Source organism: Heteronotia binoei, chromosome 18, assembly GCF_032191835.1.
Source record: "Heteronotia binoei isolate CCM8104 ecotype False Entrance Well chromosome 18, APGP_CSIRO_Hbin_v1, whole genome shotgun sequence".
NCBI classification, from domain to species: domain Eukaryota; kingdom Metazoa; phylum Chordata; class Lepidosauria; order Squamata; family Gekkonidae; genus Heteronotia; species Heteronotia binoei.
In genome coordinates, this window is record NC_083240.1 from 3,269,192 (window position 1) to 3,411,564 (window position 142,373).

Here is a 142,373-nt window from a genome sequence, read left to right on the forward strand (position 1 = left end):
CCTGTATTGTTTCAGAAGATTCCCGTGAGGAAGAAGATTATGATATTGGATTTATATCCTGACCCTCACTCTGAATCTCAGAGTGGCTTACAATCTCCTTTCCCTTCCTCCCCCACAACAGTGAGATAGGTGAGATTGAGAGAACTCTGACAGAAGCTGCTCTTTCAAGGACAGCTCTGTGAGAGTCATGACTGACCCAAGGCCATTCCAGCAGGTGCAAGTGGAGGAGTGGGAAATCAAACCCGGTTCTCCCAGATAAGAGTCCGTGCACTTAACCACTACACCAAGCTGGGCTTGGTGCTCCAGAAGAGGAGTGGAACCACCAGTCGAAAACATCTATCCCCCCTCCCACCCATTTTCCCCAAATGCAACACATTAGCAGAGGGAACTGGCATTTAGCTGAGTCATCCAGTGTTGCTTTGTTGAATTATGAACAGGGGTCCTTCTGAATCCCACTCATGTTTGCAATCTGGAGGGGACTCCAGGTGCAAGCCTGGACAGCAATATTTCTGGAATGGAATCGTTCCATTCTTTGGAATGGAGCAAATTATCCTATTGACACAAAATCCAATGATGTGTAAGCAGCTTTTGACAATACACCCACCATGGCAGACCTGCAACAACTATACGAGTTTGCAGAACGTAGCGTGAATCTAGGCTGCCAAATAAGGAATTCTCCTGCCCTCAACTACAGCTATCAATGGGGGGGCAGACACAGGAAAACTCTCCTACGTGGGAGGATGGATTCTGCTAGGAGCTCTCAAAGGGAAAGCAGTGGGGGGGGGGGACACCAGAGGGTGAAGAGTCCCTCTATGCATGTCGGGATGGATCCATCTTCAGACTGCCAAACCCCAGAGCACCTAGAGCTCCACAGTAAGGGGTGGTGAACAAACACAAAACCGTGGAAAAGAACAAAAACTATAAATAATGCTAACAGCCTCAAGATGCGTTTTAAACGGAAACGGAAACAGCAGACTTCGAGCAAAGCTCTTGAAAAATACTCAGCGTGATTAAACAAATTCACAAGCCAACTTCACAGTATAGCACACATGAAATACACGTCTTCAGTTATTAAACTGCACAGTTCCAACAAAGTTAATAGTCCTTATCTGTGTGCATGTCAGTTTCCAGCTACCAAAGCTTCAAAGACGATCCAACCGCTGCGACGGGGAATGAAAGTGCTAGCGCTCACAACAATTCCGTAGCCATTCAAACTTCAGGCACTTTTGAGAAGTTCTTCTCCATTTCTTCAACCAAGCCGAAGTCAAGGCTTTCCATACAAGTTCGTATTATTTTCAAAAGGCGAGTGGGTGCAGAAAGAAGCCTCTGACGGGGACGCACACAGATTGCCGTTTCTGACAAACCCTTTGTCAAAGAGGCATCTCCCAACAACAACAACAACAACAACAACAAATTTTATTTGTATCCCGCCCTCCCCGCCGGAGCAGGCTCAGGGCGGCTAACAACATGGTTCAGAGTTAAATTATACAAGTGAATAAAACTACATTAAACATTATCAGCATTTAATTAAAATCTGGTTAAGCTTTAAAATTAAATTAATTAATTTTTAAAAGTGCTAGTGCTATGTTTACTTTTTCTGATGGCGGTTTCCTTCGCAATTTCCATTTTCATCAGGGAAAGCCAGTCTGAAGAGGAAGGTCTTGCAGGCCCTACGGAACTGTTCTAGGTCCCGCAGGGCCCGCATTTCCTCTGGAAGTTGGTTCCATAGGCTCGGGGCTATAGAGGAGAAGGCCCGGTTACGGGTGCTTTGCAGCTTCACCTCTCTCGGTCCGGGGATAGTCAGCAGGTTTTTCCCTGCTGACCTCAGTGCTCTCTGGGGTTCATATGAGGAGAGACGGTCCCTAAGGTAGACAGGTCCTCGACCATATAGGGCTTTAAAGGTAATGACCAGCACTTTGTAACGAACCCGGTACACTTGTCAGCTTGCTCACGGATCACTCGCTTGGCACAAATTCTCCGCGCTTAGTGCTGGGTGAGCCGACAAGTGCATTTCATGTATGCTATACTGTGAAGTTTGTTTGTGGATTTGTTTAATAACACTCAGTATTTTTTCAAGAGCTTTGCTCAACGTCGGCTGTTTCAGTTTCAGTTTCAGTTTCAGTTTAAAATGCATCTTGAGCGTGTTATCATGATTGATATTTTTCGTTATTTTCCAAAGTTTTGTGTTTGTTCCAAACCCCAGGGCACAGTGTTCCAAGTCCGGCTTCTCTAGCAGGGGTTCTGCTATCTGAGTGACTGACATAGAAGATGATGAAGAAGATGATATTGGATTTACATCCCGCCCTCCACTCGGAAGAGTCTCAGAGCGGCTCACAATCTCCTTTCCCTTCCTCCCCCACTACAGACACCCTGTGAGGTAGATGAAGATATTGGATTTATATCCCGCCCTCCACTCGGAAGAGTCTCAGAGCGGCTCACAATCTCCTTTCCCTTCCTCCCCCACTACAGACACCCTGTGAGGTAGATGAAGATATTGGATTTATATCCCGCCCTCCACTCGGAAGAGTCTCAGAGCGGCTCACAATCTCCTTTCCCTTCCCCCCCACTACAGACACCCTGTGAGGTAGATGAAGATATTGGATTTATATCCCGCCCTCCACTCGGAAGAGTCTCAGAGCAGCTCACAATCTCCTTTCCCTTCCTCCCCCACAACAGACACCCTGTGAGGTAGATGAAGATATTGGATTTATATCCCACCCTCCACTCCGAAGAGTCTCAGAGCGGCTCACAATCTCCTTTACCTTCCCACCCCCCCCCAACAGACACCCTGTGAGGTAGATGAAGATATTGGATTTATATCCCGCCCTCCACTCCGAAGAGTCTCAGAGCGGCTCACAATCTCCTTTCCCTTCCTCCCCCACAACAGACACCCTGTGAGGTAGATGAAGATATTGGATTTATATCCCGCCCTCCACTCGGAAGAGTCTCAGAGCGGCTCACAATCTCCTTTCCCTTCCCCCCCACTACAGACACCCTGTGAGGTAGATGAAGATATTGGATTTATATCCCGCCCTCCACTCGGAAGAGTCTCAGAGCGGCTCACAATCTCCTTTCCCTTCCCCCCCACTACAGACACCCTGTGAGGTAGATGAAGATATTGGATTTATATCCCGCCCTCCACTTGGAAGAGTCTCAGAGCGGCTCACAATCTCCTTTCCCTTCCTCCCCCATTACAGACACCCTGTGAGGTAGATGAAGATATTGGATTTATATCCCGCCCTCCACTCCAAAGAGTCTCAGAGCGGCTAACAATCTCCTTTACCTTCCTCCCCCCCACAACAGACACCCTGTGAGGTAGATGAAGATATTGGATTTATATCCCGCCCTCCACTCGGAAGAGTCTCAGAGCGGCTCACAATCTCCTTTCCCTTCCTCCCCCACAACAGACACCCTGTGAGGTAGATGAAGATATTGGATTTATATCCCGCCCTCCACTCGGAAGAGTCTCAGAGCGGCTCACAATCTCCTTTCCCTTCCTCCCCCACAACAGACACCCTGTGAGGTAGATGAAGATATTGGATTTATATCCCGCCCTCCACTCGGAAGAGTCTCAGAGCGGCTCACAATCTCCTTTCCCTTCCCCCCCACTACAGACACCCTGTGAGGTAGAAGAAGATATTGGATTTATATCCCGCCCTCCACTCGGAAGAGTCTCAGAGCGGCTAACAATCTCCTTTACCTTCCTCCCCCCCACAACAGACACCCTGTGAGGTAGATGAAGATATTGGATTTATATCCCGCCCTCCACTCGGAAGAGTCTCAGAGCGGCTCACAATCTCCTTTCCCTTCCTCCCCCACAACAGACACCCTGTGAGGTAGAAGAAGATATTGGATTTATATCCCGCCCTCCACTCGGAAGAGTCTCAGAGCGGCTCACAATCTCCTTTCCCTTCCTCCCCCACAACAGACACCCTGTGAGGTAGATGAAGATATTGGATTTATATCCCGCCCTCCACTCGGAAGAGTCTCAGAGCGGCTCACAATCTCCTTTCCCTTCCTCCCCCACTACAGACACCCTGTGAGGTAGATGAAGATACTGGATTTATATCCCACCCTCCACTCCGAAGAGTCTCAGAGTGGCTCACAATCTCCTTTCCCTTCCCCCCCACTACAGACACCCTGTGAGGTAGATGAAGATATTGGATTTATATCCCGCCCTCCACTCGGAAGAGTCTCAGAGCGGCTCACAATCTCCTTTCCCTTCCTCCCCCACAACAGACACCCTGTGAGGTAGATGAAGATACTGGATTTATATCCCACCCTCCACTCCGAAGAGTCTCAGAGCGGCTCACAATCTCCTTTCCCTTCCCCCCCACTACAGACACCCTGTGAGGTAGATGAAGATATTGGATTTATATCCCGCCCTCCACTCGGAAGAGTCTCAGAGCGGCTCACAATCTCCTTTCCCTTCCCCCCCACTACAGACACCCTGTGAGGTAGATGAAGATATTGGATTTATATCCTGCCCTCCACTCGGAAGAGTCTCAGAGCGGCTCACAATCTCCTTTCCCTTCCTCCCCCACAACAGACACCCTGTGAGGTAGATGAAGATATTGGATTTATATCCCGCCCTCCACTCCGAAGAGTCTCAGAGCGGCTCACAATCTCCTTTCCCTTCCTCCCCCACAACAGACACCCTGTGAGGTAGATGAAGATATTGGATTTATATCCCACCCTCCACTCCAAAGAGTCTCAGAGCGGCTCACAATCTCCTTTACCTTCCCACCCCCCCAACAGACACCCTGTGAGGTAGATGAAGATATTGGATTTATATCCCGCCCTCCACTCGGAAGAGTCTCAGAGCGGCTCACAATCTCCTTTTCCTTCCTCCCCCACAACAGACACCCTGTGAGGTAGATGAAGATATTGGATTTATATCCCACCCTCCACTCCGAAGAGTCTCAGAGCAGCTCACAATCTCCTTTACCTTCCCACCCCCCCAACAGACACCCTGTGAGGTAGATGAAGATATTGGATTTATATCCCGCCCTCCACTCGGAAGAGTCTCAGAGCGGCTCACAATCTCCTTTCCCTTCCCCCCCACTACAGACACCCTGTGAGGTAGATGAAGATATTGGATTTATATCCCGCCCTCCACTCCGAAGAGTCTCATAGGGGCTCAAAATCTCCTTTACCTCCCCCCCCTCAACAGACACCCTGTGAGGTAGATGAAGATACTGGATTTATATCCCGCCCTCCACTCCAAAGAGTCTCAGAGGGGCTCAAAATCTCCTTTACCTCCCCCCCCTCAACAGACACCCTGTGAGGTAGATGAAGATATTGGATTTATATCCCGCCCTCCACTCTGAAGAGTCTCAGAGCGGCTCACAATCTCCTTTACCTCCCTCCCCCACAACAGACACCCTGTGAGGTGGGTGGGGCTGGAGAGGGATCTCCCAGCAGCTGCCCTTTCAAGGACAGAGTCTCAGAGCAGCCTACAATCTCCTTTCCCTTCCTCCCCCACAACAGACACCCTGTGAGGTGGGTGGGGCTGGAGAGGGCTCTCCCAGCAGCTGCCCTTTCAAGGACAGAGTCTCAGAGGGGCCTACAATCTCCTTTCCCTTCCTCCCCCACAACAGACACCCTGTGAGGTGGGTGGGGCTGGAGAGGGCTCTCACAGCAGCTACCCTTTCAAGGACAACCTCTGCCAGAGCTATGGCTGACCCAAGGCCATTCCAGCAGCTGCAAGGGGAGGAGTGGGGGATCAAACCCGGTTCTCCCAGATAAGAGTCCGCACACTTAACCACTACACCAAACTGACTCTCCATAGAGAGGGATGATCCCAAGAAGTAACATCTAGTCTAGCACCAACTGTATACTGTTTTTAATTTATATTGTTTAATGATTTTATTGATTTTTATGACTGCGATCATTGTTCTATGATCTGATGTAAGCTGCCCTGAGCCCGCCTTGGCGGGGAGGGCGGGGTATAAATCAAATTAAACATAAACAAGAACAAACACACGGTTAATGCAGAAGGATACTCACAAGGTTTGATCCAACAGCGAACTGTCTATCCAAGTCCATTTCTCCGATGTGTACATAAGTCCAATCCAAAAGCGATATTCTTCTTGATTACTCTTAGTTACAAATTCCTGCCAGGCAGACAAGGAAGCTACACGGCTTACTGGTCTCTTTGTTTTTCAAGATTACATTATAGACCAAAACAGGCTCCCTACATATCACACCAGCAGAGTGCACCTTTATGGCCCACTGACCTCAGAATCAACGGATCACAACTGATGGGAAACTGAGGCTCTGCAGCTGGAGCCAGAAATCTGTGGAAGTCGGTTAAGAACATCAGAAGAGCTCTGCTAGATCAGACCAGTGTCCAGCATCCCATCTCGTACAGTGGGCAGTCAGCTCCTCTGGAGGTCATAAGAACATAAGAGAAGCCATGTTAAATCAGGCCAATGGCCAAACAAGTCCAACACTCTGTGTCACAGAAGAACATAAGAGAAGCCATGTTGGATCAGGCCAACAGCCCATCCAGTCCAACACTGTGTGTCACATAAGAACATAAGAGAAGCCCTGTTGGATCAGGCCGATGGCCCATCCAGTCCAACGCTCTGTGTCACACAGTGGCAAAAATTTTATTTATTTATACACACACACACACATACACACTGTGGCTAATAGCCACTGATGGACCTCTGCTCCATATTTTTATCTAACCCCCTCTTGAAGGTGGCTATGCTTGTGGCCGCCACCACCTCCTGTGGCAGTGAATTCCACATATCAATCACCCTTTGGGTGAAGAAGGACTTCCTTTTATCTGTTTTAACCTGTCTGCTCAGCAATTTCATCAAATGCCCACGAGTTCTTGTATTGTGAGAAAGGGAGAAAAGGACTTCTTTCTCTACTTTCTCCATCCCATGCATTATCTTGTAAACCTCTATCATGTCACCCCGCAGTCGACGTTTCTCCAAGCTAAAGAGTCCCAAGCGTTTCAACCTTTCTTCATAGGGAAAGTGCTTCAGCCCTTTAATCATTCTAGTTGCCCTCTTCTGGACTTTCTCCAATGCTATAATATCCTTTTTGAGGTGCGGCGACCAGAACTGCACACAGTACTCCAAATGAGACTGCACCATCGATTTATACAGGGGCATTATGATACTGGCTGATTTGTTTTCCATTCTCTTCCTAATAATTCCCAGCATGGCGTTGGCCTTTTTTATTGCAAACGCACACTGTCTTGACATTTTCAGTGAGTTCTCTACCATGACTCCAAGATCTCTCTCTTGGTCAGTCTCTGCCAGTTCACACCCCATCAACAAGAGGACCTGGAGACCGAGGCCTTCCTCTGACAGTACCTCCTAGAGCTTGTATTCAGAGGTTGACTGGTAGTCAGAGGCACTGGTAATCAGAGGTTTAGACAGCCGGTGTTGTGTAGTAGTTAAGAGTAGCGGACTTTGATCTGGAGAACTGGGCTTGATTCCTCACTCAACATGCAGCCAGCTGGGTGACCTTGGAGCAGTCACAGTCTATTCAGAGCTCCCTCAGCCCCACTTGCCTCACAGAGGGTGTTTGTTGTGGGGAGAGGAAAGGAAGGTGATTATAAGCTGCTCTGAGACTCCTTTGGCTAGTGAAGAGTGGGGTATAATCCCCCCCTCACCGTTTCTCTTCTCTAAACATGAAGGCTCCCTTTAGTCACCATGGCTGGTAGCCACAGAGAGACCTCTCCTCTATGAATTTGTCTGATCCCCCTTTAAAGCTATCTATGCCTGTGGCCACCATTAGATGCTCCGACAGCAGATTCCATAAGAACATAAGAGAAGCCATGTTGGATCAGGCCAACGGCCCATCAAGTCCAACACTCTGTGTCACACAGTGGCAAAAATTTACACACACACACACACACACACACTGTGGCTAATAGCTACTGATGGACCTGTGCTCCATATTTTTATCTAAACCCTTCTTGAAGGTGGCTATACTTGTGGCCGCCACCACCTCCTGTGGCAGTGAATTCCACATGTCAATCACCCTTTGGGTGAAGAAGTACTTCCTTTTATCCGTTTTAACCTGTCTGCCCAGCAATTTCATCGAATGCCCACGAGTTCTTGTATTGTGAGAAAGGGAGAAAAGGACTTCTTTCTCTACTTTCTCCATCCCATGCATTATCTTGTAAACCTCTATCATGTCACCCCGCAGTCGACGTTTCTCCAAGCTAAAGAGCCCCAAGCGTTTCAACCTTTCTTCATAGGGAAAGTGCTCCAGCCCTTTAATCATCCTAGTTGCCCTTCTCTGGACTTTCTCCACATTTGAATCACTTGCTTTCTAAAGAAGTATGTCCTTTTCTCCATCCTGAATCTACTGCCCGTCAGCTTTATTAGATGCCCTTGAGTCCTAATATCTGGGGAGAAGGGGCTCATGTACCTCTTGCCCCTGCACTTGTTTCTCCTCAGTCAGACACCTCGGATGGCACACCCAAGAGTAGCTTCTTGAAAGTTTAATTCATTCGGGAGGTGGAGCAGGGGCTATTTAGAGAGGCAGAGTAATGTTACTGGTTTGGGAAAGATGCATAGGCTTAGGTGACGTCATTTCATCTTTAACAGCAAAAGTTGAATTTTGAAAACTGACATCCAGGTCAGTACCTCCACCCATGATAACCAGAAGTCAAAAGAAGCATCTTTACCATTCCTCCCTGGTACCAGCTTTTGGACCAACCAGATATTTCCATTTACCATCATTTCCAAGTCCTTAATCACCAGCGGATGAGCTCCCACACTCCTGCAGTGGTCTGGGCCTCCGGCCACTTCTTTGTCCCCTCTGAAAACCAGCAGCACCTTCCACTCAGTGGTGTCCAGTCGAAGGGGAAGAGTTTCCACTCAGAACTGTCTATATGGAGAAAGAGGAATTTCCCAACATCATTGTGGCTCAGGCTTGTTTCTCTCCTTTTCCCCATTTGCTCTTAGTTTGCACATCAGACACCCGCAGCCCTCATAAATAGGAAAGGGGCCTGTCAAAGAGCAAAATTCTTCAGCTAGAGGAAGCTGATCTGGGAACAAACTGGGCTTCCAGGGGGTCTCTTGCTCCCACTGCTAGGTAATACCACCCAGTTTGGCTTCCACCGAAACCTCACCTTCAGAATCAGTTTTTAAAGTTCTGTTTTGTTTTTGCTATCGAGTCAAGTTGACTTCTGGCGACCCCTAGTGGGGCTGGAAGGCAAGGGACGTTCAGAGGTGGTTTGCCGTCACCTACCTCTGAGTCACCATGACCCTGAAATTCCTTGGAGGTCTCTATCCAAATGCTAGCCTTGGCTTCTGAGATCTGACGAGATAGGGCTTGCCTGGACTACCCAGGGCAGGGCACCTACAGCACCAGTCAAAATTAACCTCTAGCTCTGTTAATACCACATTTCGCCTCTGCTGCGTCCAGTCCTTCAGCGAGCAGTTTGCTCAACTCTTGTGAGTTGTATTCATGGAGAAGACAAATGACGTTGGCAGCTACTGAAAGGTGTGTGCTGCTTTCTGCCATCTTGTGACTTTGTTTCAGTAAGGTAAACTGAAATGTTAAAATACTGTTACATAACGGATAAAAGGAAGTCCTTCTTCACCCAAAGGGTGATTAACATGTGGAATTCACTGTCACAGGAGGTGGTGGCGGCCACAAGCATGGCCACCTTCAAGAGGGGTTTAGATAAAAATATGGAGCAGAGGTCCATCAGTGGCTATTAGCCACAGTGTGTGTGTATGTATAAAATTTTTTGCCACTGTGTGACACAGAATGTTGGACTGGATGGGCCACTGGCCTGATCCAACATGGCTTCTCTTATATTCTTAACAGTTGTCCACGACCTGCCCCAATTATGCCTGGAGCAATCCCCCGTCCCCCAATTTGCTCTCCAGGATCAGCCGTAAGGAATAAAGCACGGGCAAGTCACATTCTGCACCAGAAAATGCACTTCCGTTGAATGATTAGCAAACCTTTCCCATGGTCTGAAAGGGTTTGCAGGTGGCATAAGAGGAACAGGTGTGATGTACCTGTGGGTGGTCCGCGCAGACTCTTTTTCAGGCGAGCCACGGCATCGTGTGAAGAGGGACAGTTCTCTCCAAGGCCTGCCAGGATCCCCAGTTCACTCTCAGTGGCATTTAAAGCCCCCGCAGTCTCTCTTTTGCAAAAACTGCCCTGCAAAACTTGACAAGAAAGTTATGTGAGACCCTCCCAGAAAGCCCTTCACAAGGGAACACAGAGTGAGGGAGAACAAAGTTTGAGCCCAGGGACACTTTTAAGACCAACATAGTTTTCAAGGTATAACCTTTCATTTGCAGGCATGCTTCCTCACATGCAATGAAATGGAAATTACCAGTCCATACATATAAGTAGAGGGTGAACAGAAAGTTAACATACAGCATTAATGAAGATGTTTAACAGAGTCAAGGACCAAGCAGGAATAACAAACTTACTTTATGTGGTTACTATTTGTTTGGGTTTAATTCCCGGGGGCGGGGGGGAACATAGTGAAGAAAATACATATGACAAAATTGGAGACTGATGGGCAGACGTGGCCTTAAGCCTGATATTTTTTTAAAAAAAAACTGGTTTAAAAGGTGACACTGATCTCAAACTTTGTTTTGCTTCTTCAGACTGAATCAGCTACCCACCTGAACTTAAGTGGGAGTTGTTCAAGATACAGTCATTGACTAGAGGAGGGACGGTGGCTCAGCGGTAGAGCATCTGCTTGGTAAGCAGAAGGTCCCAGGTTCAGTCCCCGGCATTTCCAGCTAAAAAGGATCCAGGCAAATAGGCGTGAAAAACCTCAGCTTGAGACCCTGGAGAGCCGCTGCCAGTCTGAGTAGACAATACTGATTTTGATACACTGAGGGTCTGATTCAGTATAAGGCAGTTTCATATGTTCATGGAGAGAGATGGTGGCTCGGCGGTAGAGCATCTGCTTGGTAAGCAGAAGGTCCCAGGTTCAATCCCCGGCATCTCCAGCTAAAAAGGATCCAGGCAAATAGGCGTGAAAAACCTCAGCTTGAGACCCGGGAGAAAGAGCCACTGCCAGTCTGAGTAGACAATACTGATTTTGATGGACTGAGGGTCTGATTCAGTATAAGGCAGCTTCATATGTTCATAGAGGTTGGACTGGAGAGTCCTCTCAGAACCACGAGGGTGATGCTGGCAGTAAATCATGAGCTATTCTTTCCTTGCCAGCAAACTAAACCACTCATCTAAACAAAACCTTCTTCCAACAAGCAAGTGAAACCCCCTGATATCACAGCGCCCTACACCCCCTATCAGAAAGGGACCTGCTGTTTTATGTGGCTCTTCCAAGCACCATGCACTTTGATGGCACCACGGATGTAATAATTTAAATATGCACTTGCCAAGGAACGATTAACACATGCACTTACCGTAGGGTTGCCAAGTCCAATTCAAGAAATATCTGGGGACTTTGGGGATGGAGCCAGGAGACTTTGGGGGTGGAGCCAGGAGACATTAGGGGTGGAGCCAAGATCAAGGTTGTGACAAGCATAAATGAACTCCAAAGGGAGTTCTGGCCGTCACACTTAAATGACAGTCCACCTTTTCAATGCCTTCCTTCCATAGGAAATAATGAAGGATAGGGGCACCTACTTTTGGGGCTTATAGAATTGGACCCCCTGGTCCAACCTTTTTGAAACTTGGAGGGTATTTTGGGGAGAGGCACTAGATGCTATACTGAAAATTTGGTGCTTCTACCCCAAAAGACAGCCCCCCCAGAACCCTAGATACCCACGGATCAATTCTCCATGATTTTCTATGGGAATAAATCTCCATAGGGAATAATAAGAGTTCCCAGCAGACATTTCCCTCCCCTCCCCATGCTTTCTGATGACCCTGAAACAGGAGGAGGGCCTCCAAACCGGGGGATCCCCTGCCCCCACCTGGGGATTGGCAACCCTACCTGTTCCAACTGTATGGAGGGCCCCACCCAAATCTGTCTTCTTTGCTCACTGCCACTCTGAACAAGTAGCATCATTGCTGCTGGTCTTTTTGCTTTTCTCTCCCTTTCCCTAACACAGCATGCAGAGCAAGGGTGGAGGGGGGGGGGAGTCACAAGGTCTCTCTTTGAGAGAGGGGCACATAAGAAGGGGGTGGGGGGAGCAGAGCTGCTGTGACTGTCCAGGCAAAGGGGGGTTAGCTTGTGGAACTCAGGGCAGCTTACAATGCTAAGAGCGCAGGGCCACCAAACCAGGTGGCTCCTCGCACACACCCCCCCCCCCAACAACAAATACTGCAGTGGGCCCACCAAACGTGAAATCCTGGCTACGGCCCTGCGCAGTACCAGGCCTCATTTTGGGCAGGAGCAAAGCTTCAGAACCTCCAAATATTATTGTGCTCGCTTTTTCTTACCCCCACCCCAACTATTAGCTCCTGGGCTCCATTGTTCAACCCACCCTGTGAGAATTCTGCTGAACTCTAAGATTTTGCAAACTTTCTAATATTTCCCCCCACCAAAAAAGGGGAAATAACCAAAACATATAAAGCAGACATTGTGGCTGCATAGGAGAAAGTAATTTTAAAACTGCATACTCAACATAGAGGGGTAATTTGCAGTTATCCTGTCTAGATCAAGGTTGTCAAACATGCAGTTTGGGGGCCGAATCAGGTCCCCAGAGGGCTCCTATCAGGCCCCTGAGCAACTGCCTGTCATCTGCTTCCTTCTCCCTCTCTCTTGCTTCCTTCTGCATCACAGCTTGCTTTGCCAGGCTTCCTCAATCACACAGGAGCTACAGAGCAAAACCTCTATTTCTCTCCATTGGCTGAGGCTCCTCCCTTGAGGAGGAAGGGGGGAGGAATAGCTTGTTTTGCCCAGCTCTCTCAATTGCACAGTAGAGCTGCTGAGCCAAGCCTTTCTTCCTTCTATTGGCTGAGGCTCCTTTCCCCCTGCCCAGTCCCCCAGGGAAGGAAAGAAAGAGCCAGAGCTTCTTTTGCCCAGTTCTCTGGATCCCATGGGAGAAATACAAAGAAAGCACCTTTGAGACCAATGAGTGCTAATGTTTTAAGCATTTTTTAAGTTTTTAAAAAACATTTGTGTTTCTTTGTGTTCTTTATAAAATTTATATCTTTGCTACCTAATCTTAGTGTCTCAGCCTGACATGGCTTGGCCCAACCCAACATGGCCTGGCCCAACAAGGTCTCATCTATGTCAGATCCAGACCTTAAAACAAATGAGTTTGACAACCCTGGTTTAGATCATCAGTAGTAAATACAAAAAAAATTGTTTGTCCATCATATTCCTAAGATAGGAAATAAACCACCTAATGGAAACACGGACATCAGACTAGTAATGAAAATAACCACTGTGTAAACTGTACTAATAAACCTTCAAAACTCTGTATGCAACCAACAATGTATATAATCAGGGCTTTTTTTTGTAGCAGGAATTCCTTTGTGTATTAGACCACACACCCCTGATGTAGCCAGTCCTCCTTGGAGGACTAGCTACATAAGAGAGGCATGGCCTAATAGGCAGAGGAGTTCCTGCTACCAAAAAAGCCCTGTATATAATTATTTCTTTACATTTTTGTCATTATCAGTGATAATGATCATACTTATACCCCAAACCAACAGGTCTCAAACCTGCCTATGGGGGAAAAAAATCAGTCACAATGAAGCCAAGACAGCCTCTATGATGTCATAATGCTCCATGTTGCTTAGAAAATCAGACAATTTCTATAAAAAGCCAGTATTTCTGGCCTATCCTCAGAGGCACCCTCCCCGCCGTGGCCTGCTGGACTGATTTCAGTCCTCTCCCATCCCCCTCTTGTTAGGCGAGGTTACCTGCCAAAGGTAGAAGATGGCAAAATGTGTAACATTCCCTTTCAGGATCCAGGTGCACCCTCATATTTGAAAGAGGCCACCTGACAAAGGTAAGTCAGGTAAGTAGATTTCTCTTCCAGCAGAACTATCCTCCCGTTTACGGGACGATTCTCCCAGATACGGGAGCCATTCATTATGAACCCTCAGAGAGAGCGGCTGAAGACAGAAGATGCCACGGGCTTCTCTCTCGAAGCAACCTTGCCGAAGACACCCTCAGGATCCCGAAGACAATGGCTGATCATGACAAGCTTCTTGTCCTCACTGCAGTGCCCACCTGCAGAAGGTAAGTCAGGTAGGTAACTTTCTCTTCCAGCAAAACTATCCTCCCGTTAACGGGACGATTCTCCCAGATACAGGAGCCATTCATTATGAACCCTCAGAGAGAGCGGCTGAAGACAGAAGATGCCACGGGCTTCTCTCTCGAAGCAACCTTGCCGAAGACACCCTCAGGATCCCGAAGACAATGGCTGATCATGACAAGCTCCTTGTCCTCACTGCAGTGCCCACCTGCAGAAGGTAAGTCAGGTAGGTAACTTTCTCTTCCAGCAAAACTATCCTCCCGTTTACGGGACGATTCTCCCAGATACAGGAGCCATTCATTATGAACCCTCAGAGAGAGCGGCTGAAGACAGAAGATGCCACGGGCTTCTCTCTCGAAGCAACCTTGCCGAAGACACCCTCAGGATCCCGAAGACAATGGCTGATCATGACAAGCTCCTTGTCCTCACTGCAGTGCCACCTGCAGAAGGTAAGTCAGGTAGGTAACTTTCTCTTCCAGCAAAACTATCCTCCCGTTTACGGGACGATTCTCCCAGATACAGGAGCCATTCATTATGAACCCTCAGAGAGAGCGGCTGAAGACAGAAGATGCCACGGGCTTCTCTCTCGAAGCAACCTTGCCGAAGACACCCTCAGGATCCCGAAGACAATGGCTGATCATGACAAGCTCCTTGTCCTCACTGCAGTGCCCACCTGCAGAAGGTAAGTCAGGTAGGTAACTTTCTCTTCCAGCAAAACTATCCTCCCGTTTACAGGACGATTCTCCCAGATACAGGAGCCATTCATTATGAACCCTCTGAGAGAGCGGCTGAAGACAGAAGATGCCACGGGCTTCTCTCTCGAAGCAACCTTGCCGAAGACACCCTCAGGATCCTGAAGACAATGGCTGTTCATGACAAGCTCCTTGTCCTCACTGCAGTGCCCACCTGCAGAAGGTAAGTCAGGTAGGTAACTTTCTCTTCCAGCAAAACTATCCTCCCGTATACAGGACGATTCTCCCAGATACAGGAGCCATTCATTATGAACCCTCTGAGAGAGCGTCTGAAGACAGAAGATGCCACGGGCTTCTCTCTCGAAGCAACCTTGCCGAAGACACCCTCAGGATCCCGAAGACAATGGCTGATCATGACAAGTTCCTTGTCCTCACTGCAGTGCCCACCTGCAGAAGGTAAGTCAGGTAACTTTCTCTTCCAGCAAAACTATCCTCCCGTTTACGGGACGATTCTCCCAGATACAGGAGCCATTCATTATGAACCCTCAGAGAGAGCGGCTGAAGACAGAAGATGCCACGGGCTTCTCTCTCGAAGCAACCTTGCCGAAGACACCCTCAGGATCCCGAAGACAATGGCTGATCATGACAAGTTCCTTGTCCTCACTGCAGTGCCCACCTGCAGAAGGTAAGTCAGGTAACTTTCTCTTCCAGCAAAACTATCCTCCCGTTTACGGGACGATTCTCCCAGATACAGGAGCCATTCATTATGAACCCTCAGAGAGAGCGGCTGAAGACAGAAGATGCCACGGGCTTCTCTCTCGAAGCAACCTTGCCGAAGACACCCTCAGGATCCCGAAGACAATGGCTGATCATGACAAGTTCCTTGTCCTCACTGCAGTGCCCACCTGCAGAAGGTAAGTCAGGTAACTTTCTCTTCCAACAAAACTATCCTCCCGTTTACGGGACGATTCTCCCAGATACGGGAGCCATTCATTATGAACCCTCTGAGAGAGCAGCTGAAGACAGAAGATGCCACGGGCTTCTCTCTCGCAGCCTTGCCGAAGACTCAACTTGCCAAAGACTCGGGATCCAGAAGACAATGACTGTTCATCACAATAAATTCCTTGTCACTGCAATGCTCACCATTTTAACCAGACAGTGCAGGATTGTTTTTCCAGTTGCCGCTATTTGGAGCTGAGAAGGAATTTTTCCCTGGTGGTCCTAGGTTTTTCGCCTTCTCTGCACTGCCTTCATTTGACAGATGGCCCATCTTGATGGCATCCGACAAATGAGTTAAACTGTGGGCAATCAAAATATTATCTAATAAATGTCATTATTCAACCATATCACCTTGGTCCTGTGTCTTTACTGCCTGGAATTGTCTCTTTTGTGACATTGTTGGGACAAAAGATCCCTTAGAAGAAGAAGAAGATATTGGATTTATATCCCACCCTCCACTCCGAAGAGTCTCAGAGCGGCTCACAATCTCCTGGAGGGCGGGATATAAATCCAATATCTTCATCTACTTCACAGGGTGTCTGTTGTTGGGGAGGAAGGTAAAGGAGATTGTGAGCCGCTCTGAGACTCTTCGGAGTGGAGGGCGGGATATAAATCCAATATCTTCATCTACTTCACAGGGTGTCTGTTGTTGGGGATGAACGGTAAAGGAGATTGTGAGCCGCTCTGAGACTCTTCGGAGTGGAGGGCAGGATATAAATCCAATATCTTCATCTACTTCACAGGGTGTCTGTTGTTGGGGATGAACGGTAAAGGAGATTGTGAGCCGCTCTGAGACTCTTCGGAGTGGAGGGCTGGATATAAATCCAATATCTTCATCTACCTCACAGGGGGTCTGTTGTGGGGGAGGAAGGTAAAGGAGATTGTGAGCCGCTCTGAGACTCTTCGGAGTGGAGGGCGGGATATAAATCCAATATCTTCATCTACTTCACAGGGTGTCTGTTGTTGGGGATGAACGGTAAAGGAGATTGTGAGCCGCTCTGAGACTCTTCGGAGTGGAGGGCTGGATATAAATCCAATATCTTCATCTACCTCACAGGGGGTCTGTTGTGGGGGAGGAAGGTAAAGGAGATTGTGAGCCGCTCTGAGACTCTTCGGAGTGGAGGGCGGGATATAAATCCAATATCTTCATCTACTTCACAGGGGGTCTGTTGTGGGGGAGGAAGGGAAAGGAGATTGTGAGCCGCTCTGAGACTCTTCGGAGTGGAGGGCGGGATATAAATCCAATATCTTCATCTACTTCACAGGGTGTCTGTTGTTGGGGAGGAAGGTAAAGGAGATTGTGAGCCGCTCTGAGACTCTTCGGAGTGGAGGGCGGGATATAAATCCAATATCTTCATCTACCTCACAGGGTGTCTGTTGTGGGGGAGGAAAGTAAAGGAGATTGTGAGCCGCTCTGAGACTCTTTGGAGTGGAGGGCGGGATATAAATCCAATATCTTCATCTACCTCACAGGGTGTCTGTTGTTGGGGAGGAAGGTAAAGGAGATTGTGAGCCGCTCTGAGACTCTTCGGAGTGGAGGGCGGGATATAAATCCAATATCTTCATCTACCTCACAGGGTGTCTGTTGTGGGGGAGGAAGGTAAAGGAGATTGTGAGCCGCTCTGAGACTCTTTGGAGTGGAGGGCGGGATATAAATCCAATATCTTCATCTACCTCACAGGGGGTCTGTTGTGGGGGGAGGAAGGGAAAGGAGATTGTGAGCTGCTCTGAGACTCTTCGGAGTGGAGGGCGGGATATAAATCCAATATCTTCATCTACCTCACAGGGGGTCTGTTGTGGGGGAGGAAGGTAAAGGAGATTGTGAGCCGCTCTGAGACTCTTCGGAGTGGAGGGCAGGATATACCGTAAATCCAATATCTTCTTCTTCTTCTTCTTCAGAGGGTACTACAATCTGGTTCGCAAAATCTATTGGTAATCCCCTGGAGATTTTGGGGGTGGAGCCTGAGGAGGGCGGGGTTTGAAGAGGGGAGAGGCCTTAGACTCCACCCTTCCAAGCGGCCATTTTCTCCAGGGAAGCTGATCTCTGCCAGCTGGAGATCAGTTCTAAAAGCGGAAGATCTCCAGGCCCCAACTGGAGGCTGGCAGCCCTAATTACTAGTAGCAACAGAGTGGTCAATTAATATGCAATATTAATATATGAATAACATTCATAAGCGGGCAGGTTCCTTGGGATAGCGGGAGGGTCTGTTTGAAGGTATCTAGGCAACGGCGCCACGGCCGCCGGAAGGAAGGGAACTGCTTTTGGGCACGACGTCGCCTTCTGCTCCATTTTGGAAGCGGGAGGGAACGGCGATGCGGCGTGGAGGTCGTGACGCGTCCCGGCGAAAGCCTCCCAATGAGGGCGGGCGGGGGCGGAGCCTGGGCGAGCGAGCGGTGGGGGGGGGAGAATTGCAGGTTCGCGCGCCCGCCCGCTCCTTTCCTCGCCTTGGCGCCTGGCGGCCGGACGGAGGCGAGCGGGGCCGGAGCGCCCGAGCGGAGGTGAGCGGGGAGGAGGGGGCGCGCGCACGGTCACGGGGAGGGGGGGAGGAATCTTTAAGAAATATTTTGAAAGAGGAAGGGGAGACCATTTGGGGGAGGGGGGAGCCTCCTCGTGGGAGGGGGCAGAAGGCGGAGAGGAAGCAGACCCCCCCCCCCCGACACACACGCAACTTTCCACCGAGGCACTAAAAGGAATGAGCAGGCACATTTTAAAAATGCTCCAGAATTTGTCTCCACACAAACCTGCCATAATTACCCCCCCCGCCCAATGTGATGCTACCCGCCCCCCCTCAATAGACTGGCCCGCACTGACAGCCATGCATGAATTCATAACAACTCACAAGGATACGTTCTTCATTATTATATACATATATATATATATATATATATATATATGTATATATATATGTATATATATACTTATATACACACACACAAATGTATATGCAAACACATATACACACATACATACACATACATATACGTACATACACACACACACATATATTCACATATATACACACACATATGTACATATACGTACATACACACATATGCACACACACACACATATACACATACATATACACACATAATATACATATATACACATATGTACATACACACACACACACATATATATACATACACACACGTATATGCAAACACATATATATACACATATACACACATACATACACATACATATACGTACATACACACACATATACACACATACACACATATATACACACATACATACACATTCATATACGTATATGCACACATATACAAATACACACACATATATGCACATACATACATACACACACATACATACACATTTAAGAATCGCACTGCTACAGGACCAACCCTAAATCAGACTTTTCCCTGCAGCCACTGTGGCCGGACCTGCCTGTCCCGCATTGGTCTTGTCAGCCACCAGCGAGCCTGCAGCAGACGTGGACTACTGCACCCTTCTTAAATCTTCGTTCGTGAAGTCAAGCCGAGAGAGAGACATACACATTTGTACATATACGTACATACACACACATATATGCACATACAAACACACACATACATATACACACACATATTTGCACACACATACATACATATGGCCTGTTGAGGTCAAGACTGACCGACTGGGGATGGAAAGTGCATTCAAGTTTCACCTGATTTATGGTGGCCCCCATAGGGATTTCAAGGCAAGCAACATTGAGAGGTGGTTTGCCATTGCCGGCCTCTGCAGAGCAGCCCTGGACTGTTTGGTGCAGTGGTTAAGTGTGCAGATTCTTACCTGGGAGACCCGGGTTTGATTCCTCACTCCTCCACTTGCAGCTGCTGGAATGGCCTTGGGGCAGCCATAGCTCTCGCAGGAGTTGTCCTTGAAAGGGCAGCTTCTGGGAGAGTTCTCTCAGCCCCACCCACCTCACAGGGTGTCTGTTGTGGGGGGAGAAGATAGAGGAGATTGTAAGCCGCTCTGAGTCCCTGATTCAGAGAGAAGGGCGGGGTATAAATCTGCAGTCTTCTTCTTCCTTAGTGGTCTCCCATCCAAATACTAACCAGAGCTGACCCTACTTAGCTTCTGAGACCTGGTGAGGTTAGTGTGGGTTGTGCAGGTCAGGGCAGAGGTGGTGATTTGCCATTGCCTGCCTCTGTGCATAGCAACCCTGGGCTTCTTCGGTGGTCTCCCCTCCGTATACTAACCAGGGCTGACCCCGCTTAGCTTCTGAGACGTGACAAGATTGGACAAGCCCGGGCAATCCAGGTCAGGCGGCCTCTTTATGCAGCTCCTACCTTTTTTCTTTATGTTGTTACTCTCTTCCATTAATCTGTGTCTGCCTTTCTTTGAAAGTGCTCTGGAGGCAGGTTGTGGTTTGAATTAATGACTGAGAGGCGGCATGCCAAAGCGAAAGGCAGAGGAGAACTGGCAGCTCATAGGTGCTAACTTTTAAATGATGTTTTATAACAAAATTACATAATGATTTGCAAAAGACATATCTAATTCTTACCTTTATGTTCATTTCCTTCAAAAATTCTCTTATTTCTCCCATTTGCAAATATTGCTCTCTTGACGTCGCTGCTAAATAACAAATTGGCAAGGCTTATAAACTACATAATAGCACACCACGCACTTGCTATTTTCTCTGCATTGTTCCGCTGAAGAAGCATGCATGCACATGAGGAAATTATACCCAGAATTAAACTTTGTTGGTCTTATAGGTGGTACTAGACTCAATCCCCTGTCATAATGCCGCTCCCCTTTAAATTAAATTTAAACCCCAAGTTTCCCTCCACTGTGAACCTTTCTCCAGATGAATAATCCTCTTTCACAATCCCCAAAAGATTCTGCACCCTGCGATTCTCTCCTCCATAGTCACCCGTGCAATGCTAAAAATATGCCTTCTCCTTTTCCAAAACGATTTCACACCTTATATGGCAGACTGGAAGAAGGGCAGAGAGAAGGGAGGCTATTTGGGATGGCCCCATGGTGTGTGTGTCTAGCCTCTCCCTTACTACCTTTGGGGTGAACGAACCGGGATCCTTATGGGGGTTCTCTCTTAGTGTGGGAGACTTCTCTCTCGCAGTGTGGAGGAGATAAATCAAATGTTAAGATTCTCTGTGGGGCAGGGAGCAGAACTTCCCGTCTGGCAGATAGTATAATGCATAAAAAGACTAATAAATCTTCCACTTTAGATGCAGGCGGAAAGGAGATGTGATCAAATAAAGAATGCAACTAAAAGGGAGGCTCTCCACAAATCTTCATTCTATGGTGTGAGTCAGTTTGGTGTAATGGTTTAAGTGTGTGGACTCTTATCTGGGAGAACCGGGTTTGATTCCCCACTCCTCCACACGCAGCTGCTGGAATGACCTTGGGTCAGCCAGAGCTCTGGCAGAGGTTGTCCTTAAAAGGGCAGTTGCTGTGAGAGCCCTCTCCAGCCCCACCCACCTCACAGGGTGCCTGTTGTGGGGGAGGAAGGTAAAGGAGATTGTGAGCCTCTCTGAGACTCTTCGGAGTGGAGGGCGGGATATAAATCAAATATCTTCTTCTTCCTTAATGCGATACATACAGAAAAAATACTGCTACAGAGGGAATTCTATTCCCCTCCTCTCGTTTCAGTTTAAAAGGCTCTTCTGCTATTGAAGAGGGGCCTTGCATATAGGAACTGGGGTGAGGAGTTAGATGCTTCTTTTTTGTGCACACACAAAACAGGTGCCAAAAATGGCTGCCCCAGGAGGCAGGAAAGGAAAGGTCCCCTGCGCAAGTGCCAGTCGTTTCCGACTCTGGGGTGACGTTGCTTTCACAACGTTTTCATGGCAGACTTTTTACGGGGTGGTTTGCCATTGCCTTCCCCAGTCATCTACACTTTCCCCCCAGCAAGTTGGGGACTCATTTGACTGACCTCGGAAGGATGGAAGGCTGAGTCAACCTCGAGATGGCTACCTGAAAACCCAGCTTCCACCGAGGATCGAACTCAGGTTGTGAGCAGAGCTTACGGACTAGCGGGCGGGGGGGAGGGGTGGCGTTATTCATACGGGAGGGTTACTCCTTCCGGGCTCTCCCGGCCCCAACGATCGAGGGTATTGAATGTGCTGGCCTAGCGTGGGATGTCGGAGAGGGATTGGCGATCTGGCTGGTGTACCGTCCGCCTAACGCATCAGCCAGCGCCTTACCATCCCTGATGGAGGCGGTGGCAGGCTGGGTGTTAGAGTACCCAGGGCTTATGGTCCTGGGTGATTTCAGCGTCCATGCTGATGACGCGGCCTCCAATCAGGCGATGGATCTGGTGTCGTCCATGGCGACTCTGGGACTCTCTCAATTTGTCACGACACCCACGCATCAGGCTGGGCACACGTTAGACTTGATCTTTGCGTCTGGGATTCTGGTGAACGATATCGCGGTAGAAGCGGTACCATGGTCAGATCACCTAACCCTCAAGGCCCGTATGGAGATGCCGCCCCAACCCTGTATGGGTGGAGAGCCTATTTTGGCTCGCCTGCGAAGCCTAATGGACCCGGAACGGTTCCAAATGGCCCTGTGGGATCCCCGCCCCCCTGGCGATTCCCTTGATGACCTGGTGGAGGCCTGGCAAAGCCAGCTGTCCAAGACAATCAACGAGATCGCACCTTGACGTCCTCTACGCCCTCGTGTGAGGCTGGCGCCATGGTACACCTCAGAGTTACGCTAGCTGAAACAAGGGCTCAGACGACTAGAGAGGCAGTGGCGGCATACTCGTGACGAAGCGACGAGAACATCCCATAGATCGTTTATGAGGTCTTATGAGATGGCAGTCAAGGCTGCGAAGAAAGCTTACTTTGCGGCCAGGATTGTGTCAGCAAATTTGCGCCCAGCTCAATTGTTTAGAATAATTGGAAGTCTTACTACACTGCCTCAAGGCAGACCAAATGTGAGGGAATTAGAGATAGGCTGTGAGGCTTTTGCGAAATATTTTGCAGATAAAATCACGTCGCTCTGCCAGGACCTGCCGATCACATTGCATACAGTACAGGAACTTGAGGCTCCGTGCCTGTCTTCTGATTTCGCTCTGGGTCGCTTCAACCCGCTCAGCCTGGAGGAAGTCGACAGAATTCTCTCTTCTGCACGCCGAACAACTTGTGATTTGGACCCTTGCCCCTCTTGGCTGATTAAATCTTGCCAAAGGGAGCTTAGATGTCCTTTACGGGACATCATAAATAGATCCCTCTCTGAGGGGCGCTTTCCAACACCCTTGAAAGAGGCTTTGGTCCGTCCCCTCCTGAAAAAAAGTACAGCAGACCCGGCCGAATTGGCAAATTACCGAACGGTCTCTAATTTACCGTTTCTTGGTAAAATTATTGAGAGGGCAGTGGCGTTGCAGTTGCAGGGTTTTCTGGATGACGCTTCCATCCTGGACCCTTGCCAGTCCGGCTTTCGCCCAGGTCATGGGACGGAGACAGTGCTGGTCGCCTTGGTAGATGACCTCCAGCGGCATCTGGACCGAGGCGGCATGGCGGTGCTGATGCTATTAGATCTGTCGGCCGCATTTGACACGGTCGACCATCAGCTACTGACCCTCTGCCTCGCTGACATAGGGGTTGGGGGGCTAGCCCTACAATGACTTTCCTCCTTCCTCGAGGGTCGGGGACAAAGGGTGGCAATTGGGGAGAGCTGTCGCAGAGGCACACACTTGATTGTGGGGTGCCGCAGGGAGCAGTTCTCTCCCCGATGCTATTTAATATCTATATGCGCCCCCTTGCCCAGATTGCCCGGAGGTATGGGCTTGGATGTCACCAATACGCAGACGACACCCAGCTCTATCTGCTAATGGATGTCCGGCCTGACTGCGTTCCAGGGAATTTGGACCTGGCATTGCAGGCCGTGGCAACTTGGCTTAGGCTGAGTGGGCTGAAGCTGAACCCGACGAAGACAGAGGTCCTTTGTGTGGGTCGCGGCGCCCCGGGGAGGGAAATACCTCTCCCAGTTTTTGACGGTGTGCCTCTGAAAGCGGCGCACCGGGTCAAGAGCCTGGGAGTTCTACTGGAGCCTTCACTATCAATGGAGGCCCAGATAGCAGCCACTGCTAAGTCTGCGTTTTTCCATCTGAAGCGGGCAAAGCAGTTGGCCCCCTTCCTGGAGCGCCGGGACCTAGCAACAGTGATCCATGCAACGGTCACCTCAAGATTGGATTACTGTAATGCCCTCTACATGGGGCTGCCTCTGTGCCGAACCCGGAGGTTACAGCTGGTGCAGAACGCGGCGGCTAGGCTGATATTGGGGCTCCCGAAGTGGGAGCACATACAGCCGGGGCTACGCGAACTGCACTGGTTGCCAGTTACCTACCGGGTTCGTTACAAAGTGCTGGTTATTACCTTTAAAGCCCTATATGGCCGAGGACCTGCCTACCTGAGGGACCGTCTCTCCCCATACGAACCCCAGAGAGCACTGAGGTCAGCAGGGAAGAATCAGCTGACTATCCCTGGACCAAAGGAGGCCAAACTCCAAAACACCCGTACACGGGCCTTCTCCGTCGCAGCTCCACAATTATGGAACCAGCTCCCGGAAGAAGTGCGAGCCCTGCGATGCCTTGACCAGTTCCGCAGGGCCTGCAAGACCACCCTTTTCAGGATGGCCTTTGCCGGCTGAGAGACCGCTGTTGGGTGACTTCCGCTATTATCATTTATAAATGGAATTAGCACCTGGAAACTTGTATAATACTCGATTAATTGGAATGTTTTAAAGCGAATGTGATTTTAAACTCTGTATAATTTTTATGAAATGTTGTTAGCCGCCCTGAGCCCGCCTCGGTGGGGAGGGCGGGATATAAATAAAATTTTATTATTTATTATTATTATTATTATCTGAGAAGAGGGCAGGTTAGAAAAGTGTTAAGTGTTTGTGCCCCGTGTTCGAGGCAATGCAGGCAGGGATAGGATGGGTGGAGGAATTGCACCTGGGAAATAAAAGGAACAAGGAAAGACTCATTTTATTGCCTACAGGGCAATATCTGCACAGGCATGGCAAGCAAGTCCAGGCAGACAAGCTTGAAGGGTAGAGAAACCGGAGTGCAACTGAGCTTCTCACCTCAAGTACCGTGCACAGGAAATCAGCACCTTGGAAAGGGCACGGTGTTAGCTCCATTATACGGATTGGCTTATTTCTAAACAAGATTGACAGGCAGTTTCTTCCGCTGAGAAACCAAGAAAGGAATAGCTGTGGGCTGAATAATGAATAGGGTGATGCTGCCCTGGAAAACCCAAGTTTGCAGATTTAGAGTGGTGCTTGACACAACAGTCACCTTAGAAAACCAGGTGACTGTGGCGGTCCAGAGTGGTTTTGCCCAGCTTTAGTTCAGTTCAGTTCTGGTTCAGCCAGAATCTAGCCACAGTCATCCATGCCTTAGTTATGTCTAGACCGGACTACCGCAATGCGCTCTACTTGGGGCTACCCTGGAAGAGTGTTTGGAAGCTATAGCTAGAGCAGAGTGCTCTGGCTAGACTGCTGTTTGAGGCCAGCTACTGGGACCATGTGACCCCAGTACTTCAGCAATTACGCTAGCTACTGATTTTTCATTCATTCATTCATTCATTCATTCATTCATTCATTCATTCATTCATTCTGCTGGTTTTGATCTGTAAAACCCCTACATAGCTTGAGACTGTTTTCTACCATACATTTCTGCCTGGGAATTAAGCTCAGAGGCTGCAAACACACCTTATGGCAAGCCTTCTTTTGGAAGCTGGGTTGGCTCCAACAGATACAGAGTCTGTGTTGACATTAACGAGAGAGGAAGACCGTGGGAAAATGCTATTTATTTTTGCCTGTTAATAGCCTTCATCTGAAACAGACACTTGGGTAAAGAGATAGGGCATTACTGGTGTAGTTTGTACTAACTGTTGCTGTAAATTGGCTCCTACTATGTAATTTTAAAAATCATTTTAATATGTCATGTAAATACATTTTGCTTCAGTTCTGCCTTAGATTTCTAGGTTGCTTGCGGATTCCTGCAACCCAAATGCTTTTGCATTCTTTATTGGATGTCCCATCCCATTGATGGTGTTGACTCCCTCTGTGTAATCCAACTTGAGTCACAGTGAGACAGGCTGCAAATAAAAATAAAATAAAATAAAATAACAGTATTATTAATACACACATATCTCAGTTGCATCGATCTCTCTCTCCTCTGGCCACTGAATGGCAGACGGAACTTTGGCAAAACTCCCAGAAGACTGAGTTAGCTTACAGGAGGAATGGATTCCAGAGCTGGGTGGAGAGAGAAAGTTTTTTACAGGGTTTCTAGTTCTTATAAGAAATTCAGTACTATAGGATAAGGCTGCAGTTGCAAACATAAACATATAAGGAGATCTCTAGATTCCCCCAGGAATTTTGGAAAAAATCTTTAAAGCAGCTGTTCTTGTCTTTCGTCTCCCCTCCTACCCTTTCAGCATAATCCAAAGTGCAGCTACACCCTTCCAAGTCCCCTGAAGCCAGTAGGTTTAGAAGGGTGTAATTCGGCTTAAGTTTGCATCAGTAGTCTTCCATTCTCCCACTGTTCACAGCCCCATATGAAGAAAATACACCAGCATGAAACAGGGACATGTTTTGCCTGTTGTGAAATGGGGACGGAGTGTGGAAAATACTTTAGGGGAGGGACGGTGGCTCAGTGGTAGAGCATCTGCTTGGGAAGCAGAAGGTCCCAGGTTCAATCCCTGGCATCTCCAAAAAAGGGTCCAGGCGAATAGGTGTGAAAGACCTCAGCTTGAGACTCTGGAGAGCCGCTGCCAGTCTGAGAAGACAAGACTGACTTTGATGGACCAAAGGTCTGATTCAGTAGAAGGCAGCTTCATATGTTCATACTGTGGATCATCTGTATCATTCTGTTTCCATTCTTTAAAAAGAATAGGTCTGACAAGAGCTTGGACAACCTAAATAGAGCAGAGCCTCTATGTTCAGAAGCAGGATGCCTTTGAATCTGTGGACAGAGGGAAAGGAAGGACCTTCATGCTTTGCTTGCCAGCCTCCAGGTGGGGCCTGGAGATCTCCCACTATGCACTGATCTCCTGACTACAGAGCTCAATTCCCCTGGAAAACACGGCTTCTTTGGAGGGTGGGCTTTATGGCACTGTGCCTTGCTGAGGTCCCTCCACCTTCCCAAATATCCAAGTATTTTTCAGCCCAGAGCTGGTTAACCTACACAGCTTCCCAGAGGCTTTTGTCTGGCTGTAGTTTGAAGCCCGATTAAACAGCAAAGCGAATGGAGCAAGGCACCACTTTTGATCAGAGCTTTTTCCTGCAGAATCGGCTCCTATTCTGAGATCTGCAATGGTTTTTCTCCTCTTTCTGCTATAACAGAGGCAGCTTGTAAAAGTCCCAGGGTCATGGCTGGATTTCTGCTTCAGTTGTAATTATTCTAAATTCCTTCCTCCATTCGCCCAGTGAAACTCCTGCCAAGTGGAGAGAGCGCTGGTCTTGAGCCAATGCCAAAGCGCCAGCAGGAACAGACTCCAGTTGTCGGAGGTTAGCGTAGGTGACAGAACGGAGCGGTCTTTTCTTCTGCTGCTTTAGTAGCTCATAGAAAAAGGACCCCAAACAGTCATGTAAATATTGTTTTATTAAGAACAACCAAATATCGCAAAAATCGTGAGCAAGGTTTTGCTTTCTATAGGAGATTGGGGGGTGGGTGGGTTAGGATTTAGCGTGGATTTAGGGCTGGCAGCTCTTGTAGTTGGGAAATACCTGGAGATTTTGGGGGTGGAGTCTGGGAAGGGTGGGGTTTGAGCAGGGGAGGGAGCTCAGCAAGGTGCAATGTGAGGGACCTCAGCAGGTTACCATGCCGTAGAGTCCACCCTCCAGCGCAGCCATTTCTCCAGGGGAACTGATCTCGGTTACCTGGAGATCAGCTGGAATAGCAGGAGACCTTCGCTGACCTTAGGCATGGTAGAGATTCCCCCAAGACTTCAGAGCAATTAATTGCACTTGCTAGGAATGTAGGCTATGTTTCCGTCTGTTTTGGACCATGACACAGAGTGGTAAGCGCTGCAGTACTGCAGTCCTAAGCTCTGCTCATGACCTGAGTTCGATCCTGGCAGAAGCTGGGTTCAGGTAGCCAGCTTGAGGTTGGCTCAGCCTTCCATCCTTCCGAGGTGGGTAAAAGGAGCACCCCGTAAAAAGTCTGCCAAGAAAATGTGATGTGACATCACCCCAGGGGTCGGTAACAACTCGGTGCTTGCACAGGGGACCGCCTTTTATGAAACAGATGCTCTTCTGGGACAGAGAAGCAAAACAAAAAAGCATCCGACAAAGTGGGGGGGATCTGAATCTGTGGCCAGAAGACATTTTGTTGTTGTTCAGCCGCACAGTCGAGTCCGACTCTTTGCGACCCCCTGAACCGTCACGCCAGGCCCTCCTGTCTTCCACCATCCTCCGAAGTCTGCTCAAATTCATGTTTGTTACATAAGTAATGCTGTCCAGCCATCTCATCTTCTGCCATCCGCTTCTTCTTTTGCCTTCTGTCTTTCCCAGCATCAGGGTCTTCTCCAGGGAGTGCTCCCTTCTCATTTGGTGGCCAAAGTCTTTGAGCTTCAGCTTCAGCATCTAACCTTCCAGGAAACAGTCAGGGTTCATTTCCCTGAGGACTGACTGATTTGATCTTCTTGCAGTCCAAGGGACTCTAGTTGTGTTGTTGTTCAGTCGCCCAGTTGAGTCCAACTCTTTGCGACCCCCTGGACAAAGTCATGCCAGGCCCTCCTGTCTTCCACCATCCTCCGAAGTGTGCTCAAATTCATGTTTGTAACATTAGTAACGCTGTCCAGCCATCTCATCTTTTGCCATCCCCTTCTTCTTTTGCCTTCTGCCTTTCCCAGCATCAGGGTCTTCTCCAGCGAGTGCTCCCTTCTCATTGGTGGCCAAAGTATTTGAGCTTCAGCTTCAGCATCTGACCTTCCAGGGAACAGTCTGGGTTGATTTCCCTGAGGACTGACTGATTTGATCTTCTTGCAGTCCAAGGGACTCTAGTTGTGTTGTTGTTCAGTCGCACAGTTGAGTCTGACTCTGCCACCCCCTGAACCGTCACGCCAGGCCCTCCTGTCTTCCACCATCCTCCGAAGTCTGCTCAGATTTGTGTTAGTTACATCAGTAACGCTGTCCAGCCATCTCCTCTTTTGCAGATGACATATATATGCTGTCATATATATAGGACAGTATTGTGCAGGAAGAGAATAAGAACAAGATATTTTTGCAACTTTTTCTTTTGGTTTATAAGCAGGCAGGAAAAGACACCAGAGAATAACCTGAACAAATCAACCCTTGTAAGCTGCTGGGGCTTGCAGCAGAGCCAGTCAATTGCAGCTTTTGTGTCTGCTAAGCGAGCCAGGCAGGGAGTACCCTGGGGCTGGGTTTTGCACAGGGAAGGATGCCAGCCATTGGTGGACAGAGATCCAGTCTTGCCTTTGATTGGAGGGGACGCCAGGGCCAGCGTCTGATTGGCAAGCCAGGCAGGGTATTCTGCAGGTAAGGACTGGCCTCTGATTGGCGGAGACCTGCCTCGGTGTGTGTGCACCTAGAGGGCCGGCTTTGTGCGCACAGACTTGAGTGGGAGCCGGCAGCTGTTTGCTTTTGCTTGGGAAGGCAGCGGCTGCTGGACAGGGTCCATCTTGGAGAGCGAATGAGGGAGAGCAGAGGTAGCCAGCTCAGTCAAAGCCTCACGAGGTCAGGTGAGGCTGAGCCTCACTGGAGACACACGTGGGCAACGGGAATAAATAAACTGGAGGGCGCTAGAAAGTCCAGCGAGCAGAACGCCAGGCTCCAGTGGATGCTGTCTAAAAAGAACCACCATGCCAGGCAAGTGACAGCTGCTTTGTTCTTTCTCTGCCCCTTTCCATCTTCCCGTTTTGGAAAGAACCTGCTCCTTGTTCGCCTCTGCTGGGCAGGCTGGAAAATTTGACAGGCAACGCTGGAAAACAGCAGGCAGTCCCCCCCACCCCACTTTCCCTTGGGACAGCTGTGCTTTCCCAGAAGGGAGCCAGCTGTGCAGAGCACGCTGCCGGCTGTCTGACGGATCCCGTCAGCCATGTGAGCAGGCAGGAGAACGGAGCGGGTGGGGGGAAATATCCTTCCCTTGTCTACTGCTGTGGCAGAATTCGCATGGGAAGATGGAAGTTGGGTTGCCGATCCCCAGGTGAGGGCAGGGGATCCCCCAGTTTGGAGGCCCTCCCCCTGCTTTAGGGTCATCAGAAAGCGGGAGGGGGAAGGAAATGTCTGCTGGGCACTCCATTATTCGTTATGGAGATCAGTTCCCATAAGGTATAGTGGAGAATTGATCCACAGGTATCTGGGGCTCTGGGGAGGCCTGTTGTTTGAGGTAGAGGAAACGGATTTTCAGCATAGCATTCAATGCCTCTCTCCAAAACATCCTCCAAGTTTCAAAGAGATTGGAGCAGGGGGTCCAAGTATATGAGCCCCCAAAGAAGGTGCCCCTACCCTTCATTATTTCCAATAGAGGGAAGGCATTTAAAAGGAGTTCAATTGTGCTTGTCACGACCTGGCTCCTGGCTCCACCCCCCCCCCAAAGTCCCCAGATATTTCTTGAATTGGACTTGGCAACCCTAGATGGAAGTAAGTGTGCGTGTAGAGGAGAGGCTCTAGAAGGAGTCGCTGTTTGCATCTGTGGCTGAAATCTCACTGGTGAGGCATCAGGAATCACTTTCTAAAGAACAGCTGCACCTCCTCTCCCTTGCTGTCTTGGATGTGGCCTCCTTTTCTTGTTTGCTGGCCATCCTTAGGACATTTACGGCAATTAACCTCCTTTCCTTGGGAGCAGGTTCTCATAGCCTTGGTCTTGAACGTGGTTTCCAATAAATTCTCTCGGAGTAGCTTTAGGTAAAATTCTGTTCTCTGATCTGAGAGGAAAAAAATTGCCCTTTTTCAGAGGGGTGTGGAGAAGGATTAACAATAAACAGGAGAGAGAGAGCTTTTCGTCATCACTGCAGCTGACACTAAAGACTCCCAGGCTGCCAACTTCCTAGGTTTCAAAGCCACTATTCTTGGGCTGGATAAGAGCAAAGAGTTTAGTAGCACCTTTAAGATTAACACGTTTTATTGTAGCATCAGCTTTTGCGAAACACAGCTCTCTTCATCCGATGCATCTGGCAAAGAGAGCTGTTTCTCAAAAGCTCATGCTACAATAAAATGTGTTAGTCTTAAAGGTGCTACTGAACTTTTTACTATTTTGCAGGAACAGACTGACACAGCTAACTCCTCTGGATCTAGGCTGGCTAGCGGCTCACTGCTGCTGTTCTGTGCAGGGCTGAATTTTATCAGGAAGCTGCAGCTCATAAACAAACAAAAGAGCAGAGAGAACCACCGTATGGCCCAAAGTGCAAGAGATGAGATAGGGCACAGTTAGTACTACACAGCCTGGTTCAAATCACAGTGGTTCACTTAAGAGGGGAATATTTGTAACCCCTCCTTCCAAAAAGAACCAGAGAGGGGAACCCCTTCAGCTTACTTCCCTCTTTCCTCTGCTTCCAGGTCCCTCACCATGGTCAACGAATCCTGCAGCGGCAGCAATGGGATTGTCAGCGGCAGCAGCAATGGGGTGGCCAGCCTCAGGTCCGACGGGAGCAGCAGTGGCGGGGAGAGCTCCAGGGACAGCTCGCGGTGCTCCACCCCTGTCCTCGATGCCGAGCGACACGACCGCCTGAGCGAAAAGATGCGCCGGAGGCAGGACTCGGGGGACAAATGGTTCTCGCTGGAGTTCTTCCCCCCACGGACATCCAACGGGGCCGTCAACCTCATCTCCAGGTGAGGGGTGGGAAAGGGGAGGTGTTGAATAGAGGACGCTGAAGCTGCAGAAAGCAAAATAGGGCTACCAAGCCCCTGGGCCGGACGGAGGTTCTCCTGCCCTGGAGGTTCCCAACCCGCCAGCCCACATTGGGCCAGCGGGGTGAACCTCCCCTGACATCACCGGTGTGATGATGTCACCCAGAAGTGACATCAATGTGATGCCGACCGCTCTAGGCGTTTCCGGAAAAGCTCTATGGTTTTTCTGGACGCTCTAGCAATTTGGGAGGGAAAACTCCATGGCACGATAGGTACCATGGAGTTTTTCCCTCCCAAATTGCTAGAGCGTCCAGAAAAACCATAGAGTTTTCCTGGAAATGCCTAGAGCAGCCGGTGCATGGCATCACTGGCACAATGACATCACTTCTGGGTAACGTCACTGTGCCGCGCATGTGTTGCATGCACGAAAAATGTCCCCCGCAGGATGGTAACACTACAGCAAAAGAATATGCAAAGCAGGGCATGAAGGCTGAGGCCACTCTCTGTTGTGCCTCCTCTCAAGCTGTGAGTCAGACTTGCTGCATCGGTGCTGTGAGACTGCAGCTGACTTGTGGTGACCCTGTAGAGCAGGGGTGTCAAACATGCAGCCCAGGGGCCAAATCAGGCCCCCGAGCAACTGGTAGTTATGCGTTTCCTTCTCCCACTCTCTTGCTTCCTTCTGTATCACAGCTTGCTTTGCTGGGCTTGCTCAACTGCACAGGAGTTCCAGAGCAAAGCCTCTGTTTTCTGCATTGGCTGAGGCTCCTCTCTTGGGGAGGAAGTGGGGGGAAGAATAGCTTGCAGGCTCTCTCAATCGCACAGCAGAGCTATTGAGCCAAGCCTCTCTTCCTTCTATTGACTTCTTCTGGTCCCCTGGGGAAGGAAGGAAAGAGCCAGAGCTTCCTTTGCCCAGTTCCCTGGACCACGCGGGAGAGATACAAAGAAAGCACTATTAAGACCAATAAGTGCTAATGTTTTAAACGTGATTTATTTTAAGTGTTTAAAAAAATCTTGGATTGTGTTTGTCTGTGTCCTTTATAAAGTTTATATCTCTCTTACCTGGCATTACATTTTACGACACATAGCCTCTGTTTTCTGCATTGGCTGAGGCTCCTCTCTTGCGGAGGAAGGGGGGGAAGAATAGCTTGCTTTGCCAGGCTCTCTCAGTCGTACAGCAGGTCTCATTTATGTCAGATCCAGCCATCATAAAAAATGAGTTCAACACCCCTGGGCTAGAGTTTTCAAGGCAAGCGACATTCAGAGGTGGCTGGCCATTGCCTCTCTCTGCGCAATGACCTTGGACTCCTTTGGTGGTCTCCCATCCAAGTACTAACCAGGATTGACCCTGCTTAGCTTCCAAGATCTGATGAGATCAGGCTGGCCTGGGCTAACCAGCTCAGAGGCATTTTGGCACTTACAGAGAATAATTCAACACAACCCTCTTGGGGTCATTGTCATTTCACATCTTTATTTATTAATCAAGATGTTTACTCCCTCTTTCTGCCCCCATAGAGCTACCAGGACAGCTAATCAATAAAAGAAGAAGAATTGCAGAGTTGTACCCCGCCCTTCTCTCTGAATCAGAGACTCAGAGCGGCTCACAATCTCCTTTATCTTCCTCCCCCACAACAGACACCCTGTGAGATGGGTGGGGCTGAGAGGGCTCTCACAGAAGCTGCCCTTCCAAGGACAACCTTTGCCAGAGCTATGGCTGACCCAAGGCCATTCTAGCAGCTGCAAGTGGAGGAGTGGGGAATCAAACCCAGTTCTCCCAGATAAGAGTCCGCTCACTTAACCACTATGGCTGCCCCAAGGCCATTCCAGCAGGTGCAGGTGGAGGAGTGGGGAATCAAACCCGGTTCTCCCAGATAAGAGTCTGTGCACTTAATCACTTTGGCTGACCCAAGGCCATTCCAGCAGCTGCAAGTGGAGGAGTGCCGAATCAAACCCGGTTCTCCCAGATAAGAGTCCATGCACTTAATCACTATGGCTGACCCAAGGCCATTCCAGCAGCTGCAAGGGGAGGAGTGGGGAATCAAACTTGGTTCTCCCAGATAAGAGTCCGTGCACTTAACCACAATGGCTGCCCCAAAGCCATTCCAGCAGCTGCAAGGGGAGGAGTGGGGAATCAAACCTGATTCTCCCAGATAAGAGTTTGCACACTTAACCACTACACCAAACTGGCTGTATGGAAGGCAGGAATCCCAACTAAAATCTCACCTTAAAGGCCAATAACAGCCCCCTCCCCCGCAAATACACAGTTGAAGCAATTTAAAACCAAAGCTTTAAAATAAGCACAAAAGAGAAAAACCACAGTGAAGAACAAGGGAGGAAATTGTGCTCTTTGTCACGTGGGTTGTTGCTGAATTCAGACTGCAAACAATTCTTTGCTTCTCGAGTTTGCTTTGTGTTCTTTTGAGTTGGGCAGGATGCTGATTTATTGTCAGGGGTCAGCTGAGCTGAATGCTCCTTACTTGGCTGCAGTCAAAATGTTTTCAGGCTCTCAGCGGAGCCAAGAGCAGCGGTGCTCTGCACAAGGTGGTTTCCCCCTTCTCCCCCATTTCATTTTGCTGTCATTTGTTAGTAGGGGGCAAGAATGAGGACCACTCTTCAACAAACCTTGCAGCACTTGGGGGAACTGGTGGGAAATTGAGCACAGAGCAGAACTTCTCCTCTTGTAACTGCGGACCTCTCTAGACAGGAAGGGGTGACCTGCTCTTCTCTCAGTGCATACTATAAAAACTGGCTTTCATTGATTAATCTTTGTACTCACTTGGCTTCCTTTCAATTTTCTTTCCTTTGCTGTTTTTTTTCTTTTGTTAAGTTCTGAACCTCTAGGCTGAGGCTGGCATTCCAGGAGAAAAACCAACAAGAATGCTGAATAGTTCATGTTTATAGAGGCCTTACGTACTCCCTCCCACCCAGTTAGGAGTTTTTAAAAATGATGATTTTCTTTAAACATGTGCACTGCTTGGGGAGGGACGGTGGCTCAGTGGTAGAGCATCTGCTTGGGAAGCAGAAGGTCCCAGGTTCAATCCCTGGCATCTCCAAAAGAGGGTCCAGGCAAATCGGTGTGAAAAACCTCAGCTTGAGACCCTGGAGAGCCGCTGCCAGTCTGAGAAGACAATACTGACTTTGATGGACCAAGGGTCTGATTCAGTATAAGGCAGCTTTATATGTTCATATGTTCACTACTATCAAACCAGCGTATGATGAAGCATCTTTTTTGTTTGTTTTTTAAAAATACTTTAAAAACGTTTGACCGGACAGTTGAGCTAATTTCGTTAAACTGCACAAATGGCTGTCTAAAGTTAAACAATCCAGTCACTTTTGCTTGGGTCACCAACGGGCAGGTTCGACCGCATGGGGGCAGGGGGCCCGCTCTTCATCGACGTCACCTGGCACCCGGCCGGAGACCCCGGCTCCGATAAGGAGACCTCTTCGATGATGATGGCCAGCACGGCACTCAACTACTGCGGCCTGGAGACGGTGTTGCACATGACCTGTTGCAACCAGACCAAGGAGACGATCACCGCACACCTGCAGAAAGCCAAGCGGTTGGGGATGAAGAACATCATGGCGTTGCGTGGAGGTGAGTGACAGACCCCAAGAAGGGCTGGCCTTAGACTACCTGACACCCTAGGGAAGGCTAACTTCTGGCATTCTGCCCTGCCTTGACAATGTCACCAAGTCACATGGGGGTGCCCAATTTGGCACCCCAGAAAGCTAGCGCCCGAGGCAGTTATCTAGTTTGCCTTGTGGCAGGGCCAGCCCTGACCCCAGGTCACCCAGCAAGCTTCCGTGGTAGGAGTGGGATTTTCATCCCAGGTTGCACAGTCTGCCACTCTGTCCACTGCACCACGCGAGCTCTTATTCTCCAGAGGCTTGGCTTCCTGCCTTCCATCATGCAGGATTTGCTTCCTGGGTGGAAAAAACCAGAGAGCATGCATGAAACCTTCACTTTAGAGAACTGTAGAACAAAGCCGGAATCCAGGGGCACCTTTAAGACCAATGAAGTTTTTTTCAAGGTATAAGCTTTCATGTTTATGCACACTTCTTCAGATACATTGAAGTGGAAATTAGCATTCCATACATATAGGTAGTGGATGAGCAGCAACTTAGCACGCAGCATACTGAGGATGTTTCAGATTCGAGGACCAAACAGGAAGAACAAGCTTCGTTTATGTGGTCACCATTTGTTTGGGTTTCATTCCAGGGGGAAACATAGTGAGGGAAATAAATGTGTCAAAATTGGAGGTTGATGGGCAGATGTTTCCTTAATTGTGGAACACTGAGAGTAATTGAAACCTTGCTGTTACGCTCCGTCCTTCTCCTCTTAAGTGTGGAGGCGACCTTACAGTGGGAGGACGGGCTGTGTGGAGTAATGGGTTTGCTTAATGGAGGCAGGTGCAGACTCACTCTCTCTCTCTCTCCAACTCTGCTTGCTCAGATCCGATTGGTGAAGAGTGGCAAGAGGAAGTGGATGGCTTCAACTACGCCGCAGATCTGGTGAAGCACATCCGTTCTGAATTCGAAGATTATTTTGATATCTGCGTGGCGGGTAAGGAAGCTGAGCTTTTCTGTGTGCTGCAAAACTTCAATCATTGCTTTTGGTTTTGCTCTCAGGCTCCACAGATATGGACCCTGTAGCAGTGTAAACCCAGTACTAAGAACATAAGAACATAAGAGAAGCCCTGTTGGATCAGGCCAGTGGCCCATCCAGTCCAACACTCTGTGTCACATAAGAACATAAGAGAAGCCATGCTGGATGAGGCCAATGGCCCATCCAGTCCAACACCCTGTGTCACATAAGAACATCAGAGAAGCCATGTTGGACCAGGAACAATGGCCCATCCAGTCCAACACTCTGTGTCACATAAGAACATAAGAGAAGCCATGTTGGATCAGGCCAATGGCCCATCCAGTCCAACACTCTGTGTCACATAAGAACAGAAGAGAAGTCATGTTGGATCAGGCCAATGGCCACTCCAGTCCAACACTCTATGTCACATAAGAACATGAGAGAAGCCATGTTGGATCAGGCCAGTGGCCCATCCAGTCCAACACTCTGTGTCACAGAAGAACATAAGAGAAGCCATGTTGGATCAGGCCAGTGGCCCATCCAGTCCAACACTCCGTGTCACATAAGAACATGAGAGAAGCCCTGTTAGATCAGGCCAGTGACGCATCTAGTCCAACACTCTGTGTCACATAAGAACATAAGAGACGCCATGTTGGATCAGGCCAGTGGCCCATCCAGTCCAACACTCTGCGTCACAGAAGAACATAAGAGAAGCCATGTTGGATCAGGCCAATGGCCCATCCAGTCCAACACTCTGCGTCACAGAAGAACATAAGAGAAGCCATGTTGGATCAGGCCAGTGGCCCATCCAGTCCAACACTCTGTGTCACAGAAGAACATAAGAGAAGCCATGTTGGATCAGGCCAATGGCCCATCCAGTCCAACACTCTGCGTCACAGAAGAACATAAGAGAAGCCATGTTGGATCAGGCCAGTGGCCCATCCAGTCCAACACTCTGTGGCACACAGTGGCCAATATATGTGTGTGCGTGTATACACACACACACACATATGTATATATATACACATACACTGTGGCTAACAGCCACTGATGGACGTCTGCTCCATATGTTGATCCAATCCCCTCTTGAAGCTGTCTGTGCTTGTAGCCACCACCACCTCCTGTGGCAGTGAATTCCATGTGTTAATCATCCTTTGGGTGAAGAAGGACTTCCTTTTATCCGTTTTAACCTGACTGCTCAGCAATTTCATCGAATGTCCATGAGTTCTTGTATTGTGAGAAAGAGAGAAAAGGACTTCTTTCTCTACTTTCTCCATCCCATGCATAATCTTGTAAACCTCTTATCACGTCACCCCGCAGTCGACGTTTCCCCAAGCTAAAGAGCCCCGAGCATTTTAACCAAATTCAGTCTGCAACCAGAGCAGAGTGTGGGTTTCTTTTGTATGTTAGAAAGAGTCTGTCCTGGAGGGAGCCTATCTTATGGTCCCATTTCTTTCTGAGCTTCAAAGACATCTCTCTCACTGCTTCTAAATATCCCTAAAGACGAGCATAAATTCATATCCCTGCCTGGACGCTGCCCAGCCAGAAAGCTCAGAGTAGGGGTGTTGGGGACCAGAAATAATTGTCGGTCAGTTTCGGTCTTGCTTGCAGGCATAAGTTGATAGTGAAGCAAGAGGTGAAAAAGAAGAAGATGATCTTGGATTTATATCTGCCCTATACTCTCATCAGAGCGGTCACACTCTCCTCTACCTTCCCCTCCACAGCAGACACCCTGTGAGGTAGGTGGGGCTGAGAGAGCTCTTAGAGCAGCTGCCCTTTCAAGGACAACTCCTACAAAAGCTGTGGCTGACCTGAGGCCATTCCAGCAGCTGCAAGGGGAGGAGTGGGGAATCAAACCCGCTTCTCCCAGATAAGAGTCTGCTCACTTAACCACTACACCAAACTGGCTGTCTGGTGGAGGCAGGAATGTCCTTCCTTGTGTCATCAAAGGAGGGGAACCCACAAAATCCTGTACTAGAGTGTTCCTGTAAGGGACAGATACAGGTTGTAAGGATATATGATTGTCATTGTGGAGAAAATTAAATATCTTGGTATTCTGCAAAGGACAGATATTTTGCAGCTTTTAGATTCAAGTCCAGTAGCACCTTAGTGAGCCAGTTTAGCGAAGTGTGCAGACTCTTATCTGGGAGAACCGGGTTTGATTCCCCACTCCTCCACTTGCAGCTGCTGGAATGGCCTTCGGTCAGCCAGAGCTCTCTCAGGAGCTGTCCTCAAAAGGGCAGCTGCTGTGAGAGCCCTCTCAGCCCTACTTACCTCACAGGGTGTCTGTTGTGGGGGAGGAAGATATAGGAGATTGGGAGCCACTCTGAGGCTCTTAATTCAGAGAGAAGAGCGGGGTATAAATCTGCAATCTTAATCTTCTTAGAAGCCAACAAGATTTGGTGGGTGTAAGCTTTCAAAAGCTCCCTTTGTAAGATGACTGAGACAGAGAGAGAAAACAAAAAGAAAAGCAACACAGAGAAAAACCCACCCCCTAATCCTGCTCTCGTTGACCGCAACAGGTTATCCCAAGGGCCACCCGGAGGCAGACAGCTACATCGATGACTTGAAACACCTGAAGGAGAAGGTCTCAGCAGGAGCTGACTTCGTCATTACGCAGCTCTTCTTCCGGTCGGAAACATTCCTCAAGTTTCTTCAGGACTGCCAGGCTATTGGCATTGCTTGCCCCATCGTGCCGGGAATATTTCCCATCCAGGTGAAATCACTTTGGGTGAAGCCAGAACGTTTCCCAGCAGATGTCAAAGTGGGCACTTCTATCGTCTGTGGGCACCTCTATTTGGGGAGGGACAGTGGCTCAGTGGTAGAGCATCTGCTTGGTTAGCAGAAGGTCCCAGGTTCAATCTCCGGCATCTCCAACTAAAAAGGGTCCAGGCAAATAGGCGTGGAAAACCTCAGCTTGAGACCCTGGAGAGCCGCTGCCAGTCTGAATAGACAAGACTGGCTTTGATGGATCGAGGGTCTGATTCAGCCATGTTGGATCAGGCCAGTGGCCCAGCCAGTCCAACACTCTGAGTCACACAGTGGCCAATATATGTGTGTGTGTGATGGATCGAGGGTCTGATTCAGCCATGTTGGATCAGGCCAGTGGCCCAGCCAGTCCAACACTCTGAGTCACACAGTGGCCAATATATGTGTGTGTGGGGAGGGACGGTGGCTCAGTGGTAGAGCATCTGCTTGGTAAGCAGAAGGTCCCAGGTTCAATCCCTGGCATCTCCAACTAAAAGGGTCCAGGCAAATAGATGTGAAAAACCTTAGCTTGAGACCCTGGAGAGCCGCTGCCAGTCTGAGTAGACAATACTGACTTTGATGGACCGAGGGTCTGATTCAGTATAAGGCAGCTTCATATGTTCATATGTACACACACTGTGGCTAATAGCCACTGATGGATCTCTGCTCCATATTTTTATCTAACCCCCTCTTAAAGCTGTTATATTCTTATGTTCAATAAAGGAGATGCCCCTTTATTGAACATAAGAACAGAAGAGAAGCCATGTTGGATCAGGCCAGTGGCCCATCCAGTCCAACACTCTGACTCACATAAAAACATAAGAGAAGCCCTGTTGGATCAGGCCAATGGCCCATCCAGTCCAACACTCTGTGTCACATAAGAACATAAGAGAAGTCATGTTGGATCAGGCCAATGGCCCATCCAGTCCAACATTCTGTGTCACACAGTGGCCAATATATGTCTCTATGTGTGTGTGTATATATATAAACACACACACACACACACACACACACACACATACTGTGGCTAATAGCCACTGATGGACGTCTGTTTCATATTTTTATCCAATCCCCTCTTAAAGCTGGCTATGCTTGTAGCCGCCACCACCTCCTGTGGCAGTGAATTCCACATGTTAATCACCCTTTGGGTGAAGAGGGACTTCCTTTTATCCGTTCTAACCTGAGTGCTCAGCAATTTCATTGAATGCCCACGAGTTCTTGTATTGTGAGAAAGGGAGAAAAGGACTTCTTTCTCTACTTTCTCCATCCCATGCATAATCTTGTAAACCTCTATCATGTCACCCCGCAGTCGACGTTTCTCCAAGCTAAAGAGCCCCAAGCGTTTTAATCTTTCTTCATAGGGAAAGTGTTCCAAACCTTAATCATTCTAGTTGCCCTTTTCTGGACTTTTTTCCAATGCTATAATATCCTTTTTGAGGTGCGATGACCAGAATTGTACACAGTATTCCAAATGAGGCCGCACCATCGATTTATACAGGGGCATTATAATACTGGCTGATTTGTTTTCAATTCCCTTCCTAATAATTCCCAGCATGGCGTTGGCGGTCCTATTGATTAGGAAGCTTTACAAAAAATATCCTTCAAAGCCCAGGGGGTCCACTTGGGGGACAGTATGTCAAGTCCCCAGTCTGTTACCTTATCTGGCTTACAGCAGTAACTCTTATGATTCATGCCTGTGTTGTGTCTCTGGAAGAATGCGAGGTGGCAAAGCCTCTAACCCTCCCTTTATTTTCCCAGTTACTTATCAGTTTTTGTGCGCTTTGTAGTAGACTAGCGATGTTATTCTAACCCTGTAGCCTTCAGGTTTGAAAGATGCGCGCCAATTATTAACGGCTAGTGCTCATCTATATAACGCTTGCTCTGCTTATGTTATCCAATCTTCACACTACCTTGTCGGTCTGATGTCTCACTCTCTACAATAAGTGAATCTATTTGAAAATACAAAGGATCTCATTATTGCAAGATGTGTGAACTTGACACCCCTTTCAGGACTCGTATCGGCACACTCTGCTGCAAATGTAGGCTTGGCCATTTTCTGGATTTAAAACAATTTTTATTTGGTAACATATGATAGTTATATCCAATACTAATAAGAAATTAATAAACACTTATTACCTTCCCCATACATTACTGTTTTTCATTCTCCCCTCCCCCCATATCTTGACCCCTGCCGGTGTCAGTTACTTAAAATACTAATATCAAAAGGTAACCTTAACTTTAAAAGAATCTTAATAGTAAAAGAAACCCCTATATATCATTTTTCAAAAAGATACACATTTCTTATATAAACCCAACTCAGTTATTATAGTTCATCTTTGTTCTTCTTCTAATACTTAATTATTATCAAAAATCGCCCGATATCCTTTTACTTTCCATTCTTTTTCTACATATCTTCTGAATTTTTCCCAGTCCATTTTAAATCTTTCTAAATCATAGTCTTTTCAGATTCTTGTAAGTCTATCCATTTCACTCCATGACATAACTTTTTCAATCCAGTCCCATTTTTCTGGTATTTTGTCTTGCTTCCATAACTGCGCATACAATGTCCTAGCAGCTGAAAGCAGGTACCATATTATAATTCTATCTTCTTTTGGAAATTTTTTCCATTTGTAATCCCAATAAGAAAGTCTCTGGAACTCTCTTGAATTCATATCCCAAGATTCTAGGCTTGGCCATTTTCAACCAATACATTACCAGTGAATATTTTTGCTCCTCCAACGCAGGGGTATCATTCTTTGCGCCAGCTGGTGAAGCTGTCTAAGCTGGAGGTGCCTCAGGAGATCAAGGACGTCATTGAGCCCATCAAAGATAACGATGCCGCGATCCGGAATTACGGCATAGAACTGGCAGTGACCATGTGCCGGGAGCTGCTGGACACCGGCTTGGTGCACGGTCTCCATTTTTACACCCTCAATCGGGAAGTGGCCACCGTGGAAGTGCTGAGGCGTCTGGGCCTTTGGAAGGAGGACCCCAGGTAAGCAAAGGACAAGCCTCTCTGTAGATCCACTTGGGTAGTAGGAGAGACTGCGGTTCAATTGTAGAGCATTTGCTTGACCCTGGCATCTCCAGTAGGAAGGACTAGATAGGAGATGATGTGAAAGACCTCAGCCAGAGACCCTGGAGAGCTGCTGAGTAGACTGAGTAGTCAATACTGACTTTGATGGAGCAAAGTCTGATTCAGTATAAGGCAGCTTTACAATTCCATCTGTTGGAGAAGTCAAGAAACGGGTGCAGTTCCTGAAATATCTTTGTAAGCAGACTGGAGCAATCCCAGAATGTGCATGAGGAAGACTCAGCATGGGTTCTGCAAGGGAAGATCTTGCCTCACTAACCTGTTACATTTCTTTGAGGGGGTGAACAAACATGTGGACAAAGGAGACCCGATAGATGTTGTTTACCTTGACTTCCAGAAAGCTTTTGATAAAGTTCCTCATCAAAGGCTCCTTAGAAAGCTTGAGAGTCATGGAGTAAAAGGACAGGTCCTCTTGTGGATCAAAAACTGGCTGAGTAATAGGAAGCAGAGAGTGAGTATAAATGGGCAGTCTTCGCAGTGGAGGACGGTAAGCAGTGGGGTGCCGCAGGGCTCGGTACTGGGTCCCATGCTCTTTAACTTGTTCATAAATGATTTAGAGTTGGGAGTGAGCAGTGAAGTGGCCAAGTTTGCAGATGACACTAAATTGTTCAGGGTGGTGAGAACCAGAGAGGATTGTGAGGAACTCCAAAGGGATCTGTTGAGGCTGGGTGAGTGGGCGTCAGCGTGGCAGATGCGGTTCAATGTGGCCAAGTGCAAAGTAATGCACATTGGGGCTAAGAATCCCAGCTACAAATACAAGTTGATGGGGTGTGAACTGGCAGAGACTGACCAAGAGAGAGATCTTGGGGTCGTGGTAGATAACTCACTGAAAATGTCAAGACAGTGTGCGTTTGCAATAAAAAAGGCCAACGCCATGCTGGGAATTATTAGGAAGGGAATTGAAAAGAGATCAGCCAGTATCATAATGCCCCTGTATAAATCGATGGTGTGGTCTCATTTGGAGTACTGTGTGCAGTTCTGGTCGCCGCACCTCAAAAAGGTTATTATAGCATTGGAGAAAGTCCAGAAAAGGGCAACTAAAATGATTAAAGGGCTGGAGCACATTCCCTATGAAGAAAGGTTGAAACGCTTGGGTCTCTTTAGCTTGGAGAAACGTCGACTGCGGGGTGACATGATAGAGGTTTACAAGATAATGCATGGGATGGAGAAAGTAGAGAAAGAAGTACTTTTCTCCCTTTCTCACAATACAAGAACTCGTGGGCATTCAATGAAATTGCTGAGCAGACGGGTTAAAATGGATAAAGGGAAGTACTTCTTCACCCAAAGGGTGATTAACATGTGGAATTCACTGCCACAGGAGGTGGTGGCGGCCACAAGTATAGCCACCTTCAAGAGGGGTTTAGATAAAAATATGGAGCACAGGTCCATCAGTGGCTATTAGCCACAGTGTATGTGTGTATAAAATTTTCTGCCACTGTGTGACACAGAGTGTTGGACTGGATGGGCCATTGGCCTGATCCAACATGGCTTCTCTTATGTTTTTATGTGACACAGAGTGCTGGACTGGATGGGCCATTGGCCTGATCCAACATGGCTTCTCTTATGTTTTTATGTGACACAGAGTGCTGGACTGGATGGGCCATTGGCCTGATCCAACATGGCTTCTCTTATGTTTTTATGTGACACAGAGTGCTGGACTGGATGGGCCACTGGCCTGATCCAACAGGGCTTCTCTTATGTTCTTATGGGACACAGAGTGTTGGACTGGATGGGCCACTGGCCTGATCCAACAGGGCTTCTCTTATGTTCTTATGTGACACAGAGTGTTGGACTGGAGGGGCCACTGGCCTGATCCAACATGGCTTCTCTTATGTTCTTATGTGACACAGAGTGTTGAACTTGATGGGCCGTTGGCCTGATCCAACATGGCTTCTCTTATGTTCTTATGAGAGACCAACATAAAGGGCCTATTAACCAAAAAAGGGGAATAATAACAGAATTTGGGGTCTTTTCATAAAATTCATGGACAGTAGCTTCAGGGTGGACAATGTATTGTGTAACCCATACGGAACTTACGGAACTCACTGCCACAGGATGATCCGATGGCTTCTTAAATGCCTTTAGCAGGAAGTTATGGGAGGAGAAGTCTGTTGACAGCAGCGGTGTGTAAACGGAACATCCATTGTTCAGGAGGGTGAAGCTGATACTAGGTGGAATCTGAACGGAAAGAGCTGAGTTCAAATACTACTGCGTTTGTGAAAGTCACCTGAAGCGCAACCCTCTATAGAGTTACAGCTGTCTAAGCCTAATGAAATCTGTGGGCTTAGACTGGAGTAACTGTGCATAGGATTGCGCTGTGGGAGACTTTGAGCCACTTGCTGCCCCTCAGTTTAAACAACCTCACAGGGTTGTAATAAGGATTAAAGGAGGTGGGGGGAGAATTTCCCCGAGTGCTTTAAAGGCCTGGCAGAGCAGCATATGTCTGTTATCTATTATTTATTGCAGGGGTGGCCAGCGGTAGCTCTCCAGATGTTTTTTGCCTACAACTCCCATCAGCCCCAGCCAGCATGCCCCAGCATGATTTATTGTATGGCAGAGTTATACAGACAAAGCCATACATATATTAGGCCACACACTCCTGATCCTCCTGAAGCTTCCAGGGCTCTTCTTACTGGAAGCTCTTGGAGGATTGGCTACATCAGGGGGTGTGGCCTCATATGCAAAGGAGTTCCTGCTACAAAAAAAAGCTTTGCATATAATAATATAAAATACGTATCAAAGTCGATACAATGGGTGTGCAGACCAACTGGGCAGTTCCTCTGCATACTAGTATCTTTAAGCACCAGTCATTCGGTGACTAAAAAAAAGTTAACCTTGTGGGATGGAAGAGTCAGGCGTGCCTTCAGTTTGGATTCCAGGGGAAAGTGTACCCTACACACTTGGGGGGAAATGAACTAGGTGCAAGAAGCAGGTATTCATGTGGCCATTTTTTCTCTCCCCCCCCCACCAATCCCTCCTAGGAGGACGTTGCCCTGGGCAATCAGCGCTAACCCCAAGCGGCGAGTTGAAGACGTCCGTCCCATTTTCTGGGCTTCCAGGCCAAAGAGCTACATTTACCGAACTCAAGAATGGGATGAGTTCCCCAATGGCCGCTGGTGAGTGCCTGCTGGGGGGAGGGCTGTAGAAGCCTCAGGCCAGATGGGGGGACGGGTGGGCCCATCGATGCAAAACAGAGACAGAAAGAGGCTGGCGAGCTAGCTGATAACATAACCGTTTTCAACGTACCATTTTTCTTGGAAAATCCAAAGTGTTGCGCAATAAAGATAGGGAAAGCCTCAACGTCTGAATTAAAGTGATTTACCAAAATATCTAGACTGGAGTCCAATAGCACTTCAGAGACCAACAAGAGGTGTTTTTTTTGGGGGGGGGGATAAGTTTTCATCGGCCACATCGCTCCTTGGCAAATAGAAGGGGAAGACATGGAAGTCGTGACAGACTTCACATTCCTGGGATCCAAGATCACTGCAGATGGTGACTGTAGCCATGAAATTAAAAGACGTTTGCTCCTTGGAGGACTCCACTGTGCGACGGAACAACGACAACAAATAAGTTTTCAAGAGTCAAAACTCCCTTCGTCAGATACAGGTAGGACTTAGGAACCTCCATTCCCACTTGTATCTGACAAACAGAGCTTTGCCTCTCGAAAGCTTCTACCCCCAGAAACCCTGTTGGTCTCTAAGGTGCTAGAGGACTCCAGTCTAGCTGTTCACCTGCAGACCGATACGGCTGCACTTCGAGACTACTCAAAAACAAGTATTCCTCGCCATTCTTGTCCCTTGGCTTCATGGGGAGCTTGGAGGCGCCTGGAGTCTGCATGGCTCTCTCTGGACCTCTTTGCATGCCTCCTCTCCTCCTTCTCCCCCCTCCCCCTGCACTAACATGCCCCCTCTTCCCCCAAACCCTCCTCAGGGGGAATTCATCCTCCCCCGCCTTTGGGGAGCTCAAGGACTATTACCTCTTCTACTTGAAGAGCAAGTCGCCCCGGGAGGAGCTCCTGAAGATGTGGGGGGAGGAGCTGACCAGCGAGCAGAGCGTCTTCGAGGTCTTCAGGTGCTACATCTCCGGAGAGCCCAACAGGAACGGCCAAAAGGTGAGGGGTTTGGGCTGCAGGGGAGGGTGGATGTTTCGGCATGGAGAAAGAGCATGCTTAAGGGTCAGGTGTGGAGGAGGAGTCTTTCTATAACCGTTGCAGCCTGGGAAGAGCAAGGTGATGCAGCAGTTGTAACAGGGGCCATGGTCGGCTTCTGGAACTGGAGATGATCACTGTTGCGTTCACTCTGAAGTCTGCACAAAATGCATGGACACGGGGCAAATTCTCAGGCCATCTTCTTTCTTTCTGAAAGAGAAAAAAAAGACAGAGACTGTCCTTCCTTGAGTTGCAGAGTGTCAAGCATGCATATTTCTGTGTGCCATAATGGTCCCTGAAACAAAGAGCAGAACACCAACCTCTCCTGCTCCCCCCTCTTTTACAACCTAAGGGCAAGTAATAAATCCATCTGGCCCAAGGATGTTTAGGTTAGCCTGGCCGGTAACAGTGTGATGCGCCTCTCCCCCAGATTCACACAGACAGGTCTTATCTGGTCGCAGAGAGAGTGTGAGAAAGGGAGATTTTATGAATAGCCTGCATTGCTTAGTAATAAAAGAGATATTATGTAGTAACTTTGAACCCGTGACTCAAATTGCATCTGTATGGTATCCTTTGAAGCTATCCTATAAAGTAACTATGTAAGTCTGTATAGGTCATTACTTCCAAGGATTCTGTCCTTGGCAAAGCTATGGGGTTTCTACAATAAAGCAACTTTTGATTCAATAACAAAAAGACTGATTATTGGGAAATATCGATGCTTGACACAGAGCATCGTCGCTGTTGTTGGGGCCTGGCCCCAGCCTTCTGGTTCAGCAAGTGTCTTGGTTAGGCCTTTTCTGCTAGGAGCTGCAGTTCAGAGATAGAGCTTTCATGTGGCATGCAGAAGGTCTCCGGTTCAATCCCTGACACCTCCAGTTAAAAGGACCAGGCAGGAGGTGATGTGAAAGACGTGAGACCCTGGGGGGGAGCTTCCAGTCTGTGTAGGCAATACTGAAACCGAGGGTTTGATTCAGTAAAGCAGCTTCACGCGTATGCTCACGTGTGACAGGCCCACAGAGATGGCTGCCACTGGTGGTCATCAGTTTTAACTCTTGGTAACTGGTAATGGAAAGCCTGCAGAAGAAGCTAGAGCCTTCGGCCATGTTGGGGAAGGAGAGAATGCCTCTTCCCAAAGAATTCCAGGCTGCTTTTTATTCTACGATGCAGTGGCGGAGGGGAAGGAGGGGCAGTGGAAGGGTTATGACAGACACACACCTTTACTTCTGCTGCTTGTCTCTTGTTTCAAATGAAAGCCTTGCCATGTCGAAGCTGCAGCAGTTTCTTTACCCCCCCCTGGCTCAGGAAGCAGGAATGTTCATCTGAAAGAACGACATGAGAAACTGTGTCTGGCTACCAAAGCTGGCTCAAAGGCAGAGGGGGCTGGCCTTGGCTTTTTAGCCTGGTGAGGCTGAGAAAGGCGTTTGAGTGTCTGGCCTCATCCAATGTGGATCCTGTGAATTTAGGGGGAGGTATTTGAATTTCCTGCATTGTGCAGGGGGTTGGACTCGATGACCCTGTGTGGCGGAACCGGCCCGATTCTGCCTTCAGACCCACTCCCGTCAACTGCCTTTTGAGTTACCAACTCCTTATCTTCTTCCCGCCACGAGGGCACGCTGCCACCACCTGCTCAGTTTAGGGGTTCCTGTCCGAGAGGAACAGGACTCCCAATCCCCCTTCCTGCCAGTTCGGTGGCCTCAAGGTTCTCTGCCAACCCAGCATCTGGTTAACAGAGACCACAGTCCTTCTTTGGGAGACCCCTGGAGGATTGGCACCCTTGCCAACTGTATGCCTTCCCTGGACTCCCCTCTTGCAGTAGCGTGGTCTAAGGTAGTTGGGGAACCTATGTGGTACAGAGGGACTACCTTTTTAAACAGACAAAATATTTATTTAAAACATACAACTATATACAGGCATTATAAAATCGTGAACAGAAGAACTAAATCAAACCAGGGAAAAATGCTCCTTCTTTCCCTACTATACCACTGGCCCTGACCATACCATCCAGAACCGACTCACCAAGACTCAAATCAAAACTCAATTGACTGTCAGCTTCCCCTGACAACTTTTAACTCCCCGTTTCCCTCCCAAAATCTATTATTATTATTATTTATTATTTATTACTTTAAATTTCTATCCTGCCCTCTCCGCAAGCAGACTCAGGGCGGCTGACAACATTTATTTTTACACGTTAAAACCAATAAAAAATAATTACGATTTAACATTTTAAAAACATTTCATGGTGCTGTATCGCTACAATATAATATAAGCGGTGATCACATAGAACTCTCTAATGATGTAGGGTGGCAGCTCTCTCCCGGTTAGATCTCAAAGGCCTGTCGAAACAGTTCGGTCTTACAGGCCCTGCAGAAAGCAGAGAGATCCTGCAGGGCCCTTATGGCCTCCGGGAGAGCATTCCACAATTCTGGTGCTGCCACCGAGAAGGCCCTAACTCGTGTCAGCCGCAACCTAGCCTTCTTTGGTCCAGGGATGGACAATAGATTTTTTGTCCCTGAATGCAGTGCTCTCTGGGGAATCTATAATATAAAACCCAATTCCTGCCCAGGAATTGGTTTTCCCTCCTGCAGCCTTCTGGGAGACCAGCCTGAAAGACTTCTTCCCTCTCTAGGAGGCCTCCTCAAAAGTGCTGCTTCCAGACAGGAAGGGAAGGAGGAATAGACTAGGCCAAAGCCTTGCCTAGAGTTTTATAGATTCCTCTAGCCAACTCCCAGACGAGCACAGGCCTAAAATGGCGTTTCTCCACACCCTGGAGGTCCCTTCGAACTCTATGATTCTATCCTCTCCCCCTCCTCAAATTTTTAACGACTCTCTGGCCTCCCCGCAGGTGACTTGCCTGCCCTGGAATGACGACCCGCTGGCTCCTGAGACCAACCTCCTGAAGGAGGAGCTGGCCAAGGTGAACAAGAGGGGGATCCTGACCATCAACTCCCAGCCCAACATCAACGGCAAGCCTTCCACCGACCCCGTCGTGGGCTGGGGGCCCAGTGGGGGCTACGTCTTCCAGAAGGTATCAGCTCTGTCTTTGTGCCGCTCTCTTTGCCCTCCTCCCTTCAGCGTTGTGGTTTTCTGCACAGCAGCAGGGGAGGGACCACTACAGGGTAGCAGTCAAGCGCCAGCTTTGCATGGAGAGGGTCCAGATTCCATCCTGGCACCCCCATCCAAAGGATTGGGGGGAGGGATAGTGGCTCAGTGATAGAGCATCTGCTTGGGAAGCAGAAGGTCCCAGGTTCAATCCCCGGCATCTCCAACTAAAAAGGGTCCAGGCAAGTAGGCGTGAAAAACCTCAGCTGGAGACCCTGGAGAGCCATGAATGGGGGTAGAGCATCTGCTTGGGAAGCAGAAGGTCTCAGGTTCAATCCCCGGCATCTCCAACTAAAAATGGCCCAGGCAAGTAGGCATGAAAAACCTCAGCTGGAGACCCTGGAGAGCCATGAATGGGGGTAGAGCATCTGCTTGGGAAGCAGAAGGTCTCAGGTTCAATCCCCGGCATCTCCAACTAAAAATGGCCCAGGCAAGTAGGCATGAAAAACCTCAGCTGGAGACCCTGGAGAGCCATGAATGGGGGTAGAGCATCTGCTTGGCAAGCAGAAGGTCCCAGGTTCAATCCCCGGCATCTCCAACTAAAAAGGGTCCAGGCAAATAGGCGTGAAAAACTTCAGCTTGAGACCCTGGAGAGCCATGAATGGGGCTGTGGCTCAGTGGTAGAGCATCTGCTTGGCAAGCAGAAGGTCCCAGGTTCAATCCCCGGCATCTCCAACTCAAAAGGGTCCAGGCAAGTAGGCGTGAAAAACCTCAGCTTGAGACCCTGGATAGCCATGAATGGGGCTGTGGCTCAGTGTTAGAGCATCTGCTTGGGAAGCAGAAGGTCCCAGGTTCAATCCCTGGCATCTCCAACTAAAAAGGGTCCAGGCAAGTAGGCGTGAAAAACCTCAGCTGGAGACCCTGGAGAGCCATGAATGGGGCTGTGTCTCAGTGGTAGAGCATCTGCTTGGGAAGCAGAAGGTTCCAGTTTCAATCCCTGGCATCTCCAACTAAAAAAGGGTCCAGGCAAATAGGTGTGAAAAACCTCAGCTTGAGACCCTGGAGAGCCACTGCCAGTCTGAGTAGACAAGACTGACTTTGATGGACCAAGGGTCTGATTCAGTATAAGGCAGCTTCATATGTTCATATGATCTCCGATGGAGGCTGCTAGGAAGAGACTCTTCTCAGCCTGAGACCCTGGAAAGCTGCTGCCAGTCAGGGGAGACCAAATTGTTCTAGAGCGGGGTGTCGAACTCATTTGTTAGGAGGGACAGATCAGACATAAATGAGAATTTGTAGGCCTGGGCCATGTCAGGTTGGGCTGAGCCATGTGGGGCTGGGCCATGTGCGTACCTATTTAAGATTAGGTAGCGGTGATATAAACTTTATAAAGGACAAACACAAATAAAATATTTTTTTTAAAAAAAACCCTTAAAATACAACACGCTTGAAGCATTAGCACTCATTGGTCTTAAAGGTGCTTTCTTTGTATCTCTCCCATGGGATCCAGGGAACTGGGCAAAGGAAGCTCTGGCTCTTTCCTTCTTTCCCCAGGGGACCAAGAGGGGGAGGAGCCTCAGCCAATAGAAGGAAGAGAGGCTTCGCTCAGGATCTCTGCTATGCCATTGAGAGAGCCTGGCAAAGCAAGCTCTCCCTCCCTCCCTCCCCTTCCTCCCTAAGGGAGAAGTCTCAGCTAATGGAGAAAATAAAGGTTTTGCTCTGTAGCTCCTGTGCAGTTGAGTAAGCCTGGCAAAGCAAGCTGAGATGCAGAAGGAAGCAAGAGAGGAGGAGAAGGAAGCGAACGACAGCCAGTTGCTCAGGAGCCTGATAGGAGTCCTCTGGGGGCCTCATTCGGCCCCCAGGCCACATGTCTGACTCCCCTGGTCTAGAGGGATTTGGTGGATCTGATGGGAGGTACGGTGGCTTTGGAGGCTCATTTCTTATCCTGCTAAGTGCTCTGAGCCATCCTGAACAAACAGGACAAAGCAAGATGGGTTAAAAACAAATAGCTTTTCTTAAAATAAGGAAGGTTTGTTTTCAGTCTTCTGTTTCGAAAGTTGCTCAACTGCATTTTAAAATTTGAACACAATGCAAACCTAAATTAGAGATCAGCACCTAAACCTTCTGAAAACACAATCCATTATCTTCTGTCAAACACAATGAGCTTAAGCCTGCTTTTCTAGAGAAAAGAATATTTGAGTTCAGGAGCGCTGTAAAGACCAACAACATTTCCAGGGTGTAAGCTTTTGTGAGTCAAAGCTTAGTCAGATATTAGGGTGCATCTGACCAAGTTAGCTTGGACCCACTGAAAACTTCTATCCTGGAAATTTTGTTGTTTTGTGAGATGCGACTGGACTCAAATTCTGTTCTTCTACAGCAGGCTAACACAGCTACACAAATGAAATTAGAGAAAAGAAAAAAAATCACAGGGATATCTGCTTTTGGGGCTGAACCATGGCAGATCAGGCACAATACTGGAAATATAAATATTGATCATTTGCTTTTGGCCAAACAACACAGAAGCTCACTTTCCATCTCTTGGAGGGAACATGCCCTTGCTCCCAGAAATCATCTGAGCCAGGGATTCCCAACCCCTGGGCCGTGGACCGGTGCTGCTCTATGGCCTGTTAGCAACTGGGCTTTGAGTTGCATAATTATTTCATTATTTCATTGCAATGTAGTGATAATAATAATAATGACACTGGATTTATATCCTGCCCTCCACTCTGAGTGGCTCACAATCTCCTTTATCTTCTTCCCCCACAACAGACACCCTGTGAGGTGGGTGGGGCTGAGAGAGCTCTTCCAGAAGCTGCCTTTTCAAGGACAACTCTGCGAGAGCCATGGCTGACCCAAGGCCATTCCAGCAGCTGCCAGTGGAGGAGTGGGGAATCAAACCCGGTTCTCCTAAATAAGAGTCCACTCACTTAACCACTATGGCTGCCCCAAGGCCATTCCAGCAGCTGCCAGTGGAGGAGTGGGGAATCAAACCCGGTTCTCCTAAATAAGAGTCCACTCACTTAACCACTATGGCTGACCCAAGGTCATTCCAGCAGCTGCAAGGGGAGGAGTGGGGAATCAAACCTGGTTCTCCCAGATAACAGTCCGCTCACTTAACCACTAGGGCTGCCCCAAGGCCATTCCAGCAGGTGCAAGTGGAGGAGTGGGGAACCAAACCCGGTTCTCCCAGATAAGAGTCTACAAAACTTAACCACCACATCAAAGTAAGGCGCACAATTGTATAAGCCCCAAACCATGTGCACCCACCTGCCCCGGTCCATGGAAAAATTGTCTTCCACAAAACCTTTCCGTGGTGCCAAAAAGGTTGGGGGCCGCTGATAGCTGCAGTGCAGTGCTAACAATGCTTATTTCAGAAGGTCAGCTCAAACATAACTCTGCTCAGTTGTGGCCTTCCTCTCCAAGGAGATGACCTTGCTGCCAAAGAAAAAAAAGATCACACAGGCATGTAAAAGATAAATCTGTTCTATATTTTCACAGCTGCTTCCGTGGTCTCTGAGCAGATGTATTTCTGTAATGCCAAGAGATACGGGCCGGGCAGCCAAAGGTTCTGAATATGCTCATGGGCGAGAGAACGGCTTTTTCTAGCTGCAGGCCAAGGCGTGCTCATTGTTACAGCAGCTCATCTCTGTGGCTACTCAGTTGAAGCAATGTCTGAATTACAAAATGGGGAACTTGATTTAAATTGATCAGGGGACAGGTTTCATGAACAAATTGGCCTGGACGGAGCAGTTGTTTTCCTTTCTCAGAGGGGTGCGAGAGGCTGGCTCATTTGCACCCTGGAAGAAACTTATGGCAAGACCAAGAATTAGGCCTCTTGGTTAGAGCTACCAATCCCCAGGTGGGGGCAGGGAATCTCCTGGTTTGGGGGCCCTCCCCCTGCTTCAAGATCATCAGAAAATGGGGGGGGGGGGAATGTCTGCTGGGCACGCCATTATTCCCTATGGAGATCGATTCCCATAGGGTATAACGGAAAATTGATCTGTGGGTATCTGGGGCTATGTTTTTTGAGTTAGAGGCACCAAATTTGCAGCACAGCATCTGATGACTCTCCTCAAAATACCCCCCAAGTTTCAAAAAGATTGGACCAGGGGGTCCAATTCTGTGAGCTCCAAAAGAAGGTGCCCCTATCCTTCAGCATTCCAAATGGAGGGAAGGCTTTTAAAAGGAGCGTGGTCCCTTTAAAAGTGATGGCCAGAACTCCCTGCGGAGTTCAGTTGTGCTTGCCACACCCTTGCTCCTGGCTCCACCCCCAAAGTCTCCAGATATTTCTTGAGTCGGACTTGGCAACCCTACTCTTGGCTGATAACCTCATGCACCGCAGCCCCTGCTTCTTCTTTTGTATGAGGACAGACTTTTGCATTATGGCTGTAGACCCGTGTCCTGGAACCTGGGTTCGCCAAGGGAGGGACGGTGGCTCAGTGGCAGAGCATCTGCTTGGGAAGCAGAAGGCCCCAGGTTCAATCCCCGGCATCTCCAAAAAAGGGTCCAGGCAAAGAGGCGTGGAAAACCTCAGCTTGAGACCCTGGAGAGCCATGAATGGGGCTGTGGCTCAGTGGCAGAGCATCTGCTTGGTAAGCAGAAGGTCCCAGGTTCAATCCCCGGCATCTCCAACTAAAAAGGGTCCAGGCAAATAGGTGTGAAAAACCTCAGCTTGAGACCCTGGAGAGCCATGAATGGGGCTGTGGCTCAGTGGTAGAGCATCTGCTTGGTAAGCAGAAGGTCCCAGGTTCAATCCCCGGCATCTCCAACTAAAAAGGGTCCAGGCAAATAGGTGTGAAAAACCTCAGCTTGAGACCCTGGAGAGCCATGAATGGGGCTGTGGCTCAGTGGTAGAGCATCTGCTTGGGAAGCAGAAGGTCCCAGGTTCAATCCCCGGCATCTCCAACTAAAAAGGGTCCAGGCAAATAGGTGTGAAAAACCTCAGCTTGAGACCCTGGAGAGCCATGAATGGGGCTGTGGCTCAGTGGTAGAGCATCTGCTTGGGAAGCAGAAGGTCCCAGGTTCAATCCCCGGCATCTCCAACTAAAAAGGGTCCAGGCAAATAGGCGTGAAAAACCTCAGCTTGAGACCCTGGAGAGCCGCTGCCAGTCTGAGAAGACAATACTGACTTTGATGGACCAAAGAGCGTCTGATTCAGTATAAGGCAGCTTCATATGTTCATAAGCAGCTGTGGAGCAGCAGGGCAGGGTAAAATCCAGCTCCTGGGTGTCCACAGGCCTTTTATTTGGATTTAATCTATTTGGATTTAATCTAAGTTATTTATAGTCTACCCTCTCTCACAGGGATTCAAGGCAGATTACACAGGGTCAGTACGATCAGCCAAATGGGACATTCAATAACCAGAGTATTAGGATATTAGAAGTCCGGAGCTACCAGAAAGAAACAGAAACTTCGCATAAGTCTGGCACATTAAGTAGTGCAGAAACTGCATAATAGGAGTGTACTTACAGTAAGCAGCAGACTGCAGTATAGACTACTCATTCACGCAAGCATGTTTGTGAATCGTTTTGTACGCTGCTACCCTATTTCCTGCACAAAAAAAGCCCTGTTGAATAATTCAATTTTGCACAGTTTGTGGGAGGCCAGGACAGCGGGGGTGGGTGGGGGACTTCATGAACTCCTCTGGTAGGCCGTTCCACGAAGTGGGGGTGGAGGGATAACAGTAGGGGCAGTTGCTACTTTTGCCCATTTTGCAGGAAAGATAGATCACCCCTTAGGACAGAAGGTGGGGGGTATCTCAAACTGGGAATAACGTATGAGGAATTGGTGGTGGGGGGATGCACCGAAGTCTGGGATTTCCAGGGCCAGCCCGTCTGCACGGCAGAAGGGCTGAGAGATTAAGGGGCATTAGCAGGTCTGTGTGCCCTCCGCTCTCGGTTCACACAAAAGGAGCAAAGCTGTGAATGTCAAAGCCCTTGTGAAGAGCCTATCAAGAGACCCTGCAGGGAGCCTCTTTGCAATTCAGCCCCCTGCCTGGGAAATCAACCCCCCAGTACAAAATTAGGTCCTTGTGCTTGCTGTGTTTTAAAAGCAGCCTCTTGATCTTTGCCTGCCCCCCCTCCCTTTGTTGTTGTTGGAAGTCCAGGAGACAGGGTGTGCCTGCACACACATGCGCACACACACACACACACAAGTATTGCATTCGTACTTTCCCATTCCTGCCAGCATTTCGTGAGATCTGGTTTTGTATCAGCCCTACTGTTCTGCTGCCTTCTCTGTCTCACAGTGGAAGAAGATTAAGGTCAGCTGAGAAGTGCCTCAAACAGGGCCGTAGCCAGGATCTGGAAGTTCGGGGGGGGGGGGGGGGGGTCATATAATTTTTTCAGGGGGCACTCATGCCCCCTGGCACCCCACACAACCTTCCCTTTCCTCACTCCCCCCCACCCTCCCTCCCTGCTGCTCTTCCCCACCACTAAACTAGGGAGGGGGCCGGGACAGAAGCAGCCCCCAGTCTCCAGTGCATTAAAGGGCCCGCGGATCAGCTGGGGGCTGCTTCTGCTCCTGGCCCCATGCGCTGTTTTAGTGGTGCGGAAAGAAGGCTGGTGAGAACATAAGAACATAAGAGAAGCCACGTTGGATCAGGCCATTGGCCCATCCAGTCCAGCACTCTGTGTCAAACAGTGGCCAATATATGTGTGTGTATACACACACACACACATATATATATACACTGTGGCTAATAGCCACTGATGGACCTCTGCTCCATATTTTTATCCAATCCCCTCTTAAAGCTGGCTATGCTTGTAGCCGCTGCCACTTCCTGTGGCAGTGAATTCCACATGTTAATCACCCTTTGGGTGAAGAAGAACTTCCTTTTATCCCGTTTTAACCTGACTGCTCAGCAATTTCATGGAATGCCCACGAGTTCTTGTATTGTGAGAAAGGGAGAAAAGGACTTCTTTCTCTACCTTCTCCTTCCCATGCATAATCTTGTAAACCTCTATCATGTCACCCCGCAGTCGACGTTTCTCCAAGCTAAAGAGCCCCAAGCGTTTTAACCTTTCTTCATAGGGAAAGTGCTCCAACCCTTTAATCATTCCAGTTGCCCTTTTCTGCACTTTTCCCAATGCTAGAATATCTTTTTTGAGGTGCGGTGACCAGAATTGTACACAGTATTCCAAATGAGGCCGCACCATCAGTTTATACAGGGGCATTATGATACTGGCTGATCTGTTTTCAATTCCCTTCCTAATAATTCCCAGCATGGCGTTGGCCTTTTTTATTGCAATCACACACTGTCTTGACATTTTCAGTGAGTTCTCTACCACGACCCCAAGATCTCTCTCTTGGTCAGTCTCTGCCAGTTCACACCCCATCAACTTGTATTTGTAGCTGGGATTCTTGGCCCCAATGTGCATTACTTTGCACTTGGCCACATTGAACCGCATCTGCCACATTGAAGCTCTCTCTGCCACTCTGTCACTGCCTCCCTTCCTGTCACTAAAATAGCACGCAGGGTGGGGGGCAGAAGCAGCTTCCAGCCCCCAACTGCTCCGTGGGCCCTTTAACTCAGGCGGGGTGCTGGGGGGAGACGTTCCCATGGAAGTCGCAGGCGGCCTGCTCAGGCGGGCCGCCTGCATCGCAAGCCCTGCTAATGCCTGCACAGCACCTGGCGGCAGCAAAGATGAAAGGGAACCCCAATGGAACGCGGCGCCCCTAACGTTCGATTCCCAGTGTCTTAAAAGGGCAATGGCTCTCCAGGGGGGTCCCCAGCTTGGAATTTGAGGAAACACATCTTGAAGCGAGGTCCCTCACTCAGGCCCTGCGCAAGACTCAGGCAGGCGGAGACCGTCAGTCTTTGAAGAAGTGACTCAGGAAAGCTCCTACCCAGTGGGAGCTGCTTCTGCCCCCGAGCCTGCAGGCTGTTTTAGTGGCAGGAAGGAAAGGCAGAGACAAGAGCAGCAGGGAGAGTGGCTCTGGCTGCTGACCTTCCTTCTCTGCCACTAAAATAGCGCGCAGGTGGGGGGCAGAAGCAGCAGCCAGCACCCCCTTTGATTTAAAGGCCCCACCAATCAGCTGTTTGGTGGGCCCTTTAACTCAGGCAGGAGGCCCCGGCTGCTTCTGATGCAGCCAGCCAGTGACCTCTCTATCACCTGGGGGCTCCTTGGGGGTCAGGGGGCCTTGGCAAGAAGTCGGGGGGCTGTGCCCCCGCAGGCCCCCTCGTAGCTACAGGCCTGGCCTCAAACCCTCTGATACCGTTGTGTTGTGTGGCTCTTTGCCTGCAAGAGGCAACCCACGTTTTCAGCTGCAGTTCACAGCTCAGCAAAATCCCTTCAGTTGCTGTTCTCCACGGGGTGGGAGAGACGAGAGAGAGCCAAGAATTTTCATTCTATAGCTAGAGACGGGGAATATCCCGTAACTCAATACGTTGAATTACTTTTAGGCACGCTACCTGGTGAGATCAGGGTCAAACTAGATGAGAGGCTGGGCAGTCTCTGAACAGATTTCCAAAGTAGAACAAAGCAAGAGTCAAGTGGCACGAAGTTTCTGAATAAAACTTTGTTGGTCTAAAAGTTGCCACTTGACTCGTTTTGTTCTCCTGCTTCAGACCACACGGCTGCCCACCTAGATTTTCAAAGTGTTTTTTAGTGCTAAACAGTGGCACTGTATGTATATGATTTTTGATTGGAGCCACAGTTTAGGCTCAAATTGTTGTGTGTGGGGGGCTTGGCTGTTTCCCTGGCCTCAGAGGGCCCCATGAAGCTTCTAATTGCCCCCACTGGAGGGAAGGACACAGGTTCTCTTTGTTTCCCTCTGAAAGGGGCAAATAATTGCTTCAAAGGGCTCTTGGGGGGGGGTCAGGAAAACAATCAAGGGGGAGGAAGCCTGCAGCTTTTTCTTTTGGTGTGACCCCCAGATAGAGGATACAAGCAGGAAGGCTGATTTGGCCCAGGTACATCTACATCCATTCAGGTGGATAGATGTGTTGGTCTGAAACAGAGGCAACAATGTTTTATTCCTGGAATAAGTTTTTGTGTGCAGGAATAAAACTTTGTTGGTCTCAAAAGTGCCACCGGCCTCAACCTTTGTTCATTTTCATCCACTGTTGATTATGAGTAGTCTTTAAATTGGTGCTAAGTTTGGAAAGCCAGTTTGGTGTAGTGGTTAAGTGTGCGGACTCTTATCTGGGAGAACCAGGTTTGATTCCCCACTCCTCCCCTTGCAGCTGCTGGAATGGCCTTGGGGCAGCCATAGTGGTTAAGTGAGCGGACTCTTATCTGGGAGAACGGAGTTTGATTCCCCACTCCTCCACTTGCAGCTGCTGGAATGGCCTTGGGTCAGCCATAGTGGTTAAGTGAGAGGACTCTTATCTGGGAGAACCGGGTTTGATTCCCCACTCCTTCCCTTGCAGCTGCTAGAATGGCCTTGGATCAGCCATAGTGGCTAAATGTGCAGACTCTTATCTGGGAGAACCAGGTTTGATTCCCCACTCCTCCACTTGCACCTGCTGGCATGGCCTTGGGTCAGCCGTAGCTCTGGCAGAGGTTGTCCTTGAAAGGGCAGCTGCTGGGAGAGCCCTCTCCAGCCCCACCCACCTCACAGGGTGTCTGTTGTGGGGGAGGAAGGTAAAGGAGATTTTGAGCCACTTTGAGATTCTTCAGATTGGACGGTGGGATATAAATCCAATATCTTCTTCTTCAAAGTTCCATTGATTTTAAGGGATGCTTTGGAGTGGACTTGTTACTAGACAGATAGGAAGCCCCACCCAGTTTTCACATGCTAAATGGCTGTACTGTAAAGAAAAAAACTGTCCTGAGTTTGGGAGGCCTGTGAACCAAAGAGTATTTGGCTTTGACTGGTTTTTTTTTTCTTCCAAAGTGGAAGGTTTGCTCCTGAGTAGAGGCAGAACTGAGAGGGATGTGTGTGTGTTTGGGTGCTGTGTTGTATATCAAAGAGGGCATAGAATCAAATTAGAAAATGTCAAGGAAATGAACTCCCCAACAGAAGCAAGGTGAGAAGAACGAGGCCCTTTGGGTGACTTAAAACTGGGGGAACAGCAACAGTTCCTCTGTCATTGCACCCCCCACCCTGTTTTCCCACTGCAAAGGAATCTCCACCATAATATTTCTTACCTGCAGGCTTACCTGGAGTTCTTCACCTCCAGCGAGACTGTGACGGCGCTCCAGACGGTTCTGAAGAAATACGGGCAGCGGGTGAATTACCACATCGTCAATGTCAAGGTGTGCCCCAAAAACATTGCTGTTGAAACTGGGCAAACAAAGATGGGTGGACTTTGGCTTCGACTGGTATTCAGAGGGAGGCAAGATTTGGTTCCGAGGCACAACAGGCAGGAGAGGCTGAAGGGCAGATCCCCCCCAGGATCGGGACTGGGCTGAGCACACAGGCGTGCACCATCTTTTGAAGAAGACGATATTGGATTTATATCCTGCCCTATACTCTGAATCTCAGAGTGGTTACAATCTCCTTTACCTTCCCCTCCACACACACACCCTTTGAGGTAGGTGGGGCTGAGAAAGCTCTCCCAGAAGCTGCCCTTTCAAGGACAACTCCTACGAGAGCTATGGCTGCCCCAAGGCCCTTCCAGCAGGTGCAAGTGGAGGAGTGGGGAATCAGAGCTGGTTCTCCCAGATAAGAGTCCGCACACTTCACCACTACATCAAACTGGCTCTCCAGTTTGGCAGCCTCCACTATCGGCTAGGGCAGGAGTGGCCAAACTGTGGCTCAGGAGCCACATGTGGCTTTTTCACACAGATTGTGTGGCTGTTGAAGCCCCCAATACCTGTTGGCTGGCTTGGAGGAAGCATTTCTCTTTAAATCTCTTCTCCAAGCCAAGCCGCCCGTTGGCTTGGAGCATGCATTTAAAGTTCCTTTCTTTTCAGTTCTCCCTCCTCCCTTCCTCTGTCTATCTATCTGTCTGTCTGCCTGCCATCTGTCTGTCATCTATCAATCTATCTGTCTGTCTGTCTGTCTGTCTGTCTGTCTGTCTGTCTGTCTGTCTGTCTGTCTGTCTGTCTGTCTGTCTATCTATCTATCTATCTATCTATCTATCTATCTATCTATCTATCTATCTATCTATCTATCTATCTATCGTCTGTCTGTCTTCCTTCCCTCAGACATCCAACATTTATTCTATGTGGCTCTTACGTTTAGCAAGTTTGGTTGCTGACAAAGAACCATCTCTAGCCTGGCCAGCTCAGGAGGGACCAATGGCTTCAGGGCCTGGCTCTTCTTCCTCTCCTTGACACCCTCTAGCAGCGCTTGACATGTGTGCAGATCAAGGGACTCCTGGTTCAAATCCCAGCTGATCTTTCTAGCAAGACAGTTGGGGAGTCTTTCCCCTTAGGATGGGAAACCAGTTCCCACAACACCTTTGCATCCCTGAACGTGAGAATCCACCCCAAACGGAATGCCAGGTTGCCTTCTGCTTTCCAGGTGGGCTTTCATCCAGTCATCGTCTTTTCCACTTGTCTGAACTTTAGAGGGCTTTCAAGGTTTGTTTAAACCCTTGGCTCTTGGATGGCAGAGTTGAGTGGGGAGGGGGGGCCGCTCCTCTTCCAGGCCAGGTCCGGAGGGTGAGAGCAACCAAGGATCAAGACGTAACCCCCCATGCCAGATAGCAGTGGAAATGGTTTGTTGTTAGGGGCACAAAAGCACAAAGCTAGAAGTGGCCTCGTGGCTATCAAATGTGGCACCAGCAGACAGTCCAAAGCTAGAGCATCCCCAGGAGATGGCTGTCTTGAAAACCTCCAGTGTGGGAGAGACTGAAACTGCTCTTATCATTAGGAAGTTTCTTCTAACACTCGGCCACAGTCTCTCTTCCTGTATCTCAAGCCCCTTGAGGCTCTGGCCTCACCCTCTGGAGCAGCAGGAAATGGATCGCAGACCTCCTTTGGTGCAGCAGCCCTTTGAGCAGCAAGGGCCGTGGCTCAGCGGTAGCATGCAGCATGTTCCAGGTCCAATGTCTGGCATCTCCAGCTAAACGGATCCGGTAGAAGGCGATGCGAAACACCTCCGAGACCCCAGAGAGCAGCTGGCCATCAGAATAGACAGCACAGACCTTGATGGACCCAAGTTCTGATTCAGTACAGGGCAGTTTTGTGGGTTCCAGTTGGGGGGGGGAATTATTTTCCTGGAGATGGAGACGGCAACATCTGGAATGTCTGGTGGGCTGAGGCCACGCGAAGAAACGAGCACCGGTGTGTTCTGATTTCTAACCCTTCTTCATCCCGTCCCCTTCCCGCCGGCAGGGCGAAAACATCACCAACGCTCACGACCTGCAACCAAACGCCGTGACTTGGGGCATCTTCCCTGGCAGGGAGATCGTTCAGCCGACGGTGGTGGATCCGGTGAGCTTCATGTACTGGAAGGTAAGGAAGGGGGCTGCGCGGCCTCTTCATTGGGGAAACATTTGGCTTCCGATTGCATAGCTGGAAGTCTCACCCCCTTGTGCAAATTCCCATGAGCAATGACAAATAGTGCATCAAGTCCTTTTACTCCACGCTCATCCCACACATAACATTCTGGCACACAATCCCAGATCCTGTTCAGAGACAGCCCATCGGGGGCATTCCAAAGTCCCTTCCTTTATTTACTCTCATTTATCACAAGCTTTTCCTGCGGTACAGGAATTTAGTCGGGAGAGCCTGGGAGCTTTCGTCTGCCAGAAAACTCTTCAAAAGAACTCTTACCTATTAACACAACTTACCTTCAGTTTCTCTCACTATAATTCTTTCTAACGTATGCTATGCCTTCTTTCTTTGTATTTAAATATTTCCTTTGGGTTGGGATGGAGCAAGGCATTATTCTTAGCTCAAGAGTCAAAATTCTAGCCCAATTACCAGTTAATTTATCCTTAGAGGATATTTATTTATCTTGATTGATTGGCGAACTGGATGTTATCTTAAATGCTAAATAAGATGTTCTACAGTGTTATATATACCATAATACTTCATGCATGGTAGAATTTTGTTATATATGGAATTAATCTCCGTGATACTACTTCACCCAACAAAGTTCTGTATAACTTGGAATTTCTAAAATAAACTTATCACATGTTTTTTAAAAAAAACAACCTCTTCCACGTGCCCCCTCTTCAAAACAACAGGGAGACAAAGGCTCTGTGTGGAGCCAAGGGCCCCTGCGCTAGAAGTAGCAGCAGCTGGGAGAGCCCTCCTCTCCTTCCTGCTTGCCTGCATCCAGGCTCCCTGGATTACGTCTGCTGCTCTTAAAACCTTCCTCCCATTCGCTTGCGATTCTCCCTTGCTTCAGAATTGTCACAAACTAAAAGGGTCAAGGATTTGGAGTATGAGCTGCACTTTAAGCATTTTGCGTGCCCCCTACTGGGCTGTTTCCACAAGAACTTTCGATAAAAGCACAGCAAAGGTTTGTCAAACTAGGAGGAAAAGTTTGTTGTTCTTATGGCTCCCAGGACAGGTTTGCACTCCCCCCCACCCAATATTCCTGCAGTTTGCCCTTAGAAGTCCGCTGTCCGGGAAGTGAATTACAAGAGGCAACGCCCCTTTTTTAATGCACACATCAGAGTAACCCTACTCCCTCTCTCTCTGTCTCTCTCTGCTCCTCCTGGACAGGACGAGGCCTTCGCTCTGTGGATCGAGCAGTGGGCCAAGCTGTACGAAGAGGAGTCCCCCTCCCGCATGATCATCCAGTACATCCACAACAACTACTATTTGGTTAACTTGGTGGACAACGATTTCCCCCTGGAGAACTGCCTCTGGCAGGTAGTGGAGGACACTTTTGAGCTGTTGAACTGACCGGTCCGTCAGAGAACAAGGTCCCCCCAGCCGATCTGGCCGGAAGCACGCTCAGACTCCGGATGCAAGGTGGAATCACAGCGGCCCCCTAACACTCCCCTGGAGGGTTCCTCTGGCTGTGTTACCCCCTTCCCCACCCTCCATCTGGGGGCCGCAAGGACGTTTGTCTTCCCTTCTGATCTGAAAAGACTTATTTTTAAATCTTCCCTTCTTTCGGTTTACCCGTTCCGTCACAAGCTCTCCCTTCTCCTAGACTAAGGGTAACTGAAAACCCAACTGGCGTCTCCCTGACCTTACCAGCACAGACATACATGATGGTTGAGTTGCACTCAATGTACTGAGCCATTGCTGCAGTGCATTCCCTTTTAATTGGCTGTTAAAATGATTGATTGTCTAGTGCAGAACCGCACTTGTGCTGGGGCTTCCCCCACAGCAGACCACCCCACACCTGGGGGCCTGGGGATTTGGTGAGCTATTTATTTTGTTTTGTTTTCTAAGCTGGTGAGATGAAGGACTCATTCAAGGTCCTTTTTTTTTTTGCCCGCTGGGTGAATTTGCCAGCTATTTAAACAATTGTAAAAAATAAATAAATGTACATAACTGATGCCTCTGCAATGCTGTGTTATGGAATGGTCACAGGATCTTGGAAAACTCCCTTTTACGGTCTACAGATCAAAAGTGTTGGGGTTGTAGGTATCTACCCCCTCAATCTAGAGCTTACACATATGTAAACCCTGCAAACCCTGAACTGGAATTATAAGGTCAAAGTTCAGTTTATACCTAGTTTGGTGATTTTGTAATGCCTAACAATTTTGCATACAGGAGGGGGCCATGGCTCAGTGGTACAGCAGAAAGTTCCAGGTTCAATCCCTGGCATCTCCCATTGAAAGGACCAGGCAGGAGGAGATGTGAAACGCCTTTAGCAGAGACCCTGGAGAGCTGCTGCCAGTCTGAGTACACAAGACTGACGCTGTTGGACTGGAGGTCAGATTCAGGCTAAGCAGGGGTCACTGTAGAAAAATAGGTGGTGGAGCTCATCCAGGGATTGTTATGCAGCTTCACCTACTATTCAATGGACAAGGTGGGGAGGAGGAGGGGGAACCCTCAGAAAGGTTCAGGAACTGCACTCCTGTGAGCTCCCACTGAATCCGAGGCCTGAGGATAAGGCACCTTCCTGTACGTCTTCATGTGTTCATACCTCCACTCCAGTGCTCTGAAAAGAAAGTCTAAACCCCACCCCAAAATGTCTGGAAATCTTGCTCAACCATCTTTTTATATTCCGAAGCATGACGCATGTTATTTTAATACCCCTCTCCTCCTGTGGAGTGGAGGAAGAAGATGATATTGGATTTCAACCCCGCCTTTCACCCTGAATCTCAGATTGGTTTACAATCTCCTTTCCCTTCTTCCCTCGCAACAGGCACCCTGGGAGGTGGGTGGGGCTGAGAGAGCTCTTCCAGAAGCTGCCCTTTCAAGGACAGAGGCTCAGAGTGGCCTACAATCTCCTTTCCCTTCCTCCCCCACAACAGACACCCTGTGAGACGGGTGGGGCTGAGAGAGCTCTTCCAGAAGCTGCCCTTTCAAGGACAGAGGCTCAGAGTGGCCTACAATCTCCTTTCCCTTCCTCCCCCACAACAGACACCCTGTGAGGTGGGTGGGGCTGAGAGAGCTCCCCCAGAAGCTGCCCTCCACTCCGAAGAGTCTCAGAGCGGCTCACAATCTCCTTTCCCTTCCTCCCCCACAACAGACACCCTGTGAGGTGGGTGGAGCTGTGAGAGCTCTCCCAGAAGCTGCCCTCCACTCCGAAGAGTCTCAGAGCAGCTCACAATCTCCTTTACCTTCCTCCCCCACAACAGACACCTTGGGAGGTGGGTCGGGCTGAGAGAGAGCACTCCGAGAAGCTGCCCTTTCAAGGACAGCTCTGCAGGATCCATGACTGACCCAAGGCCATTCCAGCAGGTGCAAGCGGAGGAGTGGGGAATCAAACCCGGTTCTCCCAGATAAGAGTCTGCGCACTTCGCCATTACACCAAACTGGCTTAGAAGGCCTTAGAGAGGAACGAGGAAGTGGTTTCCTGTCTTCTGTGCCACATTCTGGGCTGGGTTTCTTTTTTCGGGGGGAGGGGGGTAGAATTGCAACATCTGAACGGGTCTCGTTCTTTAAGGTAGGCTTTTGACCAACCCTAGAAATGTCAAAATGAGTGACTCCCTAACCTATTTCCAGCCCCAGTTGGAAGAACAGTCTGTCCCTGCGCTCAGCCTCTTCCTCCTGCCCTTTAGGATCTTTGCGATGACAGCGGTGACTCCCAGCCCCTCCATTGTGCCGCAAGCTAATGAGAGAGGGAGGGCTCCAACAAGAAACCCCTCGGGGAGCACTGGGAGGGGGAGACGGCTTTGTCAGGGCCTCAGCTGCCCCCTGGCAGATTCCTTCATCAGCAGCCTAATCAGCAGAAAAAGGGAAAGCGGGGAAGGCGTGAAGGGAGGAGAGAGAGAGAGAGAGAGAGCGCGCCCAGTTGCCTGCTTAGTTGAGCATTTAATAAGCAATGATGGATGTGAACACCTGCGGGGCTAAGAAATTCCAGCTGTGAGAGGCCACTTTAAAAATACGGCCTGGTGTTCCGGAAAGATTGGGAGGGCCCAGACAAAGAGGGAGATGAATAGGGGGAAGGAAGCAGGCGACTTTCCCCCCACCCCTTGAGGGAATGGGTGGGGGTGTTCCACTACGAATTGAGTTTCCTGGGTCTTGCTGTACCTAGCAGGAACGGGCCTTTGGAGGTGATGAATCCGTTGATGCCGCACAGTCTTTGAATGATGGAAAAGCAACGAAACGTTGATCAGGGGTGGTTCCACCAGGAAGAAAACTCTATTCCAGGCTGATCGCATCTCCCAATTCCCGCTGTACCTCCCCCAGGCCTAAATGCAGTCTGTCTGGATGGGAAATGTACCCTCCCGATTGGCAAAGCCAGGGCATAGTTCATTGGTAGATAGATGAAGAAGAAATTGGATTTATACCCCGCCCTCCACTCTGAATCTTACAGTCTCCTTTATCTTCCTCCCCGGCAACAGACCCCCTGTGGGGTAGGTGGGGCTGAGAGAGAGCTCTCCCAGAAGCTGTCCTTTCAAGGACAGAGTCTCAGAGCAGCCTACAATCTCCTATATCTTCTCCCCCCCCCCAAAAAAAAACAGACACTCTGTGGGGTAGGTGGGGCTGAGAGAGAGCTCTCCCAGAAGCTGTCTTTTCAAGGACAGAGAGCAGCCTACAATCTCCCTTTCCTTCCTCTCCCACAACAGACACCCTGTGAGGTGGGTGAGGCTGAGAGGGCTCTCACAGCAGCTGCCCTTTCAAGGACAACTCCTGCTAGAGCTATGGCTGACCCAAGGCCATTCCAGCAACTGCAAGGGGAGGAGGGGGGAATCAAACCCGGTTCTCCCAGATAAGAGTCCATGCACACTTAATGGCCACACCAAACTGGCTGATTTGAACACAGACACCCCTTTGAAAAAAAATATCCAAGAGCCTCTGAACGGTTGGGTTTCTGCATTATTGAAGAGAAATCAGCAGGATGTGTCCTGCGCCCTTTGGCATCCAGCTTCAGACTTTGGTTGGATCTGCCCCTGTGTTGCGTGAAAGAGGCAGGGAGATCGAAGAGCTTTCTTGCGGCTGGCCGTTCACTTTTGCTGCCAGTTGTTGCCACCTTCCGAAAGCCTAAAGAGAAGGGACAGGAATTATCCCAGGCGTGGGATGTCCCACAAAATCCCCTATAGGGGCCGGGTAGGCCAAGGCTGTCCAGGCAAACAGGTATTTCCTCTCTTGTTTTTCTCTCCACCTTCTCTGGCAGGCTTACCGAATATGCTTTCATAAAATGGGGAAAGCTTCAGGCAGCCTAGAACCCGTGTGCTGTTAGCAGCCTAGTTTGGCTGCAACCAACAATCCCTCTAAGGTGGGTAGTCTTGTGACCAAAAACTCAACTTTGTGAGCTACTGGCATTAAAGTTGTGAGCTACTGCATACATTTTAGTGTGCTCCGGGGCCATTTTTTCCTGAGCTACGACAAAAATGTTTGAGGCGGAGGTTAAAAACCTGAGAGCTCGCTCACACTAACTCAGCTTAGAGGGAACATTGGCTGCAGCCTGAAAGGACCTGGGGGAAATTCCTGGGGCCCTGTTTCTCCCTTCCACTAAGGATTGTGACCAAAGGAAAGATTTGCCGCAAGCCAAACTTTCTTCTTGTGCCTGACCCCATTACCAGCGGCCTGCGTTCACCCTTACAAACTGGGACTGCGAGCCAAAGTTTAATTCTCGCTTCTAAGGAAGGGTCCCAAATATAGTCTGTGGTTTGGGTGCAAGGACCAGTGGGAAGTTTCCATAAATCGGTATGCCTTTTGTTAACCAGCCGTGTGAGGGGAGGAGGGAGGGAGTAAGCGTGAGGCTTCTCTGACTTCATCCCACAACAACCAACCAGGGTTTGTGGTGACGTCTGAATGCAGCCACTCTGTCACCCGATAGTGATGTTCCAGCCGCTTTCAATCTATCAGACTAGAAGCTGAAGCAAGACCTGTCTACCCAAGCCATGAGAACATCTGCCACAGGGGCCCTGAAGCCATGCAAAGCATGCGTTATAATTCAGAGCAGCAACTCACACAGAAATGCAACAGGCAGCCTCCTCCAAAGGTGAGCTGTGCCTCCATGTAGGGAGCAACAGAATGTTTCCAAAGCAGAGAAGGGGCATGTCTACTACACCCTCACCTCAAGCGCGAGACTGAGCAGGTGGCTAGGCCAGACCAGCAGAGGGGGTTTTGGGATCAGGAACTCCACTGTATATCAGACCACATGGCCCTGATGTAGCCAGTCCTCCAAGAGCTTACAGGGCTCTTAGTGCAGGGCCTGCTGTAAGCTCCAGGAAGATTGGCTACATCAGGGGGTGTGGCCTAATATGCAAATGAGCTCCTGCTACAATATGCAAAGGTAGGGCTTCTTTGTAGCAGAAACTCCTTTGCATATTAGGCCACACCTCCCTGGTGTAGCCAATCCCCCAAGAGCTTACAGGGCTCTTAGTGCAGGGTCTACTGTAAGCTCCAGGAGGATTGGCTACATCAGGGGGTGTGGCCTAATATGCAAATGAGCTGCTACAAAAAAAAAGTCCTGCGAAACCAGTATGTTGCACTGAGATGCGGCTGACAACCTCTGTGAAGGACTACTTGATACATATTCACAGAAGGCTTTTACTTCATTGTTGTCTCATGGTTGATCTCCAGATGCGCCCCCCCCCCACAATGCGTTCAGGAATTACTCCCCTACCCTTCTTTGGTGCCTGACCACGTTACATTTGGTGGACCTCCTGATGGCACTTGAGTTTTTTGGCCACTGTGTGACACAAAGTGTTGGACTGGATAGGCCACTGGTCTGATCCAACATGGCTTCTCTTATGTTCTTATGTGACACAGAGTGTTGGACTGGAGGGGCCACTGGCCTGATCCAACAGGGCTTCTCTTATGTCCTTACGTGACACAGAGTGTTGGACTGGAGGGGCCACTGGCCTGATCCAACAGGGCTTCTCTTATGTCTTTACGTGACACAGAGTGTTGGACTGGAGGGGCCACTGGCCTGATCCAACATGGCTTCTCTTATGTTCTTATGTGACACAGAGTGTTGGACTGGATGGGCCATTGGCCTGATCCAACAGGGCTTCTCTTATGTTCTTCTGTGACACAGAGTGTTGGACTGGATGGGCCATTGGCCTGATCCAACATGGCTTCTCTTATGTTCTTCTGTGACACAGAGTGTTGGACTGGATGGGCCATTGGCCTGATCCAACAGGGCTTCTCTTATGTTCTTATGTGACACAGAGTGTTGGACTGGATGGGCCACTGGCCTGATCCAACAGGGCTTCTCTTATGTTCTTATGTGACACAGAGTGTTGGACTGGAGGGGCCATTGGCCTGATCCAACAGGGCTTCTCTTATGTTCTTATGTGACACAGAGTGTTGGAGTGGAGCGGCCACTGGCCTGATCCAACAGGGCTTCTCTTATGTTCTTATGTGACAGAGTGTTGGACTGGAGGGCCCACTGGCCTGATCCAACATGGCTTCTCTTATGTTCTTATGTGACACAGAGTGTTGGACTGGATGAGCCACTGGCCTGATCCAACAGGGCTTCTCTTATGTTCTTCTGTGACACAGAGTGTTGGACTGGATGGGCCACTGGCCTGATCCAACATGGCTTCTCTTATGTTCTTATGTGACACAGAGTGTTGGACTGGATGGGCCACTGGCCTGATCCAACATGGCTTCTCTTATGTTCTTCTGTGACACAGAGTGTTGGACTGGATGGACCATTGGCCTGACCCAAAATGGCTTCTCTTATGTTCTTCTGTGACACAGAGTGTTGGACTGGAGGGGCCATTGGCCTGATCCAACAGGGCTTCTCTTATGTTCTTACCCTCTTGAGTAGGCTCCTGTCCTGGGCCTCCAGGAAATGCTCAGACACCTGCGTCTGTAGGAAACGCCGCCTCCACGCCTTCCAGCCCCACTGGGCCAGCCTCTGCCACGCCTGTAGGAGGGGAAGCACAATAATCATTGCCTGGGGGCTTGTCGAAAGCCAGCACACGCTTTTCAGGCTTCCCATCAATACGGTGGGGCACCCCAGGAAAGGCTCGTGAGATCCCTTTGTGTATGCATTTGTGTCTCCTCATGGGAGAGAAAAAACAGGCTATCGGTTAAAGCAGACTAAAAGGTTCCTCTCTTCCAGCATCCCATTTGCCAGTCTGTTCCCATTGAAGGCCCACAAGATGCGGCCCAGAGGCCAGAGCCTTCCACAGCAACTCATATTTGCAGCCTCTGGATATGGAGGTTCCATTTAAATTACAGTGCCTTTAATCAGGCATGGGTCTGTTCATCATAATACACCTTTCCAAAGCACTTCATTTCAGTAGTCTGAACATTAGAAGAGCCTTGCTGGATCAGACCAGGGAGGGTCCATCTAGTCCAGCCTCCTGTCTCACACAGTGGCCAGCCAGTTCCTCTGGACAGCCAACAACAGGGCAGAGAGGCCGAGGCCTTCCCCTGAGAAGAACATCAGAAGAGCCCTGCTGGGTCAGACCAGTGAGGGTCCATCTAGTCCAGTCTCCTGTCTCACACAGTGGCCAGCCAGTTCCTCTGGAGGGCCAACAACAGGGCAGAGAGGCCGAGGCCTTCCCCTGAGAAGAACATCAGAAGAGCCCTGCTGGGTCAGACCAGTGAGGGTCCATCTAGTCCAGTCTCCTGTCTCACACAGTGGCCAGCCAGTTCCTCTGGAGGGCCAACAACAGGGCAGAGAGGCCGAGGCCTTCCCCTGAGAAGAACATCAGAAGAGCCCTGCTGGGTCAGACCAGTGAGGCTCCATCTAGTCCAGCCTCCTATCTCACACAGTGGCCAACCAGTTCCTCTGGACAGCCAACAACAGGGCAGAGAGGCCAAGGCCTTCCCCTGAGAAGAACCTCAGAAGAGCCCTGCTGGATCAGACCAGGGAGGGTCCATCTAGTCCAGCCTCCTGTGTCATACAGGGGCCAGCCAGTTCCTCTGGAGAGCCAACAACAGGGCAGAGAGGCTGAGGCCTTCCCCTGAGAAGAACCTCAGAAGAACCCTGCTGGATCAGACCAGGGAGGGTTCATCTAGTCCAGCCTCCTGTCTCACACAGTGGCCAACCAGTTCCTCTGGAGAGCCAACAACAGGGCAGAGAGGCCGAGGCTTTCCCCTGAGAAGAACATCAGAAGAGCCCTGCTGGGTCAGACCAGGGAGGGTCCAACTAGTCCAGCCTCCTGTCTCACACAGTGGCCAACCAGTTCCTCTGGGGGTCCAACAACAGGGCAGAGAGGCCGAGGCTTTCCCCTGAGAAGAACATCAGAAGAGCCCTGCTTCACTGTATAGTTGGCCAGTGTCGTTTATATGAAGCAGCTGAAGAGTGGAAAATAAGGGAAGAATTATTTTGTCCACTCCCTCAGTGAGGTCACAGCTGAGAGGGGGACAGAGGGCTTCCCAGCTCCCTCTTCATAGCCGTGCCACAACTCTGTATTTCCAAACTTCAGAAGACCGTATATTTATACCCTGCCCTTCTCTCTGAATTGGAGAATAACAGCAGCTCACAATCTTCCTTATCTTCTCCCCTCACAATAGACACCCTGTGAGGTGGGTGGGGCTGATAGAGCTCTGACAGAAGCTGCCCTTTCAAGAACAACTCCTGTGAGAACTATGGCTGACCCAAGGCCGTTCCAGCAGCTGCAAGTGGAGGAGTGGGGAATCAAACCCAGTTCTCCCAGATAAGAGTCCACACACTTAAGAAGACTGCAGATTTATACCCCGCCCTTCTCTCTGAATGGGAAACTAAGAGCAGCTCACAATCTTCCTTATCTTCTCCCCCCACAACAGACACCCTGTGAGGTGGGTGGGGCTGAGAGAGCTCTGACAGAAGCTGCCCTTTCGAGGACAACTCCTGTGGGAACTATGAATGACCCAAGGCCGTTCCAGCAGCTGCAAGTGGAGGAGTGGAGAATCAAACCCGGTTCTCCCAGATAAGCGCCCGTGCACTTCACCACTACACCAAATTGGCTCTCTTCACAGCCACGCCACACCTGTGCATTTCCAAACTTCAGAACGGCAATATAGACCAGAAACTTGGTTGTCCTCTCTGTACCAAGGCTTCCAGTCTCAGCAGATCAATTTCTGGGGAAATGGCCGGAGGTGAAGGGAAAGGGTAGGGGCTAGCATTCTCTCCCCCCTGCCCCTCCCCACTCACCAAAGCTTGTACCACCCACTCGGTCCGGCAGGCATCCTTCCAGACCAACCAGGCCCTCGCCAGCTGGCGTGCCCTCCACGTCTCCTGGAAACGGCGGAGGAGAACGTTGCATCTCCAGAGCCTCAGGTATTTCCTCCTGGAGTAGGGTCAAAAAGGGAGGGAGAGAAGAGAAACAAATTCATTGGCAATTACAGCATCCTGCTTGCTCCCATCTGCCCTAACCCGGGACGAATCTCATAGCAGGTGCTAGAATTCACTGAAGCCACAATCCAGAGGCTGTGCCGCCTCACAGAGAAGAAGATGATGATTTTGGATTTATATCCCGCCCTATACTCTGAATCTCAGAGTCTCAGAGCGGTCACAATCTCCTCTACCTTCCCCCCGCCCCACAACAAACACCCTGTGAAGTAGGTGGGGCTGAGAGTGCTTTTACAGCAGCTGCACTTTCAAGGACAACCTCTGCCAGAGCTATGGCTGAACCAAGGCCATCTCAGCAGGTGCAGGAGTGGGGGAGTGGAGAATCAAACCCGGTTCTCCCAGATAAGAGTCCACGCACTTAACCACTACACCAAACTGGCTCTCACGCCACAGAGTACACGCCACAAGCGGGATGGACTGGGGTCTTACCAAAGCCACCTTGTAAAATCCGTTCCAGCACCGCTACTCCGGATCTCCACGTGTTTCACATTCCATTCTGCTCTGCCAGGACTGTCCAGGGGCCCACGCTGAGAAGGCCTCGCCACACCGCTTTGGCTTCTGCAGACGACCAGCCAGACGTGGAAAGCACTGTTGTTCAGCCTGGCCAGGACAGCTAAGCTGGGAGGGAATCCCTCCTCTCTGTTTCTTCTCTGCTCTTGGAGAAGAGAATTCATATTAATGCATAAAGGATGATTTCCTGCTGAGCTCTTTGTTCTGCAGCTGCCCCTTTTGGCTCTTCGTTTTTGTTGGGGGAGGGGGAGAAAGGGAGCAAGATGGAACAACAGTGACCAGCATTGCTCTGGGCCTCCCCCCAAAGGTTGTTTAATTTTATCTATAGCAGCTCACCTGTACAGCTCACCTGTGAGAGGTGGTGGCAGCCCAGGATCCCAGACAAAGACAGGTCTTCCCCATCCTGCCCACCTGAGAGCCTTTTAACCTTTTAACAGGAGGTGCTGGGGATTGAACCTGTGAAGCGTGAGCTCTGCTCCGCCCCAGTCCTGAGACAATTCTCTAGAATGCACGGGCCAGATTCCTGCAGCGTTGTGCACCCCTCCTCACCAGTTTCTTACAGAAGCCCCAAAAGAAGCAGAGAAAGAACCGGATTTCTTACTGCTCGGCCAGGAGAGGGACGTCTTCATGAATTTGGGAGCTCGGAGGAGGCTGCTCCGTTCCCGCAGGCACAGGCGGAAGGCAGCGGCTTTCGTCCAGTAGCGGCTGCTCTGAAAACAGAAAGGGCAAAACCTTCAAAGCCCTGAACTCATGCCTCCTGGATGCCGGCCCCTGTTCGACTGTCACAGTCTACAAATTCCAAAACTCAAAAAAGAACAGATTATGATTTTTCTCACAGTGGCTTAAAATATAATTTCTAATACTTGGAAGAATGAAAATCCCCCTTCAGTGTGTGCACGGTATTTAAAAGTATGGGATTTTTAAATTTTATTTTGGATAAAATTACTGCTCACTTGGATAGCTCTCCCCAGCATTCGAACATTATAGCGAAATGGTTCCCCTCCTTTTAACGTGTTTTGCTGCCTCTAGTTCACTAGAAGACACATCTTTGTAAGATTTAACATTTAAAATTGATCTAAATATAACAGGAATATCTCTAAAATTTAACATTTAAAATCCATACATAAGAACTTAAAATCTGGACCTATTATATAGCTCTAAAATTTAGAATCCATACAAAGATATTGTTGTATTATACTTTATATGCTGCTGTTATGTCAAAAAATCAATAAAGAAGAAGATATTGGATTTATATCCCGCCCTCCACTTTGAATTTCACAGTCTCAGAGCGGCTCACAATCTCCTTTATCTCCCCCACAACAGACACCCCATGAGGTGGGTGGGGCTGAGAGAGCTCTCCCAGAAGCTGCCCTTTCAAGGACAACCTCTGCCAGAGCTATGGCTGCCCCAAGGCCATTCCAGCAGCTGCAAGTGGAAAAGTGGAGAATCAAACCCGGTTCTTCCAGATAAGAGTCCGCTCACTTAACCACTACACCAAACTGGCTCTAAAGAAATTTAAGGGGGGGGGGGAAAGTAAAAGATTGCTGGACGAGGTGATCCAGCAGGACTCTTCGGATGCTCTCATCCCCACCTGCTGCACCACGGTCCCCGTTCTCTGTCGTAGTGCCTGGGAGCCCCTGACGGCTTTCCTCCAGCGCCACCTGGCTCTGCCCCCAGCAGCAGGTCTCCTTCGCGGGCTCTCCTTTGCCCTTCGCTCCTGGGCTCGCGAGACCTCCCCCTTCCACCTGGCGAAGCAGGAGGCCAGAAGCTGCAGCCTGGCGCTCTCCAACCAGACTTGGGCCTGGCACCGCTCAGAAGCTCGGCCTGCCGCTGCAGTCCAGGAAATAAAAGCCCTGGAAGAAGGGAACACAGAGAGGGACTGTCTTGGATTCCTGTCCTGTTTCCGGCAAAAGCAAAGTTTTCCTACAGAACAATGTTGACGTTTCCTTGCGACTCAGGGGCAAAGCGATGGGTGATCGGTCCTCCCAGGAAGCCCACATAAGAAGAAGGCAGGTCTTTCCTCTGAATGTTTAGCTTTCACTTAATAATAAAAAAGGACTAAGTTTCTAGTCCCTTTGACCATCAAAATAAAGTCTGCAGGAAGTAGGGCTGCCAATCCCCAGGTGGGGGCAGGGGATCCTCTGGTTTGGAGGCCCTCCCCTTGCTTCAGGGTCATCAGAAAGCGTGGGGGGGGATGTCTGCTGGGCACTCCATTATTCCCTAGGGAGACTGAGTCCCATAGGGCAGGGGTGGCCAACAGTAGCTCTCCAGATGTTTTTTGCCCACAACTCCCATCAGCCCCAGCCATTGGCCATGCTGGCTGGGGCTGATGGGAGCTGTTGGCAAAAAAACATCTGGAGAGTTACCGTTGGCCACCCCTGCCATAGGGTATAATGGAAAATTGGGGCTCAGGAGGGGAGCTATTTTTGGAGGTAGCAGCACCAAATTTGCAGCATAGCATCTAGTGATTCTCCTCAAAACACCTGCCAAGTTTCAAAAAGATTGGACTGAGGCGGGTCCAATTCTATGATCCCCAAAAGAAGGTGCCCCTATCTTTGATTATTCCTAACGGAGGGAAGGTATTTAAAAGGTGTGTGGTCCCTTTAAAAGTGATGGCTAGAACTTCCTTTGGAGTTCAATTGTGCTAGCCATACCACCCCCCCCCCCCCCGCTCCTGGCTCCACCCCTAAAGTCTTCTGGCTCCACCCCCAAAGCCCCCAGATATTTCTTAAGTTGGATGTGGCAACCCTATAAGGAAGAGATTCTCAGAAAGAATTATACCCCTCCCGGCACTGAGGCTGGTGAGTATAAAGGCAAGCAGTTATTTGTAAATGGTATAACTTATTTTACTTTATGAATACTTGATGCAGTTAGGTGCATTAACTGTATAAGACCGTGTATTTCAGGCCTGGGTGGCCTGCAGCCCTTCTTGCTGGCTGCCCTCCGTCTTTAGGATCCCCCCCCCGCCCCATTCCCAAATTAGCAGCTATGGGGGCCGACTCTGCAGGAAGAGAAGAATGGGGGGGGGGTGAGAAGAAGGCGGAGTTCATCGGGGCTCCGCCCTCAACAGATGGGAGACAGAACTGGAATGCGGACGCTGGCGGGCGAGAGGGCGCGGGCGCTGAGCCAACCAGCCGCTGAGGAAGGAATTCAGATGAGGCCTTTAAGCTGAGTTAGCGTGAGCCAGCTCACAGATTTTGAGCCTCCAGCTCGCACATTTCCGTCTCAACTCAGGAAAGATGACCCCAGAACACACTGATTTGTGCATAAGAACATAAGAGAAGCCATGTTGGATCAGGCCAATGGCCCATCCAGTCCAACACTCTGTGTCACACAGTGGCAAAAAAAATTTATATATACACACAAACTGTGGCTAATAGCCACTGATGGACCTGTGCTCCATATTTTTATCTAAACCCCTCTTGAAGGTGGCTATGCTTGTGGCCGCCACCACCTCCTGTGGCAGTGGATTCCACATGTTAATCACCCTTTGGGTGAAGAAGTACTTCCTTTTATCCGTTTTAACCTGGCTGCTCAGCAATTTCATCGAATGCCCACGAGTTCTTGTGAGAAAGGGAGAAAAGGACTTCTTTCTCTACCTACTCCATCCCATGCATTATCTTGTAAACCTCTATCATGTCACCCCGCAGTCGACGTTTCTCCAAGCTAAACAGTCCCAAGCGTTTCAACCTTTCTTCATAGGGAAATCATTCTAGTTGCCCTTTTCTGGACTTTCTCCAATGCTATAATATCCTTTTTGAGGTGCGGCGACCAGAACTGCACACAGTACTCCAAATGAGACCGCACCATCGATTTATACAGGGGCAAGAGCTCACAAAGCAGAATTTTTGCTCACAAGACTCCACAGCTTGGAGGGAATGTTGGTCTGGAGACACATTCCCAAGCTAACCTCCCCGATCAGAGGGGCGGGGGGGGCAGAAGGTCGGTTTTTTTAAATGAATAAATATATACAGGAGGAGCTGGAAGTGGGCTGTTCGTGACAACAGTGGAACCTCTGTGTTCAGAGGCAGAGTATACTCGTGAATACCAACTGCGGGGCAGGGGGGGCTGGTGGGGAGATAACAGAGCCGGCTTCAGCCTCTGTGTCGCTGCTTGTGGGCCTTCTGCGGGCAACCATATGGCCAGGGCCAGCCCCGCCACCAGGCAAACACCTAGGGTGCCAGCCTTCTGGGGGCGTCAAAACAGGCATCCCCTCCATGTGATGGTGTTGTTATCAGTGCGGGGGGGGGGGGGGGCGGGGGGCACCAGTAGTTAGCCTTGCCTAGACACTCTACAGCTGGCCCTGCACGTGGCCCGATCCAGCAAGGCTCTTCAGCTGTTCTAAGCTGGGTCCCTGCGAACCCTGTGCATTGTGGGATACCCTTCCGTCCACCTTGTCCGCTCGAGCAGTCCGGCTTCCCTTTCCGCTAGGATTCTATTCCCTTTCTGCTAGAACCCGCTCCGTCTTTACAAAGAATGAGCTAGAGCCTTGCGAGGAAGAGAAAGGATTTTTGTGTTCCACTTAAAAGCCGTCAGTCTCGATAAAGGCAACAAAACATTTGACAACAGCTAATGTGGACTGGCTTGATGTGGATGAGCTTATTCTTTATCCCAACACCTCACTGAAACAAGAGCAGACAGAGGGTGCCTGTGAAGTGGGATAACGTGTTTGATAAAGTGCCTGCGTGCACTCTGCAGGAAAGAATTCGGGACAGACTGTTTTCTAATGCTTTTGGGTTATGAACCGCATGCAGACTCCTAACCGTTAAAAAGTTCCTGCATGCGCTTTAAAAGTGCCTGTGCACACTCTGATTGATTCTGCTGCAGACTGTTTGGATTCATTTAAGTGCAGACGGTTTGGAAAAAGAGGTTATGCTAAAGTGCCTGTGTGCACTTTAAAAGTGTCTGTGCGCACTCTGATTGATTCTACTGCAGACTGTTTGGATTCATTTAAGTGCAGACTGTTTGGAAAAAGAGGTTATGTTAAAGTGCTTGTGTGTACTTTAAAAGTGTCTGTGCGTGCTCTGATTGATTCTACTGCAGACTGTTTGGATTCATTTAAGTGCAGACTGTTTGGGAAAAGAGGTTATGTTAAAGTGCCTGTGTGCACTTTAAAAGCGTCTGCACGCACTCTGATTGATTCTACTGCAGACTGTTTGGATTCATTTAAGTGCAGACGGTTCGGAAAAAGAGGTTACGTTAAAGTGCCTGCGTGCACTCATGTGTATTTTATGGCAGTCTGTTTAAGGTAGAGGCTTTGGAAAGGTAAAAGTGCCTGGGTGCACATTTATATTTTTCATTGCAGACTGTTTAGAAGTAGAGGCTACTTAGAAGTAGAGGCTACAAGGTTTTTCCTATCACCCCATTATTTTCCTGTAATAAATGTTTTGACAGTATAGTTTCGTTTCGTTTCCTCCAACTCCCGCAGTCTCAGTTTAATACATCTGAAGATATATGACTCATCAGAAGTAAAAAAATCATCAACCTCTATCCCCAACAGGTTAAGTTTGGACATAAGCACTGCAGTCCAGGATGAAATATATGGGTCTCTTTTCATACAATCAAGAAGGCTGTTCGGATCTGTTCTAAAGTGAATTTTGAGCCAGAATTTAAACACTGCAATCCAGGCTTTTGTCTCCCCCAAAGACTGACCCGCTTCAGAGCAGAGTTCCGGCTGGCTTGTTGTCGGGGTGTGCGCTCTAATGGCAGACTCGGAGGAAGGCAGACGCTTGTTTCTTCGCTCCTAAAAATGCTAAGTTGTTTTCAATCTTTTAACTTTTATCTTGCCTTGATAGAAGGAATTGTTTTTTAAATAGTCTTATCTTATCACCTCACTTTTAATTTTTGGAGCCGCTGTTTCGTCTCTCTCAAGCTCTGGCTGCTTAATCAGTATAGTGTTTATAGTTTCACCCTGACGTTTCTTCTGTTACAGCTAGGATTATACGTACCAGCAGGGAAGGGAGAAAAGAGTCACCGGACCCCATTCCCAGCTTCCAGCCTCGGATCCTCTCAATGCAGAAGGCTGGGACGGAGGCATCAAAAACGGAACCGAGGTGGAGCCACCCCCCACCACCTTGTCAATTTTGCCTCCCAGCCCCGGGAGGGGGGGCTAATTATTCTCACCTCCTCCCCTCTGAGTGGAGGGCTTTTTTTGCTCCCCGCTGCTGAGAACTCCTGCCGGGCCATTGTTCCCTTCTTGGGACAGGCTGCTGTGCCCCAATGGAGGAACGCCTCCCTCTGCTGGGGCTCTCGCTAATTTCCTTCCAGGAATGGATCTTTAATGAGGGGGGGGGAGGAACTGCTCACTGCCATCAAAAAAACCCCACGCCCAGGTTCGCCAGATGGGTGGGGGTGGGGTGCAAAGAGGTTCATTATGGAGACACCAGCTGGCCAATTAACCTTTCTGAAAGCAGGACGTTCCCGGGATGACAATCGATAACATCCGGTTCTGAGGGGGGTACTGGGGTGGGGAGCCTGCCAGTTTCTAGAAGGAGAGGCCAAAAGGCGAGGCCTCTAACTCCCCACATTTTGGGGGAATTACGATTACAACAAGGGACACACAGCTGTAAAGAGAAGGCCCTCTGCCCACATCTGGAGGAAATCTTCAGTGCTACAACAGGCATTCTCCCATGCTAATATTCCCCTGTGCGCGTGCACACGCACGCACACACGCACTCACACACGCAGAATTAAATCTGAAGTCAAATTTCTCCCAAAGTTTAGGTCTAAAGTTTGCAAGAAGAGCCCTGAGGGGCAGAGTGGTACGCTGCAGTACTGCAGTTCAAGCTCTGCTCATGACCCGAGTTCGTTCCCGGCGGAAGCTGGGTTCAGGTAGCCGGCTCAAGGTTGACTCAGCCTTCCATCCTTCTGAGATCAGTAAAATTTATTTATTTATTTATTTATTTATTTAAGATTTATACCCCGCCCTTCCCACAAGTGGCTCAGGGCGGCTTGCTGGGGGGGAAGGGCAATGGCAAACCACCCCGCAAAAAGTCTGCCAAGGAAATGTGATGTGGGGGTAGGTAACGACTCACTGCTTGCACAGGGGACTACCTTTTTTATAAAGTTTGCAAGAGAAGGAACAACCACTCTTGGGGAAGCACTGGCTCTGTTTCTCCTCCTTAGTAACTAATTATTCCCTAGTAATTACTCCCTAGTAATTAAAATTATTTAAAATACTTGTTAGCTGCTGCTCTGTGGAAATGTGCTTCCGGGCATGTGTAAAAAAACAGTGTGAAAAACATTTATACAAGCAATCCACAGAAACAATAGTTCTCTTGCAGTGTATTTCTACACTACATCCCACAATGAACACCCGCTATTATGACTGTGTGGGGCAAGATTCTCCATACCAGGGGTGGCCAACCTTGCTTAACGTGAGAGCCACATAGAATAAATGTCAGATCAAAGATTTCAGGTTTTCATGGCTGGTAACATCATTAGGGTTTGTAGAATCTTTCGGGATCAAGTGCCGTGTACTACTGGAGAAAGTTTTCCTTCCAGACGTTTCGTTCTCAGCTGCGGAGAACATCCTCAGTGGCGTTGCAGCCGGAGCAGGCGCTCTGACCTTCTTGGCTGCTGTGCATTGAGTGGGGCCAGGGCTGCTGGAGAGCTGCTATTTCTAGGCTGGAGGGGGTGTGATGAAAGGGCAATTAGTTTGTGGATGTGCCCATTGTTTGGTGGGGCTTCCTGGAAGGGTAGCGATAAGGAAAACTTATCCTTATCACTCCAGCCTAGAAATAGCAGCTCTCCAGCAGCCCTGGCCCCACTCAATGCACAGCAGCCAAGAAGGTCAGGGCGCCTGCTCCGGCTGCAACGCCACTGAGGATGTTCTCCGCAGCTGAGAACGAAACGTCTGGAAGGAAAACTTTCTCCAGTAGAACACGGCACTTGATCCCGAAAGATTCTACAAACCCTAATAAATGTCAGATGTTTGAGAGCCACAAGGAAGGAAGGCAGATCGATGGGAGGAGAGGTGGAAAGAAAGCAACTTTAATTTTACATGCATTCTCCAAACTGCCAGCTGGCTTGGCTTGGATAAGTGATTTAAAGGGACAAATGCCTTCTCCAAGCCAGCTGCAGGGGCAGTGGGGGCTTCGAGAGCCACAGAATATCTGTGAAAGAGACACAACCTGCTCTATTCCTTGCAGGATTCCCTGGACTGGCATTGTCACGGAAGCTGGACACTGGGTACCCATCATCCTTCTTCTCCTGCCCCAACACCTAGCGAAGAGGGGAAGCTGCTTCTCCAGAGTCTTACCGGGAGAGGAGGCTGTGCCTGTGAAGCCGTTGGCCTTTCAAGTACTGCAGAGTCCGAGATGACCACAGCGCAAAGCATCTCGCCAGCAGCTGCCTCTGATTCTGGAGTCAAAACAGAGCAGAGAAGAAGATGATGATGATGACGGCGATGATGATGATACTGGATTTATATCCTGCCCTATACTGTGAATCTCAGAGCCTCAGAGCGGTCACAGTCTCCTTTACCTTCTTCCCCCACAACAAACACCCTGTGAGTGGGCGGGGCTGAAAGAGCTCTCCCCAGAAGCTGCCCTTTCAAGGACAAGTCTGCGAGAGCTATGGCTGACCCAAGGCCATTCCAGCAGCAGCGAGGGGAGGAGCGGGGAATCCAACCGGGTTCTCCCAGATAAGAGTCTGCGCATTTAACCACGACACTACGCTGGCTCTAGTTTCGCACCTGCAGAGGCCTCCCTGGATTTCTCTGCACACCCTTGCAGGACACAAAACAGCTGAGGCTGGATCCACACCCCCAAATACAATGACGAGGGAAGGACGGCTGTTCTGCTTCATGCTGCTCTTTTCAACGCTCGCGTTTAAAAAACAACCCCAAAGTAGAAATGCAGCACAGTCTCCACTCGTCCTTCTCTCTGAGTTACGGGTTTTCTACTTGCAGGAATGATTCTTAAGGAGGAAAAAAAGGAGGAGCGTTCAAAAGTTTGGTTCTCCTCCTTCCTGCAGTCTAAACGGGTGCAGTCCATCTTACCACCTCAAGAGTCCACCATCTCATTTTGCTGGAGGCAGTCAGATTTTGCATGCAGGAGGGAAGAAAGTGAGGCAGAAAGGCCTGTTCTGTCTGTAGCACAACATTCACATCTGCAGGTCATGCAGCTTGGACGTTTCAGCCACCAAGGGACAAAGGAGGGTGAGGAACCTGCCCGAGGACACCTCAAAATCACACAAACAATTCTATTAAGTACGAACTTGCAATGCCGTCTCTAACCTCAAAAATCTCTTCTTCGCCTTCAGAGCTTGCTGCTTCGCCCGAGGAGGACGCAGTGATGGAGTGAACGCCACGTTCTGGGCTGAGGAACGCCAAGGCCTGGAAGGGATCCCTTACGCAACCATCTTTCCTGCCGGGGAAAAATTCAGTCCGTTTTTACAGCACCAGCTACCCAAGGAGAAAAACCACCCTGATCTTGTTCCGGGTGAGTCTTAGGAGTTAAGAAAATGGGAATGCAAACCCTCCAAGCATGAAACTGCGCTGTTCTGAATAAACCACTGATCCATCAAGGTCAGTCGTAAGAACGTAAGAGAAGCCATGTTGGATCAGGCCAATGGCCCATCCAGTCCAACACTCTGTGTCACAGAAGAACATAATAGAAGCCATGTTGGATCAGGCCAATGGCCCATCCAGGCCAACACTCTGTGTCACAGAAGAACATAAGAGAAGCCATGTTGGATCAGGCCAATGATCCATCCAGTCCAACACTCTGTGTCACAGAAGAACATAATAGAAGCCATGTTGGATCAGGCCAATGATCCATCCAGTCCAACACTCTGTGTCACAGAAGAACATAATAGAAGCCATGTTGGATCAGGCCAGTGGCCCATCCAGTCCAACACTCTGTGTCACATAAGAACATAAGAGAAGCCATGTTGGATCAGGCCAATGATCCATCCAGTCCAACACTCTGTGTCACAGAAGAACATAATAGAAGCCATGTTGGATCAGGCCAATGATCCATCCAGTCCAACACTCTGTGTCACAGAAGAACATAATAGAAGCCATGTTGGATCAGGCCAATGATCCATCCAGTCCAACACTCTGTGTCACAGAAGAACATAAGAGAAGCCATGTTGGATCAGGCCAATGGCCCATCCAGGCCAACACTCTGTGTCACAGAAGAACATAATAGAAGCCATGTTGGATCAGGCCAATGATCCATCCAGTCCAACACTCTGTGTCACAGAAGAACATAATAGAAGCCATGTTGGATCAGGCCAATGATCCATCCAGTCCAACACTCTGTGTCACATAAGAACATAAGAGAAGCCATGTTGAATCAGGCCAATGGCACATCCAGTCCAACACTCTGTGTCACACAGTGGCCAAATATATATATATGGAGCAGAAGTCCATCAGTGGACACACACACACACACAGATATATATATATATATATATATATATATATATATATATATATATATATATATACATACACATACACATACATACTGTGGCTAATAGCCACTGATGGACTTCTGCTCCATATTTTTATCCAATCCCCTCTTAAAAGCTGGCTATGCTTGTAGCCGCCGCCACCTGTGGCAGTGAATTCCACATGTTAATCACCCTTTGGGTGAAGAAGGACTTCCTTTTATCCGATTTAACCTGACTGCTCAGCAATTTCATCGAATGCCCACGAGTTCTTGTATTGTGAGAAAGGGAGAAAGTACTTCTTTCTCTACCTTCTCCATCCCATGCATAATCTTGTAAACCTCTATCATGTAACCCCGCAGTCGACGTTTCTCCAAGCTAAAGAGCCCCAAGCGTTTTAACCTTTCTTCATAGGGAAAGTGCTCCAAACCTTTAATCATTCCAGTTGCCCTTTTCTGGACTTTTCCCAATGCTATAATACCCTTTTTGAGGTGCAGTGACCAGAATTGTACCCAGTATTCCAAATGAGGCCGCACCATCGATTTAGTAGACAGTCTTGTCTACTCAGACTGGCAGTGACTCTCCAGGATTTTAGGTTGAGGTTTTTCTCCTCTTACCTTATCCTTTCTAACTGGAGATGCTGAGGATTGAACCTGGGACTTTCTGCATGCCAAGCAGATTCTCTGCCACTGAGGTCTTTCCCATCTGCACCTGCCTGGTCCTTCCAGCTGGAAATACTGGGGACTGAATCTGGGACCTTCTGCACGCCACGCAGATGCTCTGCCACAGCCCCTCCCACTGCGTTTGGGTCTTGCAAAGGGCACCAATGGGTTGGGAAACAAAAAACTCAGCCAGCCACTTCATGGTTCAAAATCAGAACACGGCCAGACTAGAAAGAGAAACTGACTTACCTGCCGTATTGACTCCTCAAAGGAGAGGCTGCCTGAATCTGGAACTCTGTGGAGTCACCCCCAAGATCTTCCTGGCTGGGAGAGGGTGTCGGAGAAGGGGAGAGGAGGTGGGGAAGGTGCCCGGTGTCCGTGATTGTCGCCAAGGAAGAGACGCTGGCAGGGCTGCTGCCCATCAAACTGCCCTCCTGTTCTTGGCCCAAGAAGACACAGGATCAGCTCTTGGTTCCTGAATGCCGCTCATGACCAAGATCAACCAGATTATTGTAATTTTAGGATTAATCTGATCCACAGACCTCCTTCTAAGAGGATACACAGCCTTTGAGAGCCAGTTTGGTGTAGTGATTAAGTGCATGGACTCTTATCTGGGAGAACCGGGTTTGATTCCCCACTCCTCCACTTGCAGCTGCTGGAATGGCCTTGGGTTAACCATAGCTCTTGCAGGAGTTGTCCTTGAAAGGACAGCTTCTAGGAGAGCTCTCTCAGCCCCACCCACCTCACAGGGTGTCTGTTGTGGGGGAGGAAGAGAAAGGAGATTGTAAGCCGCTCTGATGTTCAGAATTGTAGGGTGGGGTATAAATCAAATATCTTCTTTTTCTTTAAGGGAGCTTCATTAGACTAAGTAATAGTCACTGGGAATAGCTCAAAGCAGTGGAAACCATCTGAGGGAAAGAACTTTAGACCTTTTCTCTCTCTCTCCATTTCCACTTGAATTACTCTTTTTGGAGTTACGCCGCCTACTCTAACAGCCTGCCAGAACTTTTTTCATTATGACTTCAGATACGGGAGCCTGGCTCTCATCTGAAGGCATTTTCCAAAAGGCATGAAAAATAACCGAACTGTCCAATGGCCCGTTGAAGTGCCCTGTCTGGCAGCTTCCATCAATGACTACCAGCAGGGCTTTTTTTCTATAGCAGGAACTCCTTTGCATATTAGGCCACACACCCCTGATGTAGCCAATCCTCCAAGAGCTTACAGTAGGCCCTGTAAGAAGAGCCCCGTCAGCTCTTGGAGGACTGGCTACATCAGGTGGGTGTGGCCTAACATGCAAAGGAGTTTCTGTCCAACCTGTCCAATCAGAGGCCGGTCCTGCTCTCTCCCCTGCTGGATGTGTCCCTCCCCCCCAGCCACACAGTGGCCTGTGGCAAACATTTCCTCACCCTTTCCAGCCAGTCACGAGAGGCAGGCAGGGCAGGGGCGTTGCTGTGGAAACCGGAGGACATGGAGAACTCCTCAGCATCCAGCGAGGTCAGGAAGGGCTCCTGAGCAAGATCCCTGGGAAATTGCCTGAGAGGAGGCAGACCGAGGGCCCTCCAGCACCACCAGCCTAGAGCCTTCCGGAGCAGCTTCTGTTCCATAGCCTGACGGAAAGTCCTAAAAACAAGAATTTAGGAGCCTTCAGACATGCAGAAAAATATGCATGCTATTTAGATACCATATTTCAAGAGGGTAAGTGCTAGTAATACGATGGTAAATACGTTCAGAAGGGGCCGTGGCTCAGTGGCTGAGCATCTGCTTGGCATGCAGAAGGTCCCAGGTTCAATACCCGGCATCTCCAGTTAAAAAGGACCAGGCAGGAGGTGATGAGAAAGACCTCAGCCTGAGACCCTAGAGAACCATGAAGTGGGGCTATAGCTCAGTGGCTGAGCATCTGCTTGGCATGCAGAAGGTCCCCAGTTCAATCCCCAGCATCTCCAGTTAAAAGGACCAGGCAGGAGGTGATGGGAAAGACCTCAGCCTGAGACCCTGGAGAGCCACAAAGTGGGGCTATAGCTCAGTGGCTGAGCATCTGCTTGGCATGCAGAAGGTCCAAGGTTCAATACCCGGCATCTCCAGTTAAAAAGGACCAGGCAGGAGGTGATGGGAAAGACCTCAGCCTGAGACCCTAGAGAACCATGAAGTGGGGCTATAGCTCAGTGGCTGAGCATCTGCTTGGCATGTAGAAGGTCCCAGATTCAATACCCAGCATCTTCAGTTAAAAGGACCAGGCAGGAGGTGATAGGAAAGACCTCAGCCTGAGACCCTGGAGACCCATGAAGTGGGGCTATAGCTCAGTGGCTGAGCATCTGCTTGGCATGCAGAAGGTCCCAGGTTCAATCCCCAGCATCTTCAGTTAAAAGGACCAGGCAGGAGGTGATGGGAAAGACCTCAGCCTGAGACCCTGGAGAGCCACAAAGTGGGGCTATAGCTCAGTGGCTGAGCATCTGCTTGGCATGCAGAAGGTCCCAGGTTCAATCCCTGGCATCTCTAGTTAAAAAGGACCAAACAGGAGGTGATGGGAAAGACCTCAGCCTGAGACCCTGGAGAGCCATGAAGTGGGGCTATAGCTCAGTGGCTGAGCATCTGCTTGGCATGCAGAAGGTCCCAGGTTCAATACCCGGCATCTCCAGTTAAAAGGACCAGGCAGGAGGTGATGGGAAAGACCTCAGCCTGAGACCCTGGAGAGCCACAAAGTGGGGCTATAGCTCAGTGGCTGAGCATCTGCTTGGCATGCAGAAGGTCCCAGGTTCAATACCCGGCATCTCCAGTTAAAAAGGACCAAACAGGAGGTGATGGGAAAGACCTCAGCCTGAGACCCTGGAGAGCCATGAAGTGGGGCTATAGCTCAGTGGCTGAGCATCTGCTTGGCATGCAGAAGGTCCCAGGTTCAATACCCGGCATCTCCAGTTAAAAGGACCAGGCAGGAGGTGATGGGAAAGACCTCAGCCTGAGACCCTGGAGAGCCATGAAGTGGGGCTATAGCTCAGTGGCTGAGCATCTGTTTGGCATGCAGAAGGTCCCCGGTTCAATCCCCAGCATCTTCAGTTAAAAGGACCAGGCAGGAGGTGATGGGAAAGACCTCAGCCTGAGACCCTGGAGAGCCACAAAGTGGGGCTATAGCTCAGTGGCTGAGCATCTGCTTCGCATGCAGAAGGTCCCAGGTTCAATCCCCAGCATCTTCAGTTAAAAGGACCAGGCAGGAGGTGATGGGAAAGACCTCAGCCTGAGACCCTGGAGAGCCACAAAGTGGGGCTATAGCTCAGTGGCTGAGCATCTGTTTGGCATGCAGAAGGTCCCCAGTTCAATCCCCAGCATCTCCAGTTAAAAGGACCAGGCAGGAGGTGATGGGAAAGACCTCAGCCTGAGACCCTGGAGAGCCACAAAGTGGGGCTATAGCTCAGTGGCTGAGCATCTGCTTGGCATGCAGAAGGTCCCAGGTTCAATCCCCAGCATCTTCAGTTAAAAAGGACCAGGCAGGAGGTGATGGGAAAGACCTCAGCTTGAGACCCTGGAGAGCCACAAAGTGGGGCTATAGCTCAGTGGCTGAGCATCTGCTTCGCATGCAGAAGGTCCCAGGTTCAATCCCTGGTATCTCTAGTTAAAATGGACCAAACAGGAGGTGATGGGAAAGGTCTCTGTCTGAGACCTTGGAGAGAGGCTGCCAGTCTGAGTAGACAATACAGATCTGGATGGACCAAAAGCATAACGCAGCTTCATATGACTGAAAACTCACCAGAGCTAACCATTTAATGCATCAGGTGGTGGTGGGGGGGGGGGGGGAGAGCAACTCAGAATATTCCCCTTTTAGGAAGGAAAACTCCCCGCATGCAAAACATTAGCTCATCAGGGTGAGAAGCTCTAACAGAGGCTATGAGATCAATTTTTAAAAATAATTTTAAATAATTAAGTAGCTAGGGAGTGGGACATGTTTCCGCCACAATAAGTGGAGGGTGGGATTAAAATTCTGCACCCCAGGCATTCATGTTCTGTGCCAAAAAACCTCCTGCCAGCCCTTCAGATGTGCAGATATGCCCCATTTTTTCTAATTTATTCTGAAGTTACTCCTGTTATATACATTTTGTTCTGGATTTGCTGTTCAGGATTCCCCATTATCCTCCCACCTTTCCAGATTCTGCATTTTCATGCTCTCAAGCATATTTTTGCCAACATGAGTCTGGAAACTTTCTTTAAATTTTTTTTTAAGAATAGGAAAGATAAGAAACAGAGGATCTCCTGAAAGCTGAACTCTGTACCTGCAGTTGCTATGTTCTTATCAGTGGCCAAGGACTTACTGAAGCTGCTTTTGGTGGTACCATCTCGCCTTCCAAGTATAAAACATTTCCTGTAGCACCAACGCAACGCAGAGGCCCTCCGGGGTTTCGGGTCCGTTCCTTTGGGGCTGCCTTACAATGTTCAGATGTGGTTGCGTCTTGGGAGCATTCGATGCGAAACCAAACCTTGCTACAGCAATCAGCCACCAATGGGAAAGAGAGAAGAAGATTTATTAGAATCCCCGTGTGCAAATGAGAACTGAAAAGTGTCAAAGGGTCTGGAAGCAACCCTGGAGAAAAACAGACACAGTGATTGGGATGGGGAGGGGTGGGGCGGGTCAAAGGTGGCCCCACTGAGCCAAACAACAGCTCCAAGCCAGCCTTTGTGGTCCAGAGAGACGCTCTGCTGCTCCTCACCGTCGGCCGTCTTCCGCCTGAGGGCCAGCAGCTCCAGCAGCGCTTTCCTAGTCTGTTCCTGGACCTGCACCATCTGGGCCCACTGCCGGAAGCACAGCTGCAGGACTTTGACCCGCCGATGGCCCTGGCTGTGTCTGCAACAAGCCTCCCTTTTGGCAAAGCCCTTCCAGGTGTTGAAGCATCTGGAGAGACCAAGCAGAAGACGACGACCACAGATTTATACCCCGCCCTTGTGAGTCTCAGAGTGGCTCACAATCTCCTTTATCTCCTTCCCCCCACAACAGACACCCTGTGAGGTGGGTGGGGCTGAGAGGGCTCTCACAGCAGCTGCCATTTCAAGGACAACCTCTGCCAGAGCTCTGGCTGACCCAAGGCCATTCCAGCAGGTGCAAGTGGGGGAGTGGGGAATCAAACCCACTTCTCCCAGAGAAGAGTCTGCTCACTTAACCACTATGGCTGCCCCAAAGCCATTCCAGCAGGTGCAAGGGGAGGAGTGGGGAATCAAACCCGGTTCTCCCAGATAAGAGTCCGCACACTTCACCACTATGGCTGCCCCAAAGCCATTCCAGCAGGTGCAAGGGGAGGAGTGGGGAATCAAACCCGGTTCTCCCAGATAAGAGTCCGCTCACTTCACCACTATGGCTGACTCAAGGCCATTCCAGCAGGTGCAAGTGGAGGAGTGGGGAATCAAACCCGGTTCTCCCAGATAAGAGTCTGCACACTTAAGCACTATGGCTGACCCAAGGCCATTCCGGCAGCTGCAAGCGGAGGAGTGGGGAATCCAACCCGGTTCTCCCAGGTAAGAGTCCACCCATTTCACCATTACACCAAACTGGCTCTACACCACTAAACCAAACAAGCCAGCCCTTGTCAACGGCCAGATTTCCCTGCTCATCTCCCTCATCCCCCATCCCTTTCCCTTCTGTGCTGTTTGTGCATTTCCTTGGTCCCTAGGAAATGCACAAACATCTCAGAATCCTCTTCTGTTCTGCTTGCAAGGAGGTGGGGCAGAAGCCACCCCCCCCCCTGGGGGGTGGGGTAGGGATCCTGATCTGGTGAATTCACCGGCTACCCTGGAACAGGACTTAAAAGATCCCCCCCACCCCCAGCACTTCTACCCTAAGCTTCAGAAGAAGAAGATATTGGATTTATATCCCACTTTCCACTCCGAAGAGTCTCAAAGCAGCTCACAATCTCCTTTACCTTCCTCCCCCTCAACAAACACCATGTGAGGTGGGTGGGGCTGGAGAGGGCTCTCACAGCAGCTGCCCTTTCAAGGACAACCTCTGCCAGAGCTATGGCTGACCCAAGGCCATTTCAGCAGGTGCAAGTGGAGGAGTGGGGAATCAAACCCAGTTCTCCCTGAAAAGAGTCTGCACACTTAACCACTACACCAAACTGGCTACACCAAACTAGCTTCAGAAAGGGGCATGGTGTTTTCTCCTCTGCTCCTTTCAGTCCCGAGTGGATTCTTCCTGGTGCTACGCTCACCCATCCCCTCCCCCTCTGGCCCGCTCTCCTTTCTCTGCATCCCTCCCTGGCCCCTCCAACCACTGCAGCCGCATTTACAACATGTTTCCCCCACACACCAGAAACTGCCCCCCTACACACACCAGGAAATCCCACAGATTTGCGCTCTCGCCACAGTCCGGCAACTCTTCAATTAGCTGCAGAGAATCTGCAATGGTTCTGGAGGCTGGCATCTACCATCTGGTGCCAGGCTAATCTTTCCCTCACTCCACCCCAATCCTGGCTTTGGAAATCTCCCCCCATGAGGGGTTGCCTTGTGTAAAAACAGGTGGTGGAGCTCATTAGCATAACTCATTAGCATATGCCTCCCCCCCCAACCAAAAGCAACCCAAAAGCAAAAAAAGAGCCCCAGACGAGCGAGGCCTGCTTGCTGTATCTATAGCTTGCTGCTTGCTGTATCTATAGCCAGCCCAAGCAGGCCTCGCTCGCCTGGGGCTCTCCTGGGCTGCCCCCCCACCCAGTCAAAAGGCCAGCAAGCCACCCACTACCCAAAATCACATCAGAATTGGAGAAAGGGTGGTGCGGGCTTCTCCAAGGGTTAATGAGGGCTGCTGGGGGTGTGGCAAAGCTCCTGGTGGTTGGCTGGCTGCCCGCTCTCCTCATCCAGGAATTGTTATGCAGCTGCACCTACGACTCAATGGACAAGGCAGGTGGGGAGGAAGAGGGGGAACCCTCAGAAAGGTTCAGGAGCTGAGCTCCTGCTGAATCTGAGGCCTGCCTCTACATTTCACCCTCCCCATCTGCTCCAGCTCCTCTCGAAGTATCAGCAGAACCACTGCCTTCCAACTACAGTTCCCACCCCAATCTCGAATCTCAGTGGACAGGTACCGGCCTCCCTGCAGAAAGTCCCTGGCATCTCCAGTTAAAAGCTTGCGGCTGGCAAAGGCCCCTTTCTCTGCCCAAGACCCTGGAGAGCTGCTGCCAGTCTGCTGAGCTCCGAGGGTCGCATGTCTGGCAGGAACATGAGCCCTGGCCTCCATTGCAGGATTGGTGCAAAGGCCCCTGGTGATGAAGACCCTGCGACGTTCAAAAAGCGTCCCACAAAAGGAGGAGGGGCTCTCCTCACCGGCTGACCAGCCTTCCTTGGATCTGAGCCACCAGTGGCAGTATCTGCTCGGCTGCCCTGTGGCGGGACTGCCAGATCTCGAACGCATGCCTCAGCCTCTTTCTCTCCAGGAGGCCACACGCTTCTTGGGCGCGGGACTTCTCCTCCTCCAGGCGCTCCTTCTGCAGGTGCCATAGTCTGAATGCTGCTGCGATGCAAGACAGGGAGGGAAAGAGATGTTAAGAGTCAGGGGGTGGAAAGAAGGGCCGTGGCTCAGTGGCAGAGCTATTAGCCACAGGGTCTGGATGGAACTCTCTGTCTGGGGCAGGGATGCTCTGTCTTCTCAGTGCTTGGGGGGGCACAGTGGGAGGGCTTCTGGTGTCCGAGCCCCCCTGATGGCACCTGGGTTTTTTGGCCGCTGTGGGACACAGAGTGTTGGACTGGGGGGGGCCATTGACCTGATCCAACATGGCTCCTCTTATGTTCTGTCTGGGGCAGTGATGCTCTGTATTCTTGGTGCTTGGCGGGGCACAGTGGGAGGGCTTCTAGTGTCTTGGCCCCACTGATGCACCTCCTGATGGCACCTGGGTGACACAGAGTGTTGGACTGGATGGGCCACTGGCCTGATCCAATATGGCTTCTCTTATGTTCTTCTGTCTGGGGCAGTGATGCTCTGTATTCTTGGTGCTTGGGGCGGGGCACAGTGGGAAGGCTTCTAGTGTCCTGGTGGACCTCCTGATGACACCTGGTTTTTTGGCCACTGGGTGACACAGAGTGTTGGACTGGATGGGCCACTGGCCTGATCCAACATGGCTTCTCTTATGTCTGGGGCAGTGATGCTCTGTATTCTTGGTGCTTGTGGGGGGGGGGCAGTGGGAGGGCTTCTAGTGTCCTGGCCCCACTGGTGGACCTCCTAATGGCACCTGGGTTTTTTTGGCCACTGTGTGACACAGAGGGTTAGACTGGATGGGCCATTGGCCTGATCCAACATGGCTTCTCTTACGTTCTTATCAGGGATGGTCCTAGACTGTCTGGACCCTTGGGGAAGGCTAACTTCTGGCACACACCCCCTCCCACTGATAATGCCACCAAGTAGTGTCACCAAGTAGATGACTGGGGAAGGCAATGGCAAACCACCCCACCGAAAAGTCTGCCCAATTCAACGCCCCCAGAAGGCCAGCACTGAAACAGCTGGCATGCAAAATTCAGCAGCATCCTTAAGCTAGAGAGAGCGCTCACCAGCCAGACGCCGCATGTCCCGGACCTCCTGGGCCATCCTGTCCGGCTTGTCACCTCCCTGGTTGCGGTGGTGGATCTGCAGCCACAGGTTTCCCTCTGCCCTGAAGAAAGCCAAAATCTTCTGTTCATCCCAGACAGACTGGGTGGACAGTGTCAGACAAAGAATTGGGAAAACACGAATTCGAATTTCATGTTTCCACTGGGAACCTATTTTGGGTGGGTCCAGCCTACCCTGCAGGGGTTACTCCAAAAACAAATCCTCACAATAATATGGCTGGCTTAATCTTCTTTGTCATTACGACCTGCACTCGAGACAAGACCCCCCCTCCAAATAAAAAAATGGGAGGGGACCAATCCAATACTGGAAAGGTAGCCAAGGAGGTTAGTGCGAAAACGATAATCAAATATAGCTAAACATGCAGCGCTAATATAAAAATACACTGTGTTTTAATTATACACAGGACATATTAAAACCATAATCCTTCCATCCTTTCGAGGTTCGTTAAATGAGTAACCAGCGTGCTGGGGGGAAAGTGTAGATGACTGGGGAAGGGAATGGCAAACCACCCCGCAAAAAGTCTGCTACGAAAACGGTACTTATATACAGAACCTTAACTATGTGGTTTTATGGTTTTAATATTTCCTGTGTAAAATATAGTGCATTTTTGCCTTAACCTCCTTGGTTATCTGACCTGCACTGCGGCGTCCGTGGCAGAAGCAGGACGACAGAGAATAACCAAGGGCCCCGGTCTGGATATCTGCATCATTCATTCATCCACAATATTATGTGCACACAAATGCCTTACGTATTCAGCAACCTACACATATTATACAAATCCATATACGGTTCTTTCATTTGCATACTTCTTTCATTTCCTACAGATCAGAAAGAAGAAGAAGAAGATATTGGATTCTTATCCCGCCCTCCACTCCGAAGAGTCTCAGAGCGGCTCACAATTTCCTTTACCTTCCTCCCCCCACAACAGACACCCTGTGAGGTAGATGAAGATATTGGATTTATATCCCGCCCTCCACTCCGAAGAGTCTCAGAGTGGCTCACAATCTCCTTTACCTTCCTCCCCCACAACAGACACCCTGTGAGGTAGATGAAGATATTAGATTTATATCCCGCCCTCCACTCTGAAGAGTCTCAGAGCGGCTCACAATCTCCTTTATCTCCCTCCCCCACAACAGACACTCTGTGAGGTAGATGAAGATATTGGATTTATATCCCGCCCTGCACTCCAAAGAGTCTCAGAGCGGCTCACAATCTCCTTTACCTTCCCCCCCCCACAACAGACACCCTGTGAGGTAGATGAAGATATTGGATTTATATCCCGCCCTCCACTCCGAAGAGTCTCAGAGTGGCTCACAATCTCCTTTACCTTCCTCCCCCACTACAGACACCCTGTGAGGTAGATGAAGATATTGGATTTATATCCCGCCCTCCACTCTGAAGAGTCTCAGAGCGGCTCACAATCTCCTTTATCTCCCTCCCCCACAACAGACACCCTGTGAGGTAGATGAAGATATTGGATTTATATCCCGCCCTGCACTCCAAAGAGTCTCAGAGGGGCTCACAATCTCCTTTACCTTCCTCCCCCACAACAGACACCCTGTGAGGTAGATGAAGATACTGGATTTATATCCCGCCCTCCACTCCAAAGAGTCTCAGAGCGGCTCACAATCTCCTTTATCTTCCTCCCCCACAACAGACACCCTGTGAGGTAGATGAAGATACTGGATTTATATCCCGCCCTCCACTCCAAAGAGTCTCAGAGCGGCTCACAATCTCCTTTACCTTCCTCCCCCACAACAGACACCCTGTGAGGTAGATGAAGATATTGGATTTATATCCCGCCCTCCACTCCAAAGAGTCTCAGAGGGGCTCACAGCCTCCTTTACCTTCTTCCCTCACAACAGACACCATGTGAGGTAGATGAAGATATTGGATTTATATCCCGCCCTCCACTCCAAACAGTCTCAGACCGGCTCACAATCCCCTTTCCCTTCCTCGCCCACAGCAGACACCCTGTGAGGTGGGTGGGGCTGGAGCCAGCCACTATGCAAGCCACGGAAGCCCCACCGCTAAGCAACTGTGCCCCCCTCTGGCCACTTCAAGTGGGCTAGAAACTTGTTTCAGATTTAGCAGGCTGCCCAAATTCTTCAGAAACTCCAAGCAGTGCCTCACCGCAGACAAGATAGGGAGGAGAGCGGTCTGAGTTGACAGGAGGAAGGAATTCCCACCGCAAGATGGAGGGCTGAATTCTTGGCCTTGCTAACCTGCCATACCGGGTGGCTGCTTCCAGGCACTCTGTGGACAGCTGGTGCAAGAGGCGGCACGTGACAGTGTCCTCTCCTCCCAGGGCTGCCTGTGAAACTCGCTCCTTCTGCTGCCGTGCCATGGCTGCCTGCCACTGAAACATAAGACCATAAGAGAAGCCGTGTTGTATCAGGCCAGTGGCCCATCCAGTCCAACACTATGTGTCACATAAGAACATAAGAGAAGCCATGTTGGATCAGGCCAATGGCTCCTCCAGTCCAACACTCTGTGTCACATAAGAACATAAGAGAAGCCATGTTGGATCAGGCCAATGGCTCCTCCAGTCCAACACTCTGTGTCACATAAGAACATAAGAGAAGCCATGTTGGATCAGGCCAGTGGTCCCTCCAGTCCAACACTCCGTGTCACATAAGAACATAAGAGAAGCCCTGTTGGATCAGGCCAATGGCCCCTCCAGTCCAACACTCTGTGTCACACAGTGGCCAAAAAACCCAGCTGCCATCAGGAGGTCCACAAGTGAGGCTAGAAGCCCTCCCACTGTGCCCCCCGCAAGCACCAAGAATACAGAGCATCACTGTCCCAGACAGAAAGTTCCATCTATATCCTGTGGCTAATAGCCACTGATGGACCTCTGCTCCATAAGTTTATCCAATCCTCTCTTGAAGCTGGCTATGCTTGTAGCCACCACCATCCTGTGGCAGTGAATTCCATGTGTTAATCACCCTTTGGGTGAAGAAGGACTTCCTTTTATTTCCTCTAACCCAACTGCTCAGCAATTTCACTGAATGCCCAATGAGTTCTCGTATTGTGAGAAAGGGAGAAAAGGACTTTCTTCTCTACAGAACTAGAGTCAGCTGAAAGGTCCCTTTTCAACACCCCCTGCCCATCATACGAGAGTTGAAAGGAGTATTATAAGGGCTTTCTTTGTAAAAAAAAGCCCAGCAGGAACTCATTTGCATATTAGGCCACACCCCTTGATGCCAAGCCTGCCAGAACTACGTTCCTGCTCACCCCCTCCCCCGAGTATTCTATTTTGTATACTTTTTAGGCCTCCTAGTTTTTACTGGCCATTGCCCTCTAAAGTTCTCAGGAAAAAGCAAGTGGTGACACAGTAAAGAACAGCAGGAAAAACAAAAAAAACCCTGTGTACAAGAAATGAATATATTCCAAAAATTTATAGACTCTGTGTCAATTTCTTGAACACTCAGTCAACTTCTTGAACACAAATGACGCAGTAAAAACAATTTCTTTCATGAGGGAAGGTCCCACTGGAGAGAGCTGGTCCACGTTCACAACAAGTCTTTGCACTTTTCCAAACGCTTTTTGTGGAATCCCATCTTTGATGATATGGTTCCAAAGGAAAAATAAACTTCCGGAATAGAAGCGAAACCTTCCCTCATCTCTGTTTTAAGAAACTGACACAGAAGCTATAAAGGTTTGGAATATATTTATTTCTTGTACATAGTTTTTTTGTTTTTCCTGCTCTAAAGTTCTCAGGCATTTCCCAGCCCACCTGCCTAAGATCCATCCCCTCCCAAGCTTAGGCACCCAGAGGGGCCGTGGCTCAGTGGTAGAGCCTCTGTTTGGTGTACAGAAAGTCCCAGGTTCAATCCCTGGCATCTCCAATTGAAAGGACCAGGCGGGAGGTGAGGGAAAAGACCTTTGCCAGGCTGGATACCGACACTGACGGACGCAAGGTCTGATCCAGTAGAAGGCAGCTTCATATATGTTTGGGGAGGGGAGCCTCTGCTGGGCATGCAGAAGGTCCCAGGGGTTCAATCCTTGTCATCTCCAGTTAAAAAAGACCAGGGAATAAGTGATGGGAAAGACTTCAGCCAGAGACCCTGGAGAGCCGCTGCCAGGCTGAGTAGACAAGACTGACCCAGATGGACCAAAAGTCTGATCCAATCTAAGGCAGAATCATGTGTTCCACTTACTAGGGCTGGCTGAAGCATTTTCCTCCTGATAATGTCCTGACCGGGGCTTTTTTGCTTGCATATTAGGCCACACGCCCCTGATGTAGCCAATCCTCCTGAAGCTTACAGTAGGCCCTGTACAAAGAGCCCTGTAAGCTCTTGGAGGATTGGCTACATAAGAGGGGTGTGGCCTAATATGCAAAGGAGTTCCTGCTACAAAAAAAAGCCCTACCTTTGCACATTAGGCCACACGTCCCTGATGTCGCCAATCCTCCTGGAGCTTACAGTAGGCCCCGTAAGAAGAGCCCTGTAAGCTCTTGGAGGATTGGCTACCTAAGAGGGGTGTGGCCTAATATGCAAAGGAGTTCCTGCTACAAAAAAAAGCCCTGGTCCTGACCACTGAAAAACAAGAAGCCAGACCACGTGGTCAGCATCGTGACCTCCAATGGGCAGCAGAAGGTTTCTCCCATCACCTGCTCTCTGCAGCTCTTTCAGCGATGCGCTGAACTAAAACCCAGGACCTTTTGGCAAACAAAGAAGAGACGCTGCTGCTGAGCTGTCGCCTGCCCTCACCCACTTCCTCTGCCATCTCCTCAGGCCGACTTACTCTGTGGAAGCTGGCCGCCAGCACCATCTGATTGTGCCTCTTCTGGGCCACGCCGGCCTGGACGCGCCGCAGCTCCACCGCCCACTTCAGGGCCCCGAGTCCTTTGCGCAGCAGCTGCCGTTCGTACAGTGCTTGAGCGGCTGCTCTTTGGCCGAAGGCTCGGTGGCGCCAGGCTGCAAAACATCTGGCCAGCAGCAAAGTGCTCTGCGGAGCCACCCTAAAAGGAAAGAAAGGCAGAAGGGGAGACGAGGGTCTCATCTCAGAGACGTTCCCGATCTCGGCCTGGGTTTTTGGCTGCCCCACATTAAACAGGGAGGAAAAACACTGAACTCCTCTCCGTGCAAACATAAAATATAACCAATATCTATGTTTACTAGCAAATCCAAACTGTTGTGTTTTCAGGGATGTACATAATATGCATTAATCAAGAGATCATACAATAACATATCCATCCACAGCACACTGTTCCTACTGTTCTCTGTGATCAATGTCCAAAATATGAAGGTAATTTACAGAAACGTTGCGTGATGGTTTGTAAACATATTTGAGAAAACAACGAGAAACGAGACATACTGAAATGTAGCAACTGATTTTCAGCACTACTTACCTACTGCACTTCATTATTTGAAAAGAGGGTCCCTGGAAGAAGGGCTATTAGACCCGAAACGATTTTGGACCGGTTCTCCAGTCAGCAGACTTTCATTATTATATATAATTATTTTGGATGTTGACCACAGAAAGAACAGTAGGAATAGCATGTACTGTGGATGGATATTTTGTTGTATGGGAAAGGAAAGGTCCCCTGTGCAAGCACCAGGCGTTTCCGACTCTGGGGTGACGTTGGTTTCACAACGTTTTCACGGCAGACTTTCTACGGGGTGGTTTGCCATTGCCTTCCCCAGTCCTCTGCACTTTCCCCCCAGCAAGCTGGGTATTCATTTTACCAACCTCAGAAGGATGGAAGGCTGAGTCAACCTCGAGCCGGCTAGCTGAAAACCCAGCTTCCGCCGGGGATCAATCTCAGGTCGTGAGCAGAGCTTAGGACTGCAGTACTGCAGCTTTAACACTTTGCACCACGGGGCTCTTTTTATTGTATGATCTCTTGATTAATGCATATTATGTACATCACTGAAAACACTACGATTTGGATTTGCTAGTAAACGTAGATATTCGTTATATTTCCTTTTTGCATGGAGAGGAGTTCAGTGTTTTTCCTCGTAGCTGTTCCTCCATGGTCCTGGTAACTTGTGATGCCACATTAAACTGGGCCAGAACTTTAGCCTATGAGAACTTCAGTCTCCAAAACAGAAGGGCAACAATGGTATTACTGAGATTACAGTTAAGAACATGTCTTCCTTATGTGGAAAGGAGCAGCAGCGAGGATATATATGCTTTAATAAACGCGGTTTAATGCGTTAGCCACTTTGGTGGCCCCTGGGAGGGCAGAGAGGTGGGATATAATGTCTGCAAATAAATAATCCATACAATTAATTAATTAAAATGACTGCAATCTTCTCATCCGCCTCTTTGGAGTCTGGCATAGATCCCTGAGGCAATTCATTTCACACACACACACCCGCCCTAAGATTGGCCATCTCATCACCTGCTTTTTTCTCCATCCATCGCTCCATCGTTTCTTCCCAACATCTACAAAAGAAAGAGAACACAGACCATCCCTATCAGAGCATCAGCAACTGTCGTCCCCCACCCCCTCCCTCAAAGATTCTGTGCCACAAAAACCTAAACTAGGAGAACAAAGCTGGAATCCAGCTGAGCATTTTTAAGACCGACGAAGTTTATTTCACTCTGGGTAGAAGCTTTCGTGTGCATGCGTGCTTCTTCAGATGCACAAAAACATGAACCCAAGAATGCAACCTCGTCGCTCTTAGAGGTGCCTAACTAGACTTCAACTTTGTTCTGCAGCTTCAGACCGACACGGCTGCCCACCTGGATCCAACTGAGGAGAGACACTGGATTCTGAGAATGGAATCGAGCGGGGTTCCCCAATCTTTCTGCACCTAGGGGAGGCCTTTGGAACTCAGACACAGGGAGGCCGATGCAATCCCAAAATGGCCACCGTGGGAGGCGGAGCCAACCACACAAACACAGCCCAAGTGCAGCAGGGCTTACGGGAGGAATAATTTTTTTTACAAAAATACACCAAGCAACAGGAAGGATGGAATCAAACCAGCGCTGCAGTGGCAGTTGCCGCCATTTTAATCTGCAGGGCCAACCAGAACCATCCAAGGGCCGATCAGAACCACCTGGCCCCACTCAAGAGAGGCGGGAACCACACGGTGCTCGTGGCACCCTCTGTAGGGATCCCTGGAATAAAGGATTAGACAAATTCCTCGATCAATCAGGTGCTTTTAGCCAGAATGGAGGTTCCATGTCCAGAGGCATTCTACACCTAAGTCTAAGATAAACAATGCTGACTTCACGCTCCACTTGGGGGCTTCCCAGAAGCACCTGGGTGGCCATTATTGGAGCTGGACAAGATGGAACACGGGTCTGATCCATCAAGGTTTGACTGGTGTTCTGCTAACCTGGAGGGGTTTATAGTGCCAGCTCCATAAAGCGCAAAGCAGAGATGTGGGTTTGTAAATATGGGGAGGGGGCATTCGTGGGGGGGCCCTTCTTAGCTTCAGCCTGTCTCCTGCCTCTTGCTGTTTACAATCAAGAGTTCTCTGCTTTGTGCTTTAATGGGCTGGATTGCTGCAAACATACTTGCTTGAAGAAGATGCAAAACTCCGCTAGTCAATCAAGTTAATCTTTTTTGACTGGCCAACTGTCCCAATCACAAAGGACATCCCCAGCCTCACCTGTCAAACACTTTCTGGAACTTTTCTATCTGTCTGTTTGCAGCACGCTCCCCATCCGACCAAGCTCACCTCCTTCTGCCCAGCGTCCATTCCGTGACGGCTCTCCTCACAGCGTGTAAATTTGGAACACCCTGCATGCTTTTCTGTAGGGGGTCCTTCAATCCCCGCATCAGCCCAACAGTCCTTGTTGCTGGAATTCTCAGAACCAGAAGCAGTTCCTCCAAAGCCAGTCGGGCCCAGACCATCCATGGTGGCTGATGGACGCTCCCCAAGATGTTTTCCAGCTACCTCCTCCAAGGAAGTGCAAGCAGGCAGAAAGAGGGTCTGCGCATCCATAGTCTGTGCAGTTGGCAGGGCCCTATCAACGTCTGCCAGATCATCTCGAAGTCCACGCAAGTCCACATTTTCGGAGCCGTTATCCAACCGGCCAGCTTCAGGAGAGTGGACCGTCACATGCACTTCGCTTTGGGTGCCCTCCACAGTCACCCCCACGATCACTGGAGGCCTGGAACGCAACGTCTCCAAGGACATCTCCAAACCACCGAAGGAGGGACAACACAGTGGATTGTCCCCATGCCCCAACTCAGAGGGATGGAAGAACCTGGAGGGAAATTCTTCCGCATCAAGCATCTTCTGATGATAACAGGCTTTTAGCAGGCCGCTGGGGCCCTTTCCTTCCAGAACATGCTGCATCCTGGAGCAACATCTGAGGGAGCAAAAAGATGGGTCGGAGCAACCTTCTCCTCCTCGACATGCCGAGGGGGTTGACCCAACTCCACCATAGAAGGCCGATGGCCAGAACTGATCTGAGGCCTCCGTCGGGGGCACGTAGAGACCCGGGTTTCTGCACCCGTAACCAAAAGGGTGAGGTTCTTCCCAAGGGCTTGTGGCGGAACCCAGGCCCCAGTCTCTGGCGAAGGAGTTCCGCCATTTCACGCTGGCTTGCTTGGCGCAGCTCTCTTCCCTGGCACGCTGCTCCGTGGCGCTCGGTCGGCCCGAGGCGGAGACGTGAGGATCAAAGCGGGATGGGTGAGGCAGCGGGAAGGACTTGGGCTCCCAAGGGAAGGAACTGAGTGCCCCCATGGAAGCCGCCTCTTGCTTAAGGTGCCGGATGGAGCTGTGCAGGTCGGCGGAGACCTGGGAAGAGCTCAAGAGGACCTGCAGCGCGGTTGAGGTTGCGTGGCTCTCGACCGAGGCGGAGGACCTCAGGTGGTCCAAGGTGAGGGCAGGCCCAGGAGGTGAGGAACTCAAACTCCTGCCGGGACTCTCTGGATGCAAACGCTGGTCATGGGGAAAGGAGCTGGCAGAGGGCCTCTTAGACAATCTGGTGGGGCAGGAGGAACCTCCAGCGGTTCTATAGCCCTCTTCCGATGTACAGAAACAGCCCCTTGGATGTTTTAAGACATGTGGGTCTTTCTTTCCAATCCTGGTCTGGGAAGTCTCATCGCAAGAGCGGGGAACACCAGAGAGCCCAAGCCCTTCTCTCGGTTTTTGGCTCCAACATTGCCTCCTGTCTGAGACGTTGTTTTTGCAGCTGCTTTTCAAATGAGCTGGATCCAAGCAAGAACAGCCAGGGCTGCAGATACAGGCCACATTTGCCGGCCTGCGCCCCCCCAGCTTGGTCTCGAGGTTGCTTTGCTGCTGGGAGGAGCCCCCGGAGACCCCCCCAGGCGTGTCCCAGAAAGGCGGATAAGGGCACGAGAGATTGGTTTGAACCAGAACGCGGCGATGTGGCTTGGTACCTCTGTTCGATGCTACTCGTGACTTTCTGGGGGCAGCTGCTCTGCCGCAGTCCGAGGTAGGAACAGCATCCGCAGAGTTGCGACGGGAGACAGCAACATGGCTGAAGGAGCCCAAGAACAGGTTAATGTGGACGTTCTTCTGGATGTTTCTTTGTTCTGGGGCAGGGGAGAGGGCGGAGGGAAGAAACACAAGGCTGTTTATGTTAGCCCCCCTTTCTATTCAGACGTCTGGCTCAGAATCCAACAACACCAACAGCGTCCAATCAAGAGAACTCGTTTTTATTTCACTTATACACAACCTTTCTCTCGAATGGGGACTCAAAGCAAGTTACATTGTTCTCCTCCATTTTATCTTCAAAACAACCCAGTGAGGTAGGCTAGGCCAGAGAGCTTCCATGGCAAAGCAGAGAATTTGAATCTGGGTCTCTCAGATCCCAGAAGTGTTGAACTCATTTGTTATGTGGGCTAAATCTGACATGAATGAGACTTGTCGGGACAGGCCATATGTGTACTTATTTAAGATTAGGTAACAGAGATGTAAGCTTTACAAAGGACAAAGACAAACTTAAAACACGCTTAAAACATTAGCACTAGTTGGTCTTAAAGGTGCTTTCTTTGTATTTCTTTCATAATCATCATCATAATAATATTTTATTTATATTCCGCCCTCCCTACCGAAGCAGGCTCATGGGATTTAGGGAACTGGGCAAAGGAAGCTCTGGCTCTTTCCTTCCTTCCCCAGGGGGCCAGGAGGGGGAGGAGCCTCAGCCAATAGAAGGAAGAGAGGCTTGGCTCAGTAGCTCTGCTGTGCAATGGAGAAAGGCTGGCAAAGCAAGCTCTCCCTCCTCTCCCAGGGATAAGCCTCAGTTAATGGAGAGAATAGAGGTTTTGCTCTGTAGCTCCTGTGCGATTGAGCAAGCCTGGCAAAACTAGCTGTGATGCAGAAGGAAGCAAGAGAGAGGGAGAAGGAAGCAGATGACAGCCAGTTGCTGGGGGGCCTGATATGAGCCCTCTGGGGGCCTGATTCGGCCCACCGGGCTGCATGTTTTACACCCCTGCTCTAACCACTCCCCCACACTGTTTCTCTATCTTCCCTTGGGAGCCCCTTAGATTGATTTGAAACTGCAGGACGGGGCAAGATCTGAGAAAGGAGTTTCTAGGCCACTGAAGAACCAACTTCACTTTTGCAGGGTTTGTAGATACTCAAAACATAAAGAAGCATGTCTATTTTGCTTTCTAAAAAATGAAAACCGAGTACCCAACTTTGGACCAAGTAAGGTACATTCTAAGGCTCAAATTCTGCCCACACTTACTTCTTTGGCAGAATCCCCCCTCCCCCAAATGCATTTAGTGCTTAGATCTCATGAGACCTTTTTCATGTATTGTCAACATTTACCATTGCTATCACAGAGCCTAAAACGCTTGGTTTTTTAAAAAAATTAAAAGAGCAAATAAAAGCGGCAACGATGCCATGAGAGCTGCAGAGGCTTTGCCCAGCCCTGGGACGATCCGAAACAAATTCCAGGCAAGCCAGGGGGCAGGCAATTGGCTGGTACTTTACAAGATGCTGCAATTCAGAGACTCTAAACTCTCGTTTCTCCATCAGGTCTGCCAGGAAGCCATCCCTTCCCCTCCCCAAGCCAGGGACAAGTAGCTGTATTCTGCCAGGCCTGGTCTGAACAGAACAGAACAGACTTTCCAGTGTGCTGCAAACAATTGTTACAACACATCTCCTGGGATTTCCCACCCCCCCTCAGCCCTTACTCACTCTCATCATCACCGTGGGACATTCCCCTTGCCCCGTCCAGAACCTCAGGGGCACCAGCAGACGTCTCTTTGTGCCCGCTTCTCTGATCTTGTCAGGGAAAGGTTCTGCTTTGTGGTCCCCTGGTAGCTGGCACACGCCGGACGCTGAAAATCCCTGCCAAGGAGCGCTGAACCACCTGAGTCGCTGTAAGCGGCTTAAGGCCCACGATTAAAGATGTCGCCGTGGCTCCAGATGTCCGGGGGAGGGAGAAGCTTTGATCTGCATCTAATTGGAGCCTCCCTCCTCCAGACAGGCTACGGAAAGTAGCTCCAAACGAGGCAATCACGTTTGCCATGAAAAAAACACAACGGGAGGATGTTCAACCTGCAGTTTAACCGCTCTTTTTCCACCGCACCACTAAGCACCAATAACAGGGAGGGGACAGGCTAAACACACGGGGGACGGCTGTTGCCTTCCTCCACTTCTTGTGGGGCTTCCAGAGAACAGTGGAGGGGCTGTGGCTCAGTGGCAGAGAGGCAGTTTGGTGTAGTGGTTAAGTGCGTGGACTCTTATCTGAGGCCATCTAGCCTCTGTTTAAAAACCTCCAAGGAAGGAGAGCCCACCACCTCCCGAGGAAGCCTGTTCCACTGAGGAACCGCTCTAACGGTCAGGAAGTTCTTCCTAATGTTGAGCCAGAATTTTTTTTGATTTAATTTCAACCCATTGGTTCTGGTCTGATCTTCTGGGGCCACAGAAAATAATTCCACACCATCCTCTCTAGGACAGCCCTTCAAGTACTTGAAGATGGTGATCCCATCACCTCTCAGCCGCCTCCTCTCCAGGCTAAACATCCCCAGCTCCTTCAACCTTTCCTCATAGGACTTGGTCTCCAGACCCCTCACCATCTTTGTCACCCTCCTCTGGACCCGTTCCAGCTTGTCTATATCCTTCTTAAAATGTGGTGCCCAAAACTGAACACAAGACTCCAGGTGAGGTCTTACCAGAGCAGAGTAAAGCGATACCATCACATCATGTGATCTGGACACTAGACTTCTGTTGATACAGCCCAAAATTGCATTTGCCTTTTTAGCCACCGCATCACGCTGTTGGTGATGCTTTAACTTTAAATTTAAACTTGAAGCTGCCTAATACTGAATCAGACCCTTGGTCCATCAGCTCTGAGAGAACTAATGACTGTTCCAAAATCACCTAGCTGGCTTCATGTGGAGGAGCGGGGAATCAAACCCGGGTCTCCAGCTGTTAACCCCTACACCAAACTGGAAGCCACTGCCAGTGTGAGTAGACAAGACCAAAGGGCTGAGAAGGCAGCTTCAGGGAACGGTGTCTATATGTCACTGGCTGGTGACGTCTTAGAACAAGATTTCGGAGGACCCTTGGTATGATCCACCAGGGCCATCCTTAGGGTGTTTTTTCCTTTCTTAGAACAAGATTTCGGAGGACCCTTGGTATGATCCACCAGGGCCATCCTTAGGGTGTTTTTTCCTTTCTTGATAGTTCATGGAGGATGGATCACGATTAATAACTAGAATCTTTGGGTTTAGAGGCACTCTGCCTTTAAATGATGGGAAATGAACAGCAGAGAGCTGCTGCCTTCCAGAAAATATCTAGCCAGCCCTATGCTGGATTAGATGCACCTTTGCCCTCATCTAGCAAAGGCTGGCCCTTGCATTTGGTGAAGCAACATGTACCGGGTGCAAATTAAACCACCAACACCACTGGCTTACCTGACATGGTGTTGCCACGTAAACGAGGTGGGATGTTTTCTTTCCTTCTGCCCCTCATGACCTTGTGGGGGTTCTCCATGCTGATGTCGTTCCACCTTCAACGCTTCAGACTAGAGGAAGGCCATTCCAGCCGGATCTTGCACCAAACACCTGGGAAATTAAAGGGGCAGAAGGAGAGTCAGACAGGGCCTCGAAAAACCCCTCCCCAGAGGAAGAAGATATTGGATTTATATCCCGCCCTCCACTCCGAAGAGTCTCAGAGCGGCTCACAATCTTCTTTACCTTCCTCCCCCACAACAGACACCCTGTGAGGTGGGTGGGGCTGGAGAGGGCTCTCCCAGCAGCTGCCCTTTCAAGGACAACCTCTGCCAGAGCTATGGCTGACCCAAGGCCATGCCAGCAGTTGCAAGTGGAGGAGTGGGGAATCAAACCCGGTTCTCCCAGATAAGAGAGCTCTGGCTGACCCATGGCCATTCCAGCAGGTGCAAGTGGAGGAGTGGGGAATCAAACCCTGTTCTCCCAGATAAGAGTCTCCGCACTTAACCACTATGGCTGACCCAAGGCCATTCCAGCAGGTGCAAGTGGAGGAGTGGGGAATCAAACCCAGTTCTCCCAGATAAGAGTCCGCTCACTTCACCACTATGGCTGCCCCAAGGCCATTCCAGCAGCTGCAAGTGGAGGAGTGGGGAATCAAACCCGGTTCTCCCAGATAAGAGTCTGCTCACTTCACCACTATGGCTGCCCCAAGGCCATTCCAGCAGCTGCAAGTGGAGGAGTGGGGAATCAAACCCAGTTCTCCCAGATAAGAGTCTGCTCACTTAACCACTATGGCTGCCCCAAGGCCATTACAGCAGCTGCAAGTGGAGGAGTGGGGAATCAAACCCGGTTCTCCCAGATAAGAGTCTGCTCACTTCACCACTATGGCTGCCCCAAGGCCATTCCAGCAGCTGCAAGTGGAGGAGTGGGGAATCAAACCCGGTTCTCCCAGATAAGAGTCCGCTCACTTAACCACTATGGCTGCCCCAAGGCCATTCCAGCAGCTGCAAGTGGAGGAGTGGGGAATCATACCCGGTTCTCCCAGATAAGAGTCCGCACACTTAACCACTACACCAAACTGGCTCTCCTACACCTCAACTGAAGGCCGATTTCCCACTCACCTTACGCCACTCTCACGTGTGTCTTCTCAGCGTGGCTTCCTTCCGATTTCACGCTATCTGCCCCGGGGCTGCAGCAAGCATCGGTGTTTTCGCGCAGCAAACAGAAACTGGTTTGTAGCAGTTTCTGTTTGCTGCGTGAAAACTCCAACGCTTGCTGCAGCCCCGGGGCAGATAGCGTGAAATTGGAAGGAAGCCGTGCTGAGAAGACGAACATGAGAGCGGCGTAAGGTGAGTGCGAAATCAGCTGAAGCCTCTTCTGTTTCTGCATCTTTGTCTCACTCTTCCTCCAAGGGGTTTTGGGCCAGCACATCAAGCTCTCCTCCCCCATCCCATCACAACAAGTGGATGAGAGCTGGCCCAAGGTCACTCAGCAAGCTCTGTAGCAAATCAAGGATTCGAACCTGGGTCTTCCAGATCCCAAATCTGACATGCAAGCTGCTACATCACACTGACTCTTTCTGATGGCTCTCCCCCTCCCCATCATGCCACCCCCAGGCCCAAGGGTCACTCTTCTGGGAGCTCGGCTTTCTCCCCCGTTTTTCTTTCTGTGCTATTTGTCTGTTTGATTGCTATGGATTTCATATTTTAAATGACTGAGCATTGATGTTTCTACTGCTGGCTTTTTAAATATTGTTTTTAACGACAAACGTGAGAACCTAAAAGATGTGTGTGTGTGTTAAATAAATACACACAAGAGCTGGAATGGGTGGGGGCTAAGCAGCCGGGGAGAAGAGGATTCAAAGCGCTGCATGAGGGAACCAGAGAGCAAATTGCTACTTCTCAGCCTTGGTTTATTAACCTGTAAAATGGTTACAACAGCTCCAGACCCACAAAAGCTACAGCCCGCAGGAAGCGGACAGCACCCAACACTTTTGAGTCCGGTGGCACCTTTAAGACCAACGAAGTTCAATTCATGCACACACACGCTTATAGCCTTTATAAAATTTAATTGGGCTTAACAGCGCCACTAGGCTCAAACCTTGTTCTACAGCGTGTAGCAGCTTCAGAAGAAGACTGCTGATAACACCCTAGAACTTTCAGCAGTTATCTTTGGTGTTTTTTCTGGCAGAAAAGACCATAGGTGGGTTACAGCGGCACCTTTAAGGCCAAACTTTGCCACTGGTCTCAGACTGTTCTGCTGCTTCAGGCCAAGGCGGCTGTTCACATGAATCCAGCATCCCACACCGCGATGCAAAGCACCAGTCCTTCATACATAAGAACATAAGAGAAGCCATGTTGGATCAGGCTAATGGCCCATCCAGTCCAACACTCTGTGTCACAGAAGAACAGAAGAGAAGCCATGTTAGATCAGGCCAATGGCCCACCCAGTCCAACACTCTGCATCACATAAGAACATAAGAGAAGCCATGTTAGATCAGGCCAATGGCCCACCCAGTCCAACACTCTGTGTCACATAAGAGAAGCCCTGTTGAATCAGGCTAACGGCCCATCCAGTCCAACACTCTGTGTCACATAAGAACATAAGAGAAGCCATGTTGGATCAGGCTAATGGCCCATCCAGTCCAACACTCTGTGTCACACAGTGGCCAAGATATGTGTGCGTGTGTTTTTCCCTGCAGCCACTGTGGCCGGACCTGCCTGTCCCGCATTGGTCTTGTCAGCCACCAGCGAGCCTGCAACAGACGTGGACCACTGCACCTTTCTTAAATCTTCGTTCGCGAAGTCAAGCCGAGAGAGAGAGAGAGAGAGAGAGAGAGAGTGTGTATACACACACATATACATACTGTGGCTAACAGCCACTGATGGACCTCTGTTCCATATTTTTATCCAATCCCCTCTTAAAGCTGTCTGTGCTTGTAGCCGCCGCCACCTCCTGTGGCAGTGAATCCCACATGTTAATCACGCTTTGGGTGAAGAAGGACTTCCTTTTATCCGTTTTGACCTGACTGCTCAGCAATTTCATCGAATGCCCACGAGTTCTTGTATTGTGAGAAAGGGAGAAAAAGTCCTTCTTTCTCTACTTTCTCCATCCCGTGCATAATGTAACCTCTATTGTAATACCTTGGTGCTCGTTCACCCACGCCTCGCCCCGGGCTCTTTAGGTCTTCCTTCCAAACTAGTCTTGCCATCCATGAGGACTAGAAACTCATTTTAAAAAAATAAATAAATTAGCTGACCCTGTTCAGGCCTCCGCTGGATCCAATGGCCATCGAGGCCGGCGCCTCTGGTCAACGCAGCGATCTCCCTGCAAACGGACCAAGGCCGAAGGGGGCTGCAGCGGCGCCAGGCGAGGAAAGGCGCTTTCCGTTGCGCTCCCTCCGCGGCTTCCACCTTCGAACCGCCGGCCTTGCAACGGGGGGCAGCCAAGGGGGAGCGGAGGGCGGCGGCGCAGAGCTTCTCGGGGGCCCCGGCAGGGAGGCCTCGAGGGACGAGGCGCGGGAGGGCTTTTTCTGAGTCCCCTAAAGGATGCACTTTGCAGCTGGGTGTTTGCTGTTCTCACGCAGGGAACAGCCCATTTCGCTCTTCTCACACGGTGAGAATCCAGTCGCAAAACGCGTGCTTTAGCTGAACAAAGCAGGCGTCAAGTGCACCTTTAAGACCAACCCATTTTGATTTAGAACGTCAGCTTTCGTGCGCTCTTAAACCCACTTCCACCTCAGACGAGGAATCCGGCCCAGGGAGCAAAGCCCTACAGAGCTGAGCAGAGCCCTACAGAGCTGGTAGGCAGTGGCCCAGAATGCAACATGGTACAGATTGAAGAACCAACGACAGTGAAGTGAAATTATCTGGTAGGCGGTGGTTTAGAATGCAAAACGGTACAATGACAGAATAGTAAAATTAACAACTTGAGCAAACCTTTGATCTGAGCAGGAGCATGCAAAAGCAACAAAACAGTAGTGTGTCAAAATGTGAGATTGTCTGTCAATGACACTGGGAGATGGTTCATATACATACATACTAGATTACATATATTGAACCCATCTCCCATTGCCATTGACAATCTCACATTCTGACATACTGCTGTTTTGTTGCTTTCACCTGCTCCTGCTACTCAGATCAAAGGTTTGCTCAATTTGTTAATTTTACTATTCTGTCATTGCACCATTTTACATTCTAACCCACCGCCTACCAGATAATTTTACTTCACTGTCGTTGGTTCTTGAATCTGTCCCATGTTGCATTCTGGGCCACTGCCTACCAGCTCTGTACGGCTCTGCTCAGCTCTGTACGGCTTTGCTCACTGTGCCGGATTCCTCATCTGATGAAGTGGGCTTAAGAGCACACGAAAGCTGACGTTCTAAATAAAACGTGGTTGGTCTTAAAGGTGCCACTTGACTCCTGCTTTGTTCAACTGCTTCAGACCAACACAGCTAGCTGCCTACGCACATTCTTTAGCGCTATGTGAAATAGTGTTGTGTCCTTCTGGCCTCCGAAATTCCGCACCTCCTATTGTGCAGGACAGGACTGGACTGGCCTCCCCCCCCGTCAGTGAGAGCCTGTGGCGTAGCGGCTAGAGCGGGAGTAGCCAAACTTGCTTAATGTAAAAGCCACATAGAATAAATGTTAGATATTTGTGAGCTGCAAGACAGGAAGGAAGGGGGAGAGAGGGAGGAAGGGAGAGAGAGGTGGAAAGAAAGCAAGTTTAAATGCTGGTGGCTTGGAGAAGTGGGGGCTTCAAGAGAAGAAGAAGAAGAATTACAGATTTATACCCCGCCCTTCTCTCTGGGTGAGGTCGGCCGGCCACCTGTTGTTTGGGCGATCCATGTTGGGAAATTTCTGGCTGGAACCTGGGCGGTGCAGGGACCTCAGCAGGGTGTCGTCATCAAGGCAACCCCTGCAAAGCAGCCGTTTTCTCCAGGGGAACTGACCTCTGCCATCCAGCAATCAGCTGTAAGTCTAGGTCTCCAGGCCCCACCTGGAGGCTGGCAACCTACTTAGTTGCAAGAATCAGCCATGAGAATAACATGAGTCACTTTGGGGAGAAAAAGTGGGCTACAAATGAAGTCAAAACACCAGTCTCATGGGTCATAGAGTCGGAAGGTGCACTCAGGGTCATCTAGTCCAACCCCCTGCACAATGCAAGAAACTCACAAATACCTACCCCTAAGTTCACAGTATCAGTGTTTTTGTCAGATGGCCATCCAGCCTCTGTTTATAAACCTCCAAGGAAAGAGAACCCACCACCTCCCGAAGAAGCCTGTTCCACTGAGGAACCGCTCTAATCGTCAGGAAGTTCTTCCTAATGTTGAGCCAGAAACTCTTCTGATTTAATTTCAACCCGTTGGTTCTGGTCCTACCTTCCGGAGCCACCATCCTCCATACGACAGCCCTTCAAGTTCTCAAAGATGGTGATCCTATCACCTCTCAGCCGCCTCCTCTGCAGGCTAAACATGCCCAGCTCCCTCAACCTCTCTTCATAGGGCTTGGTCTCCAGACCCCTCACCATCTTCATCACCCTCCTCTGGACCCATTTCAGCTCATCCCCTTTGCAAGCAACGAGTTGTTACCGACCCATGGGGTGACGTCACATCATGATGTTTTCTTGGCAGGCTTTTTACAGGGTGGTTTGCCATTGCCTTCCCCAGACTAGGGCGCACGAAAGAGTGGGAGAGGGCAGCATCCTCTCTGGCTAAGCCTTCCCAACAAACTCGTAACATGACCTGGGCAAACCACAGTTGGGGAATGCTTCACAGCAAGTGGCCAGAGCTGCTCTGAACATTGCAGACTTAAACACGATACACTGAGCTAATACTTCTTGGCCACGGCATTAACTTCTTGGCCAAGGCATTAACATTCCAAGATGCAGGGTGAGCAAGAAGAGGAAACAGAAAAGAGATGTAAACATTTCCTAACTCCAGTAGCATAAGAACCTAAGAGAAGCCATGTTGGGTCAGGCCAATGGCCCATCCAGTCCAACACTCTGTGTCACAAAAAACCTCAGGTGCCATCAGGAGGTCCATCAGTGGGGCCAGGACACCAGAAGCCCTCCCACTGCCCCCCCCCCCCAAGCACCAAGAATACAGAGCACTGCTGCCCCAGTCAAAAGAGCATAAGAGAAGCCATGTTGGATCAGGCCAATGGCCCATCCAATCCAACACTCTGTGTCACAAAAAACCCCAGGTGCCATCAGGAGGTCCGTCAGTGGGGCCAGGACACCCGAAGCCCTCCCACTGTGCCCTCCCAAGCACCAAGAATACAGAGCATCACTGCCCCAGACATAAGAACAGAAGAGAAGCCATGTTCAATCAGGCCAATGGCCCATCCAGTCCAACACTCTGTGTCACACAGTAGCCAAAAAACCAGGCGCTATCAGGAGGTCCATCAGTGGAGCCAGGACACTAGAAGCCCCCCCACTGTTGCCCCCCCCCCCAAGCACCCAGAATACAGAGCATCACTGCCCCAGACTGAGAGTTCCAACAATATGCTGTGGCTAAGAGCCACTGATGGACCTCTGCTTCTTAAGTGGAACCACACTGGGGAAACCACAGCTCTGGCCTTATTCTCTCTTCCCTCATATTTACAGCACTGAGATTTATGCCCCGGGAATAACCGGATTGCTGCACAGCCAGTGGGGGTGGGGAGAAGAAACCTGGCATCTTCCTTGGCACAGAAATCTCCAGATACATTTTTTTTTTTAAAAAAAAACCCTTTTAATTCTATTTGGAAATCCAGGTGCAAAATAACAAGGGGAGGAGGGAGGCAGGGTTTCAGGCACAACAATCTGTAACAGGTCAATCAACTCCCCCCACCCACCCCCTGTCCCAACAGGCATTAGAAGACGCAAAATTCATGGTCCCAAAGTGGCACAGAGTTAGGCATCAGGCAGGGGGAACTGTCCCTTCAACTCCGTGGCTTCGACCAATTCTTGGGGTCCCCTTCTCATTGGACTGGCTCTCCCCATCCTTGTGAGGCTGGTTGGCAACAATGCAGCAGAAGCGACCCTCCCCTACACCGTGGCAGGGGGGTGCAGAGGTGACGCTTAGAGCATCACACGGGAAAAGCCACAAGCGTTCTTCGAGATGGGCAGCGGCTCAGGATACGCAGCAGGAAATTCAGAACGACCTGAAACTCCCCCCCAAACCTCCCAAGAAGAGAAAGGAAATGTAGGGAAATTAGTAGATAGTCCAGTTTTCTTCTGTGCCAGCGACCATACTTCCTTTAGTGGCGAAACAATGGGGTGCGTGTGTGTGTGAGTGAGTCTGTGTGTGAAAGTTTATTCCCAAATGCAGCATAGGAAGAAAAAATGCAGCCCAAAGACCCAACAAAAGAGACCCATCTCAGTAGGGACGCGGTGGGGCTATCTTGCTGGACACGTCCGGAAAGGGTCGTGGTGGCTCTGCGTGGTCGATCGACTGGTACGAGCTCTGATCCTGCGCCACACCGAGGAAACCTACACGGAGGAGAGGAGAGGGGTAAAGCCATAGGTCTGGATGCAGAAGGGGCAGCCAAACACATTCTGTGTCCGTAGCTGAGACAGGAGGACCCTCCAGCCCCTGGCGCAGTAATCTGGGTGCAACACAGGCATATATTTATTTTAGAAAATTTGTACCTCGCTTTTCCATTCTGGCATACAACAGCAAGGAACAAATGCAAGACAGATGAATGGTTATGTTCTCATTGTAAGTGCTCAACTGCTCTCTTCCGGTTGCTAACATAAAAGGATCCAGGGGCCGGGTTCAAGGGAGCAGGAGAACAATATGTGCGCTGTGGAGACCAGGGAGGGGAAAGCCCTCTGCAAATGCTCCAGTGGAGGGTTGTACATTCCAGGATCAGCTGTGTTGATCTTAGACGGCTTATAAAGGAGAAGGAATTTAGACAGAAGGTTAGGTCTATCAGCAGTTATCGGGCATCATAGCACAATGGACCTCTGATGGAAAAAAATGGTGGGCTGGCTGGAGATTGGTCCAGTTCAGCTACGACGATTAGGACAGGAGCCAACCCTTTTCAGAGCTCTCCTCTGGGCCAATCACAAACTAGAGGGGAGCTCCAGCAGCTTTCGTGTTCTGCTGATTGACTTCCCAGGAGCAGCTGGCCGGCTCAGGATAGTTTGGCCTCCTTCCTTCCCCTCGCAAGCTGTTTTCCCCTCCTAGTTCTCCCAGATAAGAGTCCGCTCACTTAACCACTATGGCTGACCCAAGGCCATTCCAGCAGGTGCAAGTGGAGGAGTGGGGAATCAAACCCGGTTCTCCCAGATAAGAGTCCGCGCACTTAACCACTACACCAAACTGACTAGTGACCCTTGGCTAGTCTTGGTTTGAATAATTCTCTTCACTCTCACACACCCCCACACCCCAAGACAGCTTCTGCTTTCTGTTCCTTTTAGGAGCACAACCTTATCTTTGAAGGATCAGAGGGGGGGAGGCTGTTATGCCACCTTTAAAGAATCCGGCTCTGCAAGCCATTTATCTCCTCTGTCCTCTTTACTGTAAACTGCTCCAAGCTCAGCTGCTGTGGTTCTAGACCTTTCTTGATTTCTCTGTGGGCTTCTTACTTGCACGCTGGGTATCTTCGCCTTCTCTTCCTTTTCCCCAGAGCCCCTGCAGGAAATCCTGCGTGGCATGAACGACTAGCAACTCAGACAGGAGCCCTGAAATCTAGCCCAAGGAGGGGCAGAAGAACCTTGCAGCAGGGGAGGGTGGGTGGGGGTGCCCTCCCAAGGCATCGATCAGCAGTTCAGCCACTGATGAGAGACTGCCTTTTGTTTAAAACAAAAAATACACACATTCACAACAGGGAAATCTCAGCACAAGGTGAGACAACGGAAGGGTCTGTAGAAAAAGGCCTCAACAACACCCCCTTCTGGCAATATTATTACCACCAAGGGCCCCGCATTGCTAAAACAAGGCTCTCAGAGGACTGGCAGCAGTGTTCCCGCGAAGCTGAGTTAGTGTGAGCCAACTCACGGTTTTTTAGCCTCCAGCACACACAGTTTTTTGCCTTGGCTCAGGGAAAATGGCCCCAGAGCACACTGGGGCAGCTCACACCTTTAATGCCAGCGGCTCACAAAGTAGAATTTTTGCTCACAAGACTCCACAGTTTCAAGGAAACCTTCACTGCCAGCGCCTTACTCTGTGGTTGTACACCATAATACTTTATTAATAGTTAAGCGGATGAAAAAAGGGAGTTGTGGGATACAGGGTTTCAGTTCCTTGACTACTGCCCTCTCTCACCCTGCCGTAAAGCTTTCACCCTCTGTGAGAGCGGTTTCTTCTTGCTCCTGTACAAAGACCTAAGAAAACCAACCCAGTCCCAGCGAGAAACGGATACTGAAAGTTTAAACCAGTTTACATGCATATTCTGGCTGCCATCCAAGGAATCAGAGCTTGCTGGAGGGTTGCTAAAGAAGAAGAAGAGAGCAAGAATCCAGAAGCACCTTAAAGACTAATACAATTTGTTGCAGGAGAGGAGTTTTTGGGACTTGCTGCTCATTTCTTCAGAGATCTGAAGACTCCCAAAAGTCCCCACCCTGCGATAAACTGTGTTAGGGTTGCCAAGTCCAATTCAAGAAATATCTGGAGACTTTGGGAGTGGAGCCAGGAGCAAGGTTGTGACAAGCATAACTGAACTCCAAAGGGAGTCCTGGCCACCACATTTAAAGGGGCCACACACCTTTTAAATGTTTTCCCTCCACTGGAAATAATGAAGGATAGGGGCACCTTCTTTTGGGGCTCATAAAATTGGATCTCCTGGTCCAATCTTTTTGAAACTTGGAGGGTATTTTGAGGAGAGGCATTGGATGCTGTGCTGCAAATTTGGTGCCTCTATCTCAAAAAACAGCCCCCCCCCCCCGGCAGAGCCCCAGATACCCGTGGATCAATTCTCCATTGTACCCTATGGGAATCAGTCTCCATAGGGAATAATGAGTGCTTAGCAGACATTTCCCTCCCCCACTTTCTAATGACTCTGAAGTGGGGGGAGGGTCTCCAAACCGGGGGATCTCCTGCCCCCACTTGGGGATTGGTAAGGCAAAAATAGGAAAGCACTGTGTAATTTGCAAAGCAAGAATAAACGCAATCACTCTCGTTATGCTTTCAGTTCACTGGAACATCACAAACACAACTTGCAACCAAAAGACAGGGGCTCTTCACTGAGCTCAACATGCACAGTCGTTCCAGATCAATACGCAATGCTATACAGGTACAATTATCTTGCTGTCTAAAAATGTCCTGTTTCTTGGTAGATGCAAGTGTACCATTTATTCAAGTGCAGTAAGGGTAGCAGTCCTCAATTCCACAGGTAGGGCGACACGGGGTCAAGGTTCCTTCGTGTTTCATACTCCACTTCCTCTGGCCGCCTGTATTTTCTCCAGAACCCGTGCTTAGGCAACAGCTCTCACATAGCTTACATGTCTTATCTGCACGCTTGGACTTTCGCTCTCTTCTATTGCTACAAACAGGCAAATCTTGATCTTTCTCCATGGAGGTTGCTATGGCTGTCAGAACAGTCTACAGTTCTCTCCTAAAACTACAATACCCACCATTCCTTAAGGGTCAATGGAGCCATCATAGTTACATTTCTAAGTAATGCAAAAGTGCTTCTAATTGTCAAAAGGCTTGCAGGGACTATCTTGTTCTCCACCCAATTATCCTTCCAAGAAAGTTCCAGAAGGAGACTGGGATGGGATGTCATGATCCTGGGGCTAGTGAGCCCTACAGGCTCCAGAAAAGCCTGTCTAGGAGTCACGACAGAAAGCCAACATCTCCCACGATCTCCCCTCTGATTGGGTGGCAAGGTTCTGAAGGGAAACCAACCCAGAGAGGGGTGGGGAAGAACAAAACAACTGTGCTTATAAGCAACAAAATAAGTGCACTTGCAAACTGGTCAACATCATATCATTTCAATCCATTTCATTATGTTTGAAGGCAATATAAAAATACAAAAGCATTTAATTACAAAAAATGCACTTTCGATTATTCAAGATAGCTGCTGCCGCTTCCGTATGGTAACAGCTCCCAATAATTTCATTCAATACAGAGTCCCTCAAGGCCATGCACAATTTCTCCTAAATTGGAGATCCAGGAATGATTTTATTCTTGCAGAAGAATTACTCCTCCACGCTTTTGCTAGCTCAAGATAGTGTTCCACCAGTCAGTTTCCTTAGGAGGCGTTCCATAGCACGCTTACACAAATCTAAGCATTTCACAAAATGTCACTTGTATGTTTCAATTCTTTCTGGCACCAGCTCAAAGTTCATTCACACACAATTGTGCACGGACGTGCCTCTGTATTGAATGAAATCATTGGGAATTGTTACCCTACAAACGTGGCAGCAACTATCTTGAATAATCAAAAGTGCATTTTTTTTTGTAATTAGGATTTATTGAGAAATACTTTTGTATTTTTATATTGCCTTCAAACATAATGAAATGGATTGAAATTATAGGACACTGACCAGTTTGTAAGCGCGTGTAAGGTGTTTATTTGCACCCACCTTTACTGTATACATACTTCACTGCTTTTACCCACTTATTATTTGAGCACTGTAAATAAACTGTTGTTGTTATACTGCTTGGGTCCTTTAGATAGTCATATCTAAAATGGCTGTCCAAAAAAAGAGTCAGAGAACATGAACACAGACAGAGACGTACTGAACAAACTCAGGAAAGAAGCCTGGAGGGTCAGCAGAACAGCCAACAAGAGCCAGCCGGAGCACATGACATGACATAAGGAAACCCATAAACAGTGAAGGGAACCTAGCACCAGATGTGATAGATGCAGGCAGAGAGGGACTGTACCAGATGGTAGAGGCCCACCTAAATTTAAGGCATATTCTCCCCCACGCTCTCGGTACATCTGGTAGGCGAAGAAGCAGGACAGCGGCTTCAGGAGGAGGCTGAAGATGGCCATGCCGGTGCTGAATCGCACGGTGTCCGACAGGTTGTTCCCACCCGGGTAATACAGGCTGATGTGCACGATGTCTGTGAGGATGGTCAAAAGCAGGCCGGTGAAGAACTGGAGGGGGAGACACAGCCCAAAAAAACACAAGCTGTTAGCTGGCGGAACTCCCTGGCTCAGTAATTTTTTGTATTCTTATTAGCATGGCCAACATAAAGACACCTCGGCGTGTCAATCCATTAAAATCCACATGACATCTCATGTGAATAAAGGGGCAAAGCACAGACTTTTTGAGTTCATGTTGCAATTCTTATTTTTATTTATTTATTTATTTAGGCTTTGTATCCCGCCCTTCCCACAAGTGGCTCAGGGCGGCTCCCAACAGTTAGTCAAACATAAAATTAAACAATTATTTGAATAAATAAACAATTAAAACATTTAAAACAGATAAAACCTTAAAACCAATAAACCAATAAACATTCCAAGGCTAGGTAAACAGGAGTCTGGCAGGCTACATTGAGTTTCTCGTCTCAGCTAAGTATAAGCTAGCCGGAAGAGGGTCGTCTTACAGGCCCTGCGGAACTGAACAAGGTCCCACAGGGCCCTCACCTCCTCCGGCAGCTGATTCCACCATGTAGGGGCCATAACAGAGAAGGCCTTGTCTCTAGTGGATTTTAAGCGGGCTTCTTTTGGCCCAGGGATAGTGAGAAGATTTTGGGTTCCCGATCTCAGCACTCTCTGGGGAACATGTGGGGAGAGACGGTCCTTCAGGTAGGCAGGTCCCAGGCCATATAGGGCTTTAAAGGTGATAACCAGCACCTTGTACCGAACTCGGTACATCACTGGAAGCCAGTGCAGGGTCTGAAGACCCGGCCGAATGTGTCCCCACTTTGGGAGACCCAATAACAGCTGGGCCGCGGAAGGCCTGATCATGGGAAAGGGGTTTCCCTCCTCTAAAGATAGAAGGGGAAAATGCCTCTTCTAAAATGCCCATTTCTACAAAGTCAGTTTGTAATTAACAGTTATTATACAATATTGATTATGATCGTGTGGTGTCATGGTCAAAGCACTGGACTAGGATCTGGGAGACTCGAATTCGAATCCCTGCTCTGGCCTGGAAGCCTGCTGGGTGACTCTCTGGGCTAATCACACCCTCTCCGCCTGGCCTATGTGGCAGGGTTGTTGTGAGGATAAAATGGAGGAAAGGCAAACGATGTAAGCTGCTTTGAGTCCCCATCACTGGGGAGAAAGGGGGTAATAAAAGAAGTAAATAAAATGAAATGATGCATCATTTTTTTAAAATGTGTACTGTTCAGTTAATTAGAGGAAGTCTCTTTCAAGTTGATGAAAAGTCTTTAAATGGATTGCTGTAAAACCTGCAGCCTTAATGAAAAGGAGACTACAATGTAGAATGTGTTGCAGATTCTAATGGTAGAGCTGCTAATGCATAGAGCACAACTAAGGCACATAAGAGGGGACGACCCATCCATCCACGATGGATCAACATCTGAAGCAGAGGTTCATCCATGGCTATTAGCCACAGTGTATTCCTGGAACTCTCTGTCTGGGGCAGGGAGGCTCTGTATTCTTGGTGCTGCGGGGGGGGGGGGGCACAGTGGGAGGACTTCTAGTGTCCTGCCCCACTGATGGACCACCTGATGGCACCTTTTGCTTCTAGTGTCCTGGCCCCACTGGTGGACCTCCTGATGGCACCTGGGCTTTTTATCCACTGTGTGACACAGAGTGTTGGACTGGATGGGCCATTGGCCTGATCCAACATGGTTTCTCTTATGTTCTTATGTGACACAGAGTGTTGGACTGGATGGGCCACTGTCCTAATCCAACATGGCTTCTCTTATGTGACACAGAGTGTTGGACTGGCCTGATCCAACATGGCTTCTCTTCTGTTCTTATGTGACACAGAGTGTTGGACTGGATGGGCCACTGTCCTAATCCAACAAGTCTTCTCTTATGTTCTTATGTGACACAGAGTGTTGGACTGGAGGGGCCATTGGCCTGATCCAACATGGCTTCTCTCATGTTCTTCTGTGACACAGAGTGTTGGACTGGAGGGGCCATTGGCCTGATCCAACATGGCTTCTCTTATGTTCTTATGTGACACAGAGTGTTGGACTGGATGGGCTATTGGCCTGATCCAACATGGCTTCTCTCATGTTCTTCTGTGACACAGAGTGTTGGACTGGAGGGGCCATTGGCCTGATCCAACATGGCTTCTCTTATGTTCTTATGTGACACAGAGTGTTGGACTGGAGGGGCAATTGGCCTGATCCAACAGGGCTTCTCTTATGTTCTTCTGTGACACAGGGTGTTGGACTGGGGGGGCCATTGGCCTGATCCAACATGGCTTCTCTTCTGTTCTTATGTTCAGAGGGGATCTCCTTCTGATATTCAGAACAGAACCGCCAACAGAAGTAGGGAAGGAAGTGGAGCAGAGGAGAGATCAACTGGCAGGGGTTTGGTGATGCCTTCGTGGAGATTCGGTGTTTGTGTCTGAATCGTAACTGTGCTTTCAGTTTCCACAATAGGGAAGAGGCCCTCCCCCCCTGAGAAAGACAACCCACCTTGGAAGTGCAACACAAAAAACCCCACTGAAGTTGGATGCACTGACACAACTTATTAATGTCGATGAGGGCAGGGGTGTCCAACCTCTCCCTCTCTGTTGTTAATCTCATTTTGTCAGGGCTCTCCTGGGCACAATTGGGTTTCCTCCCACTTTTGCCCTGATCCAGTCTTTCTCAATAGGAGAGCAATGGGAACAGTTGAAACGAGGAATAACCACAATCCACAGTGAGGTGGATTAGGCCAAGAGTGTGTTTCCAGCACATTTCCTGTGTAGACGGTACATTTTGAACCCAGATAGTAGGCTAATAGTGACCACTGTACTGCCTGTCTCTCTATTTTTGCACCGCATCATAGGAGTTGCAGTTATTTTTCTGGGGAAGATTACAATTTTATAAATAAACACATGGCCTTAAAGACTAATACTATGGTGCTTTCACGTGTTCTTGATCAGCACACAAAGCACTTATGTACAAAAGCTCACAATGCCCAGCCATTTTATGTTTTCCCCTGGGTCCTAGGCCACAAAGCATTGACCGCGAGATTTCCCCTGCTGTGAACATCAATAAATCAAAAGTAGGCTTGAAATGTATCGATACACACCTTAACAGTGTGCTGGAAGGGACAGTGGCTCAGTGGCAGAGCATCTGCTTGGGAAGCAGAAGGTCCCAGGTTCAATCCCCGGCATCTCCAAAAAAGGGTCCAGGCAAATAGGTGTGAAAATCCTCAGCTTGAGACCCTGGAGAGCCGCTGCCAGTCTGAGAAGACAATACTGACTTCGATGGACCAAGGGTCTGATTCAGTATAAGGCAGCTTCATATGTTCATATGTTTGGGGAAGGGTGGTGGCTCAATGGCAGAGCATCTGCTTGGGAAGCAGAAGGTCCCAGGTTCAATCCCCAGCATCTCCAAAAAAAGGGTCCAGGCAAATAGGTGTGAAAACCCTCAGCTGGAGAGCCGCTGCCAGTCTGAGAAGACAATACTGACTTTGATGGACCAAGGGTCTGATTCACTATAAGGCAGCTTCATATGTTGTACATATGTTGTACGTGAATGGTCCTGCCATTTTGTCTTAGTGCATAGTTATCAATAAAGTATGATTCCTGTTTCGCTCTGATGCATCGAACCCAGTATTTAACAACAGGCAAGAATAATTTAAAGGGGGTTTTTTTTGGGGGGGGGGGGAAGAACCAGGGAGCCACAGAAGTTGGGAGCTTGGAGGGGGAAGAATTATTGTCATGAGGGTTTAAACTGGGGTGATGCAACTAACAGAAACGATGTCGAAAGAGAAAATAAAAGTTTCTGGAACAAACCATGAGGATGGCATCGACGGAATCCCGCTGGGCAACGGCCCAGACCCCCACGGCCAGAATGGTGAAGTTCCCCCAGGCATAGGAGGAGGAGGGTATCCACGGCACCATGCAGCCCCTGATGGGGAGATCAGGAAAAAACACAAAAATACAACTTGATTTCTGCCGTTTTGAAGACATCTGATGTCACACCGCTGATCCAAGGAGACCCCACTGCACACACCAACAGCTGTTCTGCACCACAGCCGACCCCTTCGTCAGAAGGGCCACACAGAATAGAAAAGGGAGCACACCTGGAGTTTTTTGGCTGATGGGTTTCGTCAGCAAGCTGGAACAGTAACTTGGCCCATTTCCCTTTGGCCCCACCTCCTGCCTGCTGGCCGGCGCTTTGAGCTCACTGCCCCATGGAGGCCCTTGCCTTTGCTTGTGGCACAGCTATTTTCACAACCCAGAGATAATCCCCCCCACAAGTGAAGCTCAGCAGCTGAAATGTGTCTCCTGTAGCTTTTTCTTCCCATCTCTGACTGCACTGCCAAAGCCTAGAGAGCCAGTTTGGTGTAGTGGTGAAGTGTGCAGACACTTATTTGGGAGAACCAGGTTTGATTCCCCTCTTCTCCACTTTAAAGCCCTATATGGCCTAGGACCTGCCTAGCTTAGGGACCGTCTCTCCCTACATGTTTCCCAGAGAGTGCTTAGATCTGCTAGCTTCTCAGAATCTGCTAGTAATCTCTGGGCCAAAGGAGGCCCGTCTGACGTCAACCAGGGATAGGGCCTTTTCGATTACAGCCCCTTGCTGATGGAACCAGCTACCGGAAGAGGTGAGGGCCCTGTGAGACCTTGAGCAGTTCCGCAGGGCCTTTAAGACAGTCCTCTTCCGGTTGGCATATAACTGACTGGTACCTGAAAACCCCAAAGGAAGGTTGTAGGATAGCACATTGATAGATCGTTTTCTTGTTTTAACTGCTGTAAACTATTTAATGTATTTTAATATTCATTAATCTTATCGTTAGAATTTTATGTTGTAAGCTGCCCTGAGCCCGCCTCGGTGGGGAGGGCGGGATATAAATCGAATAAAATGAAATGAATGCAGCTGCTGGAATGGTCTTGGTTCAGCCATAGCTCTGGCAGAGGTTGTCCTTGAAAGGGCAGCTGCTGTGAGAGCCCTCTCAGCCCCACCCACCTCACAGGGTGTCTGTTGTGGAGGGAGAAGATATAAGAGATGGTAAACTGCTCTTGGGTCTGATTCAGAGAGAAGCCGTGCTCCAAAGCCAGGGCACATGGAGTCCGAAAGAGAGCCAGTTTAGTGTAGTGGTTAAGTGCGCAATCTCTTATCTGGGAGAACTGGCTTTGATTCCCCACTCCTTCACTTACAGCTGCTGGAATGGCCTTGGGGCAGCCATAGCTCTGGCAGAGGTTGTCCTTGAAAGGGCAGCTGCTGCGAGAGCCCTCTCAGCCCCACCCACCTCACAGGGCGTCTGTTGTGGGGTGGAGAAGTTATAGGAGATTGTAAGCCGCTCTGAGTCTCTGATTCAGAGAGGAGGGCGGGGTATAAATCTGCAGTCTTCTTCTTAGTGTTGTTGTTGCATGCTCTTTTTCTAATGGTCATTCATGCAGAGTGCTCCAGGCCAGTTCAGACAAGAACCTATTGCACCTCTGTACGACTCCTGTCCCCACAACCTCCCCATTCTGGCAAAGGAAGAACACTGCAGAAGTTACTCACCACGTTGTAAGAAGCCAATGTGCCAGGACGATGGCCTGCAACAGAAACAGATCAAGGCATATGGTAGAAATACAAAAAGGGTCTCCGCCCCTAAGAACTTACAGGAGGGGAAGGAAAGGGAATTGAGAAGGCAAAGATACATAGTGGAAGAGGGGCCAGATTAGGGAGACCCAAAAAGAAATCCCCACCAACCACTTCCCATCTAGCCTACCTTGCAGGGTGGTTATGATGATGGAGAAGGAAAGAACTGTCTATGCCACCCTGAACGTAGAAGGAAGAAATAGAACTATGTTGTTTAGAATGAAGTTTGAGTCCAATGGCACCTTAGAGCCAGTTTGGTGTAGTGGTTAAGTGTGCAGACTCTTATCTGGGAGAACCAGGTTTGATTCCCCACTCCTCCACTTGCAGCTGCTGGAATGGCCTTGGGTCAGCCATAGTGGTTAAGTGAGCGGACTCTTATCTGGGAGAACCGGGTTTGATTCTCCACTCCTCCACTTGCAGCTGCTGGAATGGCCTTGGGTCAGTCATAGCTCTGGCAGAGGCTGTCCTTGAAAGGGAGGCTGCTTTGAGAGCCCTCTCAGCCCCATCCACCTCACAGGGTGTTTGTTGTGGGGGAGGAAGATAAAGGAGATTGTGAGCCACTCTGAGATTCAAAGTATAGGGTGGGATATAAATCCAATATCATCATAAAGACCAACAACGCTTAATTCTGGGTAGAAGCTTTTGTGTGCTTTTTCAGATCAAGCCAGATACATATAAATGAGGTACGGATTAGTTGCCAAGAAGGACTAATTAGAGTCAAGATGTATAAGTAACTGGGTAATAAGTAGAATTAGATTGGTAAGACCTGTGAATAGCGGCACATGAGCACACATCATACAAATAAAAGAGTTAAAACATCTCTGAGAACAAACCTGGAGTCCAGTGTCAGCTTGAAAACCAACGAAGTTTAATTTGTGTGTCAAAAGTTCAGGGCTTTTTTGGTAGAAAAGGCCCAGCAGGAACTCATTTGCATATTAGGCCACATCCCACGGTGTCACCATTGTTTTGTGCATGGCTTTTTGAGGGAAAAGCCCGGCGGGAACTCTCTTACATATTAGGCCACACCCCCTGGCACCAAGCCAGCCGGAACTATATTCCTGTGCGTTCCTGCTAAAAAAAAAGCCCTGCAAAAGTTTATACCCAGAGTTAAATTGGACTCCGACTTGTTCTGAAGTTTCAGACCAACCCAGCCACCCACGCAAATCTATATTGTTTAGAGTTAGACAATAATTCCAGAGAAGTAGCCATCGGAACACTGCCGCTGTGGCAAATGCAAAAGAGGAGTCTTCGGGCACCTTCATGACTAACAAACTTTTATTGCTGCATAAACTTTGGAGTGGAGTTTGCTTCCGCAGAAGGAGCAAGCTCCAGTCCCCCCCACCCCTCAGAAAAATGTATGAGCATGGGTGTGTTAAGTGCAGTCTGACTTATGACAACCCCATGAATGACCTCCCAAAAGTCCTCTTGTTAACAGGTCTTGCAAACTGAAGGCCGGGGCTTCCTTGAAGCTGGCACCCGAGTAAAATCCTGCTAGCCGTTCAGGTGTTGCAAGACTCCTGATTATTGCTTAGAGACCACGAATCACACAAGCCCAGGGGCCTCTCGACTGCATCTTTTCCAATCAGCCTGACAGCTAAACGTGTAAATATTTGCAAGTCCGTAAGTGCCTTCCACCGAGATGAGGCCAGCTGGATGCATCGTGTAAAAATAATGCAGTTTTCCTTGCAAAAACTGACTAAAGTGCAAATGCAGGGTGTTTAAGCAGATGGACACATCCGATGAACAGGATTGCTTGTTTTTTAAAATCTGAACAACAGCCATATTAAGGAATGCAAGCGCACACATATGTAGGCGATGATTCAGTTGTGAACGAGAAAGGAAAGTTACTCTTCCCCCACCCCCACCATTTGTCGTTGGAACTGGCTCTTTCCACAGAAACATCCAGGGCCAGGTGGGTCTCTTAGTACCCGTCTAGTAAAGACCCAGCTTGGATGGAAAAGGCTGAGACATTCATTCAACGTTCTGTTCGCTTGCTGGAAATGCTCTTGAAACACCAGCCTGACCTGGGTATCCGCTTCCTCAACCAAAGGGCAGGTTCTAGCCAAGGCCGCTCCCTGAGTTGCTAGTTTTCTGCCAGCAGGGAGGGGTCTTTTAAAAAAAAAACCCACCAAGACGAGTGTTCAAAAGTGGAACTGCTCACCCACAATGCAAAATGGTAGAGTCCCACCAAGAGACGTGGCGTTACTATAGAGCAGGGCTCCCCCAGGGTTCTGAAAAATGCCGCGGAGGGCACAGTGACAAAATGGCAGCCACAAAATGGCTGCAGCAGGAGGCGGAGCCAGCCACAAAATGGCTGCTGCAGCCACATAATGTTTGCTGCCGCTTACCTTCAGCCACATATCACATCCTTGTGCTTTGGTGGCAGCATAGCCAATCAGATCTCTGATAGCCATTCAAAAGCCCTGCCTTATCTGGCCCCGCCCACTTCCTAAAAACTCTAGGCGGGCCCCAGGAAAAGTATCTGGAGGCACCCTGCTACAGATCATCAAGCTTCGTGTTGGCCACTTTGCCCAGCAGCTCTCTAGGCGTTCATGAAGGAACAGCCCCTCCAAAGACCATCTGGTCACCATTCTTATGTTCTGCCCCCACCTCCCCCCCTATACACAGCTTATGGGTGCCCTTGCCCCCATGGGGGAAGGTTGCTCCATCTGGGGAACTCTCATCTCTGAGTGACTTCTTCATACTACTGCAAAATGGGCCTGTAGAACCACTTTGGGGGTGCGCACACAGACCCACACAGGAATAGCCCACAAGTGCCCACAAGTGCACTACAGGAGTGCAAGTCAATTCTCCTAAAGAAGTGCTTTTTGCATAGAAACTTCACAAGCAACCCTATGCACAGCCGCAATCCTATTTCTCTTCCTCCTTACTCATGTGGTTCCACCCCAAAACAAAAAATGACTAAAAGCATTAATCGGGGGGGGGGGGGGGGGGGATAAAATACCAAAGCAAACCGCAAGAAGTGAATGAGACTGAGAGCGCCGCTCATTTGAGAATGTCACGTCACCTTTAATTGGCCACTTGGTGAGAAGCTGCACTAGAAATGCTGGTTTTTCTACAGTTTCCCAACCACAACATCTTTCAACTGATATCAGGCATCCCAGAACACATACAAAAATGGCATTGATTGTCACAGATTTAGCTAATGGACTAGAAAGAAAAAAACAGGAAAAACTCACAATCTGTCATGAACTGAAGCGATCCTTCATATGCAGAAGCAGCGTACCTCTGAATACTAGACACAAGGGGCAAACCTCAGAGAACAGGTACCCCCTTCAGGCTGACGTATTTGGGCAACCTGCTTTTTCACAGAACAGAAAGTGGGACTTGATGGCCTGTCAGCCTGTTCCAGCAGGGTGATAGTTATGTTTTAAAAATGCATCCAAGCTTCTGCAAAGAGCCCACCTCTCAAGTCACAAGTAACCAACGCCTTTGAACACTTTAGCAACAACGCATTGTTGGAATTCTCTGCCTGCGGAAAGTGATGCTCTGCAGGGGTCATTTTGTAGAAAAATAGGTGGTGGAGCTCATCCAAGGATTGTTATGCAGCTGCACCTACTATTCAATGGACAAGGAGGTGGAACTCTCAGAAAGGTTCAGGAGCTGCAATCCTGTGAGCTCCCACTGAATCTGAGGCCTGATGCTCTGTATCCTTGGTGCTTGGGAGGGGCAGCAGTGGGAGGGCTTCTAGTGCCCTGGTCCCCACCGGTGGACCTCCTGATGGCACCTGTTTGTTTTGGGTTTTTTGACCACAGTAGGATACAGAGTGTTGGATTGGATGGGCCACTGGCCTGATCCAACAGGGATTCTCTTACGTTCTTGCGTCCCCAACTTGCTGCCCCGTGGTGGCCATGCCACACTTGGGACGTGGTTGCCCATCAAGTGATTTTAGAAAAATAGGTAGGCCCAGGCCAACAAGGCTTCTGAGGGACTACTGTGAATTTTAAAAAACACAAAAATAAAACATCTCCTTGGCTGCCCACAGCTGCCTCCACATCACAAAGACCTTAACTGTGACCGAAGATAAGCAGCGGTTGCCATTTTGCTGCTATGCCCACCATGTTCTGACAGAATTTCTTTCAGCTTCAAAAACGATGGGGCCTCCTTACCTACAATATTGTTCCAATCTGTTGAAAACTGTATAGGTGTATAGATTATGTTTGTTTGTAAAAAACCTTCTACATTATGGCTTTTGAAACTCGAATTCAAAGCAACTGACCAAAGCCTCTAAAAATACCTCAGAAAAATGGCAGTTTCCTAAAGTCTTCATCAGAAACAGCACCATAGTGGATTTGCTTTATAAAGCCCCAGGCAAGATGGGGGGAAGAGGAGAAGGTCCTTTATTGTAACACATTTTTCATCTATGTTGACAGTTTTTTTTAAAGAGGACTGGCTTAATTACATTAATTATATATTATATATTAATTATATTAGCCACCAAAGGTTCAGGGGGTCTTAGCGTATATGTAACGTTCATTAGAGAAACCCCAGCCAATTAAGATTCGCTTCCCATCCACCTCCTCCAACACGGCAAAAACCTCTAAAGACCCAACACAATTAGCGTTGTGTGTCCTGATGCAAACGCATCCCTGATCTGGCACACTTTAATTGCTCCCGGGGGGGCCTCTAGGAAAATTGGAAGGAAGGGAGGCAGAAGGGGTCCAAACAAACAGTTTGTCACCTTTAGTGCCCTGTTATTTAATATGCACACACAGATATTTTATTAATAAATCTCTCTTTTTTAAAAAAGGTGCAAGATGGTTCTAGAAGTATGGGCAGTAGTTGGGAGCTTTCAAATTCCTCAAAGCCTTTTGAAATTTCTCCCCCTCCTGAAATCCCACATGGATATTTGAGGACTGTTTCCTAATTGCTGCTGCCTTTCAGGAGGGCAGGGCAAGCTCCAGAAGGCACCCAAAGGGTGATTAACATGTGGAACTCACTGCCACAGGAAGTGGTGGTGGCTACAAGCATAGACAGCTTCAAGAGGGGGTTAGATAAAAATATGGAACAGAGGTCCTTCAGTGGCTTTTAGCCATAGTGTGTGTGTATATATATGTGTGTGTGTGTGTGTGTGTGTGTGTGTATATATATATATAATTTTTTTGGCCACTGTGTGACACAGAGTGTTGGACTGGATGGGCCATTGGCCTGATCCAACATGGCTTCTCTTATGTTTTTAAGGCAGAAACGGTGGGTCACATGGAATCCTGAACCCTAGGCCCTGGGAGAGGGCGAAGCAGCTTCTAAGAAACGGACTCCACTTTCTCCTCATATTACTGAAAAGAAACAGATGCCGGATCAAGGGACGGGGAAGAGTAATTGGACAAGCTTCGCATCCAGTGTCTCCTCTAAGCTGAAGAACAAAGCAGGAATCAAGATTCACCAACCAATTTTTATTCAGAACGTAAGCTTTCGTGCGCTCTCTTAAGCACTTCATCAGACGAGGGGATCAGGTATTGTGAGCTGAAATACTAGCAGTCTGGCAAACTAACTGGTCACAGGGTCACCTAAAACAGTGTGGCTAGGCCATTTGGTCTGGATAACCATAAAAGGTAATAAAATCCTCTGCCAATTGGTGTTTCTGCAAATCTAGGTGAATCACAAGTATATCCAACTTGTAGTCCACCCAATCAACTTATCAGCATCGATCTATACATATTAAACATCATTATAGTCTGCCATTAGAAAACAAGAATACATAAAATGAAAATGGGTTGGGTATATGCAATGAGATAAATAGCCAATATCCCTTATTTGAGTATGTCAATATAAAACATTATTCTGATACACTATTATAAAAGAGAAATACATTGGAATACTGTGGATGTATAGCTATACTATAGGCAATTGCCTGGGGTGCCAACCTCCTGCGGGCACCAAATTGGCACCCCATGTGACTCAGTGACATTAACTGGGGTGGGGGGTGGGGCAGCAGTTAGCCTTGCCTAGGGTGCCAGACAGTATAGGGCTGGCCCTGATCCATGATCTTCCACCAATAAGTCATAAGAACATAAGAGAAGCCATGTCGGATCAGGCCAATGGCCCATCCAGTCCAACAATCCGCGTCACCCAGTGGACAAAAACCCAGGTGTCATCAGGAGGTCCATCAGTGGGGCCAGGACACCAGAAGCCCTCGCACTGCTTCCCCCCTCCTACAAGCACCAAGAATACATAGCATCACTTGCCCCAGATATAAGAACATAAGAGAAGCCATGTTAGATCAGGCCAATGGCCCATCCAGTCCAACACTCTGTGTCACATAAGAACATAAGAGAAGCCATGTTGGATCAGGCCAGTGGCCCATCCAGTCCAACACTCTGTGTTACAGAAGAACATAAGAGAAGCCATGTTAGATCAGGCCAATGGCCCATCCAGTCCAACACTCTGTGTCACACAGTGGCCAAAAAAATGAAGGTGTCATAAGGGGTCCATCACAAGAGGCCAAGATACTAGAAGTCCTCCCACTGTGCCCCCCCCAAGCACCAGTCCTATAATAGTTCAGGCAACCTGCACCAATAAAGCAACACTTGCACCATATTTTGTTCTATCGTTCCTGATTTGCTCATTTTATTGTATTGTTTTAAATTTAAATTGTAGGTTTTTTTTGTTGTTCAGTTTATGTTGTGATCCGCTCTGAGCCTGCTATGGGAAAGGACGGAATATAAGCTACCAGATAAATAAAATAAAAAATAAAAGTCATACGCCAGGCTCCCTTTCAACACAAAAAGGGCTCTGTGATCGTTTATCTCCCTCTGACATCACAGCAGCTAAACCAATGGCAGCCAGAGAAGACGGCCAAATCCCACTGCTGTTATCGGAGCAGATTAACTGTGAGATGCTTGCAGGTTGCCAACACTCAAGTCAACTGATACAGCTTCTGCAGCATGCAAAACCTCAAAGCCTGTAAATTTAAGTTGCTCCAATAAAAGCTATCAGACTTTAGTTCTTCTGTTCTATTCTATGGGACCCACAAAGTACAAAACACAGAAGAAACCTGGCTGGATGCTTACGGCCATCTGCTTTGAGACTGTAGAAGCAGAGATGTAGAGAAGGTCGAGAAAGAACTACTTCTCTCTCTTTCTCACAATACGGGAACTCGTGGACATTCAATAAAATTGCTGAGCAGTCGGGTTAGAGGGGATAAAAGGAAGTACTTTTTACCCCAAAGGATGATTAACACATGGAATTCACTGCCACAGGAGGTGGCGGTGGCTACAAGCACAGACAGCTTCATGAGGGGATTGGATAAACATATGGAGCAGAGGTCCATCAGTGGCTATTAGCCACAGTGTATTGTTGGAACTCTTTGTCTGGGGCAGTGATGCTCTGTATTCTTGGTGCTTGTCGGGGGGGGGGCAACAGTGGGAGGGCTTCTAGTGTCCTGGCCCAACTGGTGGACCTCCTGATGACACCTGTTTTTTTTGGCCACTGTGAGACACAGAGTGTTGGACTGGATGGACCACTGACCTGATCCAACATGGCTTCTCTTATGTACTTAGACGTACTAAAAACCAGGTACACCCTGAGCTCAGGAAAGTAAAAACTGGACTTTTGAAGAAGAAGAAGATATTGGATTTATATCCCGCCCTCCACTCCGAAGAGTCTCAGAGCGGCTCACAATCTCCTTTACCTTCCTCCCCCACAACAGACACCCTGTGAGGTAGGTGGGGCTGGAGAGGGCTCTCCCAGCAGCTGCCCTTTCAAGGACAACCTCTGCCAGAGCTCTGGCTGACCCAAGGCCATTCCAGCAGCTGCAAGGGGAGGAGTGGGGAATCAAACCCGGTTCTCCCAGATAAGAATCCACACACGTAACCACTATGGCTGACCCAAGGCCATTCCAGCAGCTGCAAGTGGAGGAGTGGGGAATCAAACCCGATTCTCCCAGATAAGAGTCCGCTCACTTAACCACTAGGGCTGACCCAAGGCCATTCCAGCAGCTGCAAGTGGAGGAGTGGGGAATCAAACCCGGTTCTCCCAGATAAGAGTCCGCACACTTAACCACTACACCAAACTAGCTCTCTAATTGGATAAACAATTAAGCAAACATCCCTTTTTTTCTTTTGAATCATCAAAATTATTTTAAAAACCTGCATTTAAGGAACCAGGCTAAATCATGTGGAATTCATGTTTCTCCAAAAATGGTTGTTTCTCCCAAACAGTTTCGATGATGCAAAAAAAACGGGTGTGGTAAGAACAAGGGCAAAACAGGTTAGGAAGCTCCACGGGAAAAAGAAGAATTTCATCTTCAGGACACAGGTGAACAAGAGAGTCACTTGGGATGGCTCTCCTGATGTAGCCACATCGTCAGGCAGCAGGAATGCATCCCAGAACACCACCTCCCTCCCACCTGGCTCTTTGCTGGTGACTAAGGGGTGGAGGGGGGAAACACAACTGAGGCTTCCTTGTTCCTTCTCGGCTGGCACAATTTGGCTACTTGGTTAAAAGTTGCAACCCTCGGCTCCGCAAAAGTCACAATCTGTGGGAAGCACTTCCTGCCCAAGGACACCTCTGGACCCATAGATACCAGATTAAGAGAGACAAGACTCCCCTTCCTGACGGCCAGGCCCACGAACTCCTGGAAACACTGAAACCCCTCTTATCTAGCCTTGAAAAATCCTCAGCTCTCAGCTGAGAAGATTTCATAAGCAGCACAGAAGAAATGGACTCAAGCGATGGGTTTCTATCGCAGCGGCAGACCAGAGGTTTCCAGGAATCCTGTCAGGAAGGCATGGGGTGATGAGCATAGTTTCCCATCCTGACAACCCAAGCAGATGGCCGTTCAGAGGTAGACTGCCTCTGAACATGCAGGTTCTATTATACAAAGTTTGTTTCATAGCGAAAAGGGATACAAAGCTGCAGGGCCCTTCCCTGCCCCAAAAGCCAGTGTTTTTCATAAACCTTAAATCGGGGGTGCCAAACATGCGGCCCGGGGGCTGAATCAGGCGCCCAGAGGGCTCCTATCAGGCCCCCAAGCAACTGGTTGTCATCTGCTTCCTTCTCCCTCTCTCTTGCTTCTTTCTGCATCACACCTTGCCCTGCCAGGCTAGCACAGGAGCTACAGAGCAGAGTCTCTGTTTTCTCCGTTGGCTGAGGCTCCTCCCTTGGGGAGGAAGGGGGTGGGAGGGATAGCTTGCCTTGCCAGGCGCAGTGCAGCTACTGAACAAAGCCTTTCTTCCTTCTATTGGCTGAGGCTCCTCCCCCTCCTGGCCCCCTGGGGAAGGAAGGAAAGAGCCGGAGCTTCCTTTGCTCAGTTCCCTGGACCCCATGGGAGGAATACAAAGAAAGCACCTTTAAAACCAATGAGTGCTAACGTTTTAAGGATGTTTTAAGGTTATAAAAAAAATATTTGTGTTTGTTTGTGTCCTTTACAAAGTTTATATCTCTGCTAGCTAATCCTAAATAAGTACACACATGGCCCGGCCCAAGGTCTCATTTATGTCAGCTCTCATAACAAATGAGTTTGATACACCTGCCTTAAATCAATCAATCAAGGGACAAATCTTAATCTACAAAACGTTAGTGGATGTGCAGACAGAGCCCACTGATTTATCGTAACCCTTGCTTGCACACACACACGCACCCCAAGGCAGAACTATGGTGCTTCTTTGGAATTGAATTCTTCTCTATTTCCCCAGACCAGAGGGCCATTGTAGCCCAGTTTACTGCTTCCAGCAGGGGACAGCAATACGCCCTCAAGGAGAGCATGCAACTGGCCTTCTCCCGCAGCTCGTCCATAGTAGCTGGAATCTAGAGGTATACTGCCTTTGCGTCTGGAGGTTCAGTTCAGCAGCCATGTCCAGCAGCTGTTGACAGACCCGTTTCTCTATAAATTTATTAAGCTCTTAAAATGTACCTAACTTGTCAGCATCACCGCATCATGTGGCAGCGAGTCCCATAAGTTAATAATGCACCAATCAAATGCAAACTGGTCAGTCGTGGCCCAACCACGCCACTCCATTAGGCCCATCCTAAGTTCTAGCACAAGGAGAAAGGAGACCGATTTGTTTTTAAGCTTCCTCAAACACAGGATCGTTCTTATCCTGGTTTGCTTATTCAATGTGGTCTCCTCAGTTTCCTTGCCTTGAAACCATTCAAAAGCCAACCACATTAGAAACCGTTTCAGTGGGTATATTTTGCCCACGGAGACCACAGCACTGGGTACCATACATGGAATCAGAGCTGAATTCCTACTGCAGAAACTGGAAAACTGCTTGTTTCAGTTCTAGCTGAAAAGTGGCCTGTTGCCTCCTCAGCTTGAGGGGGATCCTCTGAATCTCAGGGGACTTCCAGCATGATCCAGTTGCCGCTGCTGAACTCCCTTCTATGCTTAGCATGTGTGGGAACACCCACTGGCTTGCTCAGGTATATATGAACATATGAAGCTGCCTTCTACCGAATCAGACCCTCGGTCCATCAAAGTCAGTCTTGTCTACTCAGACTGGCAGCGGCTCTCCAGGGTCTCCAGCTGAGGTTTCCACGCCCTCTTTGCCTGGACAGCCCTAAAACATCAGCCAACCCTGCACAGAAACTCCAGTGAATTCCTCATGCGAGAAAACAAACGTACCCAAGTTAATACTTAACCATACAAAGAGCTCTCCTGGCAAAGGTCTTGCTAATCAGAGAAGCTCAGCAGCTCTTCCGCTCACGCAGCCTCCATTCCATTTTAACTCCCCGAGACCCTCCCTAGTCTTACTTTCTGGACTTTCTCAACCCCTGCTTTTTCCATGTAAATACTCAGTTTTGGGGATGAACAGGTCGGGGACAAATTAAAGAGGGCAGTCAACACTTCACCCATTCATGAGTTGATTGTGAAATGTTATTTGGATTCTCTCGCTGCGCACTTTGATGTAAATTCTTCCACATTTTTTTAAAAGGCTCTCTCCCCGCTTGTAGAAAGCTGGTGCCCCAAGGAAAAAACTTAGGCTAGAACCTTTGTTCCAGTGTGCTCTGTTCCCTACACATTTCTTTGGGTAAGCACTGGAAAAGGCCACACACACTGGCCAATGTGGAGAAAGTATCTGCCTCATTAGACAGAGGTCCTTTGCTTGGGTCGCGGTCCCCTTACCGGTCCTTGACGGTGTGCAGCTTAAAGCGGCACATAGGGTCAGGAGCCTGGGGGTTCTTCTGGAGCCTTCATTATCGATGGAGGCACAGATAGCGGCTGCTGCCAAGTCCGCGTTCTTTCATCTTCGACGGGCGAAGCAGTTGGCCCCCTTCCTGGAGCGCCGTGACCTAGCAATGGTGATCCATGCTACGGTCACCTCGAGACTGGACTACTGCAACGCCCTCTACATGGGGCTGCCCTTGTGTCGAACTCGGCGGCTGCAGCTGGTGCAGAACGCGGCGGCTAGGCTGTTGTTGGGGCTCCCAAGATGGGAGCACATACAGCCGGGGCTGCGCGGGCTGCACTGGCTGCCAGTGGTATACCGAGTTCGGTACAAGGTGCTGGTAATTACCTTTAAAGCCCTATATGGCCGAGGACCTACCTACCTGAGGGACCGTCTCTCCCCACACGAGCCCCAGAGGGCACTGAGGTCATCTGGGAAAAACCAGTTGAATATCCCTGGGCCAAGGGAGGCCAGACTGAAGGCCACCCGGGATCGGGCCTTCTCTATCGCCGCTCCAATGCTATGGAACCAACTCCCTGAGGAGGTGAGGGCCCTAAAATGTTTAGATCAATTTCGTAGGGCCTGTAAGACCCACCTTTTCAGGATGGCCTTCAACTAGTGACAGAATCAGTGACAAAGCTAGTTATGCTGCTGGAAATGTTCTATAACGCCACACTGTTATGTTAATTTTAATAATTTATAACTGTTTTAATTATGTTTTTATGTTTTTATTATGTAAAACCGATGTAATGTATCATTATGTTGTGAGCCGCCCTGAGCCCGCTCCGGCGGGGAGGGCGGGATAGAAATAAAAAATTATTATTATTATTATTATTATTAAATCACTTCTGCAAGCCAGCCAGCGGCTTGGAGAATGCATAAAGTCAAAGTCAGGATTCACTTTTGCAGCAGGAGCTCCTTTGCCTATTAGGCCACACCTCCCTGATGCAGCCAATCCTCCAAGAGCTTACAGGGTTCTTCTTACAGGGCCTACTGTAAGCTCCAGGAGGATTGGCTACATCAGGAAGGTGTGGCTTAATAGGCAAAGGAGCTCCTGCTACAAAGTGAGCCCTGGTTGAAGTTGCTTTCTTTCCACCTCTCCCTCCCAACTATTTGCCTTCCTTCCCCCCTTCTCTCCAACATCTTATGTTTATTCTAGGTGACTCTCGTGTTAAGCAAGTTTGGTCACCCCTGCAACAGAACGAAGCAGGAGTCCAGTAGCACCTTTAAGACCAACAAAGTTTGATTCAGAATGTAAGCTTTCATTCTGAATAAAACTTTGTTGGTCTTAAAGGCACTACCGGACTCCTACTTTGTTCTACCGCTTCAGACCAACTTGCTGCCCAACTGGATCTAGCGTAAAAATGCAAGTTAGCAGCAAGCTGCATCGAATCCACCCTCTTGGAAGGGCTCTCCTGAACGCAAGAGGCAACAGGGGGACGTTTGTTGGGGTCTGGTTCATGGCCCCCCCGTGGGTCCACGTTTATGGGGCACAACTGAGGGTCAGCTTTCTAGGGCCAGGGGTTGAGTCGGGAGGACGAAAACCCCTGCCCCACCCCAGGTTTCCAAAACCACCAACCAAGAACTAGAAGCTGCGAATTTCAAAGAGAAAGTAGAAGCAACCAAACTATTAAGAAACAATCATTGAGAAACTGGCCGGCTTCCTTCCTGGCTGGGGGAAGGAAAAGTAAAGGGGGTGGAGGGGGGAGACCGTTTGGACAGAAAGGAAACCTTGCAGAGAGTTTACTTTGCTGCATCAGGAATGTGCAGGTGAGGGGGGGGATTGCGCCAGAGCACCCAGGTGGGTGTTGGAAAGAGGGGGCAAAAGAGTGCCTTCCAGGAAAGAGCCACCTCCACACTGCATGTTGGGGGTTGCTCTGGACCAGCCGGAAGGCCCACCCCACAAAACTCTCAGCCGCTGCCTCCCACCCCCAGCACACTCTCCAGCACAAGCTGGGCCCCCCCTGGGCTGGGCTGGGCATCCTCCCTCCTGGAGCACTTCCCAGGCCATGTTCCCACCTATGAAAGCCAGTTTGGTGTAGTGGTTAAATGAGTGGACTCTTATCTGGGAGAACCGGGTTTGATTCCCCACTCCTCCACTTGCAGCTGCTGGAATGGCCTTGGGTCAGCCATAGTGGTTAAGTGAGCAGACTCTTATCTGGGAGAACCGGGTTTGATTCCCCACTCCTCCACTTGCACCTGCTGGAATGGCCTTGGTTCAGCCAGAGCTCTCTTATCTGGGAGAACCGGGTTTGATTCCCCACTCCTCCACTTGCAGCTGCTGGAATGGCCTTGGGTCAGCCATAGTGGTTAAGTGAGCAGACTCTTATCTGGGAGAACCGGGTTTGATTCCCCACTCCTCCACTTGCAGCTGCTGGAATGGCCTTGGTTCAGCCAGAGCTCTCTTATCTGGGAGAACCGGGTTTGATTCCCCACTCCTCCACTTGCAGCTGCTGGAATGGCCTTGGGTCAGCCATAGCGGTTAAGTGCGTGGACTCTTATCTGGAAGAACCGGGTTTGATTCCCCACTCCTCCACTTACAGCTGCTGGAATGGCCTGGGGTCAACCATAGCTTTTGTAGTTGTCCTTGAAAGGGCAGCTTCTGTCAGAGCTCTCTCAGCCCCACCCACCTCAGGGGGTGTCTGTTGTGAGGGAGGAAGGTAAAGGGGATTGTGAGCCGCTCTGAGACTCATCGGAGTGGAGGGCGGGATATAAATCCAATATCACCTTCTTCTTCTATGCCCACGCCCCTCCTCGCCCAGGCTCATCCTCACAACATCCCTGCGAGGGAGGCCGGCCTGAGAAGACGACCCAGGCCCGCAGAGAGCTCCCCAGTCGAAGTGGGGGCTTCCTCTCCAGTCCCTGCCCGGCCTCCCCCGCTGGGCCAGGGAGGCTTCCCAGAAGGAAACGCCCTCTCCAGCAGACCCCAGTTGAAGTCTCTGTGGAAGCCAGGAGGAGACTCTTCCCCGCCCCGTCCAGCCCTCCATCACTAGATCTAACGCCCCCCCCGCCCCATGACGCTTGGTTTCCCAGGGGCTTTCTTCTTCTCTGCCGCTTCAGCACAAGACGGCGACGCCCCTGGATCGAGCCCCGGGGCAGCCCCTGCTGGCCCCAAGCCCGGGGGAAGGGGCGCTGGCTGGCCTGCCTTGCAGGGCTGCCGGCGAGATTGCAACGCCTCCCATGCCCCCCCCCCCTTGCATGCACCCTTCTCCCGCCCTCTACCTTGAGGTTCACCGCCGGCACCTCCATGCTCCCGGCCCAGCCGCTCCTGCCGCCGCCCGGGCAACTTTCTTCTGCTCCGGCCCGCCCCGTCCACTCCACTCCAGCCCTGCCCGGCCCTGCCCTGCCCTGCCGGGCCCCGTGACTCCTGCCCGGGCAGACTCCTCCTCCCCGAGGAGGGAAGGCCGGAAGACCCGGGCCAGGCCGGAGGGAGGCCGCTTGCAACAGGCTGCAGGGAGCCCCGCTTCGCAGCGCCAGCAGCCAGAGGAGGGGTGCCAAGTTCAAGTCAAGAAACCTCTCGGGACTTTGGGGGTGGAGCCGGGAGACTTTGGGGGTGGAGCCGGGAGCAAGGTTGGGACAACCACGATGGAATTCTTAAGGGGGTGCTGGCCATCATATGGAAAGGGGCCGCACACCTTTGAAAGGCCTTCCCTCCAATGGAAAGAATGAAGGAGAGGGGCACCTTCTTTTGGGGCTCATCGAATTGGGCTCCCCTGGTCCAATCTTTTTGAAACTTGGAGGGTCTTTTGAGGAGAGGCGCCGGATGCTGTACTGAAAATGTGGTGCCTCTAACTCAAAAAACAGGTCTCCCCCAGACATCCATGGATCAATTCTACATTATACCCCATGGAATCGGTCTCCATAGGGAATAACGGAGTGCTCCGCAGATATTTCCCTCCCCCCCTCCCGCTTTCTGATGACCCTGAATCGGGGGGGGGGGAGGGCCTCCAAACCGGGGGATCTCCTGCCCCCACCTGGGAATTGGCAACCCTTGACCAGAGCCCCCAGCCGCAGGGTCCTCTGAGCACCTGCAGAGAGCGGAGTCCCCCTCTCAGTCACTGAGGTCAGGGTCTGGCAGCAAACTTTTGAATATATATTATTATTAATATAGATATTATGTATTCATTTATTTTTACCTAAAGGCAGCTTACATTATTTTCCAGTCCTCTGTTTATCTTCACAACAACCCTGTGAGGTAGGCTAGGCAGAGAGAGAGCACCCGAGGGGCCCAAGATCACCCAGTGAACTTCCATAGCTCAAGGGGGGATTTGAACCCAGGTCTTGTGCAGATGACTGGGGAAGGCAATGGCAAATCACCACCCCATAAAAAGTCTGCCAAGAAAAACTTTGTGATGTGACATTATCACCCCATGACTCATGAGTCAGTACTGACTCAGTGCTTGCACAGGGGACTACCTTTACCTTACAGATACTAGTCCTACAGTCTTAACCATCGCACCACACCACTGTGGCCCTCAGGTGATGTGGCATCAGTAGATGCAAAATGAACCATTACAACCACTGAGCCACGGAATAACGCATTACTGTCATTCAGGATAAGATACTCTGAGCATGTGCAGACTGCATTTATTCTCTCCCTCCCCCCCCCCCACAAGAAAATCAAACGGATTCCGTCTTGAAAGGGACTACCTCAAAGGGCTTCTGAACATATGCAGAACACCTTGAGTGCTGCAGCAATCCCTCCCTGGAACTACAGCTAAAGTTCTTCTGCCCGTGTATAGAATGTTTTTTGCACACTGGAACTCTGCTCTTTTTTTAAAGGTCTGAGTGCATGCAAAGTGTTGCTTGCCTTGGGACAAGTGGCTTAAAAAAAACCTAAATGGGCAACCCGTGATCTTTGAACGGGGCTCAGGATTTAAGTAAGAAGAGATCCCCGGGGGCTGCTTAGCGATCAATCCGGCCATCTGCTGCGGCTGCCCTCCAAACCCTTGCTTGTTGTAAGGGAAATGTCCTCTGCACATGCATTCTGAAAAGCCAGTTCCTTCACTAGGCCCCAGGGTTGACAGCTGGCCTTGCAAACCATTCTTGGATGAAACCCTGGCACCAGTTCAGAGGGGCCCCCCCACTGCCCTCTTTTTTTCCACCCAAGGCCAGAGAGATGTTTCAATCGGCAGGCAACCAGCTACAGTGTTGTTCTGTGCTGGGTGGCTTAACCGGCTGGGCACAGCTTCCCATGCTGTTTGGGTCTGCAGGCCAGATAACGGGGCACGCGGAGCCCTGCAGAAGAGATAAGCGGCCGGGGAACTTTAGGAGGGGGTGGCAGGCAGATCTCCAGCATCTCCTCACCCCTGGCAGCCCTTTGTGACTGCCTGCGTGTGACCCAGGCTGAAATCAGGCCTCCAGCGCAAAGCGCAAGATGGTTGAAAGCAACCTGCTTTCCTGCAACTCAGACACCTTGTTCCAGCCCGCTGAAAACAACCTTGAAGCGGCTTGCTTTGCACATGCATATGCGAATCTGCCTGTTGGTGACTTTGCACAAATGCATAGACACCTTCCTGGTTTTCACCTGTGCAGCACTCACAATGGCAAAAGATGGGGTCTTTCAGGGCAGGTGTGAATTCTGCCCACTGGGTGGAGAATCCTTTGGCTGGTGAGAAAGCACAAACCACGCCCCCCCCCCCCCCCCCAAGACCTGAGATGCCCTTCCTCAAATCAATGCAGTTTGCAAATCATTGCAATCAGTTTCCAAAATCTGGTGCTTGTGAGAAATTCTCCTAGTTGGCTTTCCCTGGGCCAGAAGCCGCCGGGATTATTTCGCTATCCAGGACGTGGACTGAACACTGGATTAGTCTTGTTTACTAGTGTGATCCAGGTGGGCGGCCGTGTTTGTCTGAAGCAGCAGAACAAAGCAGGAGTCATAAAACGTTGTCTTAAAGGTGCACCTTGACTCCTACTTCGTTTGTTCACTAGTGTGATTTGTGTACTTGTGTGTATAAATGCAAACTGTGCATTGGCCGACTGCACAAAAGAGTGTGGAGCAACAAGCATCTGAAAAAAGGCACAAAGATCAATGCTTTCAAAGCGGTTGTGATGACAACCCTCATCTACGGCTCCGAATCGTGGGTTTTATACCGTCATCACCTGCGACTCATTGAGCGCTTTCATCAGCGCTGCCTTCGCACCATCCTTAACATCCACTGGAGTGACTTTGTGACCAACTCTGAAGTCCTCAAGAGGGCGGAGGTTACAAGCATCGAGGCACTGCTGTTGAAGACGCAGCTGCGCTGGGCAGGGCATATTTCTAGGATGGAAAACCACCGCCTTCCCAAGATTGCTCTGTATGACGAACTTTCCACCGGCCATCGAAATAGAGGGGCACCAAAGAAGAGGTACAAGGACTCCTTAAAGAAATCCCTTGGCACCTGTCACATCAACCATCACCAGTGGTCTGACCTGGCCTCAGATCGCAAAGCATGGAGGCACACCATCCACCAGGCTGTCTCTTCCTTTGAGAACGCACGCATAGCTGGTCTTGAGGACAAAAGGAGATTGAGGAAGAATCGCACTGCTACAGCACCAACCCCAAATCAGACTTTTCCCTGCAGCCACTGTGGCCGGACCTGCCTGTCCCGCATTGGTCTTGTCAGCCACCAGCGAGCCTGCAGCAGACGTGGACTACTGCACCCTTCTTAAATCTTCGTTCGCGAAGTCAAGCCGAGAGAGAGAGTGTATATCCGTATTTTTCGCTCCATAAGACGCACCTGAGCATAAGACGCACCTAGTTTTTAGAGCTGTTTGTGTGAATTTAGAGGCATTTGTGTGAATTTTTGCAGTATTCGCTCCTTAAGACGCACAACACTTTTCCCTCCACTTTTTTTGGGGGGAAAGTGAGTCTTATGGTGCAAAAAATATTGTATCTTCTTTGTTTTTGTATGATTCTGTTCCAGCCACCACAGAAGTAGAAGTTACAAATGTCCGCAGTGAGTCAGTGAGTTTCGAAACAGTTTTGTTGTTGCCCCGGTCAGCAAATGGGACAAAGAAGGACATTCTGTTGTGGAGCGGGGAGGGGAAGTCAGTTTCGGCTAAGCAAAAAAGTCACATCAAGGGTGTTATAGCTGTCACCCTGCTTTTCTCCCTGGTTGGGGATTTCAAAAGTGTTGTTCACATCATTCCCTCCTCTTCACAACAACCACCTCCTTGTTGAGGGTAGGTCAGGCTGAGAGACTGTGACAGGCAAAAGGTCACCTGGTCCTCCAAGTTCTAGTCTGATGCTCTAACCCTGCGAAGGGGCTTCTTGCCGGCACTTGGAGGGGGGGGGGCAGGGCCGAAGCCAGGATTTTAAAAGTCAGGGATCTTTTTTAAAAAGTGGAGGGTCATCCTTTCCCACCCACTGCGGGGCTTTGCTGCTCCTCAGAAGCTTTCTGCTGGGAGCAAAAGTTGGAGGCTCTGCAAGTGGCCAAGTCGAGGCGGCCAACCCTGAAACTTTGGAGTCAAGAAGGGACTGCGCCTTGTGTGCAAGCAGGAGGGTCTCCCTCCTTCCTTCCTTCCTTCCGTCTCCCTCTCCCCCACCCGGGCACTGTGCAGCCCTCACCCCACCCATCCCACAGGGCTTCCTCCACCTCCCTCCTCTCCAATTGCTGCTTTTGCTGCTGCACTGCACTGTGCCCTGCTCAGCTCTCCTGGCTCCGGGTTCAGGGGACCCCACCTGGAACTGCGGGTAGTGCCCCCCACGTGCCCCACTGTGGCTACAGGCCTGAGCAGAGGGCACAGACAACTGAGAGGAATAAGGAGACTGAGGCGTAGACAGTTCCAGGTGGAAAGCCATCTTGGTCTGCAGCAAAAGAGCAAGTTTTGAGTCAGGAGCACCTTAAAAGACCAGCAAAATTTTCAGGGTGAAAGTTACGTCTATCTGATGAAGGGATATTTGATCCTTAAGAACATAAGAGAGGCCATGTTGGATCCGGGCCAATGGCCCATCCAGTCCAACACTCTGTGTCACATAAGAACATAAGAAAAGCCATGTTGGATCAGGCCAATGGCCCATCCAGTCCAACACTCTGTGTCACAGAAGAACATAAGAGAAGCCATGTTGGATCAGGCCAATGGCCCCATCCAGTCCAACACTCTGTGTCACAGAAGAACATAAGAGAAGCCCTGTTGATCAGGCCAATGGCCCATCCAGTCCAACACTCTGTGTCACAGAAGAACATAAGAGAGGCCATGTTGGATCAGGCCAATGGCCCATCCAGTCCAACACTCTGTGTCACATAAGAACATAAGAAAAGCCATGTTGGATCAGGCCAATGGCCCATCCAGTCCAACACTCTGTGTCACAGAAGAACATAAGAGAAGCCCTGTTGGATCAGGCCAATGGCCCATCCAGTCAACACTCTGTGTCACAGAAGAACATAAGAGAGGCCATGTTGGATCAGGCCAATGGCCCATCCAGTCCAACACTCTGTGTCACATAAGAACATAAGAAAGCCATGTTGGATCAGGCCAATGGCCCATCCAGTCCAACACTCTGTGTCACAGAAGAACATAAGAGAAGCCCTGTTGGATCAGGCCAATGGCCCATCCAGTCCAACACTCTGTGTCACAGAAGAACATAAGAGAGGCCATGTTGGATCAGGCCAATGGCCCATCCAGTCCAACACTCTGTGTCACAGAAGAACATAAGAGGAGCCCTGTTGGATCAGGCCAGTGGCCCCCTCCAGTCCAACACTCTGTGTCACAGAAAAACATAA

The 142,373-nt window shown here is 49.6% G+C and overlaps 2 protein-coding genes, 1 long non-coding RNA gene and 2 other non-coding genes across 6 annotated transcripts; 3 read left to right on the top strand and 2 right to left on the bottom strand.

Moving 5' to 3' along the window:
• Window positions 1–18,295: 18,295 nt before the first annotated feature.
• MTHFR (methylenetetrahydrofolate reductase) lies at window positions 18,296–63,597 on the top strand. 2 transcript variants are annotated; one of them, XM_060259226.1, is made up of 12 exons: window positions 18,296–18,322; window positions 31,332–31,604; window positions 34,976–35,214; window positions 36,073–36,183; window positions 38,727–38,920; window positions 41,697–41,947; window positions 45,028–45,162; window positions 45,977–46,157; window positions 49,036–49,218; window positions 59,333–59,434; window positions 61,463–61,582; window positions 62,804–63,597. In XM_060259226.1, the coding sequence occupies exons 2-12, from the start codon at window positions 31,342–31,344 to the stop codon at window positions 62,984–62,986; spliced, it is 1,962 nt and encodes a 653-aa protein (XP_060115209.1). In that variant the 5' UTR covers window positions 18,296–18,322; window positions 31,332–31,341; the 3' UTR covers window positions 62,987–63,597. The 2 variants fall into 2 exon arrangements, with proteins under 2 accessions (XP_060115209.1, XP_060115210.1); XM_060259227.1 differs by lacking the exon at window positions 18,296–18,322 and adding an exon at window positions 29,414–29,642.
• Window positions 49,896–49,967, top strand: TRNAA-GGC (transfer RNA alanine (anticodon GGC)). Its single transcript has one exon. It is a non-coding gene; the product is annotated as a tRNA-Ala (tRNA).
• A 2,987-nt stretch (window positions 63,598–66,584) lies between the features above and the next one.
• LOC132587231 (uncharacterized) lies at window positions 66,585–72,475 on the bottom strand. The gene is made up of 4 exons (XR_009556410.1): window positions 72,381–72,475; window positions 71,754–71,889; window positions 69,423–69,533; window positions 66,585–66,691 (listed from the first exon to the last, which is right to left on the bottom strand). It is a non-coding gene; the product is annotated as an uncharacterized LOC132587231 (long non-coding RNA).
• Window positions 72,476–87,052: 14,577 nt separating this feature from the next.
• On the top strand, window positions 87,053–87,124 carry TRNAA-CGC (transfer RNA alanine (anticodon CGC)). Its single transcript has one exon. It is a non-coding gene; the product is annotated as a tRNA-Ala (tRNA).
• Window positions 87,125–111,636: 24,512 nt separating this feature from the next.
• LOC132587090 (type-1 angiotensin II receptor-associated protein-like) lies at window positions 111,637–137,137 on the bottom strand. The gene is made up of 5 exons (XM_060259297.1): window positions 136,888–137,137; window positions 122,456–122,490; window positions 120,739–120,853; window positions 116,765–116,963; window positions 111,637–112,401 (listed from the first exon to the last, which is right to left on the bottom strand). Exons 1-5 carry the CDS (start codon window positions 136,912–136,914, stop codon window positions 112,289–112,291), a joined length of 489 nt encoding a protein of 162 aa, XP_060115280.1. The 5' UTR covers window positions 136,915–137,137; the 3' UTR covers window positions 111,637–112,288.
• Window positions 137,138–142,373: the final 5,236 nt, after the last annotated feature.

What these genes read in the sequence shown, in the direction of transcription:
- MTHFR (XM_060259227.1), top strand. Translation starts at nt 29,467, where the DNA reads ATGAGGGAGAGCAGAGGTAGCCAGCTCAGTCAAAGCCTCACGAGGTCA. An exon ending in GCCGTCAACCTCATCTCCAG is followed by an intron (nt 31,605 to 34,975) that starts GTGAGGGGTGGG and finishes ACCAACGGGCAG; the next exon opens with GTTCGACCGCATGGGGGCAG. An exon ending in GGGGCTACGTCTTCCAGAAG is followed by an intron (nt 49,219 to 59,332) that starts GTATCAGCTCTG and finishes TCTTACCTGCAG; the next exon opens with GCTTACCTGGAGTTCTTCAC.
- LOC132587090 (XM_060259297.1), bottom strand. Translation starts at nt 136,914, where the DNA reads ATGGAGGTGCCGGCGGTGAACCTCAAG. An exon ending in CATTGGCTTCTTACAACGTG is followed by an intron (nt 120,854 to 122,455) that starts GTGAGTAACTTC and finishes TCTCCCCATCAG; the next exon opens with GGGCTGCATGGTGCCGTGGA. An exon ending in CCGTCGATGCCATCCTCATG is followed by an intron (nt 116,964 to 120,738) that starts GTTTGTTCCAGA and finishes CTCCCCCTCCAG; the next exon opens with TTCTTCACCGGCCTGCTTTT.